This window comes from Mobula birostris, chromosome 7 (genome assembly GCF_030028105.1).
Source record: "Mobula birostris isolate sMobBir1 chromosome 7, sMobBir1.hap1, whole genome shotgun sequence".
NCBI lineage: Eukaryota > Metazoa > Chordata > Chondrichthyes > Myliobatiformes > Myliobatidae > Mobula > Mobula birostris.
The window spans coordinates 27,739,673-27,883,851 of record NC_092376.1 but is presented as its reverse complement, the minus strand read 5'-3'; the positions used below and the strand labels follow the sequence as shown (position 1 = coordinate 27,883,851).

General features: G+C 41.2%; 1 protein-coding gene across 4 annotated transcripts; it reads right to left on the bottom strand.

Annotated features, from left to right (window-relative positions):
* Positions 1-42,721: 42,721 nt before the first annotated feature.
* rab6a (RAB6A, member RAS oncogene family) lies at positions 42,722-129,734 on the bottom strand. 4 transcript variants are annotated; one of them, XM_072262807.1, is made up of 8 exons: positions 129,399-129,734; positions 96,399-96,457; positions 78,524-78,577; positions 72,408-72,513; positions 58,009-58,120; positions 53,491-53,584; positions 43,751-43,817; positions 42,722-42,998 (listed from the first exon to the last, which is right to left on the bottom strand). In XM_072262807.1, the coding sequence occupies exons 1-8, from the start codon at positions 129,466-129,468 to the stop codon at positions 42,934-42,936; spliced, it is 627 nt and encodes a 208-aa protein (XP_072118908.1). In that variant the 5' UTR covers positions 129,469-129,734; the 3' UTR covers positions 42,722-42,933. The 4 variants fall into 4 exon arrangements, with proteins under 4 accessions (XP_072118908.1, XP_072118907.1, XP_072118906.1 ...); XM_072262806.1 differs by lacking the exons at positions 53,491-53,584; positions 72,408-72,513 and adding exons at positions 53,984-54,077; positions 72,604-72,709 and having other exon boundaries at positions 129,399-129,730; XM_072262805.1 differs by lacking the exon at positions 53,491-53,584 and adding an exon at positions 53,984-54,077 and having other exon boundaries at positions 129,399-129,730.
* Between the last annotated feature and the right edge of the window lie 14,445 nt (positions 129,735-144,179).

Below are 144,179 nucleotides of genomic sequence, written 5' to 3'. Positions count from 1 at the left end.
CATACCTGAGGAGTAAAAATCTTCATGTTACGTCTCCATCTAAATGTGCAATGTGCAATCATAGTAATTTATAATAAATAGAACAGTCAATGTAACATAGAAATACACTTCAAATCAGTGTGAGTTAATCAGTCTGATGGCCTGGTGGAAGAAGCTGTCCCAGAGCCTGTTGGTTCTGGCTTTTATGCTGTGGTACCGTTTCCCGGATGGTAGCAGCTGGAATAGATTGTGGTTGGGGTGACTCGGGTCCCCAATGATCCTACGGGCCCTTTTTACACACCTGTCTTTGTAAATGTCCTGAATGATGGGAAGTTCACAACTACAGATGTGCTGGGCTGTCCACACCACTCTCTACAGAGACCTATGATTAAGGGAGGTGCAGTTCCCATACCAGGCAGTGATGCAGCCAGTCAGGATGCTCTCAATTGTGCCCCTGTAGAAAGATCTTAGGATTTAGAACATAGAATAGTACAGCACAGTACAGGCCCTTCGGCCCACAATGTTGTGCCGACTCTTAAACCCTACCTCCCATATAACCCACCCCCCACCTTAAATTCCTCCATATACCTGTCTAGTGGTCTCTTAAATTTCACTAGTGTATCTGCCTCCACCACTGACTCAGGCAGCGCATTCCACGCACCAACCACTCTGAGTAAAAAACCTTTGGGAGCCCAACTTCCTCAACCGTCTGAGGTGAAAGAGGCACTGTTGTGCCTTTTTCATCACACAGTGGGTGTGTATCGACCACCTGAGCTCCTCGGTGATGTTTATGCTGAGGAATTTAAAGCTGTTCACCCTCTCAACCTCAGATCCATTGATGTCAATAGAGGTTAGCCCGTCTCCATTCCTCCTGTAGTCCACGACCAGCTCCCTTGTACAGGAAGGACAAGAGAGACATGGTGGTCCAGCTGACAGAGCTGCTGCTGCAGACCACCAGTGGCTCAGGCTCGATTCCGGCCTGAAACATGAACGCCCAAATCGTTAACTCTTTATTCCTTCCCATAAATACTGTCTGACCTGCTGAGTTCCTTCAGCACTTTGTTTGTGTTTCTCTGGAGAATGTTAAGATCCTGTTTCACTCTTAACATGCCCAATCTAAAATTCCAGAACCGTGTCACCAGCGGGAAGGGATGGCTCTCACAGCTTGATTTCACCGTGTACCAGTGGTTCCACTAACGTCAATTCAATAACTTTCAAATGTCAAAATCTTGCCATGCGAGATCTGCGTGCTTTGCAAAAAAAAACCTCTATGCAGGGTTGATCCTTGATGTATGTTCCATTCTGTTATTTTCAATGATGAATTTGTCATTTTACCAACCCACTCAAGCAGCTCGGTGTAATCAGATCGGTGTCAAAGTACGACCATCCTGCCTCTGTGAATTTTTAACCAGTGTGGGCTGGAGGTATCGGACTTCCACCCAACCGTTCTGATTTCACGATTCAAGGCTTCTCCCTCACTGATACCAGGATGATCCGCTGCAGCCCCGTCACGCTGAGCGCCCAGCTTGCCCCCGCGGTGCTTAACAGAGTCTGACACAGGGCTGTAACGTGACGACGGTAACTCACTCCGGGAGGAACTATCCCACGCGGGTACGGACCACGAAGGTTGAGTTGGATATCTTTGTCTAGTAGAAGCAATCTGTGCCTGAATTGGAAGAAAATCATCAAATGCATTACGTCTGGGCATAAATTGTTCAGGGCGCTTCTCCTAAGCCAGGGCTGTTCTGTGAAAATAGGTGGGAAGCTGGTCACAGAGACATACGGCATAGAACAGACCCATCAACCCATCGTGTCCACGCTGACTGTATTAATGCTAGTTACTACCACTTTCTCTGCAACCTTTTACTGGTCGGCACACCGATGCATTTTTTAATATATTCACCGACCAGAGCATCAATTTTCCACCACTGCTAACTGCGTTTGAAAGGTCATCGTGGGCTGCTGTCCTTGCGGAGGACCACTGTGTTCCTGTGAAGAACCATTGCAGTCCTCGTGGATAAGATAATCCCCACGGTGCCTTTGTGGTAACCAGAATTAGGAGTTTGAGGGGTTTGGTACAATTCAGATTCAGAGGCAGATTAATTTATCACATATGCATGGAAACGTACAGCGAAATGCGTCATTTGCGTTAACAACCAACACAGCTAAGGATGCACTGGGAACAGCCCAGCAAGAGTCACCACATATTCTGGTGCCAACATTACATAGCATGCTCACAATGCGATGTCGAGAAGACTCAAACTACTTTCTACAGGTGTACTATAGGGAGCGTTCTCACTGGGTGCATCACCTTCTGCTAGGAAGGGGACAAAGAGGCTGCAAAGGGTTATTGAATCTGCAGCTCCATCACCAGCACATCTTCAAAAGGTGGTGTTATTAGCTATGTTTTTATACAAGGTGGAGTGAATTGATTAGCTGGAGATGGGCTTTTAAAATGCTGATCTGAGCAGGCCAAGGTGGTCAGTACTTGGAACACAGAACATTGAACAGAGTTGCACAGGAACGGGCCATTCGGCCCACAGTGTTGTGCTGAACCAGCGAAAAGGCAAATCAAAAACACCCAAATACTAATTCCTCCTACCTACACCATGTCCATAACCCTCCATCCTTCTTACATCCATTTGTCTCTTAAAAGCCTCTAATGTATATGCCACTACCACTATAGCAGGCAGTGCATTCCAGGCATCCAAAATTCTTTGAGTAATAAACTTACCCCTCACATCCCCTTTGAACCTACTCCCTTTCATATTCAATGTACACTCTCTGGTTTTAGATATTTCTACCCTGGGAAACTCTGTCCACTCTATCTGTGCCTGTCATAATCTTGTAAACCTCTATCAAATCTCCCCTCAGCCTCAGGCGCTCCAGAGAAAACGACCCAAGTTTATCCAGCCTCTCATGATAGCACATGCTCCCTAAACCAGGCAGCATCCTGGTAAACCTCTTCTGCACCTTCTTCAAAGCCTCAACATCCTTCTTATAGGGGTGACCAGAAATGTATGCAATACAGTTTTATAATGTTGCAACATAACCTCCTGACTTTTGAACTCAAAGCCTCAACTAATACAAGCAAGCATCACCACTAGAAATAAGGCCGGTCAATGTCGTGTCATCTGCAGCACAGTCATGGGTGTAAATGGAGTAGAGGAGGGGACTCAGGACACAACCCTGGGGGGCACCTGTGTTGAGGATCAGAGAGGCAGAGGTGAGGGAGCCCAGCTTTACCCCCTGTCGGCAATCCGATAGGAAGTCTAGGATCCTGCTGCACGATGCAGGGTGCAGGCCGAGGTCTCTGAGCTTCCTGTCAAGTCTGGAGGGAATTTTGGTGTGGAACGCTGAACTATAGTCCAGGAACAGCACTCTAACATATGCATCCCTTTTCTCCAGATGAGCGAGGACGGTGTGTAGTGCTGTAGCTACGGCTGCATAAGTAGGTGAATTGTGGAGGGTCCAGTATGGGTGGTAGCATGCTGCAGATGTAGTCTTTAAACAGCTTCTCAAAGCATTTGCTTATCATTGGGATGAATGTGACAAGACGCCAATCGTTCAGGTATGCTACCTTGGTTTTCTTAGGCACAGGGACAATGATGGATGTTTTGAAACAGAAGAGCACTACACACTGGGAGAGGGAGAGATTAAATTTGTCCGTATACACTCCAGCCAGCTGTTCTGCACACACTCTGAGGACCTGCCCTGGGATGCCATCTGACCCTGCTGCCCTCTCTTTGGCTTTTATGTTGCCATTAACTTCTCTTGTTAGCCATGGTTGTGTCATCTTGCCTTTAGAATACGTCCTCCTCTCATATATATCCTGTACCTTGCTTTCAACCATTCCAGCCATTGCTGCTCTGCTGTCATCCCTGCCAGCGTTCTTTTCCAAATCAGTACTGGCCAACTCCTCTCTCATGCCTCTGTAAATCACTTTACTCCACTGTAATACTGACACATCGGACTTTAGCTTCTCCTTTTCTAAATTCAGGGTGAATTCGATCATATTATGATCACTTGTCCCTAAGAGCTCTTTTACCTTAAGCTCTCTAATCAATTCTGGTTCATTGCACACACCCAATGCAGAATACAGTAGCTGATTTCCTCGTGTTTACAGTAGTTGATCCCCTGGTGAGCTAAGAAGCCATCTCGTAGGCATTACAGTAATTTCTCTCTCTTCAAATTCAGCACCAACCTAATTTTCCCAATCTACCTGCATATTGAAATCTCCCATGACTACTGTAACATTGTCCTTTTGGCATGCACTTTCTACCTCCCGTTGTAATTTGTAGACCACATCCTTACTAATGTTTGGGGGTCTGTATACAACTCCCATCAGGGTCTTCTTACCCTTGCAGTTCCTCAGCTCTATCGACAATGATTCAACACCCACCAACCCTGTGTCACCTCTTTCTAACGATTTGATTTCATTTTTTACCAACAGAGGAACGCCACCCCTCTGCCTTCCTGCTTGTCCTTTCAATACAATGTGTATCCTGGGACAATAAGCTCCCAGCCACAATCTACTTTCAGCCACGATTCCCTGACGCCTACAACATCGAACATGCCAAACTATAACTGTGCTACAAGTTCATCAACCTTATTCCGCGTACTGCGTGCATTCAAATAAAACACCTTCGGTCCTCTATTGATCACCCTTTTCAGATTTGTCCACTTTTTACATTGCAACTCATGCTGTTGACTGCAATTTGCCCTGTTATCAGTCTCTGCTTGCTGGGAGTCTTACTACACATTGCCTTAGTTTGTAAACCAACTGCCTCATCTTCAGCACTATCACGCAGGTCCCCATCCCCCTGCCGAATTGGTTTAAACCCACCCGAACATCTCTAGCCAGCCTGCCCACAAGGACACTGGACCCCCTCGGGTTCAGGTGTAACCCCCTCCCCCGCCTTTAGTACAGATCATACCTTCCCCAGAAGAGATCCCATTGATCCTTTTCTTTAGCCTTCACATGCCGATCCCTGCAATTGCTGAGGACAGATGTATTCTTGGAGAACTAGAATCAGTTTATTAACACTGACATTTGTCATGAAATCTGTTGTTTTGTGGCAGAAGTATAGTGCACAACATAGAAAAGTACTCTAAGCTATAATAAATAAATAATGCAGAAGATGATTAGTGAGGTAGTGTCCGTGGGTTCATGGAGTATACATAAATCTGATAGCGGAGGGGAAGAAGCTGTTCCTGAAATGATGAGTGTGTATCATCAGGCTCCTGTACCTCTTCCCTGATGGCATTAAAGAGAAGTGGGCATGTCTCCCATGGGGATGGTCCTTAATGATGGATGCCACCTTCCTAACACATCATCTTTTGAAGAAGTGCTGGATTGTTGTGCCTGTGATAGAGCTGTCAGAGTCAACAGTCCTTTGCAGCCTCATTCAATCCTCTGCATTGGAGACTCCAGTAATGCAACCAGTCAGAATACTCTTACCGTGCATCTGCAGAAATTTGCTTCAACATACCAAATCTCCTCAAACTCCTAACGAAGTAAAGCCACTGGTGTTCCTTCTTTGTGATTGTATCAATATGTTTAGGCCCAAGACAAATCCTCTGAGATGCTAACACCCAAGAATTTGAAACTGCTCATCCTTTCCATTGCTGGCCCTCCACAAAGCCTGATGTGCCTCATTCTGCCTTCCCTTTCCAAAGCGCCACAGTCACTTCCTTAGTCTTACTGACTTTGAGTGCAAGGTTTTGCTGCAACACCTTTCAGTCTATGTCTTCTACACCTCCTTCTCAACATCTGAGATCCTGCCAACAGTGGTTCTGTCATCAGCAAATTAATAGATGGCACTTGAAGTGGGCTTAGCCACATGGCCATGAGTGTGGAGAGAGTAGAGCAGAGGTCTAAGCATGCATCCTGTGTGAGTTGTCAGCGAGGAGGAGGTGTTATTACTGGCCAACACTGACTGTGGTCTCCCAATGATGAGGAGGTACAGAGGCCCAGGTTTTGAAACTTGTTGAGGGGATGTTGGTGTTGGATACTGAGCTGTAATTAATTGGTTGTTGACACAAATGACACATTTCACTGTATGTTTTGATGTTTCAAGAGACATGTGATAAATAATGCCAACCTTCATCTTTGAACGGCAGCCTGATGTAAATATTGCTGTTGTCCATGTGCTCCAAAGCTGAGTGGAGAGACAGCGAGTTTGCATCTGCTGTAGACTTGTTGTGGTGATAGATTATGGCTGTTTCCTTTACTACTGCGATTCTAAACGGGATGAGGTGGGAGTGCAGAGTTTTGATCTGATCATTGGTGGTAAAGTTGCTTACTCTTCAGCACACAGGTAGCTGTGTGCACTGCAGTTTCAGCAGTCCGACTGCCCGATATTTTAAGCTATGCCTGGGTCTGCTTCTGCCATGCCCTTTTGTATACATCACAGAATCATGTTTGGGTCTCGGTTTGAGAGTAAGGGGCAGATCTGGGCACAGCCAAATTACAGTGCGGGCTGTTCTCGAGTTTCAGCACCATCTGTACGAAGTTTGTACCTTCTCCCCACGAGCAGTGCAGATTTCCTTCCACAGTCCAAAGATGTATGAGTTAGTAGGTTAATCAGTCATTGTAAATTGTTCTGTGATTAAGCTAGTAGTAAATAGGTGGGTTGCCGGGCAACGTGGGTCATTGGGCTGGAATGGAGAGAGGGAGGGAGAGAGGGATGGAGGGAGAAAGGGATGGAGGGAGGGAGAGATAAATTAGGTAGATATATTAGATAGGTATCAGACTGTGAGCTTGTATTTCATGATGTCCAGTTTTGCTCCGGATGCTGGTTGAGATGGAATGAGAAGAGAAACTGCAGAGACAGCCAATCAATTGGAAGAGGGGACAGGAAGTCGCCTGGAGGGTCCTTAGCAGGAGTTCTACCCTAAGAAAGGTTCCATGGACCCATTGCCATTTGTGCACCTTAGTGAGGAGCAGCATCTCAGTGAACTCACCTACAGGGGCCAGTGTGACCCTGCCTGGTAGGACACTTCCTAACCCAGCGGCGGTAGCACCTACATGTTGTGAACCTGGGGTTGCCACATAGAGCAGCTACAACTACCGTCACAGGATAAGGCCAGATCCACCTCAGCAATGGCAGTCAAGGTCATAATACTCCGAAAATCCTCTATCACAGGCTTCACTTCCCACTTTGAAGCATGCCACTGAATGGAGGCTCTCTGATCTAGAAAGCTAACTCAGCTCATTTACTCATGCATATAGATCCCTTTGAAACCAATGGAGTATTGAAAGGTATGGATAATGTGGATGTGGAGAAGATGCTCCCAGTAGTGGGGGGAGTCCAGGACCAGAGAGCACAGCCTCAAAATGAAAGGTCACCCCTTTAGAACAGAGATGGGGAGGAATTTCCTTAGGCAGAGGGTGGTGAATCTGCGAAATTCATTGCCTCAGATGGGCTGTGGATGCCAAGTCAATGGGTACATTTAAAGCACAGTGGGAGAAGGGTTCTTGATTAGTGAGGGAGTCAAAGGTTAAAGACAGAATTAAAGTTGAGAGGGAATAATAAATCAGCCATGATTGAATGCAAAGCAGACTCGATGAGGTGAATGTCCTAATTCTTTGACTTATGGTCTTATTGGATAGTAAAAAAGAGGATTAGTGTTATGTTTTGCAACACTAAAATATAAAACTACTTGGAAGGAAACATGGAGCCAGGAGTGCATGTCGTAGATTTGTTTTTACTTTAAGCGAGCTGCTGAAGTTTGCTATTCACATACTTTTACATTTAACCCATAATGAATTATTTAAACAAACAAGAAGGCTTAATCAAATAACATATTTACAATATTACTCAAATATTACTGATATATTAAATACACAGCACTTATCATAATTGGGGTGTTAGGTATACGAGTCGGGACACCATGTTACAAATGTACCAGACACTGACTCAGTGACTGTTGCGAAGTAGTATGCAGTTCTGAAAGAAAGTGGCAGCTCCAGGAAGATTGAAGAAGAGCTTCACCAGGCTAATGCCTGAAACGTAGGGATCGTTGGTTAGGATGTTGTTCTCACTGGCTTTCAGGAGACTGAGTAGTGACCTTTGAGTTTTATAAAAATCATGAGGGGCAGAGATAGTCATAGCCTGATGAAGGACCCTGATGAATGATCTTGGCCCAAAACATTGACTGTTTACTCCCCTCCTCCTCTCCATAAATGCAGCCTAACTTTCATAGTTCCTCCAACATTTTGTGTGTTAGTCACAACCCCATTCCCATGATGTAGAAAGTCTAAAACTAGAGGACGTAGGTTTAAGCTGAGAGGGGATAAATTTAAAGGTGATTTTAGAGGTAAGTTTTTCACGGAAGGGGTTGATAGATATTTTGAACATGTAGAGGCAGGTACAATCACAGCAATTAAAAAGCATTTGGGTAGCTACATGGATAGAAAAGGAATATAGGGATATGGGCTAAATTTACTTTTATTTATTGAGCTGCAGCAAAGAACAGGCCTTTCTTGCCCTTCGAGCCACACTGCCCAGCAAACCCCCGATTCACTGTGACCAACCAGTACGTCTTTGGACTGTGGGAGGATACCAGAGCATCTGGAGGAAACCCATGCAGTCGCAGGGAGAACGTACAAACTTGCAATGAGAATGGGATTAGTTCACAGGATCGTTATTAAGAGAGTCACCTTGGTCAGCGTGGGTAAGTCAGATCAAAGGGCCTGTTTCCATGATGTACAACTCGATCTCTCTTAATAATAGATCTTGTGATTATTCTCTCTTCTTTGATCATGTAAAATCTGACATTTCAATGGGGAATTACATTGAATACTATTTAACTCAACAATGACTGCACTTTAAAAATACTTTAATTATTTTAAATCCCTTCAGGGCTTCCTGAATGTATTATAAAATGGCATTTTTTAAAAAAGTCTTACAAGAAATAAATATTGCAAACAGGCTTATCAGAAAGCTATCCAAAAATGAAGCAATCAGTTGACCAAGAGCAATTAACGTAAAATATTTATCCCTTCATGTGTTTTAAATTGTTGCTTGGTGAAATGCTCTCTTTAATTTTTGAAATATTCACAGTTGAGCGTGCACGCAATTTGCTCAGCGAACCATCAAAGTGAAATCCTATATAAATGCATCATACCCTCTTTGCTCACTTCTGAGTAATCCATCTCAATTACAATCTGTTATATCTAGCATAATATCCTACTGGAAAGTTAGGCTTAACACAAACGGTAATCACTAGCACCACAGCTAAGCTCAAATATCATTGCATTTTGTTGTTTCAAGGTAATGGCTTTTCATAAATTTTTGAATCTCCCTCCAAGAGGACTCCAAGATGGCACCTAGCTGTGACCACTCAGATTTAGTTGCTTTTTTAATTTTTTTTAGGTTCGTAAGGATGATTTTGGGGATAGAGTGGGGAGTTAAGGGTCAGAGTTGGGTTTAGGGATAGGGATTTGGGGGAATTAGAGGTCAGGCCAGAATCTAAGTGTACACACGGTGTTTGTAGGATATCGGAGTTCAGATGGTGGACGTCAGGAATTGGACAAGGACCCCCCAGATCAGCGAGTTGCCAGCGGGTTCTAGAGTCGGTGTTCTGTGTGGGCAGGAGGACAGAGTTCCAATGACCCCCTGGGTTCACAAATCGGTGAGACCGGAACCTGAGGCCTGGAGTTCAGGGTCCCATCATCAATCAGTCTGCAGTTCAAGTCTCAGTGTTTGATGATCAGCGTGGCCTGGGAACAACGCTGAGGACTGAGGCCCAAGGGTCAAATCAGAATTCCAGAAGTTGGAGCTTATTGTCTGCGAATTTCTGCACATCTGCTGGTGAAGTCGAAGCCCAATGTCTGCAGGCCCGGGTCCACTCAGGCAGGAGGCTGTCCTGGGGTTAAAGGACTGTGTTTGCCTGTTTGAGGAAGGGAGAAAGGAACAGGCTTGTTTCGCTGTTGTCGTTTTGTTGCTTGTTGCATTCCATGTTGTTCTGCTGAGCATTACGAGCATGTTATATTGGCACCAGAAGTTGTGGGGACACTTGATGGTTGTTCGCAGTACACCCTCAGGTATGTTGTTGTTAATGCTAACAATGCATTTCACATGATAAATAAACTTGAATCTTGAATCTTAAAGCCATATAACATTCTGATTTGGAAATATATCCCTGGTCCTTCATTGTTGCATGGTTTTCCAAGTATGTCCTGGATCAGTCTGCTCAAGAGCATCATGGGATCACCACCAGAAGGGCAGCAGCAGGTCAAGGGACAGAAATGCTGGTGGTGCTCGTGTCATTCAGATTCCGAGAAAAGGGATAACTTCACTCACTTCACTTGTCCCATCACTGAAATGTTCCCACAACTAATGGACTCACTTTCAAGGACTCTTCATCTCATATTTATTGTTTATTTATTTATCTTTTTTTTTGTACTTAACGCAGATTGCTGTCTTCTGCAGTCTGGCGAACACCCTATTTGGGCAGCTTGCATTGCTTTTGTTGTGCTTATTATTCTACAGATTTAGTGGGTATGCCCACAGGAAGATGAATCTCAGGGTTATATATGATGACATATATGCACTTATATTTGCTTTGAACTTTGGAAATGAACTGGAATTGGAATTGGAATATGAGCACAGCCTCAGAATAGAAGGACATCCCTTTATAAAAGAGATGAGGAGGAATTTCTTTAGTCTGAGGGTGGTGAATCTGTGTAATTCATTGCCACAGAAGGCTGTGGAGGCTATGTCATTGGGTATATTTAAAGCAGAAGTTGATAGGTTCTTGTTTTGTAAGGGTGTCAAAGGTTATCGAGAGCATGCAGGAGAATGGGGTTGAAAGGGAAAATAAATGTCTCACCACCATATCCACAAAGTCACAGAGACCAAACTGGGTGAGATTGAGATTGACAGATTGTTTTTTAGAAAGGACGTTATTCAATCCAGTGGGGTTTTACATCAAAACTGGTCACCATGACCAATACTGGATTTTCCATCCTAATGTTTAATAACACCAGACTTCAAATTCTCATTCATATTGTGAGATTTTTACCTCAAGCCTCCATATTCTCAGATTAACAGTCTAAATACATAACTATTATGTTTCTGATCCTTTTAAAGATAGGGACAGCATGATTAACGCTCATCAGATACCACTCAGCTAATACAACACTCAATCATCTGGTTCACTGTTTAATGCTCTCCCCACCTCCATTAATTGTGCAGATCTTATGCACAGAAAAATTAACTGAAACTGAGATCTATTGATTTTTTTTTGCTGTGAGTCCACTTCGTGCACAGTTTACGAATGGGTGATTAAATAATGCTGTATTTTAGTCATTCAGAAATTGACTTGAAAGCTATAGTGTTAGACCTTTTTGCTCAGTTGCAGTTAATTATTCTTCCCAATCAGAAACCATGGATGAACAGGGAAGTTCGCCTCCAGCTCAAAGCCGGAGATTCAGCCTTCAGGTCTGGAGACCGGGAGGCTTACAGCTCAGCCAGGGCCAACCTGAGGAGGGGAATCTCTCAGGCTAAACACATATACAAACAGAGAATCGAGGAGCATTTCAGCTCCTCGGACCCCCAGCGCATGTGGTATGGCATACAGGTCATTACAGACTTCAAACCTCCTAGTACTGTGCCCCCTTCCAGCTCTGCTTCCCTCCCTGAGGAGCTCAATTACTTCTACGCTTGCTTTGACCGAGAGAACAAGGAGGTCACCCTCAAAGTGGATCTCCCACCTGGTGAACTGCCTCTCTCACTTTCCACCTCCGATGTTTACACCACCCTGAGCAGGGTGAATGTACGGAAGACAGCTGGTCCGGATGGAATACCTGGCCGTGTGCTCAGAGTCTGTGCAGGGCAGTTGGCCGGGGTCTTCACGGACATTTTTAATCTGTCCCTGGCCCAGGCAGTTGTCCCCACAAGCTTCAAGATCGCCACCAGTGCCAGTGCCAAAGCATTCCACTGCCACGGGCCTGAATGACTTCCGTCCAGTTGCACTCACCCCCATCATTGCAAAGTTCTTTAAGAGACTGGTTCTATCACATCTGAAATCCTGTCTGCCCACTACCCTGGACCCCCATCAAATTTCCTATCGCACCAACAGGTCAACAGAAGACACCATCTCCACAGTACTTCACTCTGCCCTGACCTACCTGGACAGCCCCAACTCTTATGTCAGAATGCTGTTCATTGACTTTAGTTCGGCATTCAATACTGTGATCTCCTCCAAGCTGATCGCCAAACTTCGCCAGCTTGGTATCAGCTCATCCCTCTGCAATTGGACCTTGGACTTTCTGACTAACAGACCCCAATCAGTTAAGTTAGACAACCCCTCCTCCTCCACTCTCACCCTGAACACCAGCGTGCCTCAAGGCTGTGTGCTGAGCCCTCTTCTGTACTTGAAGCACCTTCAATTACTCCAAAAGACTGAGGTTTGGTAAAATACTGAAAGGCTTTATTCGCTGTACAATACGGCCTCCACAGTGAGTGTCTGCCCCCGGACTGAGGGGGAGGGGCAAGGCGAACACCTTTATACAGGACTCTGTGGAAGGAGCCACAGGGGCAGTCAGCAGAGGGGTGTGTCCAGACAGGTAACCGAGTTACAACATATATACATGGTTTACCACAGTACTCCATTTTTCACCTATGACTGCGTTCCTGTACAGGTTTCCCCCGCCACCCGAAGGTAGAGCGTTCCTATGAAACAGTTCATAAGCTGGAATGTCATAAAGTGAAGAAGCAATTACCATTTATTTATATGGGAAAATTTTGTGAGCGTTCGCAGACCCAAAAAATAACCTACCAGATCATGCCAAATAACACATAAAGCCTAAAATAACAGTAACATATAGTAAAAGCAGGAATGATATGATAAATACACAGCCTATATAAAGTAGAAATACTTTTCTACAATCATTGCCGAACTGTCCACCGTAGCGAAAATCTCACGCAAGCGCTCTCGGCGGAAACACTCTCTCCATTAACCTTTAAGCTATGAAGCTGCCCATTCATACCAAATAAAACATAAAAATACACAGCCTACATAAAATAGAAATAATGTATGTACAGTGCAGTATCACTTACCGGAATCAGGAAGACAGCGCCGAGCACACTGATGATGGTGTGTTAGGCTGAGTCGTCGGAGGTTGAATCACCTCTGATCCGAGCTGACATTTACATGCCAGACAGCCCCTAATTAATTAGCTTGTTTATTTCGGCTTTTTTCTTAAAGATGTGCTGGGTGCATACCGGCTACCGCTGCATTCTTCGCAGCAATGTATCAGTCCGTGGCCCGGATGTTGGGGTGGTGGGACACTGGGATGTCATTTCATCGTCGTCTGTTTCCATCAGGGCAGGCAGGTCGTCTTCTTCTATGTCTGCCTGCCTCGATGTCGAAGGTCAAAGTTCGTCGTCTGCTGTGGCTGATGTGGAAGGCTTGAAAAACGACAGTATGCTTGACTGCTAGCCTCGCACATTTTTCTATCATACAGTTCTTTGTAAGCACTCAAACCATCCTGCAAATATGCCCTAAACCTACTTACCCTTTCAAAATTAAAGTCGTACTTTTCTGCAATCATTGTTGTCAATTGCAGCGAAAATCTCACGCAGTTGCTTCACATTCAATTCCTGGACAACTTTACTTTCGGTCCGTTTGCTACTGCATTCGGTTTCGATTGATATCCTTTCCTCTTCCAATTGCATCAGCTCTTCATCTATCAGTTCTTGGTCATGGGATGCCAAAACCTCTTCAACATCATCTTTGTCAACTTCCACAAGCCAAACTCACTTTGTCCTTACTTCATTCACCACAATCGAAACGCCTAATTATGCCTAGTTTTATGCTAAGTGTAACACCCTTACGAGCTCTTTTAGGCTTTTCCGATACCTAATGAGTGCTCAGAGTAAATCAAGATAAAGCACAGATGCTCACAGGCACGTGTTTAAGCAATGCTGGCTAGAATGCAGTTTCAGGGGAGGAGCTTGGCTGCTTGGGGTGCACGCTGCCTTTTATCGTAACAGTGAAAACACCTTCTGTTAGCGAAAACAGGTAACTAATGTAGGTCTTTCATAACAGCGAGGTTTTGTAAAGCGAACGTTCGAAAAGCGAGGAACACCTGTACATGGTTTTAACTCCATAATCAAGTTCGCAGATGACACCACGGTGGCTGGCCTGATCAGAGGGGATGATGAGACAGCCTACAGGGACAAGGTCCAGCACCTGGTCATGTGGTGTGCCAACAACAACCTGGCCCTTAACACCCAGAAGACCAAGGAGATCATTGTGGTCTTCAGGATGCCAGGAGTCACACTCACATCCCAATCTACATCAACAGAGCTGTAGTGGGACATGTATCAAGCTTCAAATTCCTTGGTGTCCACATTTCTGAGGATCTCACCTGGTCCCTGAACTCCTCCAGCCTGATCAAAAAGGCACGACAGCGCCTTTATTTCCTGCGGAGCATTAAGAAAGCTCACCTCTGTCCCAGGATACTGATGGACTTTTACCGCTGTACCATTGAGAACATACTCACCAACTGCATCTCAGTGTGGTATGGCAATTGTCCCTATTCGGACTGCAAAGCACGCCAGCATGTGGTGAAAACTGCCCAGCGGATTATCGGCACCCAATTGCCCACCATTGAGAACATCTACCATAAACGCTGCCTGGGCAGGGCGAAAAGCATTATCAGGGATGCATCTCACCCTAACCATGGACTTTTTACTCTCCTCCCATCCGGTAGGTGCTACAGGAGCCTCCGCTCCCGCACCAGCAGGCACAGGAAGAGCTTCTTCCCTGAGGCTGTGACCCTGCTGAACCTCTCATCACAGCGCTAAGCAGCATTGCACCCATATTGTACTGTCTCAGTACTTTTATATTTGTGTGCTGTAGCACTTAGTTTTTATTCGCAGTTATTTTATAAATAACACCATTCTTTGCATTTCTGGTTAGATGCTAACTGCATTTCATTGGCTTTGTGTCTGTACCTGGCACAATGACAATAAAGTTGAATCTAATCTAAAAGATCTGCACAATTAAGGGATACCCGTGGTCCACATGGACTTTAGCAAGGCACTTGACAAGGTCCCCACAAGGGAGGCTGGTCAAGAAGGTTCAGTCGCCCAACATTCAGAATGAGGTAGTAAATTGGATTAGACATTGGCTTTGTGGGGAAAGCCAGAGAGTGGTAGTAGAGGGTTGTCTTTCTGACTGGAGGCCTGTGGATGGTGGTGTGCTGTAGAGCTCAGTGCTGGGTCTGTTGTTGTTTGGCATCTATATCAGTGATCTGGATGACAATGTGGTAACTGAATCAGCAAATTTGAGGGTGTCAGCAAGATTGAGAGTGTGGTGAAGAAAAGTATCGTGGCTTGCAGCAAGATCTGAACCAGCTGGAAAAATGGGCTGAAAAATGGCAGATGGAATCTAATGCAGACAAGTGCAAGGTGTTGCACTTTGGTAGGACCATCCAGGGGTAGGTCTTACACAGTGAACGGTAGGGCACTGAGGAGTGTGGGAGAATAAGGGGATCTGGGAATACAGGTCCATAATTCATTGAAAGTGGCGTCATGGGTTGATAGGGTCATAAAGAAAGCTTTTGGCACATTGGCCTTCATACATCGAAGTACTGAGTACAGGAGATGGGATGTTTTGTTGAAGTTGTTTAAGACTTTGATGAGGCCTAATTTGGAGTATTGCGTGCAGTTTTTGTCATCTACCTACAGGAAAGGTTAAGTAAGGTTGTAAGAGTACAGAGAAAATTCATAAGCATGTTGCCAGGTCCGGAGGACCTGAGTTAAATGGAAATATTGAATAGGTTGGAAATTTAGTTCTTGAAACATAGAAGACTGAGAAGAGATTTGATAGAAGTATACAAAATTATGAGGGGTATGGATAGGGTAAGTGCAAGCAAGCTTTTTCTACTGAGGTTGGGTGGGACTACAACCAGATGTCATGGGTTAAGGGTGAAAGGTGAGAAGCTTAAGGGGAACATGAGGGGAAACTTCTTCACTCAGAGGATCATGAGAGTGTGGAACAAGAGGTGCATGCAAACTCAATTTCAACATATAAGAGAAGTTTGGATAGGTACATGGCTGGTAGGGGTATAGGGAGCTATGGTTCCAGTGCAGGTTGATGGGAGAAGGCGGTTTAAATGGCTCAGCATGAATTAGATGGACTGAAGGGCCTGTTTTCGTACTGTACTTTTTCATGATTCCATGACACTAAATGGTGGAGGCAGGTATGATAGTGGCATATAAGATAGACACTGTTAGATAGACACATATATATCAAATTTCAAAGTTCGAAGTAAATCTATCATTTAAGTATGTATGTGTCATGAGATTTGTTTCCTTGTGGACATTTACAGAAAAATAAAGAAATACAACAGAATTTATGAAAAACTACAAACAACAAAGACAACAACCAATATGCAAAAGAAGACAAATCATGCAAATAATTTAAAAAACAAATAAATAATACTGAGTTATGGAGTCCTTAGAAGTGAGTCGACAGGTTGTGGAGGTACAGGTTGTGTTCAGCATTGAGGTGAGTGAAATTCTCCACACTGGTTCAGCAGGGTACAGTAGGGTAATAACCATTCCCGAGCCTGGTGATGTGGGACCCAAGGCTCCTCTACCTCTTTCCCAATGGCCGTAACAAGAAGGGAGAACGGCCTGGGTGGTGGGATCCTTGATGACGGACGCTGCTTCACTGGAGCAGTGCTCCTTGTATATGTGCTCAATGATGGTTAAGGCTTTGCCTGTGATTGGCTATAGATGTAAGGAATAGAGAGAAATGGATCATGTACAGGCATAACAAGTGAATTAGCTTAATTTAGCATCATGTTCAGGGCTTGTTCCTGTTCTATGCTCTATCTACAGTAAGTACAATCTTCAGCAAATGGGTTCCAAACTTAATGCTACGTTTATCAATTTAGAACGGTGTTGGCAGTGACAAATTAGCCTATCTAATCTCATTCTACAGGGCTTTTCTTGAAGTACAAGGTAAGGGTATGAGGACTTACTTTGACTGGGATACATGGAGCCCTCACCTGCCATAACAGCCCTTCAACTAGTTATCCAGTCTGTGTTGAAGTTCTAGCTGTCCACATACTGCATCATGAGCAGTAACAGACTGCTGAAGAACTGCCCACACACTCCTGCCACTCATCTATCCTTTGAATGCCCCCTTACCCCTTTGTGGTACTTCCAGTAAGATGCCACTTACTGGGTTGCAGTGGCCTCTCCAGGTCCGACATAAGGTGCAAATGTTTGTCGTAAACACCTTTCTTGTGATCACAGGACTCTGTTGGACGTTGGTAATACAAAGCACAACAAGTCCAGTTCACTGGTTCATGAGCAAGACTGACGGTGGGAAAGCTATGTGGCCTCAGTTGATGCACAGGACAGGCCCTCATGCCTCAGGGTCACCTGTTACCCAGGGGAGGAGGTGCGGCAGGCACACTGGAATCCGTGTTGGCCCCTGCAGGCCAGTTCTCACACCAGTGCTGCTGTACAGCGTTTGCTCACTGGGAGACAAGCTGGACTGGTTTCATCTGTGGCTGACCCAGTATGAGATGAGGAAGTGCTCCATATTTGTTTTTGTAGAAACATGGCTCCAGGACAACATCCTATGCACCATCAATCTTCAGGCTGTGCCACTTACGGATTAATGCTAATCTTATTTTATGACTGTACGGGCTGATGTAACTACATGTGCTCTGTGTGACTGCATGTACTGTGTTTTACACCTTGGGCCTGGAAGAATTCTGTTTTGTTTAGCCATATACATGTGTATGGTTGAATGACAATTAAACTTGAACTTGTGCAGTGAGCTCTGCAATTTTCCATAGCTATGATCATAGGAGTGACTTTGATGAGGTTCTTCCGGTGCAGATTTCAAAGGTGCAGGAGGAGCAGTTGGTAACAAAAGATAACTATTTTTTATATAACAGAAGACAAGTGACTCAGTTTTCTCTTTGGTTTTTAGAAAGTGCGTAGGCTTCCTCAGGAAGATGCTGTCTAATACATAATTTAAGCAAGTATTCAAACCTAGACTGGATCTATCATTATGGACCAGCCACATTTGGAATTAGGCAAGACTGTGGTTGCAGAAACTAGTTTGGTGGTTAGTGATAGCCTTATTCTGAGGTTACATGTGGTTACAGATACCATAACCATACTTATTTCATGCTATTTTTGTGAAAGAAGGATCACTTTTCTCCATGTATTTGCATTACTGTACAGGTTTTTAGGATGTCCTCATAGACCATAAGGCATAGGAGCAGAAATAGGCCACTTAGCCCATCAAGTCTGCTCCATCATTTGATCATGGCTGATTTATTATCCCTCTCAGCCCTCTTGTCCTGCCTTCTCCCCGTAACCTGTGATGTCCTTACGAATCAAGAACCTATCAACCTCCACTTCAAATGAACGCAGTGACCTGGCTTCTACAGCTGTCTGTGGCATTAAATTCCACAGATTCATCACTCTTTGGCTAAAGAAATTCCTCCTCATCTCTGTCTTAAGGGACAGCTAAGTGTGCTAAGTATGATTTGTAACGTAACCTTATTACATAATGGCTTTCTGTGTAGGACAATAAAAATGAATCATTGTGGGGAATGTGAACAGCCCAATAGTTGTATTACTAGGGACCATTTTAACATAATGTGTGAGCTGTTTCCACCAGCCACACATTGAATAGTGACAGCTTACTTAATTAGCTTAGGACAGCAAAATGCATTTTCTTAAAATTACAATAATTTTTTAATATTAATTGCAGAATATTACAGTATGGTTAGCTTTCCTTTTCACAAAAGTAATACGCACACACTTTGGTTGTAAAATACCACAGGTAAGAAATTTAAATCTTGTATGTAGTTAGACCTCACCAACAACTTTGCAAGAATTTTTTTTCTAAATCACAATGATATGTTTTTCTAGCTTGTTGGAGCCTGACTGGTTGCTTCCACTGTCACACAAACTAATTTCACAACTGAATTAAACATCTTTACTGTATCCATTGTTAATTCATTGTTAAGATGCTAACAGAGCACCCTCTGCTGGTCTCCCAACCATGTTCATGTTTTAGATGGCAATAACCATTTTCTACAAACATTGTAAGTTCAAATTTCCATTAGCATTAAATCAACTTAAGGTTACAGCAAGTAATATGGAGGGGAAGATGGAAATACAAACTCTAAATAAGGCAAAAAGAATTCCTGATACCTGAACTGCAGTGCTATGGTAATTTTATAGAGTAATATTGGATTGTTGGTTATGGCTGGAAAACAATGGGAATGGGTCAGTTTCAGGTTGGGACTAGTGGAGGGCATGTGCATGTTGTTCAATGGATTAAAATGTCCATCAATGACAAAGAAAGGACTAATTATGATGTACTACCTTTTTGATGATACAAAGCCAAAGGAGAATGGTAACTGGTAATTGGTTTATTATGACAGATGTTTTGAAGTACCCCATACAGTGAAATACTTCTGCATGCTTTCCCTACATTTCACAGCATGTAATACAAGGTGCTTTGTAAATAGCTGTAATCAGCAAAGACATGTGGGCAAGATTAGGGCAGCTAGAATATAATATAGAGAACTTCTTATTTCACCTTTAATTAAGTTTATTACAAGTCTTATTCACAAACCATGAAGACAAAAACCAAAGTGTTTACAGCAGCAAATGGTCCACATGGACTAACTTTTTTTACTATAGTAACTCTTATGAGTGTGTACTGTACCTCCACTATTTCCCCATGACCTCTCGTTTCCTCTTTGACCTGCCAGGGGTCTTAGTGAAAACTCAAATGTGTGGACAAAGCCTCTACTTGCAACTTGGGTCATAATTTATTATAAGCTACCTGCTTCCAGACTGGGCTGAACAAGAATCAACTTTCATTGGTGTGTGTGAGAGGCCGGTGTTCTGTGCTCAGTGTCAGATGTGGGAGGTCCTGGAGACTCCCAGCCTCCCAGACGGCCACATCTGCGCCAGGTGCGTCGAGCTGCAGCTCCTTAGGGACCACGTTAGGGAACTGGAGATGCAGCTCGATGACCTTCGTCTGGTCAGGGAGAGCAAAGAGGTGATAGATAGGAGCTAAAGGCAAGTAGTCACACCGGGGCCTGGGGAGACAGATAAGTAGGTAACAGTCAGGAGAGGGAAGGGCAAGGGTCAGACACTAGACTGAGTACCCCTGTGGCTGTCCCCCTTAGCAATAAGTACTCCTGTTTGAGTACTGTTGGGGGGGGACGGCCTACCTTGGGGAAGCAACAGTGGCCGTGCCTCTGGCACAGAGTCTGGCCCTGTGGCTCAGAAGGGTAGGGAAAGGAAGAGGACGGCAGCAGTGATGGGGGACTCTATAGTTAGGGGGTCAGACAGGCAATTCTGTGGGCACAGGAAAGAAATACGGATGGTATTTTGCCTCCCAGGTGCCAGAGTCCAGGATGTTTCTGATCGCGTCCACGATATCCTGCAGTGGAGGGTGAACAGCCAGAGGTCGTGGTACATATTGGTACAGATGACATAGGTAGGAAAAGGGAGGAGGTCCTGAAAACAGACTACAGGGAGTTAGGAAGGAAGTTGAGAAGCAGGACCTCAAAGGTAGTAATCTTGGGATTACTGCTTGTGCCACGTGACAGTGAGTATAGGAATAGAGTGAGGAGGAGGATAAATGCGTGTCTGAGGGATTGGAGCAGGGGGCAGGGATTCAGATTTCTGGATCATTGGGACATCTTTTGGGGCAGGCGTGACCTGTACAAAAAGGACGGACTGCACTTGAATCCCAGGAGGACCGATATCCTGGTGGGGAGGTTTGCTAACACTATTGGGGAGAGTTTAAACTAGAAAACTAGAATTGCTGGGGGGGTGGGAACCGAACTGAAGAGACGGAGGAAGAGGTGCTTGGCTCACAAATAGAGAAAGCTTGGACACGGTAAGAGAGGGAGGGTAGGCAGGTGATGGGGAAGGGACGCGCTCAGTCCGATGGTTTGAGATGTGTCTATTTTAATGCAAGGAGTATTATGAATAAAGCGGATGATCTTAGAGCATGGATCAGCACTTGGAGCTATGATGTTGTGGCCATTACAGAGACTTGGATAGCTCAGGGGCAGGAATGATTACTTCGAGTGCCAGGCTTTAGATGTTTCAGAAAGGACAGGGAGGGAGGCAAAAGAGAAGGGGGCGTGGCACTGTTGATCAGAGATAGTGGCATGGCCTCAGAAAAGGTGGACGTCATGGAGGGATTGTCTAAGGAGTCTCTGTGGGGGGAAGTTAGGAACAGGAAGGGGTCAATAACTCTACTAGGTGTTTTTTATAGATCACCCAATAGTAACAGGGACATCGAGGAGCAGATAGGGAGACAGATTCTGGAAAGGGGTAATAACAACAAGATTGTCGTAGTGGGAGATTTTAATTTTCCAAATATCGATTGGCATCTCCCTAGAGTGAGGGGTTTAGATGGGGTGGAGTTTGTTAGGTGTGTTCATGAAGGTTTCTTGACACAATATGTAGATAAGCCTACAAGAGGAGAGGCTGTACTTGATCTGGTATGGGGAAATGAACCTGGTCAGGTGTCAGATCTCTCAGTGGGAGAGCATTTTGGAGATAGTGATCACAATTCTGTTTCCTTTACCACAGCATTGGAGAGGGTTAAGAACAGATAAGTTAGGAAAGCATTTAGTTGGAGTAAGGAGAAGTGTAAGTCTATCAGGCAGGAACTTGGAGGTTTAAATTGGGAACAGATGTTCTCAGGGAAATGTACGGAAGAAATGTGGCAAATGTTCAGGGGATATTTGCATGGAGTTCTGCAAAGGTATGTTCCAATGAGATAGGGAAAGGATGGTAGAGTACAGGAACCGCGGTGTAAGGCTGTTGTAAATCTAGTCAAGAAGAAAAGAAAAGCTTACGAAAGGTTCAAAAAAACTAGGTAATGATAGAGATCTAGAAGATTATAAGGCTAGCAGGAAGGGGCTTAAGAAAGAAATTAGGAGAGCCAGAAGGGGCTATGAGAAGGCCTAGGCGGACAGGATTAAGGAAAACCCCAAGACATTCTACAAGTATGTGAAGAGCAAGAGGATAAGACGTGAGAGAATAGAACCACTCAAGTGTTACAGTGGGAAAATGTGTATGGAACCGGACGAGAGAGCAGAGGTACTTAATGAATACTTTGCTTCAGTATTCACTATGGAAAAGGACCTTGGCTATTGTGGGAGTGACTTACAGTGGACTGAAAAGCTTGAGCATGTAGATATTAAGGAAGAGGATGTGCTGGAGTTTTTGGAAAGCATTAAGTTGGATAAGTCACCGGGACCAGATGAGATGTACCCCAGGCTACTGTGGGAGGCGAGGGAGGAGATTGCTGAGCCTCTGGTGATGATCTTTGCATCATCAATGAGGATGGAAGGGGTTCCGGACGGTTGGAGGGTTGCAGATGTTATTCCTTTATTCAAGGAAGGGAGTAGAGAGAGCCCAGGAAATCATAGACCAGTGAATCTTACTTCAGTTGTTGGCAAGTTGATGGAGAAGATCCTGAGAGGCAGGATTTATGAACATTTGGAGAGGCATAATATAATTAGAAATAGTCAGCATGGCTTTGTCAAAGGCAGGTTGTGCCTTACGAGCCTGATTGAAATTTTTTGAGGATATGACTAAACACATTGATGGTAGAGCAGTAGATGTAGTGTATATGGATTTCAGCAAGGCATTTGACAAGGTACTCCATGCAAGGCTTATTGAGAAAGTAAGGAGGCATGGGATCCAAGGGGACATTGCTTTGTGGATTCAGAGCTGGCTTGCCCACAGAAGGCAAAGAGTGGTTGTAGACAGGTCATATTCTGCATGGAGGTTGGTCGGCAGTGGTGTGCCTCAGGGATCTGTTCTGGGACCCCTACTCGTCGTGATTTTTATAAATGATTTGGATGAGGAAGTGGAGGGATGGGTTAGTAAATTTGCTGATGATACAAAGGTTGGAGGTATTGTGGATAGTGTGGAGGGCTGTCAGAGGTTACAGGAGGACATTGATAGGATGCAAAACTGGGCTGAGAAGTGGCAGGTGGAGTTCAACCCAGGTAAGTGTGAGGTGGTTCATTTTGGTAGGTCAAATATGATGGTAGGATATAGCATTAATGGTAAGACTCTTGGCAGTGTGGAGGATCAGAGGGATCTTGGGGTCAGAGTCCACAGGACACTCAAAGCTGCTACACAGGTTGACTCTGTGGTTAAGAAGACATATGGTGCATTGGCCTTCATCAATCGTAGGATTGAGTTTAAGAGCCGAGAGGTAATGTTGCAGCTATGTAGGACCCTGGTCAGACCCCACTTGGAGTACTGTGCTCAGTTCTGGTCAACTCACTACAGGAAGGATGTGGAAACCATAGAAAGAGTGCAGCGGAGATTTACAAGGATGTTGCCAGGACTGGGGAGCATGCCTTATAAGAATAGGTTGTGTGAACTTGGCCCTTTCTCTTTGGAGTGACAGAGGATGAGAGGTGGGCTGATAGAGGTGTACAAGATGATGAGAGGCATTGATCATGTGGATAGTCAGAGGCTTTTTCCCAGGGCTGAAACAGCTAGCACAAGAGGGCACAGTTTTAAGGTGTTTGGAAGTAGGTACAGAGGAAATGTCAGGGGTAAGTCTTTTTACGCAGAGGGTGTGTGGAATGGGCTGCCAGCGACTGTGGTGGAGGCGGATATGAAAATGTCTTTTAAGACACTCCTGGATAGATACATAGAGCTTAGAAAAATAGAGGGCTATGGGTAACCCCAGGTAATTTCTAAAGTAAGTACATGTTCGGCACAGCATTGTGGGCCGAAGGGCCTGTATTGTGTTGTAGGTTTTCTATGTATTCTTTTCTGAAGAGTGGTATTATTCTTCAGTTTTGAAGAAATGCTGCAATTCAATGTGTCATTGTGATGTTTAATTAACCTTCTGTTTCTTCCAGTGCTCCTTTGCCACTCCAGCTGAGCTTCCTGCTTCCCCACTTGAAGCTGGTAGAGAGAATTAAAATGTTGCCTTTACTCCATTGCTCTTCATTAACTGCTCAAACCAAAATGATCTAAACACATAGATTTCTTCACAAAGACGATTTAGGACAAAAGTAGATGTTAATCATACATTCTGTGGCGATACATGACCCCGTATGTTCCAATTCTAACCACGATGACTGGCTAACAATTAATACTAAAAAGTTGTCCACGTCTTTTTCAGAATGTATTGGCCCACTGGTCTGGTCTTGCAGATCACATCCATAACTGGAGTGATGCTTTAGCGGTGTGTGGAAGTTCTGTCGTCCTGATGAAGCATCTCTACTGGCTAAGACTTTCCTAGCTTTGCCTTGCTAGCCACCGTTATCATTTTCACTATACCAGGGTTTCATGCATCAATAATTTTCTTAATCTTCCTTTACAACTTTGTTGCCATCAATATATTGTCTTCCAATATTAGGTATCATTATACACAGAAAGTTCATGGCATCCACGGTGCAGAAGTTAAATGTCTTCATTCATCCCTGCCTTTAAATTAGACTATCCACTTAATGTGTTTATACACTCACCTCAAAAAAAAAAATTCTGGCAGAACTCCAACTATTTCCAATCCTGTAATGGGAACTGCCTCCCACTCCCATCAGCGTGGAAACTTCTCTTCCTGGTTTCATACGGCATCTCCACGGAGCAGCCTCATCAAGATATTTTGCTTGGGTGCTCTACTTTGGAATGTCAAAGCCACATTGCAATAGCTGTCGGATGCTGATGCTTGTACAGATCCAAAGTATCTTTGGAAGTCAAGAATGAGGCATAAAACTTGTTGCCAATAGCTATTTTATTAAATGTTACAGGCGCAAAGAAGCAGCCTCGGGAGAACAAAGAAAAAAGAACAGACTAAAAAGTAATTGTGGTCTTCTCATACTCAGACTAGAGATAACAAAATTCCATTGATAACAATTTTAAAAATTAGCCAGATTCAAGTAGTCTGATACCTGCTACTGAAGGCAATGTTTCTCAAAAATACTGAAGCCACTGTACCATTATTACTTGAAAATATATAGGTGTTTGTATATATGTAACTATTGTATATGTAGTTTAACTACAAGAAAATGGAGGTGGAATCTCTTGCGGATAGGGTGGTGAAGAAAGCTTTTGGTTTGCTGGCCTTTATTAATCAGAGCATTGAGTATAGGAGTTGGGATGTAATGTTGAAATTGTACAAGGCATTGGTAAGGCCAAATTTGGAGTATTGTGTACAGTTCTGGTCACCAAATTATAGGAAAGATGCCAATAAAATTGAGAGAGTACAGAGGAGGTTTACTAAAATGTTGCCTGGGTTTCATCACCTAAGTTACAGAGAAAGGTTGAACAAGTTGGGTCTTTATTCTTTGGAGCGTAGAAGGTTGAGGGGGGACTTGATAGAGGTGTTTAAAATTATGAGGGGGACTGATAGAGTTGACATGGATAGGCTTTTTCCATTGAGAGTGGGGAAGATTAAAACAAGAGGACATGAGTTGAGAGTTAAAGGGCAAAAGTTTAGGGGAAACATGAGGGGGAACTTCTTTACTCAGAGATTGGTAGCTGTGTGGAACAAGCTTCCAGCAGAAGTGGTTGAGGCAGGTTCGATGTTGTCATTTAAAGTTAAATTGGATAGATATATGGACAGGAAAGGAATGGAGGGCTATGGGCTGATTGCAGGTCGGTGGGACTAGGAGAGAGTAAGAGTTTGGCACGGACTAGAAGGGCCAAGATGGCCTGTTTCCGTGCTGTAATTGTTATATGGTTATATGGAAAAATAACAATTCTACACCCCAATCTAACATAGGAAAATGTCCACCTCTGCATCTGTGATACCTTGATCATGATTGTGAAATACGGTGTTGCTGATGCTCATGGCATTGATACTGTGTGTAAATATGAACTTGGGAATAACACTATGCTTATGTTCATGTTCAGAATGGCTAGTGAAGGCCCGTGGTCAGTAGCTAGTGTAAACTGAGAAGATTTGGGAAAACCTAATTCTGCAAAATGAATGTTAATACCATTATCACCATCTGGGCATAACTTCATTCACTTGTGACCAATTACCATTCATTTCAAGTGATTGGCACACTGTCCATGGTAAAGCTAATCACTAGCACATGGTTAGAAGCATTGCAAGTATTTGTGTACAATTTCATTTTCAAAAATTGCTGTCGTCTCTCAGTACAGAATTTTTATTGTAAGAACTTGACTGGAAGTATGGCCAGTTCTTGGGGGAGCAATGCTTCAGGACTACAGTTAAGATGTTATCAAGGCTCACAGCTCCATCTACAACTTTATTTTATGTATGTACAGCAAGTAGAACTGAATCTTCTGTAAGGCTGAAAGCCACACAGGTATGAACAGAGCCTGACCACTCAAGTGTGAGAATAAAACAAAATTTACAATAGATGGTACTATTGTAACACCAGACTACCAAGGCTGACTTTGTTTATCCATAAAATACCAGCAGCTGTGTGTGGAATTCACTGCATTTCCTTCATAACTTCCAGGCAGCTTAGGACGCCTGTTGAAGCATGTCTGAATATGGAATTCCTGAAATTGCCGGCAATTTTCTATAGATTCCTGTCACTGAGCCGTAGAGGGTCAATTCACTGCAGTTATATGATGGTTCTAATGATACTGTATGTCTGATGATGTCTTTTCTTGGGAGATGGGGAAATTACTGGCAGTGGTATTCCTAAGTACCTGCTACCTTCATCCTAAGTGACAGAGGTTGGGAAGATACCAATAAACTGCTGGCAGCACACGGTAGCAAATGTAATTTTAATTCAGTTGCAGGAATCCCTGCCCTACTTAAACCCCTTCCTTATAACTACTGCATCACCCATCGGTCACAGATAGATACACATTCCTATCTTGCTATAGCCTCATCCTCAACCATTGTTTGCACCTTATCACATCCAAAATTGGATGATTATCAGCCCACAAAGATAGACAACTTCTACCAGGTAATATTGCCTCACTAAATCTGGACACCCTTTAATCCCTTACCTATATTATCACTTCATTCCAATTAGACTGCCCATCAGACCTTGTTAACTTCAGTTGTCAGTAAACTAGCCTGTGTCCATCCTGGTCACTGATAAGTTAAGCCAACTACTATGAGGTTTTGAATAATTCTTTGTCTAAATCTCTTCATATCTTCAGCTCCATCACTATCACCGCCACGTACAGCCCTACTGCCAAATCTCTTCCTTTACGATTTACAAAACCCTCAAAAGTCACTGGGAATGCATAACTCTACAAAACTTGTAATATTTCATAGAGGTATCAGTAAGCAAAGAAGGGATGTAGCCTTTTTGATATGGGAAGATGTAAGTTGTATTTAGAGATGATATTGTTGGACGATTGTCCAAAAAGGCTGTATGGGTAGAACATAGAAACAAGGGGTCACTCTATTGGAGCTGTATTATTGACCCGCAATTGTCAGCAGGGACTTGAGAAACAGGTGGGTAGAGATATTGCTCATAGTTGTAAAAATAATAGGGTTGAATTTTTTATTTCTCTAGTATTGACTGGGCCACCCAGAATGTTAAGGGGTGGATTTTGTGAAATGTGTCCAGGCATGTTTCCCCGAGTCAATATATAGAGGGCCTTACTTGGGAGGTGTAATACTGGGGACCAAGGTAGGGCAAGTAACTGTCAAGGCTCACCTTGGCTCCATGACAACAATTCTATTAGTTTTAAGATAGTAGTGGAAAAGGAAAGATTACATCCACAAGTTAGGGTCCTAAACTGGAGCAGGATTAATTTGGAGGGAATTGGGATCATGAGAACATAAGACACAAGAGAAGAATTTGCTATTCATGAGCTTGCTCCGCTATTCGATCATGGCTGATCAGAGAAGGTTCACAAGATTGATTCCAGGAACGTGAGGGTTATTATATTAGGAGCGTTTGATGGCTCTGGGCCTGTACTTGCTGGAATTTAGAAGAATGGGGGGAGGGGGGAGAACCTCAATGAAACCTATCAAGTGTTGAAAGGCCTTGTTAGAGTGGATGTGGAGAAGATGTTTCCTGTAGTGGAGGAGTCTAAGGCCAGAGGGCACAACCTCAGAAAAGAGGAGTGTCCATTTAGAACAGAGATGAAGAGGAATTTCTCTCACCAGAAGGTGGTGAATCTGGGGAATTCATTGCCACGGACTGTTGGGGAAGCTAAGTCAGTGTTCATGTGAAGTGGAGTTCTTGATTTGTAAGGGTTTCAGAGGTTACGGGGAGAAGATAGAAGAATGGGGCTTTGAATGATAATATAATCAGCCAAAAAAGGAATTGCAGAGCTCACTCAATGGGCTGAATAGCCCAGTTTGGCTCCTATACCATATGGTGTTAAATGGGGCCCAAAACGTCCCTCAATACTCCAAACATGGTCTGACTAATGCCTTATAAAGCCTCAGCATAGGCTTACAGGATATGGCAGAGGTGGACTAGGTGAGCCTGCTTGAAGGTAAGAAACAAACAAGACAGGCTTTTAAAAAAATGTGATCGCAAGCATCCAGGTGCAGTATGTTTTTGTTAAGGTGAAAGGTAAGCCTAGCAAATTTAGGGGACTTGGGCTGACAATTGAGGCTCAGGTAAAGAAAAAGAAGGAAGCATAAATTGGGTTGAAGAGTGAATCCATCAATGATTATAAGAGGGAAATCAGGAGGGGAAATAGAGGGCATGAGATGGATCTGATAGGCAAGGTTAAGGCAAATCCCAAGAGGTTCTATAGATATATTAAAAGGGTAGCTGGGGACTGAGAAAGTCCCCTTAAGAGTACAGCAGGGTTGCTAATGTCTTGAGCCGCATGAGGTGGGTGGGATTTTTAATGGACCTTTCTCCTCAGTGTTTACTCAGAACATCGTGATTGCTCAAGAGGCAAGGGAAATAAGTGGAGATATTTTGGAGAACATTCATATTACCAGACAGAGGTATTTGCAGGCTCACAGTTCAGTGAGGTGGATAAATCCCGAGGCCTCGGCCAAGTGCTTTATTGGAATTTGTGGGAGGGGAGAGATGAAATTGCAGAGATGTTTGCTTCATTGTTAGCCACTGGTGAAGTTCCTGAAGACTGAACTATGGCTAACGTTGTTTAAGAAGGGGAGCTAGGTCAAGCCAGAGAATGGCAAGCCCATCAGTAGTGGGGAAGCTACTGGAAAGAATTGTAAGGGACGGCATTTGAATAGACAGTCTGAATAGGAGTCAGAGTGGCTTTATGCATGAATAGGCATGCTTAATGACCCTTTGAGTTTTGAAGTAACCAACAAGGTGGATGAGTGAAGGGCAATGGTAGTTGTCTATTTGGAACTTAGCAAGACCCTTAACAAGATCCCACATTGTAGACTGGTGTTCCCATGGAATACTGGGAGAGCAATTTTGATGGATTCAAAATTAGCTTGGAGGTAGGAAACAGTGTGCTGGGTGAAGGTTGTTTCTCAGACAGAGGCTGATGACTAGTGGTGTGCTGTATACCCTTTTTATTTGTACAAATGATTTGGATGTGAATGCACAAGGGTTGAGCAGTAAATTTGTGGATGATACAAAATTAGGCTTGTTAATAGGAAAGATTATCCTAGATTACAGGGGGATCTTGTTCAATTTGGTGGTAAGTGGCAAATGGATTTCAACATACATGTGGAAAGTGATGTATTTTGAAAAGTCAAAACAGTAGGACGTACTAGAAATGATAGGTCACTAAGGAGAGTAACGGAACAGAGGGACTTAGGAATACAAGTGCATAGTTCACTGACAGTGTCACCACAGGTAGATAGGGTGGTGAAAAAGATATTTAGCATGTTGATCTTCATCAGTCAGGGCATTGAGTGTAGGGGTTGGGACATAGTGCTACAATTGGACAAGATGTTGGTGAGGCTGCACTTGGAGTACGGTATACAGTTTTGGTCACCCTGCCTATAGGATATAGGAAAACATGGTTAAATCAGGAGTTCCAGAAAGATTTACTTTGATGTTGCCAGGACTAGAAAGCCAGATTTATAGGGAGAAATTGGCCTGTTTAGGTCTATTTATTCCTTGGAACACGGGAAATGAGGGGTACCTCACTGGAGTGTTTAAAATTATAAGATCATTGTCTTTTTCCCCAGGGTAGGGAAGTCCAAAATTAAGGGTTTTGTGAGATTCTCACTGAAGGGGCAACTTTTTCCACGCAGGCGGTGATTAGTATGGATCATGCTGCCAGAAGTGGTTAAGGCAGATACAATAGTATCATTTAAGAAACACTTAGGTAGATACATGGAAGGGTGGAGCTTAGAGGAATGTGAGCCAAATGCAGAAAATCAAGACCAACTGGGAGGGCCAAATAGCCTGTATCCATGCTGTATGCTGCCTGACTTTAGATATGTCATGTAGATTTTTTTCAAAATTAAAATCTTTGGCAGAACAAAAAGATTTGCATCCAGAGAACGTGCATTTGAGAGAAATTTTGGGCAGAGTTGTTTGATGGGAGTAACTGAGAAAAAGACCTTTCTACCTTTTAAGGGAAAGGTAGAAATAGATTATTTAGGATAGTAGTTAGGGATTGTTTTAGTAAAAAGAATATATTCATGTTTTACTTTTCAATCTATAAAAGTGTTGTTTAACGGCTGGATCCATCCATATTTTGATAAATATGCCTCTTTTACATTAAATCATCATTGATATAAAGATCAAGTTATCACAGTATTCATTATTTAATTTGCTGCCAACCAAGTATAAACATAAATTCAAGCAACACACATCAAAGTTGCTGGAAATTAATTGTTGAATTTCAGTTTTATTGCTCTTTCTCCCCTTACCTTTAGAGGGCGATGATGCACCTAAAAACGTTACTGCATTTGTTAAATTGTGATGAATGCCACTTCAAATGATGTGATTTGCTACATTCAGGCTAGTAGTAAATACAATTGTCTCACTAAGAATGAAAGTCATGGGCTTGAGCTTTAGCAAGTACTTGCTAGAGAGACAAAGCTAAAACTTCATCTGCAATAACAACTGGCAATGGAATCAAAATCTAAAGTAATTATATTGAACATCACCTTTTAAGCTCAAGATGCTCTTTCAAAGAAAAAGAATCATATTTAGCTTTGAAGCCAATTAGTCTATTTCGTAACCAAATTTGAGGGGAAAGGGTTAGTCTATTCGACCATCCACTGTAAAATTCAACATTGGCTGACTGCAAGGTCTGTTCTACAGCCTGGGTCTTTTTGTTTTAAAATCTAGGATAGGATATTTGATATGGAATCCAGCCATACATCCCAAATGAACAACTTATGTCTCCTTTCAGCAGTCCTTCCTCATTCAAATCTATCAGCGTAACCATCTATTCCCTTTATCCTTGTGTAGTCTTCTCTTTAATGTAGCTTCACCATTTCATCAACCACTTCTACACTGGGGAATTACACATCCCACTCCCAGTGAAAAGGTTTCTTTTGAATTCCTTGTGGACTTTCTAAATACCAGCCAATCAAAATCTACTTAAAAGGCCTTCACGAGATTACCCTAGAATCTATTCGCAGCGGAAAGGGGCCCCAAACATTTAGATGGGTAGTACAGTGCACGTCGCATAGAGACACTGCCTCAATTCTCCTGTGACCTGGGGTCAATCCTCACGTCTGTGGGTTCCAAGTGATTTTCTCCTACATCTCAAAGACTTGTTGGCATGTTAATTGACCACAATAAATTGCGCCACCGTAGCCCTGCCGACTCTCCCATCAAAAGTATTGATGGGAATATGGTGAGAGTCGGCAGGGCTACGAGGGCGCTCAGCAGCAACTCCTTTGAGCTTATCTGCAGAATCCATTTAACTTCTACCCCTAATGTCTCTTTTTTCCCTTTTTCAGGGTGGATAGGGTTCTGTTAGAAAACCTGACCTGAAGTTACACTCAGACGGGTTCTTTGCGGTGGTAAGGCCCAGTCCTAGGGGCTCACGACTGGCTGCTTTACGCAGTCCCGTGGACGAGCTGATTCTCTGCGGGTGCTGCCGACTGAAACATCACAGAAGAGAACGATACAGTACATTGGGAATAGCAAATCAACTTTCAGAGACTCTGTACTCAATGAATTGTTCTCTCTCTCTCGCGTTGGTGGGGAAAGAGGTTGTTGCTAATTCTTGAATCGGAGAACTCAGATAAGAAGCAATGCGACAGACTTTACCAACGCAAATCAGCGAGTTGTTTTGTTACGTCTCCTCTCACTGTGAAAGACGGACATCTCTCTTTCCCTTTATTAGGAAGGGGGGGGAGGGAGCCTGTGGTATGTGGAATTGTCGGGTGAATAATTAGTTTTTGTTGTACTCCATATCATTGTCATTTTTGGGAGTTCTGCTATTGCTTGCTTGGTAGGTGGAGGGGGCTGATGCCTTTTTTTTTGCTGAGGGGGCAGTGCTTTCAAACGTTTTTACTATCACTCATTTTTTTTGGGCGCTCTTCTGTTTTTGTGGATCTCTGAAGAATAAGAATTGCAGGAACAAGAATCCCTCCATGGTTTTATCAAGTTCTTTAATATCACCTTCTCTAAACTGTTCGGCCAATTATCATATATCACAGAAACACGCTCTTTAGCTCACAATGTCCATTCTTCCCTTTTTGGTCTTAGATGGAGCTAGATAGAGCTCTTAAAGATAGTGGAGTGAAGGGATATGGGGAGAAGGTAGGAAAAGGGTACTGATTGTGGATGATCAGCCATGATCACAGTGAATGGTGGTGCTGGCTCAAGGGGCTGAATGGCTATTGCTCATCTAAACCAATCTCAACTGCTACATTAATACTGTATTCTTCTCTACCTTGTAGCTTTTATCCCCAGTTATCAAAGCTATACTTCAAAATTCAGTACAAATAAAGTAGATTTTAATTATGGAATTTAAAATGAGCTTGTGATACTATTTGTTTCAAGTCAAAAAGAATAACATTACAAAAGGTACTTGATTCAATATATCAATTTTTCAATTTAATTTTGAAAAAAAGAGACCTTTGTAGTATTATTAGGAGGGAAAACTTGAGAGGACAATAACCAGATGAGATTTTATTATAAACACAAAAGATTCTACAGATGTTGGAAATCTTGAACAATACCACACACATAGTGCTGGAGAAACTCGGCAAGCCAAGCAGCATCTATGGAGGGGAATAAATAGTTGACAATTGGGACTGAGATGAAGGGTCTCAGTCTCAATCATCCACTGTTTATTCCCCTCCATAGATGCTACCTGACTTGCTGAGTTTCTCCAGCATTTTGTGTTGCTTGAGATTTTATTAGGCATTCATAAATTCAGTTTGTAAGACCATAAGACACAAGAGCAGAATTAGGCCATTCAGCCCATCGAGTCTGCTCTGCCATTCCATCATGGCTTATCCCAGATCCCATTCAACCCCATACACCTGCCTTCTCGCCATATCCTTTGGTGCCCCGACCAATCAGGAAATGATCAACTTCCACCTTAAATATATGCACAGACTTGGCCTCCACCGCAGTCTGTGGCACAGCATTCCACAGATTCACTACTCTCTGGCTAAAAAATTCCTGCTTACTTCTGTTCTAAAGGGTCACCTCCCAATTTCGACACTGTGCCCTTTAGTTTGGGATACACCCATCACAGTAAAAATCCTTTTCATATCCACCCAGATCTAGCCCTTTCAACATTCGGAAGGTTTCAATGAGATTCCACGCTCCCCCCCCCCACCCGCATTCTTCTAAATTCCAGTGAGTACAGGCCCAAAGCTGCCAAATGCTCCTCATATGTTAACTCCTTCATTCCTGGAATTATCCTCATGAACCTCCTCTGGACTCTCTCCAATGACAACACATCCTTTCTTAAGATATGGGGCACAAAACTGGTGACAATACTCCAAGTGCAGCCTGACTAGTGTCTCATAAAGCCACAGCATCATCTCCTTGCTGTTCTATTCCCCTTGAAATACATGCCTACATTGCATTTGCCTTCTTTACCACAGACTCAATCTGTAAATTAACCTTCTGCGAGTCTTACACAAAGACTGCTAAGTCCTTTTGCACCTCTGATGTTTGAATTTTCTCCCCATTTAGATAATAGTCCACCCTATTGTTCCTTTTACCAAAATGCATCATACATTCCCAACACTGTTGCCCATTCTGCCACTTTTTTTACCCATCCTTCCAATTTGTCTAAGTCTTGCTGTAATCACATTGCTTCAACCCTACCTCCCCCCTCCACCTATCTTCATATCATCCACAAACTTTGCCACAAAGCCATCAATTTCATTATCTAAATCATTGACAAACAATTTGAAATGTAGCAGTACTAGTACTGACCCCTGAGGAACACCACTAGTCACAGGCAGCCAACCAGAAAAGGCCCCTATTATTCCCAATCACTGCCTCCTGTCTGTCAGCCATTCTGCTATCCATGCCAGTATCTTTCCTGTAACACCACAGGATTTTATCACATTAAGGGGCCTCACGTGTGGCACCTTACCAAACATCTTCTGAAAATCCAAGTAAATAACATCCACTGCCTCTCCTTTGTCCACCCCACTTGTTATTTCCTTGAAGAACTAACAGATTTGTCAGGCAAGATTTCCCTTTTTCAGAAACCATACTGACTTTGATTTATTTTATCATTAGTCTCCAAGTACCTCGAAACCTCATCCTTAATAATAGACTCCCAACACTTCCCTACCCACTGAGGTTAGACTAACTGGCCTACATAATTTCCTTTCTTTTGCCTCCCCCCACTTCTTAAAGAGTGGAATGACATTTGCAATCTTCCAGATCTCAGGGACCATGCCAGAATCAAGTGATTCTTGAAAGATCATGACCAATGCATCCATTATTTCTTCAGCAACCTCTTTCAGGACTCTGGGATGTAGTCCATTTGGCCCAGGTGACTTATTCACCTTAAGACCTTTGAGTTTGCGCAGCACTTTTTCCCCTTTGTAATAGCAAAGTGCTCCCTGACACTCACAGACCTCTGGCACACTGCTAGTGTCTTCTTCACTGCTAGTGTCTTCTTCAGTGAAGACAAATGCAAAGTACCCCTTCTTTTTCTCCCATTACCTCACCAGAATCATTTTCCAGTGGCCAAATATCAACTCTTACCTCCTTTTTATTCTTTATACAACTGAAAAAATTAGCATCCTACTTTATATTATTAGCTAGTCTACTTCATATTTCATTTTTTCCTCATATAGCTTTTTTAGTTGCCTTTTGGTGGATTTCAAAAACTTCCCATTTACTTTTGCTACCTTATATGCCCTTTCCTTGGCTTTTATGCAGTACTCATCTTTCTTTGTCAACCACAGTTGCCTACCCCTGCCATTTGAGAACAACTTCTTTTGTGGGACATATCTATCTTGTGCCTTGTGAACTATTCCCAGAAACTTCAGCCATCTCTGCTCTGCTGTCATCCCCACCAGCATCCTCCTCCAATCCACCTGTGCAAACTCCTCTCATGCCTCTATAATTCCCTTTATTCCATTGCAATACTGATACATCTAACTTGTGCTTCTCCCTCTCCCAACTGCAGTATGTATTCAATCATATTATGATTACTGCCTCCTAAGGGTTCCTTTATGTTAAGCTCCCTGTTAAGACCTGAGTTATTATGCAACACCCAATCTAAGATGGCCTTTCCCTGAGTAGGCTCAAGCACAAGCTGCTCTAAAAAGCCATCTCGTAGGCATTCAACAAATACCCTCTCTTGCGATCTGACACTAACCTGATTTTCCCAATCCCCATACATATTGAAGTCCCCATTACAATTGTATCATTGAGGACACGCAGTCCTCTTTTATTGACATTTAGTAATGCATGCATTAAGAAATGATACAATGTTTTTCCAGAATGATATCACAGAAACACATGACAAACCAAGACTGAAAACCTGACAAAACCACATAATTACAACATATAGTTACAACAGTACAAAGCAATACAGTAATTTGATAACAGACCATGGGCACAGTAAAATCTCAAAGTCTCTCAAAAATCCCATCATCTCATGCAGACGGTAAACCTCCAGCGCCGAAAAACTTGCCGATGCAGCATCCCGGAAGCATCCGACCACAGTCTGACTCAGAGTCTGTCCGAAAACTCCGAGCCTCCGACTAGCTTTCTGCCACCGAGCACTTCGACCCCGGCCACAGGCAAGGCCGAGGATTTAGAGCCTTCCCCTCCAGAGATTTTTGATCACACAACAGTTGCAGCAGCAGCCAAGCAGGCATTTCAGAAGTTTCTCCAGATGTTCCTCCGTGCTTCTTCACGTCTGTCTATCAAATCAGGATTGTGCACGGCATCCTACTTCACAGATACGATATCATTCAGAACGGCCACGCACTGCGTCGCGCCGCTATCTTCTCCTCTCTCCTCCTTACACTTATTACACGCCTTTTCCAGCTCCCTTTGCCATCTCAACCCCATGTCTTGGCTACTATTTGGAGGTCTATATACGTGTTTTTCTTACCCTTTCAGTTTCTTAACTCCACCTACAAAGATTCAACATTCTCTGACCTGATATCGCCTCTTTCTAAAGATGTAATTCTATCTCTTACCAACAGAGCCACACCACTACCTGTGCCTTCCTGCCTGTCCTTTCAATACAAAGTTCCTCTGATATTAAGCTCAACTACGGCCTTCTTTCAGCCACAACTCAGTGATGCCCACAACAGACCAACAAATCTCCAATTGTGCCATAAGTTCATCCACCCTATTCCAAATGCTACGTGCATTTAAATACAGCACATACAGTCCTGCATTCTTTGTCCTTTTGAATTTTTGCCTCTGTGGTACAACTTAACTATTTGCTCTGCCTGTACTTGTACCCAGTCATTGGCTTGTCCTTCCTTACATTCATGTTACACCCATCATCTACTTGTAAACCTGCTGGCTCATCCTCAGCTCTATCATACTGGTGCCGTATTAGTTTAAACCACTCCCAAAAGCTCTCATAAATCTGCCCACAAAAATATTGATCCCCCTCTGATTCAAGTCCAACCACTCCCTTTTGTACAGGTCCCATCTGCCCCAGAAGAGGTCCCAATTATCCAGAAATCTGAACCCCTCATCTGAAATTAAGTCTGTATATTTATCCATCCTGATTGCAACCAGTGCCATTGCCCCTTATCTATTAATATCCTTTTGTAATTACCTGTCTGGTAGAGCAACAGTGACAACTTTAAGCCATCCCCATTATTTATTTACTTTCCATCAAGTACTTTTCATGATTAATACACTGATGATTTTCATGATTAATAAATCTGAACAAGTTGAGTGTGGCTTAGAGCACACCCAGTTTAGAAATGTGGATATGAATGCAAGTCCAAACTTCAAGATCAATGACTGAAAAATGAGAAATAAAACGAACAATTTAAGTCATCACAAAATCCTTTCCAGCTTTACTGAGTCTTACAGCACTTCAAGCATTTTCTGCAATATTCAGTAAAGCTTTCAAACTGTATGAATTAGAGTTGAATTCATGGAACTGTTGGTGAGCTGGGCTAGTACATTATTCTCACTTGTGGATTGAGCACATTTGTGGCAAGTTTTCAAACAGTAATAATTAAAAATATTTGAAACCTGAATATTGATTCTTCTGGAGGTGGACAAAGCCAGTCAAACAACAGTATTGTCAGGCTTTCTTTGAGCAGCAGTATTCCCAACACTTTAAATGTAAATGCCTGCAGAGAGTTGGTATAAATGGGTGTTTCTCCATTTGGCAGTCTGTGGTGAGCGGGGTGCCGCAGGGGTCGGTGCTGGGCCCGCAGCTGTTTATAATTTACATTGATGATTTGGAAGAGGTAACTGAGTGTAGTGTAGCAAAATTGGCTGATGACACTAAACTGAGTGGAAAAACAGATTGTACAGAGGATGTGGAGAGTCTGCAGAGGGATATAGATAGGTTAAGTGAGTGGGCCAAGGTCTGGCAGATGGCATACAGCATTGGTAAATGCCAGATATCATCCACTTTGGAAGGAATAATAGGACAGCAGATTATTATTTAAATGGTGAAAGATTGCAGCATGCTGTTGTGCAGAGGGACTTGGAAGTGTTTGTGCATGAAACGCAAAAAGTTGGCTTACAGGTACAACAGGTTATTAAGAAGGCAAACGGAATGTTGGCCTTCATTGCTAGAAGGATTGAATTCAAGAGCAGGGAGGTCATGCTGCAACTATACAAGGTACTGGTGAGGCCGCACCTAGAGTACTGTGTGCAGTTCTGGTCTCCGTACTTGAGGAAAGATATATTGGCTTTGGAAGCAGTGCAGAGGAGGTTCACCAGGTTGATTCCAGAGATGAAGGGGTTAACCTATGAGGAGAGATTGAGTTGCCTGGGACTATACCCTCTGGAATTCAGAAGAATGAGAGGGGATCTTATAGAATATAAAATTTTGAAAGGAATATACAAGATAGAAATAGGAAAGTTGTTTCCATTGGTAGGTGAGACTAGAACTAGGGGACATTGCCTCAAGATTCAGGGGAGAAGATTTAGGATGGAGGTGAGGAGAAACTGTTTTTCCCAGAGAGTGGTGAAAAAGTGGAATTCTCTGCCCAGGGAAGCAGTTGAGGCTTCTTCACTAAATTATATTTAAGAAACAGTTAGATAGGTTTTTACACAGTAAGAGAATTAAGGGTTATGGGGAAAAGGCAGGTAGATGGAACTGAGTTTACGATCAGATCAGCCATGATCTTACTGAATGGCGGGGCAGGCTCGACGGGCCAGATGGCCTACTCCTGCTCCTATTTCTTATATTATTAATGCCATACAGATCCACAAAAATGAAAAATAAGGCACCTACAAGGTTTAATCAGTACAAACACGTCTGGCCTACTGTCGACCTCCAGAATAAAATATAGTGGAAAACTGACATTGGATCAAATATTCCCGGAAGAGTCGGAACATTTTGTTTTCATACAATTGATTCTGAATGATTGCTGATTGAGAATTTGTCACTATTGCATTGTGCTGGCATTAAAGCTGACTTAATGATGTGTATCAATGGATTTGCCAACTAGAAGTACCAAATGGGAATAAGCATTTAACTATTAAAAAATTCATATTTACTTCAGTGGCTTTGGAAGCAGTGCAGAGCTGGTTCACCGGGTTGATTCCAGAGATGAGGGGTTTAGACTACGAAGAGAGATTGAGTACAGTCCCAGGCGACTCATCGGAATTCAGAAGAATGAGAGATCTTATAGAAACATAAAATTATGAAAGGGGTAGGCAAGATAGAGGCAGGAAAGTTGTTTCCACTGGAATGTGAGACTAGAACAAGAGGACAAAGCCTCAAGATTTGGGGGAGTAGATTTAGGACAGATGAGGAGGAACTACTTTTCCCAGAGAGTGGTGAATCTGTGGAATTCTCTGCCCCCTGAAGCAGAGGAGGCTACCTCTAATATTTAAGACAAGGTTAGATAGATTTTTGCATAGAAGGGGAATTAAGGGTCATGGGGAAAAGGCAGGTAGGTGGAGATGAGTCCATGGCCAGATCAGCCATGACCTTACTGAATGCTGAAGCAGGCTCAATGGGCCAGATGGCCTCCTCCTGCTCCTAGTTCTTAAATGGAAAATTAAACTGCCAATGACTCAATGTCAGTGTGCAGAATTTCTACAAACCTCCTTTCCACAAATCACTCATTTTGAATGCATTAATTCAGGGATAGTGGTATATTAAAAACATTTATATGTAACAGTTTCACCTAGATAATATAAACAATGCTTCTTAACACGAGAGATCTATGCCAAATCTTACCTTTGGCTTCACCTGAAGAGTGCAGGTATGTGGACATTAGTCAATAAGATTGCAATGGTGATTTCATGCCAGCAGTGGTCAAACTATTCAACTCAAGTAAATTTGAATACATAATATTATTTCCTATAAAAGGAATGAATAGGACACCTGTGCTGAACGCACTCCATTATCAAATACACATACAAAAAAAATGCCTTTAACAAGCCACAACAGGTCATGAAACCTTATATGTTAAGCCTGAGCATAATAAATAGCTAGGGTATAGAACACAGAAATCTGTAGCACATTACAGGCCCTTTGGCCCACAAGGTAGTGCCGACCATGAAACTGGTCTAGAAACTGCCTAAAATTACCTTACCTTACTGCCAAGTCTTCCATTTTTCTAAGCTTCATGTACCTATCTAAGAGTTTCTTAATAGACCCTATTGCATCCACCTCCACCACTGTAGCCAGGAGTGTATTCCACGCACACACCACTGTGAAAAACTTATCCCTAACATCCCCTCTGTACCTTCTTCCAAGCACCTTAAAACTATGCCTCTATAGGTATAAAACTATGGGTATAATCAAGAATTACTTTGCATTTTACTAGAGAAATTCAAGATAGGAAAATCTATGAATATAAGAACACATGCTTGGAACTAAAATAAAGCTAATGTAAAGTTGATCCAAGAAAGCATAGATTTGAACAATGAATTGGACTTTAGGATGATAAATTGGCAATAAAATGAAAAGGTCTCCATGAACAAGAAGGGGCAAAAATTTTGGATAAAAGATGAAAAACCAAACAAAGCTCAAATGCTTTGACACAGCTAACCCAAGTTATATGCCACAATACAAAAATATTAGAAAAATGGGAAAAATATAGACTGACAATTTTCAAACAGGGTTTGATTTAGTTCTCATATTTGTGGAAGATTTTGCATTGAAATTATGTAACAATGAACACGAAGACACCTCACTTTGGTTCTAAACTATATGCTCAATTTTCATTTATGGTTATCCCTTGCCCTTCTTCCAAAACCCACCCTCAGATGTATATGGCTACTATCAAGTAAAAAGAACAAATGACATTTGAATCATAAATGAGACACTTGTAACATCCACAGTTTAAACCATAAGAAATAAAAAGCAAAACGCAGCAGTCAACTACTTTGAATAGGCAGGTGTTTATTTTGTTCAGGCTTTGGGTTTTTATTTTACATTATCAAACAGAGCTGAGGTACTAGTGATATTCCAGGACAAAATTTTCCTTTTCTTAAACTTCGGGTTATCATAGTAACAAGACATACGCAAAAGTAGTAATGAATATACAGTTGCATGGGTACAACAGTCAAGCCAAGTAAGCCATATTCTGTTCAAAAACCAGTACTATTGAAACTGCACACTACTGCACCACAGAAGCCTTGAGAACTCAGCTTGTGAAATAATTTTTAATCCATACATAAAAGAAAAATGCTGCTCTCCAAAAAATTGTTCACAAGCTTGTTAGTTTTGTCAGTGTATAAAGAAGTTCTGATAAAAATCAGCATGCTCTTGTTTGGCCAGACAACTTCCCCAGTTGAGCTTTAATGATTGTTTAAATACCGTGGAGAAAAGAAAATGCATGGGCAATCCATTTAGTGTTATTTTCTTGTACTCCAAGAAAAATGAGGATTACAAATGGCAAACGTATATAAAGAACCCAAGCCACACCGTCTTACAGTATTTTCAATAGGAAAATTAAGAACTAATTAGTTATCTAAATGGATAAGCAAAAAATCTGCAATACATTACAGCTCTGGCATGCAGGGGGGAAAGCAGCCACTTCCAGGCAACATTTCAAAGTGTGATAGACCGGTCAGGTTTTGTAAAGACCAAGAAAATCTTAGTGCCTGTAAATGCCACACCAAAAGTAAGGCAGAATTATGATTCTTAGCAACAGTGAAACCAACTATACCTGCAGCCCTACTTTAACAACGCATGAGGTGTAGGCACTTAAAGGATGCAAAAAATCTTAACTGGATAGTTTCATGTGGTTTTACTTTCTCCAGTAAAAATACAGTAAAAGTGGTGTACAGCATGAACTAGAAACAGTTTCTCCATCCCCTCCAACCAGTTAGTCTAAACATGCTTTGATGCTTAGATTAGAAAGAAAGCCATAAGATAAAGCTATAGTGTTCTATGTTGAAAATCCTTACATGACAAAAATAATAATAAAATCAGTGACACTCATCTAAAAGACTTCAAAAAAAAAACTGGAGCACAGAAATAAATTAGAGGGGAAATAAACAATCCTCTTAAATAAGAATCCTAAATCATATTATTCCAGGTAGGTAAATCAACTATGCAGAATTACAAAACCCTAAACAATATGGAAGCCCTATAACAAAAATTAATAGAAGATGCATAATTTTACAAATTCTGCATGTGAATGCTTTCCTTCCTTCAAATGCACAATTGAAGAGATCTCTGTATGCTAGAGGACATTCTACTTTTAAAATGTGTGCGAGTAAAGAGAACTTTCCAGCCTATGCAACACAAAGGTTTGTCTTCAGTTACTTTTTGCCCTTTCAAATGCAATTCTTTTATCTCGAAATTATGCTTGATTATTTGAAAATGCATATCTGAGGGGCCATCACCATCTTAATTGATGGCTAAATTTAGGGGAAAAAAGACAAGTTGGGCTCAGATGAAGCGATAAAGGAATGGGGAAACATGAATTCATTGACATGATTTGGGTGGGGTTTAAATACTAACAGGTTTCAGCAAAACTACAAGTGATGTATGCTTTTAAGTTCTCTTTGCACACATGAAATTTAGTTAACAGATTTGGTTGAGAAACTTATCATTTTGAAGCATTAAAAGATCCAATTCACTGGTGTCTCATTGTTCAGATATTGTAGTCACTGTCATAAAGCCACTTAGCATTCAGATGTTATCTGCATAAACTGTCCTTTACACTAAACAGCTACAGAGTTCCATCATTAAAAGTGCAATATTATACAATGCAAAGAACTAAATGTGTCTTCCAATTAAAAGTAAACTGATGCAGATTGAGTTTTGGCAATTACATTTTTTTTGAATTTATTTCCAATGAAGACACTGACATTTTCTCCACATTTGTGCTTGTGAAGCTAATAGATCAATTACAAGACAGCCAGCAATGATGAATTGCAATACTTTACCAACAGGGTAAGATTACTAGCCAATATTCACACTGTGGTGGATGGCAATGACAAATAAGCAGTGGGCTCTAGAACCAGTATTAGCAGGAGCATCCTCCCTCACTGACTGGTTGTTCTTGGGTCTTTTCCAGTTTTATATCAATCACTGAAAGTCACCTGTGTTAAGGGAAAGTTTATCATACATTTTAAAGCCTTTCTTCTTTAAAGAAGGGCTGATCATTAACAATTACCAAGGAACTCAACTGAATATCAGAGCTTCATAAAGCATCAAGACTTCATCATATTGCAACATATTCAGGGTATTTTATAAAATGTATTGAATAAATAGATTCACACCTTCCTATATTACAACGAATGGGCTGAAGTTCTGAGAGCAAACTTGTGATTTCAGCTTTAAACTACATGTGTATTGAAACAATGGTTCCCAACATGTTTGAATGAAAACCCCACTTGCATAAACCTGGAAAAATATGCATACCTCATTCCCAGCATAAATACCTGTAACATCGTAGCTCAGAGTTGGAGCTTTTTCAGCGGTTCTGTGACAGCGAATAGTCCCCAAAGCTGTTAACTAGTGTGCTGAGAAATCTTTATTTTGCAAACTTTAATATTGAATTAATTTAATTTAAAAGTCTTTGCATCACTCACATCCAACAAGAGATTACTTCTGAACAACCTCATAGTTTCCTAGAACTTTCCAATTTCCCTTCTTAAAAATTCCAGCACAACTGCACAATATTAGAAAATCATAAATACAACTCCTGAATTTATAAATTCAGAACAAAAAGGAAAATTATCTAGTTGCCTTCTCCCTCCACCCAAGTTGAACATGTGCAGTTCTGCTAATTAAAGACCAAATTCAATTTTATTTTACTTGTGCAAGCCAAAAAAGGATACTGTCTTCCCTGCTCTTGTCCTGTGTGCTTTCCATTCCAGGCAAGGCAGCAGCTACACGCCGGAAAAGCTAAGGTAAGAGATGCACAAAAATAAAAGCTTTGATTTCATGAATTTTAAAAATGGATTGGTGTGATAGGAGGCTTAAATAGGTGCAAAAATATTGGGAAAATATCTCAATCAGTCCCTTTAATTTGGTCCATTCCTGCATCTTTGACTAACCAAATCCCCAAAGAGTTCAGCAAGTCACAAATTAAAAAACTAAGATTTTAGTACAACTTTAATGTAACATCTTCTATTCGAGTTAAAACAAGAGGTGCACATGCCGGATGCATTATAGTGGCCTCCCAGAAAAATCTGGCACTTTCTGGAAAATATTGCTGCATCCTTTTGAGACAAAAAAAATCAGAAAAACACACAATCTGAATGCAATTTTGAATTAACAAGTCAAATTTACAATCAACTGGTTTCGAAGACACTAAAGCAGTAAACAAATTTATCAAAATACTGGGGATCCAAGAATTCATAAATATTCAACAGTACACTGAATTAATCCATTTAGAAAACACAAATTGACAGCAAACAGCACAAAAAAGCCCAACTTTACCACGAAGAGCATCCCATGAATGACAATTCTTTTTAATTGTAAAAATGTGTAGGTTATTACTGGAGATATACCCAAAGCAAATAGTAAAATATAACTTAGAAAAAGAGCTAGTCCTTTTCAGATAGCACAGAACTGCTGATAGAACTTTGCTTTGTTCCAGAAAGCCAAAGAGAACCGAACTGCAGTGAGCACATAGTTTTCCCAAAGCCAATCCAGTTATCAAAATCAATAAATATACAAGTTTAGTGAGACAGGCAGACTGCCTGACCAAGTGACATCGAGCACCAAGCGGGGTTTAAATTTTCTCAGAAAATTTAGAGAATATTATTGTCTGGTACTACAGACAAAATATTTCAGAATTACGGAAGAGTTAACATATTGGCATGCAAGATTGACTGATTTAATAGAAAGTGGAAGGTTATTGTAGACAGGATCCAGTAATTTGGTTCTTTCCTATATCTTTCCTCTATCCACGTAGCATCATCTTTTACTCCAGTGCCCACAGAGGTCAACAGATGATATTAACAGCTGCTTAGAATTGCTGTCATCACCTTTGCTTCCCATTCTTTAGTTGCTGACTACTTGAACATTTAACCCTAATCACGTGACACTGAACAGTCAAGTTTATAGGGGAAAAAAAACAAACTGATTTAAAGGAAACTCGAATATTTCTGATTAAGAAACAAATGATGTGTATTCCAATACAGGTAAAAACAATGCTAATGTATTGCTGATTGCAAGCTGTTGTACTCAGACGTATTCACCAGTGTACTTGCTATGCAAGTTGAAGGAAGGATCTATCTTTAGCACACTACTTCATTATACAGTAGGACGAACCAATATTGAGGTAGAGCATTAACTAAGGAATAGCCCTTTGGTCTGCTCAGAAGTTATTGACCTGCCAGCAGATTGAGATATCCGTGGAGGAATCAACTGGCACATTCCCAGCCGCAGGATATATGTTGAGGAATGCATGAAGCTTGGGTGCAGCACCACAAGGGCTCAGTGGGGAAGAACCAGTGTAGGGTTCTTCTGTTACTGGAGCGGGAAGGGCCAGGTTCGGTGATGAAACCCCTCAATTATGGTAGGAGTATACCGCTCTAAAGGGACCACAAGTGGCAGTAGTGGTATTGACGTGTAGGAATGTAATAGAAAGGTGCTGAAAGTATTGACTATGGATGGAAAGCACGAGAGGGCATAGTTTTAAGATGCTTGGAAGCAGGTACAGAGGAGATAACAAGGTAAGTTGTGTCTGTTTGTTGTTGTTTGTTTTTTTTTAAAACAGAGTGGTGAGTGTGTGGGACGGGCTGCCGGTGGCGGCAGAGGAGGTGGAAACGATAGGGTCTTTTAAGAGACTCCTGGATGGTTACATGGAGCTTAGAAAAATAGACAGCTATGTGTTAGCCTAAGTAATTCTAAGGTAAGGACACGTTCGGCACAGCTTTTTGGGCTGAAGGGCCTGCATTGTGCTGTAGGTTTTCTATATTTCTGTTTTTTTTTCAAGAATGAAATGCATTGCACGGTTTATTCTCGTTTTATTATGAATAAAGCTTATTTTGAGTTTTAAAAAATAAGGAATAGATCTCTGCGTTATCACTATCACTAAAATATTTGTTATCTTTAGCATTCAGCATTTGCTGCTCTCTCTGTTCTGAGGAAAGTAGAGGTGCAGTCTATAATGACCTAAATATTGAGAATAACAAGTACTCGTAAAATACCAATCTATAATTTTACTGTAATCGCATGTTACTCCAATCAGTTGGTCACTAGGAAATTCTATCCCCATTGGAGTTTTCTGTTGGCCCCCGATTAATGAGAGATCTATTATGTATTAAAAACTCAATTTACTATTGAATACTGCATAATTTTTTAATTTCTACTTCCTACAAAAGATGAAAGCAGCACATAATGTGCAAAATGTTTATTTCCTTAAAATGAAGAGAAATGCTGTTAACATTATGACTTCCAACAGATAGGGAAAAAACTTTAAAAAGTCTAGTATACCTAGCCCAAAAGTTTAATGGGAAAGCCTTAATATGTTTAATATAAAAATTGAGATTTGATCACTTTCACAAAACTTTCTAAAATATGGACGCTACTTGACTCTGAATTTCCTGCTGAGACAGGTTACAAAATTGTGTTCAAGTAGCTAATACACAGAAGAGTGAAAAACAAAATTAAGAAATTGTGGTGCATCCCATAAAACAAGTCAAACATACACACTATTGCGTCCAAGAATCCACCGTTTATCAAAAGATAGCTAAGATTCATATATGTGCAAACTACATTAAGATTACATACAAGGCTATGTAAATTCCTAGTTATCTGTATGGAAGTTGCAAGAAAAGCAGAATGTTAAAGCTTTTTTAAAAAATCTGAAAGAAATAGCTACGGATCAACCTTCAACCTTCAATGTTTGATAGAGATATTGGGAAAATCTTACCTACAAAAAATAAACACTTCTGAAACCTACAACTCACCATACTAATTTTCAGTTCAGAGCATTTTGGACATCTATCTGAAGATATTGATTTCCTGTTGAATGTTTATTTTTAAGAGCTGGACTTTGTTTCGCACAGTGATGCTAAGCTGTAAACTTCAGGTATGGTGCCAAAATACACTCAGTGGCCACTTTATTAGTGACACCTGCTCATTAAGGCAGATATCTAATCAATTATCTGGCAGCAACTCAATGCATAAAAGCATGCAGACATGGTCAAAAGGTCAGTTGCTGTTCAGAACAAACATCAGAATAGGGATGAAATATAATCCAAGTGACTGACTGGAATTACTGATGGTGCCAGATGGTGATCTGAGTTCTGCAGGAACTGCTGATCTCCTGCAGTTTTCATGCAAAGTCCCTAGAGTTTACAGAGTGTGGTGCGAGAAACAAAAGACATCCTGTGAGTGGTAGATCTGTGGGTGAAAATTCCTTGTTAATGACAGGGGCCGGAGGGGAATGGCTAGACTGGTGTATGCTGATAGGAAGGCAATAGCAACTCATTACCATATGTTACAGCAGTAGTGTGCAATGGAGCATCTCTGAATGCACAACCTGCTGGACCTTGAAATGGATTGGCTAGAGCAGCAAAAACAAAAATATATCACACTGGGTTCCATTCCTGCACCTAATAAAGCAGCCACTAAATGTACAATACCTACAAACTACACTGCAGAAGTTCTCCATGGCTTCTTCCTTAAAACCATGACTGACAGGAGAACTGGTTCCCTCTAAAACACTCACCATCCTCACTATGTATTAAATAATCAAACTCACAAAAATCCGTAACTAATGTTACATGGGACTACCCTAAGGAGGCAAATTAACTCCACCTTTAAAGAGCAATTGGGGATGGGTTGTAAACACTGACCTTCCCAGCAAAGTTCAAGTTCCAGAAGCAAACAAACTGTGCTTTTCATGCTGGTGATTTGTGCATTGGGAAGTGTTTCAGTAATGTTCACTCTCCAAACCTCTGCCCTTTATAAAGCTGCATTCTGCTCTCCATGAGAAGGGAGTGCCCTGGGAACAGCATAAACTTGGCCTAACTGCTATTGAATGCAGCAACAAACTATTTGCTGGCAGAGCTCAAAAGGTTGAACAGCATCTGGTGGGCAGGGGTGTAAACGGACCTGAAATGTCAAAATTCATTTTAATTCCCTCCCACCACCACAAATGAAGCGCGACCTGCTAAATTCTGATGGCAGATTGTTTATTACTTCAGATTCCTGCACCTGTGTGGTCATTTGTGTCTCCACTCAGCTATTTTATGTACTCCTGAAATTATTTAGTGGTCAGTTGAGTGGCAAGGGTCACAAATGCTTAGTGCAAACAATTTGTGTGCATGGCAAATTCTAAATTCTGCAACACTTTAGGTGACAAAATGCATCATCTACAGTCAGGTAGTGATAGAAAAACTGGATACTATGACTGAAAATATGGAAGTGTAAACTACCTTATAAACTTAAAAGTCAAGTGATGGCTCAGAAGTTGCTGAACCTCATGCTGAAAGGTGCACAAAACTTCTGTGGATTAAGGAATAATCAAATGCTTATTGAAGACAGGCCAACAAAAACTCATATCATCAAAACTTCATGCAATTTTCAAATTCCAAATGAAAGAGCATCTCTCTTATTGTCATCATGATCAACAAAGAATTCTGCATTCTCGTGTCTCCAATGCCGTCATGAATCTTTCCATCATGAAGATTATTCCATACAGGGTTGATGTGAGTATTCAGCCATGAGTAAATACTTATATTTAAGAATTGAATAGAAATTTTCTTCATTTTAGTACCATATTTATACTTCAAGATAAAGAAATTAATTCTCTTAGAAACTACGGCATTCATAAATGTGTCTGTCAAAATTGCAGGCCTTTACACAAGTTTTCCCAATTCAGACCAAATGGAAGTTATATTTCCCAAAGACTCAAAGTTGAAAAAAAATCACATGTAATAGTGGATCTGCAGTTTCTTGCTTTTCATGCACTGAGGGGCCACAAATGTCAGAAAACAATGGAATTATACCAAAATATTAATCTAACTCTCCTTTTTCTGATCAATTTCCTGATACACATTCTACTTTGATTGAGATGTGTCATTTTCATTCAATTTAAATCCCTACTATCAGAGAATGCCAGATTTATCTTGCATGGATAAGTTAATTGGAATATACCCAAATCATTTCTGAATTATTACACTTTGAACAACAGGAAGTTACGCATATTATTCACTATCAACACAGCTGTAATATCACTACAACGAAAACTACTTTTTTTATAATGTCAATCTAAGTAATTTAGCATAAAATTTGATATTAACATACTCAAAAGTTTCCTTAAAAAAGATACTGCATGACATATTTAAGAATTAGCTGCACTGTTAAAAAAATACATGGACATGATGTAGCCACATGCTGCTAATTTGTTCTTTTAGACTGAATGTTTAATTCTTAAAATATTAAACTAAAATTACTGTCACTCTCTTCTGGAGGAAAGAAAACAACAGTTGTACATTTCTCATTCAGTCATGTGAAGCATTTTGTCAAATGTTTACCTCAACATTTTATCAAACTATTCCTTTGGCTACAATAGAGAAACTATCAAAATAAATACACATATAATTTCAGAGCATTTGCAGAATTGAAATCTCCATAAAAGTCAAGGTATGACAGTCTGTCTGCACTGTATGTTGAGGGGGGAATAAACAGGATACCATTAGCTTGCAAAACGATTGAATGGTGTTGCAGCACCAAGCTTGCATTCAATGGCAGTGAGACCATGGAACTGATTGTGGACTTCAGGAAAAGGAATTCGAATGAATACACACGAGTCCTCATCAAAGTGTCAGTCAGAAGTGGAAAGGGTGAGCAGCTTCAAGTTCCTGGGTGTCAACATCTCCAAGGATCTATCCTGGGCCAAACACATCAATGCAATCACAAAGATGACACGCCAGCAGCTCTACTTTATTAGGAGTTTAAGAGTTAGTATGTCACCAAAGACTCTAGCAAATTTGTACAATGGAGAGCATTCTGATTGGTTGCATCACAGTCTGACAAGGACACTCCAATGCCCAGGATACAAAACAGGTGCAGAGGGTTGTAATCTCAGCCAGTTCCTCCCCACTACAGTTGACACCTTCAAAAGGTGGTCCCTTTGAAAGGTGACATCCATTATTAAGAACTCTCATCATACAGAACATGCCCTCTTCTCATTACTGCCATCTTGGAGGATGTACAGGGACCTGAAAATGCACGTTCAATGGTTTTAGGAACAACCTCTTCAGCTCTGCCATCAGATTTCTCAATGGCCAATGAACGCATGAACACTATCTCACTACTTTGTTTTGTATTTTTCATTGTAACTTATGGCAATCTTTTATGTCTTGCACTGTACTGCAGCTGCAAAACAAGAAATTTCACAACACTTGTTAGGGATAATAAATCTGATTCTGATTTGCACTGAAATAATAAATCCTTCCAAATGCCTTCTCCCATGTCACCTTAGGTATGATTTACTATTGCAATAGGCAAAAGGTGAAATGGGCAAGACAAAATAAAATCACTGCTGGTGACAGTATTTAAGCATTCTGCTGAATTAGCAAATGCTTTCCCCTCCCTGCTGCATTTGAACTTTGAAAGACCCAGATGTTCAGATCTGGTAAGCATCAGCTGAGAATCTTCCTCATCAGTGAAAGCTTTTATTCCAAGGCATTCTACAAGTATGTGAAGAGCAAGAGGATAAGACGTGAACGAATAGGACCTTATCAAGTGCGACAGCGGGAAAGTGTGTATGGAAGTGTATACTTAATAAATACTTTACTTCAGTATTCGCTATGGAAAAGGATCTTAGTGATTGTAGTGATGACTTGCAGCAGACTGAAAAGCTTGAGCATGAAGAAAAGAGGATGTGCTGGAGCTTTTGGAAAGCATCAAGTTGGATAAGTCGCTGGGACCGGATGAGATGTACCCCAGGCTACAGTGGGAGGCGAGGGAGGAGATTGCATCGCCAATCGGTTCGGGAGAGGTTCCGTTGGATTGGAGGGTTGCAGGTGTTGTTCCTTTATTCAAGAAAGGGAGTAGAGATAGCCCAGGAAATTATAGACCAGTGAGTCTTACCTCAGTGGTTGGTAAGTTGACGGAGAGATCCTGAGAGGCAGGATTTATGTACATTTGGAGAGGGATAATATGATTAGGAATAGTCAGCATGGCTTTGTCAAGGGCAGGTCATGCCTTACAAGCCTGATTGAAATTTTTTGAGGATGTGACTAAACACATTAATGAAGGAAGAGCAGTAGATGTAGTGTATATGGATTTCAGCAAGGCATTTGATAAGGTACCCCATGCAAGGCTTATTCAGAAAGTAAGGAGGCATGGAATCCAAGGGGACATTGCTTTGTGGATCCAGAACTGGCTTGCCCACAGAAGGCAAAGAGTGGTTGTAGACGGGTCATATTCTGCATGGAGGTCAGTCACCAGTGGAGTGCCTCAGGGATCTGTTCTGGGACCCTTACTCTTCGTGATTTTTATAAATGATTTGGATGAGGAAGTGGAGGGATGGGTTAGTAAGTTTGCTGATGACACAAAGGTTGGAGGTGTTGTGGATAGTGTGGAGGGCTGTCAGAGGTTACAGCAGGACATTGATAGGATGCAAAACTGGGCTGAGAAGTGGCAGATAGAGTTCAACCCAGATAAGTGTGAAGTGATTCATTTTGGTAGGTCAAATATGATGGTAGAATATAGTATTAATGGTAAGACTCTTGGCAGTGTGAAGGATCAGAGGGATCTTGGGGTCCGAGTCCATAGGATGCTCAAAGCAGCTGCACAGGTTGACTCTATGGTGTACTGGCCTTCATCAATCGTGGAATTGAATTTAGGAGCCAAGAGGTAACGTTGCAGCTATGTACGACCCTAGTCAGACCCCACTTGGAGTACTGTGCTCAGTTCTGGTCGCCTCACACGGGAAGGATGTGGAAGCCATAGAAAGGGTGCAGAGGAAGTTTACAAGGATGTTGCCTGGATTGGGGAGCATGCCTTATGAGAATAGGTTGAGTGAACTTGGCCTTTTCTCCTTGGAGCGAAGCAGGAATACAGGTGACCTGATAGAGGTGTATAAGATGATGAGAGGCATTGATCGTGTGGATAGTCAGAGGCTTTTTCCCCAGGGCTGAAATGGTTGCCACAGGAGGTCACAGGTTTAAGGTGCTGGAGAGTAGGTACAGAGGAGATGTCGGGGTAAGTTTTTTTTTAACTCAGAGAGTGGTGAGTGCGTGGAATGGGCTGCCGGCAACAGTGGTGGAGGCAGATATGATAGGGTCTTTTAAGAGGCTTTTAGATGGGTACATGGAGCTTAGTAAAATCGAGGGCTATAAAATAGAGGGTAAGCCTAGTAATTTCTAAGGTCGGGACATGTTCAGCACAACTTTGTGGGCCGAAGGGCCTGTATTGTGCTGTAGGTTTTCTATGTTTTCATTTCCAATGGATGTAGAAGCTATCGTCCTAAGATAATTAAGCATATCTCAAACAGAGGTCCAGTAGATGCGAGAAATCCAGAGAAACACGTGCACAATTCTGGAGGAATTCAGTCGGTCAGGCAATATCTATGGAAAGGAATAAATCAATGTTATGGGCCAAAAGCCTCCTTCAGGACTGGTGAAGAGACTCAGAATAAAACGTTGACTGTTTATTCTTTTCCATAGATGCTGTCTGACCTACTGAATTCCTCCATAATTTTGTATGTGTTACCCTAAGCTCAACACACATTACCAAAAGCATGAAAAGCTATAGCAATAGAGAGCACCATCTAATGTTGCAATAAGGATAACAAGATTTGACAAATCACTATCAGATAAAGATCTCTGAAATGCTCAAGATTGTTGCATTTTTCTTAGATATCACAAATGTAAAACAAGGGTACAAGTTTTAAACAGGAGAAGCCACTGCTGAGAATTCTGCATTAAAAATACATTTTAAAGGCAACCTCTGGTGAGCTGGAATAAGAGAACAAACATCCTACGAATTAGGATCGAACAAAACTACAGGCGCTACGATGCAAGATAAAGTGCAACTTAAAATGCTTACAATTAAACCTTTGTGAACATGACGTTATACAGCAAGCCCCACTAGAAGGTAAAAGTGGAATTACCAATAACTACAGAGTTGATTGGGACAAATCTGTGCGGGCAAAGTTTAAAAAGGCAATCATTGCAATAGAAGAGAAGCAGAAGCCCTGAAATTTAGTTCCACCAGTGTCTTAAAGAGATTGTAATTTACTGAAAATATGCAATGAAACAAATGACCAATAAAAGTTTAGTGGTTATGAAATATAATTTTTTTTTAAATTGCTACAAAGCAGTCAATTTGAAACAGAAATAGTGTTTGAGGCCAAAATGCACAGAAATAATTTTAAGACAACCATTTTAACAGCAATCTCAGTAAATTATTAAGTTTTGAATTACAAGTATTTTTCCAAAAATTGCACAACTGTCTTAACAGTTAATGCTATTTTTGGATTTAAACACTAACTGAATAGGTACAATATTTTTATTACTTTGTACTCGTACCATGCAATTAATCATCCAGAAGGCAGGATAACCAAACACCACTACAAATGGCACACCATGGATATAGCAAGTTCTACCTGCTTGACATTGTAGCCTATCTTTGCACTGGTTTCAATAAACAGAACATTCAGGTCTTTGGCTCTCCTTTCACCTTCTTCAGTTGTTATTTGCCTGGACAGATGGCAAGACAGAACAGGAACTTTAAAACGATGCACACACATATTTGAACACTGCAGTTTTTGCTCATTTCTGGGCTACATTTAAAAGGAAAATATCAAAATTTTAAATCAAAAAAGTTTCATGAGATTCCCTCTCAAGATTGCATGAAAAGGTTTCAGAGCAGCATCCCAAATGCTGAAATTATGAAGTTCATAAAAAAATTCACTCATCAAATATATTAACAGCCTGAATCCCAAAGATGAGACTCATATTTCAAAATGCTCACTGATGGCTGAGTTCTCATTGCAAGACCCCAACACCCATAAATACCAATATTAAATATAAGCTTTGGTTTTCCTCTGTAGCCGCATAAACAAGCAAACCCTGCAGTGTGCCCTATTTCTCACTTACCTGTTTTACATTGTAGCCTGCTTTAGCACTAGTTTCAATAAACATTACATTCAGTTCTTTGGCTTTCCTTTCTCCTTCCTCGATTGCAACTTGCCTGCAGCAGATAAAATAGTGGTTGACAATGAATTTTACAGCATTGGGGAACACCAGTGAAGATGAACTTTGGTGAGTAGGAATGTATTGCTGACTGCTGTTACCCAATATCAATTGGCAAAAGACATTGTTCCAATTGTTGATCATTTTGGATAATAGTTCAGTGTCAAATTAAGTGAACAGTTACAGAAAGCTGCAGTTAATAGATACCTGATTTCAGACGAGGGGGAATTAGAAATTAATTCTGGCTGACAGTACACATGGTAAAGAACGTCATGTTTGGCAAGTCAAAAATTCTCTACAAAAATAAATTCCCTATTTTGGTAAATGAAAAATCAATAATACTAGATACAAGAAATCGAAATTAAAATAGAAAATGTTAGTAACACTCAACAGGTCAAGCAGCATCTGTAAAGAGAAACTGAGTTAGCAGTTCCGATTTAAATATCCTTCATCAGAACTGGGAAAGAGGGAAAAGGAAATTAGTTGTAATTTATAGATAAGGTGAAGGAAGAATGGACAAAGGGAACAGTCCTGATAGGAAGAAACTAAGACTGGCATAACCCTGTTATTCTGTTTCACTTTCCACAAAAGCTGCCCAACCCACTGATTGCTTCCTTCATTTTTTAAAATCACAGTATTGGAATTAAAAAGGTCCTTAATGAAAGGAATGGATCGCATGATTTAAGAACTCTCAATGTGAAGGCAAATGTTTTACACATTAACAAAAAATTAGATGACTATTTTATCCAAATGTTACAGGACCAATGGATGAGCAAATTCTCCACAAATACTAAAAGACAAAGAAGGCCTAATCATGGAAATACAAAATAAAAACAAAATACTGGAAATATTCAGGAGGTCAGGTAGCATTTGCGGATAGAGAAGCACACAAGCAGAGCCAATGCTTCAAGTGAATAGCAGGTCATTGAACTGAATTTTCTTTTTATTTAGAGATTAATAACAGCTCTTTTTGGCCCAACGAGCCCACATAACCCAATTACACCCATGTGCACTATTAACCCATGTGTCTTTGGAATGAGGGAGGAAACCCAAGTGGTCACAGATGGACTTAAGGACAACAACAGACATTGACAATTTCTCTTTTCACATAGGGTGCCTGATCTGCTGAGCCTTCCAGTTGTCTATTCTCATCTCCTAGCATTATTTTAGGCAAAATAAATATCTTTGAAGGAATGAAAAAAGAAAGTGCAGTATTTTAAAAAAGACTGTTAGAAATAATTAATATTGATTACAATAAGTAATAACATGCATTTTCTCAGCAGTCCCTTTCATTGATCACGCAAAACCACATGGCTTTGAGAGCTACAATCCTAATTTAAAAGACTGCAAGATCTAGAAAAATCCAAAATATTTTTAAATACAATTCAAAATATCAATGTTTCTTGGGAGTGATTGGGAAGAAGGGGAGATCACTTAGGATGGACAAATAGAGAAAAACAACCATGTTTAGGATGTAGTTGAAAGGCTATAGTTGCAAAAGATTAAAGAGGACAGGAAGATTGTGCTTTGGTAGTGGTGGGAGTTGAAGGACACTTTCAGAATTATTTTCTATTTGAACCATTGTCTGAGGTTGTTTCTATTTTGCAATCAATTCTTTGGAGGTTAATTAGTCTGAATCCAAAAATGTATGTAACCATGAGGAATTTCAAGACCTTATTAGAAACTAATTAAAATGGAATCAAACAATGCAGATATTAATTTGAATTCATAGGTATAAAGATATGAAAGGTATGTGGAAAATGCATTTAAAACTGTTGGGATAACACCGATAAAGATCACTCAGGAGAATCAGCCTATTTGAGTTGCTGCACAACGTTTGCTGCTACTTGAAATGGTACAACTTGTCAAAACTGTGTAACAGAGACATATACAATGGCATGCAAAAGTTTGGGCACTCCTGGTCAAAATTTCTGTTACTGTGAATAGCTAAGCGAGTAAAAGATGAGCTGATTTCCATAAGCCATAAAGTTAAAGATGACACATTTCTTTAACATTTTAAGAAAACTTTTTTTATTTCCATCTTTTATAGTTTCAAAATAACAACAAAGGAAAAGGGCCCAAAGCAAAAGTTTGGGCACCCTGCATGGCAGTACTTAGCAATACCCCCTTTGGCAAGTATCACAGCTTGTAAACACTTTTTGTAGCCAGCTAAGAGTCTTTCATTTCTTGTTTGGGGGATTTTCGCCCATTCTTCCTTGCAAAAGGCTTCTAGTTCTGAGAGATTCTTGGGCCGTCTTGCATGCACTGCTCTTTTGAGGTCTATCCACAGATTCTCGATGACGTTTAGGTCACGGGACTGTGAGGGCCACGGCAAAATCTTCAGCTTGCGCCTCTTGAGGTAGTCCATTGTGGATTTTGAGGTGTTTGGGATCATTATCCTGTTGTAGAAGCCATCCTCTTTTCATCTTCAGCTTTTTTACAGACGGTGTGATGTTTGCTTCCAGAATTTGCTGGTACTTAATTGAATTCATTCTTCCCTCTACCAGTGAAATGTTGCCCGTGCCACTGGCTGCAACACAAGCCCAAAGCATGATCGATCCACCCCCGTGCTTAACAGTTGGAGAGGTGTTCTTTTCATGAAATCCTGCACCCTTTTTTCTCCAAACATACCTTTGCTCATTGCGGCTAAAAAGTTCTATTTTAACTTCATCAGTCCACAGAACTTGTTTCCAAAATGCATCAGGGTTGTTTAGATGTTCCTTTGAACTTTCTGAATAGAACTTTTTGGCTGCAATGAGCAAAGGTATGTTTGGAGAAAAAAGGATGCAGAATTTCATGAAAAGAACCCCTCTCCAACTGTTAAGCACAGGGGTGGATCGATCATGCTTTGGGCTTGTGTTGCAGCCAGTGGCACGGGCAACATTTACTGGTAGAGGGAAGAATGAATTCAATTAAATACCAGCAAATTCTGGAAGCAAACATCACACAGTCTGTAAAAAAAAAAACACGAAGGTGAGAAGAGGATGGCTTCTACAACAGGATAATGAGCCTAAACACACCTCAAAATCCACAATGGACTACCTCAAGAGGCGCAAGCTGAAGGTTTTGCCATGGCCCTCACAGTCCCCTGACCTAAACATCATCAAGGATCTGTGGATAGACTTTAAAAGAGCAGTGCATGCAAGACGGCCCAAGAATCTCACAGAACTAGAAGCCTTTTGCAAGGAAGAATGGGCGAAAATCCCCCAAACAAGAATTGAAAGACTCTTAGCTGGCTACAAAAAGCACTTACAAGCTGTGATACTTGCCAAAGGGGGTGTTACCAAGTACTGCCAAGCAGGATGCCCAAACGTTTGCTTTGGGTCCTTTTCCTTTTTTGTTATTTTGAAACTGTAAAAGATGGAAATAAAAAAGTAATCTTGCTTGAAATATTAAAGAAATGTACCACCTTTAACTTCATGGCTTTTGGAAATCAGTTCATCTTTAACTCACTTAGCTATTCACAGTAAGAGAAATGTTGACCAGGGGTCCCCAAATTTTTGCATGCCACTGTATACGTTGACTAAAGATTGCACATTAAAGTTAAAAAAAATTATGTTTTTGGTTTAATGACAATCTGCATAAGTGACCTTTCACTTATTATTTTGAAATATTTACTTCAAAACTATTAATATTTACATGTTAAAAATAACATTTGTAAGTCTTTTTCCCCTAAGATTTCAATGTCTGTCTACAAGTCCAATGAATTTACAAACCGAGCCATACAACTAGACACAAATCAAGGAAGAAAATTAAGATTCCCTAGCTATAAACTTACAGTACATGAAGATTGCTGGGCAAATAATTACCCACAAGTAAATAAAGTTGTTGAAAAGCTGCGAGAAGATAAGGAAGATGACAAAATAATTAGTTACTAGCAGTGCATTTTTTAAATTATATACAGTTAGCATTATTGAAAAGCATCTTACCTTTTGTCTGCAAGATCTGTTTTATTTCCCACTAACATAATGATGACGTCACTTCCTCTCTCTGTTCGGACATCATCAATCCACTTTGTGGTTTGTTGGAAGGAGTTTACATCTTTTGTTTTGAAAACAAAATAATGAATATTAGTTGTAAATTAACACCAATTACAGTTGCTTTAACTTGCAAATGAAAAAAGGCCATGTCCAATGAGACAAACGGAGACACAATTGTAAGCTCTAGCTTCAATATCTTTTAATTTTTCCATTTAAAATTTTTTCTCCGCTTAAAGATTGCAAACTGTTACACCTGTCCAATGTAATTCATTGAACAAGCAACCTTGGGAAATTTCTTTCAGCAGCAGTATGCCAATCTGTTTGAAGAATTTTTGGTGCAGTTGTACAAATGAAAACTGCTGTACTTTCCCAATCTCAATAAATGCATGTGCTAAACATCAGTTTATTATGGTAGCTGAAGTTCTACAAGTACAGAGCGCACACAACATTTCACCACCTTCAAAACACAAGGATCAAGTTTTACTTTGTAGGATAAACTTACCAAACAAGTTAATAAGTATCTATCTCCCTTCAAGAAAGGTAGAAACTTAGAATTTCTAAAATTACAGCAGATATTTTAATTAACTACTTCTCAACAGCCATAAGTCCATTTGAATTGATCTGAAGACTTACAAAAGCTTTTAAGTAGCTGTTGGGTATATTTAAAAAGCTGTACTGTATCTTAAAAATCGCACTTCTAGAAAGTGAAAATTTTCAAATAACCTGACACCTCCAAATCCTTTTCAAAAAACTGAAGACCATGTCCAGCTCTGACCTTAAAATAATCAGGAATTAGTCAAAGGAGTTGACTAATTCCAGTTGCCTCCTCGGAGGAATACTTTCTCCAATGAGAAAAACACATTGAAAAACACTGAGTAGTGTTTACCACTCACCTTCAAACTCATTTGATTGTATTTCAATCTCCTCACATTGAAAAAAAACATTGCTCATTACAATGACAAGGAAAATATAGGGGAATATTGGGCAAGTTATCCAGAATAGGCAAATCGTAAAATTTAAGGACAAGGAGCTCGGATAAATATTGAAAATCATAGCTTCTGGTACTTGGGTTACTTGTATTTCTAGTAACAAGTTAGTTTGGTAACAGGGATCCTAACAAAAGATAGATAGGGGGAGGCCGAGGGAAGAGACGGTGGGGGTGGCGGGGGGAGGAGAGGCAGAGGGGGAGGCCGAGGGGAGGAGAGACGGGGGGGGGGGGGGGAGGCCGAGAGAGGAGAGACGGGGGGGGGGGGGCCGAGAGAGGAGAGACGGGGGGGGGGGGGCCGAGAGAGGAGAGACGGGGGGGGGGGGGCCGAGAGAGGAGAGACGGGGGGGGGGGGGCCGAGAGAGGAGAGACGGGGGGGGGGGGGGCCGAGAGAGGAGAGACGGGGGGGGGGGGGGGCCGAGAGAGGAGAGACGGGGGGGGGGGGGCCGAGAGAGGAGAGACGGGGGGGGGGGGCCGAGAGAGGAGAGACGGGGGGGGGGGCCGAGAGAGGAGAGACGGGGGGGGGGGCCGAGAGAGAGGAGAGACGGGGGGGGGGGGGCCGAGAGAGGAGAGACGGGGGGGGAGGCAGAGAGAGGAGAGACGGGGGGGGAGGCAGAGAGAGGAGAGACGGGGGGGGAGGCAGAGAGAGGAGAGACGGGGGGGAGGCAGAGAGAGGAGAGACGGGGGGGAGGCAGAGAGAGAGGAGAGACGGGGAGGAGGCAGAGAGAGGACAGACAGGGTGAAAGAGAAAGTGAGGATGAGTATGATGGGATGAAGGCGAGAGAGGCAGATGAAAAGCAGAGGGTATAAAATATTAGTTGCAATATTTGGGTTTTTTGACTCTCCAATATGGAATCTCTGTGACAAACTGTATTACTTTTAAATTTGTTTTACTTATTGAAAATAAACTGTTCTTCAGCAACTCTCTACCAAACCTATCTTAACCTTTGCTTACTTGCTTTCCACAAGTACATCTACATTTCAATTTTCCAACAATTCATTTAGGATTTATATTTCACCAGTCTCATTTTATAGTAAATTTATCTTTCTATTATCCAAGTATTTGTATCATTCTCAAATGAAGCAAATTATTACCAACAAACTGTGTGTCAATTACAAATGAGGTGATATAAATTCTATCAACTTGAGAAATGTTGCCAGGTACATTAACACAAGTTTCATCACTACTATATACTTCTTCAGCATCACCAATATGCTCAGAAATTGTTTGTGACCTTTAGATCCAGCATTGGCTTTAAAAGTAAATCAAGCACACTATTTTTGGAACTACAGAGTACATATAGAAGCATTGGTTCCAACGACAGTGGTTTGAGGTTGGGTTGCTGAAGCTTTGCCTACTAAAATAAACAGCAAAGTTGATCAATCGTGTAACTCAAAACTGGGTGCTATTCAAATACTGGAAACAAACTCATGATTGTCATCTGGTAGAACAAGCTTGGGTACTTTCATCCGGGCAACTTTTTAGTTTAAAATAATGCTGTGTATTTATGAAAGTTGTGTGACATTAAAAGGGTAATGAATATGTGGTAGCCATTGATCACCACACTTGATTCAGATCTTCTGATTAGAACCATCTGACACCCACCTACCCAAATTTCAGCGAACATCATAGCAAACATAACCTGGGAGAATTTTGAAGACTAAAACTTTACTGAAAAGGCAAATGTCAGATTTTCATTGATGATCTATATTTTCAGGTTACACCTTCCAAACAGCTTTGAACTTTCAGATAATTTGACTTAATTGTCACATTTAACATCTTATTTAACAGAGTCTTTAGTATCCTGTTTTTCGAACATTAACTGCACCATAAGACTGCCTCATAATAACAATGAGAAGAACTTGCAGGGGAAAGCTCTTTGAAATGAATGAAAATATATTCAGAACAGTTACCCTGCAACCTTGGCCACAAGTCTAAGTTTGTGCGCAAAAATAAGAAATTCTTTCATCTGTCTCCAGCAGCCAGTTTTTTTTTTTGTTTCATGTAGCTGGAAGATCAAGCAAATTTCAGCAAACTTACAGTTTCTATTTGAAGCTATAAGGAGGCAGCTCATTATCATCAATTCAGCTACGAATGTGGCAGGTCTTAAGCAAGCCGATAAATGCCACTTCAGTCTACTGCACCGCAATGGATTTTGCACAAGGGCCTCAATAACTAGTCAACTTCAACTGCATTGCTAAAATTCTAGAAAAATGAACAAAATTTCAGTAGGGTGTGCTATTGGCAATGATAAATAACCCCAAGCTGTTTTATTATGAGAAAAGGAATCTTTTTATTAGAACTGGATGGGCAGTGCATTTGTTTTCCCTCATTTCAAATTCCTGGAACAAGTTCATTGTTGAACCTTTTCCAGGAGCACTACTTTGAAGACAGTAACAGTATTTCCAATGAAGTGTGACATATTATGGGACCATTTTCTTCTCGTCTCAGTGCAGCACATTTACTCAAATCAATTTCAATTCCGAAACCAATATTTACATGCACACATGCCGAGTACAACTGTAACACATCTATGATTGAGGGAACATGCAGAATCCATACTTTGCACGGCTCCAGGTCTTAAATTAAAATGGTTGTGTTTCATGCTGACAATGTAAGCATTTTCAGACCACTTGGGCTTTAACAGCCATAAAGGGGATTATTTCTTCAGTGCAACTTTGTTCGCAGACTGTTAAGGACTCTGCTATGCAAGATCTCGCACAAAATGAATGTGTAGCCTTAATTTGTTGGTGCAGATCAGCTCAAAATTGGCAGTTTTATCACACATAACCAATGACAATACAAGAAAAAGTACATAATGTCGTTACTCCAGGATTAGTTGAAATACTAGTTCTTGGGAGACAAGCTTTTACTGAACTTGGGACTATCTGATGTCAAAATGGAAGACAGTTCTTATAATTGCCATGTTTCATTTTAACACTGAAAACCTGCAGATTTCTAATGAAATTTGCAATGGCTCCTCGTTGTTTCTTCTCCAAAATTCATGAAATGGGGGTAAACTGCCCTTTTCAGAAACTGGGCACAAACCACCCTAAGTAAAATACATTTCATAGCGAAGTGAGCCAGCTTCACAACTGAGAATCTAATTTTTTAATTTATCACATATGAAATCATGACTTAGTACTCCAATTAGCTTCAGCATTCATATGGAAAATAGCTCGTGGGAGGTAGAAGCAAGGACACCTACATCTATCCTGTGATACTGCAGGGAAAAAATCCACCAGTGCAGACCACGAGTAATAAAAAAAACAAGCTTGACTGGCAGTATTGTCAACCACTTTCATACAGATGTCCAATCACTTAGCTGAGAAACTGAAGGGCTTCTCTAGTGACATTACAACTTAATTACAGCAAATCAAGAAGCTGAAAATGTGGCTTCATAAAAGGTCGACTACCAAATAGAAGGCAAGAAGAAATAGCAATTTTAATAGCCTTGAGAAATCCAACTGACTCTGTATTCTCAGTGAGAAATATTCAAGTCATGTTTGCAATCCAGCCAGGTCCCTTTGCTGATGTCACCAAGGAGCAACAGCGTGGATCTAAAGGGATTCCAAAGCAAAAAGTCTTCATTTCAAAATCAGGTGTCTTAGAACTAAGAAACCAAACTAAACGATATTCTTATTTGGGTACTGCAACTTCTTCAGGCAAGAACAATTCTCAGGTCAAACTCGGCACAGATATATTGTTTCCTGTGGATTTCCCTCCTTAGCAAGATCAACAGATTAGTTTCTCAAGACCTATTTTCTTCAACATTTTTATAAAAGACCATTTATATTTGAAAACATATCAAATTATCTTGATGTTAATAGAAGATGGAAAAAATAAATGAATTATTCTTTCCAGCTCTTAAGTATTCTTCAATTTTTCTTTCTTTCTCAAGAAACATGCCACAACTGTACAAACTGATAATGACTGTCGGAGCTTACACTTTCAGGTCATCCTGCAACCTACAACATCTGAGTGATAGCAGAAATCTGATCAATAATTCAAGATTTCTGGATGATCATAACTTAATGGATGAGGTCTCCTAAAATTATTATTTCAAAGTAGTTACAGATACCTTGTCTGGAGAGTTGCCTGCATTTGCTACCCTCACATTTGACACCATTATTTAACAAAGGCGGGGGGGGGGGGGGGTGGAGGAAGAGAGAGAGGAGAAAATGCAATTAGAAAGAAAATGGAATTAGGGCTCCCTGAAGACTTCTCAATATATCAGATGGACTGGACTGCTGATTCAGAGAAGGCAAAAAAGGTTGGGGGTCTGTGTTTCATGATAAACTATTGTGGTGCTTGGATGCAGTGGTCTCTGCAAACATTTGTTCCTACAACCTGGACGATCTGATGGTTAACTGTCAACCGTTCTACTTACCAAGAGAGTTCTCCTCCATGATCCTAAATGTAGGTTACATACCACTAAAAACAGATGTTAAACAAGCAGTCAATGTAGTGAATGCCGCGATTCAAACAGGCTTGTTTGAAGAAAACTCTGCCCAATTGTCATTAACATATCACCTACAGCACCAGGGGTCCCAACGCACTTGATCACTACTACACTACAATCAGAAATGCCTACACTGCATTTCAGGAAATTTAATCACCTAGCTATCCTTCTCCTACCTGCATACAGGCAAAAGGCTCCAGTGATAAGGCCAACAAAGATGTAACTGCAGAGAGCTACAAAGAAACTATGGATTGCTTTGAGTCGGTAGACCGGGCCATGTTCAGGGTCTCAGAGGATCTGAACGAATGCACCACAGTTGTCACAGACTTTATAACAGTCATTTTGTTGTGTGCCCCAACAAAAATTACTCAGTCTTTCCTCACCAGAAGCCCTGAATGAACCAGAAGATCTGCAATCTGCTGAGAACCAGATCAGGAGTATTCAGGTCTGGTGACTAAGTTAAATACAAAAAGGTCCAGGTACAATCTTCGGAAAGCCATCTCATGTGCGAAGGGGCAATTCCAGACCATACTTAAGTCACTGAAGGATGGTTAACAGCAGTGGCAGGGCTTGAATGCTCTCACCTCCTACAAAATGGATCCAAGCGACATAGGTGACAACCAGGTTTCAATCACAGATGAGCTCAACACTTTTGACCATCCAAACATGGAGGCAGCTTCACAGACTCCCACAACAACCCTGTGACTTCAGTCACTGAGACTGACATGAGAACATCCTTCAGAAAGGTAACTCTACAGAGAACATCTGGCCAAGACAGGGTACCTGACCATATACAAAAGACCTGTGCTGATCAACTGGCTGGAGCATTCACCAATATTTTTAACCTCTCACTTCAGCAATGTGAGATACCCACCTGCTTCAAGCAGACTTCAATTGTACCGGTACCTAAGAACATGGAAACCTGCTTCAATGACCATCACACAGTGGCACTTACATCCAGTGTGATAAAGTGCTTTGAGGAGTTGGTGATAAAAATGATCAACTCCTGGAAGCACTCTAATTTGCCTGCCCTCACAACAGGCCAACAGCAAATGCCATTTCGCTGGCTCTTCCCTCAAACCACATTCATATGTGCCTTTGCAGTTCAGATATTAGGATGTCCTTCATTGACTACAACTCGACATTCAATACAAGTTACTAGCAAAGTGGATGAAGGCAAGGCAGTGGATATTGTCTACATGGACTTCACCAAGACATTTAACAAGGTCCAGCATGGGAGGCTGGTCAAGAAGGTCCTGGTCAAGAAGGTCCAGTCACTCGCCATTCAGGATGAGATAGTAAATTGGATTAGACGTTGGCTTTGTGGAAGAAGCCAGAGAATGGTGGTAGCAGGTTGCCTCTCTGACTGGAGGCCTGTAACTAGTGGTATGTCGCAGAGACTGGTGCTGGGTCCTTTGTTGCTTGTCATCCGTATCAATGACCGGAATGATAACGTGATTAACTGGATCAGCAAATTTGTGATGACACCATGATTGGGGAGGTAGTGGACAGTGACGAAGACTATCATGGCTTACAGAGGGATCTGCATCAGCTGGGAAAAAATGGGCTGAGAAGTAGCAAAAGGAATTTTTTGCAGCCAATTGAGGGGTTTTGCACTTTGGTAGGACCAACTAAAGTAGGTCTTACACAGTGAACAGTAGGGCATTGACAAGGCTGGAAGAACAAAGGTATCTGGGAATACAGGTACATAATTAATTGAAAGTGGCATCACAGGAAGATAGGGTCATAAAGAAAGCTTTTGGATCATTGGCCTTCATAAGTCAAAGTACTGAGTACAGAAGATGAGATGTTATCACAGACAAAAAAATCTGCAGAAGCTGGAAATCAAAATAATACACACAAAATACTGGAGGAACTCAGCAGGCCAGGCAGCATCTATGGAAAGGAGGAAACAGTCAACATTTCAATCCAAGATCCTTCATCAGGACTGGGAAAAAAAAGTGATAAGAAGTCTAAGTATGAAGACCGGGTGGGGGGGGGGGGGGGAAGAAACAAGTACAAAGTAGTAGGTGATAGGTGAAATCCGGAGAGGGCGAGGGGTGAAGTAGATGGGTGAAAGAAATATGGACTGGAGAAGGGGCAATCTATAGGAGAGGACAGAAGGTCAGGGAAGAAAGGGAAGGGGAAGGAGCACCAGAGGGAGGTGATGGACATGTAAGGATATAAGATGAGAGAGGGAAATGGGAATGGTGAAGGAAAAGGGGGTGGGAGGGCATATACCAGAAGTTCAAGAAATCAATGTTCATAGCAGGTTGGAGGCTACCCCGGCAGAACGCAAGGTGTTGCTCCTCTAATCTGAGTGCAGCCTCACCACGGCAGTAGAAGCAATAGAGGATATCATGTTGAGGTTGCATAACACATTGGTGAGGCTTAATTTGGAGTACTGTGTGCAGTTTTGGTCACCTATTGACAGGAAAATGTGAAGAAGGTTGAAAGAGTGCAGAGAACATTTACAAGGATGGTGCTGGGTCTGGAGGACCCAAGTTATATGAAAAGATCGAATAAGTTAGAACTGTATTCTTTAGAAAGCAGAAGATAAAGGAGATTTAATAGAGGTATACAAAGTTATGAGGGGTATAGACAGGGAAAATACAAGCAGGCTTTTTCCTCCACAGAGGTCGGGTGGGACGACAACCAGAGGTCATGGCTTAAGGGTGAAGTCTAGGTGGAAACTTTTTCACTCAGAGGATTGTGAGAGTGTGGAATGAGCTACCAGCACAAGTGGCCCATGCAAGCTCAATTTCAATGTTTGAGAAGTCTGGATAGGTACAAGGATAGAAGGAATATGAAGGCTATGGTCCTGGTGCAAGTCGATGGGAGTAGACAGTTTACATGGTTTCAGTATGGACTAGATGGGCCGAAGGGAGTGTTTCTGCACTGTACTTCTCTGACTCCAGTCCCCCCCAAACTAATCAATAAGCTTCAGGTCCTAGGCCTCAATACATCCTTGTGCAGCTGGATCCTTGATTTCCTCACTTGAAGACCCAAGTCAGTTCTGATTGGCAACAGTATCTCCTCCACAATCTCCCTCAGTCCAGATGCACCACAAGGATGTCTGCTTAGCCCCCTGCTCTACTTGCTTCATACTTATGATTCAGAGTAAGCACAGCTACAATACCATCTTGAAGTTTCCCAACTACACCACTGTCATTAGCCAAATCAAGGGAGGTGATGAATCAGCATATAGGAGGGAGATTGAAAATCTGACTGAGTGATGCAAAAACATCTCACTCAATATCAGCAAAGCCAAAGAGATGATTATTGATTTTAGGTGGAGAAACCAGAGGTCCATGAGCCACAACCTATCAGGGTAATCAGAGGTGGAGAAGGTCAGTGTTATCATTTTGAAGGATCTATCCTGGGTCCTGCACACAAGTGCCATTACAAAGCAGTGCCTCTAAAATTTCAAGCTTCTTTCAATGTGTGATGGAAAGTATATTGACTGGTTGCATCATGATCTGATATGGAAACATCAATACCCTTGTACAGAAAATCCTACAAAAAGTAGGATATAGCTCAGTCCATCACAGATAAAGCCCTCCCATGAATAGAAGGGGGGAGGAGGGGGGGGATGATTTTTTTTTAAACTGAAAGGAGAAATCAATATTCATGCCATCAGATTGCAGGCTATCCAGACAGAATACAAAGTGTTGCTCCTCCACCCTGAGGGTGGTCTCACGTTGGCACAAGAGGTGGTCAAGGACCAGCATGTTGGAACAGGAATGGAAATTGGAATTAAAATTAAAATGTTTGGCCACCGCTAAGTTCCACTTTTGATGGATGAAGTGCAGGTGATCAATAAGCCTCACCAATGTAGAGGAAGCTGCATCAGGAACACTGAGTGGAGTTGAGGGAGGAGGTGAATGGGCAGGTGTAGCACTTAAGCCACCTGCAGGGATAACTGACAGAAGGAAGATTAGTGGGAGGGGTGAATGGACAAAGGAATCATGGAGGGAGCGATCCCTGCAGAAAGCAGAGTGGGGTAATGTTCAGCGGTGGGATCCCTTTGGAGATGGTGTAAGTTACAGAAGATGATGTGTTGGATGGCGAAGCACATGGTGTGGTAGGTAGGACAAGAAGAACTCTATCACTGTTAAGGCAGTGAAAAGATGGTGAGTGTGGATGTTTGGGAATGGAGGAGATGCAGGTGAGGAGAAGGGAAAGTTTCATTAACTTTTTTAAAAATTGCCTCAAGATTGTTTTGCTAGTCCATTAATAAAAGATTGAAGTTAGTCTTCAACTTTGGAACCTTGTTATTGGATTGGAGAGAGTGTCATACAGGATCAAACCCCACCCCCCCCACACCCCACTTAGCCCCTAAGCAGTGTTGGTTTGTTTGAGTAGCCACTACAACATACAAGCAATTAGAAAGGCAAGTGGTACGTTGGTCTTAAATTCGCGAAGATACGAGTAAAGATTTCTTGTTACAATTGCATGAGGACTGGATGATATCTGGAGTATTGTGTACAGAACTGAACTCCTCTCTGGAAAAAAAAGTTACACTTGCCATAGAGTGCAGCAAAGATTCACTGAACAAGTTGCTGGAATAGTGAGTTTGCTGTTTGGAGACAGAATAGGACCATTTTCTCTGGAGCTAAAATGGATTTCCACTGAAGGTTACAATACTGAGGCACAACTGAAATAGGGTGAATCCAAGAAAATATACATCTCCTCTCTATGGGGTCGAGAATCAGGATGGTGCGTAAATATAAATGGCAATGTTAGAAATTTCCTCACTCAGAGGGTCATAGACAATGAAAATTTAGGAAGTCAGACAGGAAAAGAAAGCACACAATTTGAAACAACTCCGCAGTGAAATTTTGATGTAATGATGTTACTAGCTCCTCATTACTATTACTTGAAAGAGTGACCTTGGAAGTCTTCAGAGTATAATTTACAGATGGGCCAGCCAATGCCAATAACTAAAGCTGTAAATCTAAATCACTCTCCAACAGAGGGCTACAGATGCCAGAATAACTGAAATTTTTTAATAGTGAAATCAGAAAATTTACTAAGGAAATTTAGATCAAATACAATCAAGAGACAACAGCAAGATGACAGTGATCTTGGGAAGCTTTAGTGATATCTTCTACTGTGTTACAATATGGTCAGGAGATTGGATATTAAGAAATGTAGAGTTAGTATGGGAAAGCTGCATCTAAGCAGATAAACCATGATTTTACTGAATGGTAGAGCACATATGATGAGTCAAATAGCCTATTCCAGATTCTTCCAAAACATTTATTACCTGTTTAATATGAAAGACAATTTCAATACTGAGTTCACCTTAAAACATACAGTTTCTGCTAAAGCATGTCACAATGACACAGGAATATGCTTTAACAGCTTGTCTTTATCTACAAAGGAGAGAGGAAAGAGCCACCTCTATTTCAATTGGAAGTCACCAGAGCAAACCAAGTATGTCTTCTGATCAGAAATGAAGAATGACAGCCAAGTAGCAAGCAGTGGATGATCAGCCATGATCACAGTGAATGGCGGTGCTGGCTCAAAGGGCCGAATGGCCCACTCCACACCTATTGGCTATGACTTGATAATAAATAATAAAATGAAAATCCGGAGGGCAAGTGAACAAGGGTGCATTCAAACGGGTGCAACAGGAAGACTCCAGGGGAAAAATTCACTAGTGATAGTGTCACACCTAGCAGAAAGCACCATTGTTCTGGTGGTGGAACAATTGCTGAGGGTAATTACAATGCCTGGGAACGGTGCATTTATTCTCAGAGAAGCAAACGTTTGTTATCTTCCTTCCTTGATAAAGATGGGAAGTGGGGCTATTGTCTGTAGTTTGCACAGTTTCTTGCATAATGAAGCAATCCGAGGCTACTAAACAAGACAAAGGACAAAAGCCCATGGCATTACAGGAAACGTACTAGCATGGACAAAAGACTGGCTGACTGACAGAGCAAAGAATGGGAATAAAAGAGGCTTTTTCTGGTTGGCTGCTACTGTTCTGCTAGGGTTACTGCTGGATCCACTACCTTTCACGATAAATAATGATTTGGGTGATGGAACTGATGGCTTTGTGGCTACATACAAAGACAAGTGGAGGGGCAGATAGTGTTGAGGAAGCAGAGGGTCGGCAAAAGGACTTTGACAAATTAGGAGAATGGGCAATGAAATGGTAGGTGAAAAATAGTGTAGGGAAGGGCATAGTAATGCACTTTGGTAGAAGGAATTAGGTATAGACCACTTTCTAAAGGAGTAAATTCAGAAGTTGGAGATGCAAATGGATTTGGAAGTCCAGGTACAGGATCCCTCAAGGTTAACTTGTAGGTTGGGTTGTTAAGTAAGGAAGGCAAATGCAATGTTAGCATTCACTGTGAGAGAAATAGAATATAAAATCAAGAATGTAATACTGAGACTTTCAGGCATTGGTCAGTATCAAGAGCAGTTTTAGGCCCCATATCTAAAAGATATTCGGCATTGGAGAGGTCCAGTGAAGTTTAATGAGAATGATTCTGGGAATGAAAAGGTTAATGAATGAGAAGCATTTAGTGGCTCTGGGCCTGTGCTCACTGGAGTTTTGAAGAATGTTGGGGGGGGGGGGAAGAGAGAAGAAGTCTCAGAAACCTAGCAAATATCAAAAAATCTAGATAGAGTGGATGTGGAGAGGATGCTTCCAATAGTTGGAACAAAGATGAGAAGGAATTTCTTTAACCAGAGGGTGGTGAATCTGTGCATTCACTGACTCAGACAGCTGTGGTGGTCAAGTTATTGAGTATATTCAAAGCAGAGGTTGACAGATTCTTGATTAGTTAAGTTGTCAAAGGTTAGAGGGAGAAGGCAGGAGAATGGGCTTGAGAGGGAAAATAAATCATCTATGATTGAATGGTGGAGAAGATAAATGGATTAATTCAGCTCCTATGTGATGTGGTCTTAAAATCAAGAAGCAGAAATGCCTGGGTAACCACAATTTGTGTTAATCAACAAAGCTGACTTTTGAACCATACAAGTATCAGGTAATGACCATCTCAAAGGGTGCTTTATTTCACCTCTTGACACTTAATTCCAATACCACTTCTAAACTCCCTATCATCAGCATGTCAAACCAGTACTGACTAGGGACACACAGACAAGTTAAAAAATATATACCCATGCAATCTAATAGAAATTGGCAAATTGGATCCAAAATTGAGTCAGAGAAAGGAAATGCAATGGTTGACAGTTTCAATATTGAAGGCCATTATCAGTAGAATTCCACAGGGCTGAGTACTTGGTCCCTTGGATTTTGTAATGTTTTAGATACAGTTATAGACAAGTTAAAAATTTAGCCATATGGCGACCAATAAGAAAAAAATGTTACTGCAGGAAGATATAGATGGTCTGGTCATCTAAGCAGAAAGTTGACAAATGGAATCTAATCCAAAGGCATGACTGATGCTGTGTTTTGAGAAACGTAAATAAGGCAGGAGAACAGAAACTTATTGTTATGATATGAGTGATGTTGAGACATATGGGAATACAAGCCTACCTCCACATCTATTAAAGGTAGCAAGACAAATCAATAAGGTAGTTAAATGGGCATACCAAGTGTTTTCCTTGGTTAGCCGAGGCCTAGATGTTAAGGGTTGGGAGGTTATTTTATACATGTATGCAACAGTAGTTAAAACACTTCTTAACCAGGTTATAGTTCTGGTTACTGTACTGCCGGAAAGTGATTGCACCAGTAAATTGCAGAGGATATTTGAGATTTACCTGTTCTGAAAAACTGCTGCTAGAATGAAAGATTGGATTAGCTAAAATTGTCCCCTTTAGAACAGAGGCAGCTGAAGAGAAACTAACGACATGTATGAAATTATGAGGAGCACAGATAAAGTAAAAGGGAAGGGTTATTTCCCTTGGTAGAATCAAACAACAGGGGTGACATATATTTAAGTGATTGATAAAATAACTGGATGGAAGATGAGAAAATATCCTTTCACCCAGATAATACAGGGTTTGAAACTTACTGCCTTGGTGGTAAAGGCAAAAATTACTTGAAAAGCAACAAAATTTGGGATCACAGACACAGTGCTAAAATATGGGATATGGGGAGGTAATTCCTCTTCAGCTTCACAGAAACAGTGGACCGAATAGTCTCCTGTATCCTAACTTTTCTATGAATCGAGATGCATCAACTACATAAACAGTGTGGTTCCTAGAGCAAACCTTATTCACTGAATGTTGCAACAAATAGGTCACTTCTAGGCTCCAACAAAAACGTGCCACAAACTAGAGTGTGCTGGATCCAAGGGGCATGCCTGCATGGAAGAGCTGTAACAATGCACAAGCAGCTCAACATTACCCAGTACATAACAATCCATTTGATTGGTAGCCATCCAATATCTTGAACATCTAATTCGATACCCCAAGCATTATGGCTGCAACACAGTACAGGATGTGCAGCGACCATCTTTCATTAGGGCTTAATGAAGCAATTGGCCTATCTTTTTTTTTAAAATAACACCTCCCAAACTTACCATTTTCTTCATTTAAAGCAGTTCAGCAGTAAAAATCCTGGAATTACCTAGAATCAGCACACAAACTGCAGTAATGTTCATAAATAGAGGTCTTTCTTTCCCTAAAGCATAATAGGACAGACTAACTTTTTTTCACTTCTATGAAGACATAGCTTAGAAAATTGAACGGGATATTTTGTAATGAGAAATTCCTGCATACAGTTTGAGTTGTTGTTATGCACCAACTGGAGAATTTTGAAAAACATCCTCAATATAATTTAACCCAGGGTAACCATAGTCACAGAAACACAACCAGATTTTCTTCACAGACCTGTTGAGGTTAGGCTATAACGTAAGCAACGAAGGGGATGCACATGCCCATTTGAAGCCAATGTTAGAATAGCAAAAGGCCCCACTCACTTGTAATATCATAGACAACAACTGCAACAGTAGAGTCACGAATGTAGCTAGGAATCAAGCTCCTGAAGCGCTCCTGACCTGCTGTGTCCCATAACTGCAACCGCACCTAGTCACCAGGCAAACAACAGCAAGAAAAGGGAGGAATAAGAATATCAAGGGCTGTTCCCTTTTGAACATGAAAACTTCAAATACCTACTTGTAATATCGTAAACTACTACAGCTGCAGCTGAATCACGGATGTAACTGGGAATAAGGCTACGGAAACGCTCTTGGCCTGCAGTATCCCAGAGCTGAAGCCGTATCTGTGGGATGGGAGAAAAGGTCAAAGAGAACAAAAGCAGTAGCAAGCATTCCAATACAAAAAGGATAAAGTAAAAAAAAGCGCTAATATGAGGGACAACAGAAGTGTAATAGTCAGAGGCTGAAAGATAATTGTGTGGAATTAGCATTAAACGTATCCAACTGGTTCTTGCAGTGTTACACATTAAGGGCTGGAACATTTCTGTCATCCGCACATCTGTACCAAATTAAGCTGCTTTTATTTAGCTGTCAGTGCAGAACTGCAAAGTGGCGGCTCCTGGAGTCTAAAACAACTGGCAATTATCAAGATTAAAAGTTAAGTTGGCCATCATACTAATCCAAGATTTCATGAATTCAGGTATTGACTCCAGTATTAAAATAATTACAGATACAGTCAACAAGACTGTTTTCCCCAATTAAGTGGCTGGATTCCTCACTCGGAAAGTCTGTGGGTTGGAAGCAGCAATTGTATTAACATAGATTTATCCACTTGATCAATGAGACAATGCATGAGTGTTTTCACACCTCCCAAGTATAGCAATGATTCATACAGGAAAAAGGTAGAATAAAAAGGATCTGTTTGGTTTCACTTTTTAAGTTCTTTTTTTAGCCAGTCAATTGCTGCAATTTGTAGATAATGGACAATTTAGCCTCCAAGGAATTTTGATAATGCTTTCATTAAATTTACTATTCCAGATGTCAAACAAATAGTTCTGTTCAGTTTCTGAAATTTCTAATTGTCAAACTGAAACAAGTTTCATTATCTGTTCTGAGCCAGGAAAACACATTAAATTGGACTGGTGTTATTATGCAACAAATGAATTTAGTACTTGGAGCTGTGCCAAAAAAAACTGCTTTAGGTAGCTGCCTCCACTTCAGTCCAGTCATTCCAGAAGGCACACAGATACATTAGTGAAAAAAGAATCTGACTCAGTTGTGGTAGCTCATTTATGTCTGCATTTCTAAACAGCAAGCATCAACAATAAAAGCCCACATAAAATTGGTCGCAAACAACAGGAATCTGCAGATGCTGGAAATTCAAGCAACACACATCAAAGTTGCTGGTGAACGCAGCAGGCCAGGCAGCATCTGTAGGAAGAGGTACAGTCGACGTTTCAGGCCGAGACCGGCACAACAAACCTCAGTTTCTCTCACTCAAAAAATGAGATTAAAACAAATGGATCAAAAACTACGTTGATGCATTCTTCTTGTATCTAACAGAAGAACCCACCTATTCCAAATCAGGTACCTACAAGATCAGTTTCATTAGCCATTGCAGCCAAAGAGCAGATCTTCCAGAACTGAATGGGGTGCCAGTATTCACCACTGGCACAATGCATTTCTTGCACCAGAGAAGTGCTAAAGCAGATTATACCTATCAAAAAATCATTTAATAAAAGATTTTGAAAGCCAATACCCAAGCCTCAGATGTCTCTTCAGCATAGTGAAGTGGCTTGTTGTCAAAACCAGCTCCCATCTGTTTCAGTATCAAACTCGAGAGATTTACACCAGGTAAGAATCTGCAAGTATGCTGCAGGTAAAAGCATGGTCTTCGTATCAATTGAAGAAAGGGCTGAGATGTTGCCACTATCAACAATAATGCAGGTGTGCAAGCCCAAACAGCAGAAGACTTTAGATGTGTTCACAAGCTCCCTCAAAGTGTTTTTTTTTCAGTAAATCTAAAAGGAGAAAAACTGAAGGAGGTTACAGAAAAATTCCAGTAACAGCTGAAAACATCATCATAGAATGAGAGTAGGAAAAAATGGTATCTAAAGGGTTTAAGGGATACACAAAATAATCTGCAGGTGCTGGGGTCAAAGCAGCACTCGCTGGAGGAACTCAGCAGGTCCTTCCCACCCTCCCCCCACCTTCTTTATAGGGCCTCTGCCCCTACCCTCTACAGTCCTGACAGAGAGTTCCGGCCCGAAACGTTGACTGATCGTTTCCACGGATGCTGCCCGACCTGCTGAGTTCCTCCAGCATGTTGTGAGGGTTTAAGGGATAGATTGAGGACTGGCGGACAAGGAGAAACATAATCATGAGCATCACCATTTCAAGTTGGAGGGTACAGGCAAACCTTACAGTCTGGTACAGAAGTGATAAAGATGCAAAAGAGTTAACCATGTTGAGGTGACATTAGGCCAGAAGAGAGCAAAGCTACAAGGGCAAGTATATGCAAATAAAGACTGGAATAAACCTGGAAGCTGAAGGAAATTTGGAATTACTAGTGCAGTAATGCTAAAGCAGAGTTTGCCTCAACCCGAGATGGTGGACAGGAAAGGAATTTGGAAGCAATATCAATAGTGTAAAGTTCGTGGCTAGGGCTACAGTATGCTACTGGTGTGGAATTCCGTGGATAAGCCATTTTCATTAAATGCAAGGTAGTGATCTTCGTGATGTTCACCTAAAAGAAACTGTGCTTCAATGAAGAGGGTGGGAACTATTGAAACAAACACACATGGAGCAGATTTGGAGCCAAATGTACAGACATTCTTGTGAAACTTACACTATGATACATGGATCATGCTACCAAAGCATAACACGAGAAATGGACTTAGTGTGCACAAGAATGATGTTACTGGAGATCAAATGGCTATAGAGTGGGACCAGGCAAAGAAAGCTGAACAATGGAGGATGGAGTTCTGAGGATTTAAATAATCATACTGAAGGATATGGTCAAAGTGAGAAAACGTTGCACATTCACAAAATACATCAATTGTGTTGAGATAGGGTCAGAATGCACCCTTTGATTTAAATGGAACTTTAAAAAAAAGCACTGAATTGTAATAAAAATTGAACTTGGATATGAGGGGAAGAGGAGGTTAGACATGTTTTTGATGGGGACGTGGATTGATGATAGGAGTTTCAAAAGTGTACAGCACTTTCCCAAAATAGCAGATAATTTGAAAGATAAACAAGAAAAATGTATAGTTTGAAGACCAGCGGTATACTAGAATATGCATAAAGAGAGTACAGTTGGATGTCATGAAAACAATGAGCTTGAAGAGATTATATGGAATGATGGCAGAAACCAAATTGAAATGCAAATTCAGGGATTGAATAATGAGAAGACTGGGGAAAGAAAGCATTTGGGGAAAGGTGCAAATTAGTCAACCTATATATGATTGCGACATTTAAAATTGGTTAGTGACTATATGGGCCAAAGATAAACGTTTTCTGCAGACCACAAATGAGGGTATGAAATTATGTACAGTAAAGCTATTATTTGAAAATTGCACTCTGGAAAGATGATGGGCTCCATGTACCAAGCTTTACATTGTGTTCAACACTGAAATAAATACTTTCAATACTTTATTCATGGTTAATTGCCTTTGGGGTGGATGTTCAAGAATAGAAAGTATCACAATATTTGCCAATCTCCGAATAAACTGGAAGGCAAAGGTCAAGATTAAATCTAACTGATATCAACATCATGAAGAAAACATAATGAAACAAGATCAGGAATTGATAAATGACTGTAAACACAAAACTGTACATTATAAAAAATACATGGGAACAATACACTATACTTTTGATAATAAAAAACTTCTGCAAATGAGAAGATATAACAGAAAAAGACAGCCTATACAAAATTGCCAATTTTGTCTATTTAAGGTTCAGTGCACTCTATTACATGCTATTTGGATTCCATAATCATCCATGAATGGATAATAGCAAAACCAAAGGGCATCTCAGAGGCAGGAGATGAACTCCATCTTTAAGAAAACTGCTTCCCTCTTTTAAAGGGAAGTACATCTACTTAGCGCAAGTATAGGCTCTGTCTCACAGGACTCCTGACTTAAATCCTGACAAAGGCACTGTTAAGATCCAGTGGACAATAAGAGTAACTGCAAGACATGAACAACAATCTCACATCTGCATGCTGAACACAACTGAACAGCTTGGTATGAAGAGCTCCAACTTCTCCCTTTCAGAGGAAACTACAGTAAAGTTAGTTATTGCAAAGGCAAATCAAAAAATGCAGATGCTGGAAATCTAAAACTAAAACAGAAATTGCTGGAAATAGTGATCAGGGATGGACTCTTCAATCTGAAATATTAACAATTTCTCTTTCTGCAGATACTGTGTGATCTGCTGAGTGTTTCCAGCATTTGCTAGTTGATTTGATACATCAGAAGCAAAGGACTAAAAGAAGCTCCACATGGAATAAAAGAGGAAAGTGGTCTGCAAAGCAGTTATATTAAAGCTGAAATTAACTGTTGGGTTTTAACAGGATTCAACAGAGACCCGACAACAACTTTAATGAAGCACTTCATCTGACTAAAAGGAAAACCAAAAAATTTTATATAACCATTTGCCCCCAGCTCTGCTCCACAACATCCCATCTCTTACTTCAGTAGTTGGTAAGTAGATAGAGAAGATCCTGAGAGGAAGGACTTATGAACATTTGGAAAGGCATAATATTATTAGGAATAGTCAGCATGGCTTTGTCAAGGGCAGGTCGAGCCTTATAAGCCTGACTGAATTTTTTGAGGATGTGACTAAACACATTGATGAAGGTAGAGCAGTAGATGTAGTGTATATGGATTTCAGCAAGGTAGTTGATAAGGTACCCCATGCAAGGCTTATTGAGAAAGTAAGGAGGCATGGGATCCAAGGGGACATTGCTTTGTGGATCCAGAACTGGCTTGCCCACAGAGGGGAAAGAGTGGTTGCAGACGGGTCATATTCTGCATGGAGGCCAGTGACTAGTGTTGTGCCTCAGGGATCTGTTCTGGGACCCCTACTCTTTGTGATTTTTATAAATGACCTGGATGAGGAAGTGGAGGGATGGGTTAGTAAGTTTGCTGATGACACAGAAGTTGGGGGTGTTGTGGATAGTGTGGAGGGCTGTCAGAGGTTATAGCAGGACACTGATAGGATGCAAAACTGGGCTGAGAAGTGGCAGATGCAGTTCAACCCAGATAAGTGTGAGGTGGTTCATTTTGGTAGGTCATATATGATGGCAGAATATATTACTAATGACAAGACTCTTGGAAGTGTGGAGGATCAGAAGGATCTTGGGGTTCAAGTCCATAGGACATTCAAAGCTGCTGCACAGGTCGACTCTGTGGTTAAGAAGGCATGTGTGAATTAGCCTTCATCAACCATGGGATTGAGTTTAAGAGCCAAGAGGTAATGTTACAGCTATTTAGGACATTGGTCAGACCCCACTTGGAGTACTGTGCTCAGTTCTGGTCACCTCACTATAGAAAGGATGTGGAAACTATAGAAAGGGTTCAGAGGAGATTTGCAAGCATGTTGCCTGAATTGGAGAGCATGCTTTATGAGAATAGGTTGAGTGAACTTTGCCTTTTCTCCTTGGAGCGACAGAGGATGAGAGGTGACCTGATAGAGGTGTATAAGATGATGAGAGGCATTGATCATGTGGATAGTCAGAGGCTCTCCTCCCCCACACCCCCCCCCCAAGGCAGAAATGGCTAACACAAGAGGGCACAGTTTTAAGGTGCTTGGAAGTAGGGGTAAGTTTTTTTTTAAAAATATAGACAGAGTTTTGAGTGTGTGGAATGAGCTGCCAGCTATGGTGGTGGAGGTGGATACAATAGGCTCGTTTAAGAGACTCTTGGATAGGTACATGGAGCTTAGAAAAATAGAGGGCTATGGGTAAGCCTAGGTAATTTCTAAAGCAAGTACATGTTCGGCACAGCATTGTGGACCGAAGGACCTGTATTGTGCTGTAGGTTTTCTATGTTTCCATGTTCTTATATGGCAAATTTATTGTGATCAGTTTTCACTTTACAGAGCAGTGAAAAAACTTAACTTTAAGTTTAAAAAAATGCTTTTAAGTTACTTACTGTTCGATCTTCCAAATACATAGTTTTTGACAAAAAGTCTATTCCGATGGTTGCCTGTAGGGGGAGAATGAAATATTAAAATAAATGTATTTATGACAAAATAGGATCAGCTATGAATTACACAACCAAAACTTGTGACATGGTTTGATCCATGTTTATCAATAATTAATCCCAAAATATTTGAATAACTTTTCCCTTAAGCATAATCTTAACCAAGGGTCTGAAATTAGTTACAATGACAAAATTCACCTACTTTTTTCCATTATGCATTCTAACAGATATAATGAAAACACATTTTTAATAGAAGGGAATTTTTAAAAACATGTGCCTGCAAGATGCAGTTGATTTAACAATTAAGCTACTGAAAAAAGAATGAAATATTCAACCACATGCAATTACTACTTGTCACAAATTAATACTTCCTATTCATAAATTCAACTCAATAGGCTGAAGGTTACATTCAAAGGACAGACAGGTCCATTTTCTTAGATTCAACTTCATTTTATCTACCAATCAACATATTGCATCTGAATTTTCTTTGTTTTAAAATTGTAAACACTCTTAAGCATCCGGGAAAATCCTGAGAATCAACCCATTATTCTTTATGATCAAGCAACACACATAAAAGTTGCTGGTGAACACAACAGGCCAGGCAGCATCTATAGGAAGAGGTACAGTCGACATTTCGGGCCGAGACCCTTTGTCAGGACCTCGGCCTGAAACATCGACTGTACCTCTTCCTAGAGATGCTGCCTGGCCTGCTGTGTTCACCAGCAACTTTTTTGTGTGTTGCTTGAAATTCCAGCATCTGCAGATTTCCTCGTGTTGCATTCTTTATGATCATTCTACTTTGGTGACTTGGCACCTTTATTCACAATTCAGCTAGATCTCAATGGTTACAAAGTTGGACATCAAACAATGAGCTGCAATCCCTAAACAGCACGGTTCAGTGAAGACCTCTGGTAGTTCACATCAGTCACTCACAATCAGCATCGCCCATAGTTCAATCATTTTCCATTTTTGGCTTGCAACTTCCAGCTAATTATTTAAAGTACAAGAAACCCAAACAAACAAATTAATTTTTATTGGATATTTGTGGAATGAATTATGAAGACAAAAAGAACCAGAGATTCTGTAATCTGCTACCAAGTGGGGGAAAAAAAAAAAGCACAAATCTCAGGAATAACTCAGTGAATCAAGCAACATTTGTGGAGGGGAAGAAAAGTACTTTTCACTGTTTTGGACTAAGAGCCTGCATCGAGACTGAGGAAAGATTGCCAATATACAGCAGTACGAGAGAGGAGTGGAGCAGAGCCTGGTGAGTGATAGGTAGAACCAGATGAGGAAGATGATGACCAGCCAGATAAAATAAAATCATGTTGCTTTCACAGAGTTGTGTTTAGGTGGCTTACAGGAAATTGTTACAGAATTAAATCAACATTTTAAACAAATAGTTTAAAACAGGCACCATAAAACAGCTGCAATGCAGATTTAGTACATGGGAGCTGGGATCTATTGCCAACACATTTGCACTGCGTGCCTCCAACTCAAGGATCTTTGACTCAGTTGATGAGCTGGAATCTATGATTCAGACACTGTTCATTTTGTGGGGTGCTACATGGATATGTTTTTCCAGAAGACCATAACAGCCCTGAGCACTGTAGAAATGGTTGGTCAAGATGGCGAAGAAGATCTGAGTTGGCCGGAGGAATGTACAAGTGATAGTAGGAGCTTCAGCCTTTGCACAAATCTAAGATTCTTGCAGAATTTGTGGATGGGAGCAAAATCATCACAACATTGCAGTATTTGAGTTAGGGGAACAAAAGAGAGCACAATAGTAAAGGCAACAGCAATATAGCATAGTTAGTGTTGACATTCGGAGAAGCCTGGATGTTATATATTAATCATGAAAGCTCAGTAAGTAATTAGTAAGGCAAGTGTTATATTGATTTGTACTGCAAGAAGACTTGAGTACAAAAATAGGGATGGCTTTCTCCAATTGGATAGAACACAGTGAAAACAACCTAGAACATTATTTACATGTGGGTAGCAGGTTTAAAGCACAAAATGAGATTAAGCAAATTAGGCCTAAATTTTCATGCAGAGAATGAAAAAGATCTCACCAAAACTTCAAAATAGGTCTGACCAGGTAAATGCTGAGTTTATCGCCCAACGATTTAAACAACTACAACACCTCCGCTCTGTTCTTGAAGCAGTATGACCTGCTTCCACTCTTTCTCCATTTTGAATTATCAGAGCCGAGGAATCCGTGGGATGTTACAATTCAATAAGGTTTTGAGCATATCATCTAATTTTTTTTTTTCCTCTCTGCCTGGAAATTTTCCATTAAAGAACTTGGAACAGAGAGTCAGCAAATGAGGTGGTCTGTCCAACAAAGGCAGCTGATTACAACAAATGCTTCTAAGCTATGGACATTGGCCTAAAGAGGACACCTACCTTCGTATATAGGATTTTGTGCAGGCACAGTTACTACTACTTTTCCACCACCTTGAGATGCCAACTATATTTTAATTTAGAGATACAGCATGGTAACATGCCCTTCCAGCCCAACGAGCCTGCGTTGTTCAATTAATTGACCAAAATACTAAACCCATACATCTTTGGAATGAGGGAGGAAACCCACATGGTCACATGGGAAAAAATAAAAGCTCCTTACAGTCAGCAGTGGAATGGAACCCAGGTCACTGGAGCTGGAATAACATTACACTAACTACTACACCATTATTCTGCCCTTTATATATAGGCATCTCTAAGTCTCATGAGACCATGGATTTGCCTTAGAAGGTTTCCAGGGTGCAGGCCTGGGCATGGTTGTATGGAAGACCAGCAGTTGCCCATGCTGCAAGTCTCCCCTCTCCACACCACCGATGTTGTCTAAGGGAAGGGCATTAGGACCCATACAGCTTGGCACCGGTGTCGTCGCAGAGCAATGTGTGGTTAAGTGCCTTGCTCAAGGACACACACACTGCCTTAGCCAAGGCTCGATCTAGCGACCTTCAGATCATTAGACCGACATCTTAACCACTTGGCCATGTGCCGCCCTACATGCAGCTTTTAAAAACACATCAGAAGGCAAGGATCACTGCTGCCCAATGGATTACAAATACAGTGCAGGTCCAAGGTCTCAAATTCGAATACACTTTAACTCAATTACAGGCTCTGCAGAATTTCATCAATATCTGCCTTCATTAAAAAATAGCTCCCAAAACATGAGAAAGGGTGTGTTTTCCAGAATCTCACTGTGACCCTTTATTGCTAGAAGGCAATATGGTGCTGGAGTAATAGAGCACTACACTACAAGAGCAGCAGGTGTTCTTGCAGATGTTGAGAGGAAGGCATGATCTCTGATACATTTCTGCAAACATCAGCAATATACTGGAGTTTGGCTGTTAAGCATGAGGAAATAAAAGTGCCATCTGCATACTGCAGCTAAACCACTGAAATTGGATGACTCGATTCTAAAGAGGCTGAACAGTTCCCATTAGTTTTCAAGATTAGGTCTTCTGCCACAAAAAGTCTACTGGAGCTGAGGGCAACATCATGCCAAAAAAGCAAGTTGAAAACGCAATTCAAAGGTAAGCAACTGTTTATTTTGGTACAAAGAAATGGCAGATGGATTTTAACCCAGCCAAATGTGAAGATCAAATATAAAGAGACTGTACGCTGTTAATAGCAAGACCCTTAAAAGTATTAATGTGCAGAAGGGTATTGGGTCCATGTCCATAGTGCACGGGAAGTTGATTGGGAGATAAAAGTGACACAAGGCATGCTTGCCTTTATTAGTCAGGTATCATGTTCAACAGTCAGGAAGTTGTGTTGCAGCTTTATAAAACACTAGTTAGGATGCCTTGAAATATTGCATTCAGCTTTGGTTTCCCCACTATAGGAAGAATGTCAAGGGTTTGGAGAGGACGCAGAAGTAGTTTACCAGGATGCTGCCTGGATTAGAGGGCACCAGCTCCAAGCAGAGACTGGACAAATTTGTAATGTTTACTCTGGGGCAGCAGAGCCTCAAAGAAGATCTGATAAAGGCTTACAAGATTATGAGAGGCAAAGGCAGAGCAAACATTATGGATAATGCTAATCTTAATTCAGCACAACAGTGGGCACAAAAGCTCGCTCCTGTTCTTGCACTCTATTTCAGTTTTTAAATTATGCTCCTACATCTTATGGTCTTGGTGAAGAGGTGGAAACAGCATTAAGCTAAGGCAAGGCAAGAATTTTCCATTAAAGGGGCAGTAATGGCAGTCAAAGTGATACGCCTCTCCTACAAAACATGGGAAAATCACTGAGTGGATTCATTGGGGCACATAATAGAAGCTTTTAAAATTACATAATTACGTATGTGTGTTTAAAACACAGAGTGATAGATACCTGGAACGTGGTTAAGTGGTATTTCAATAGGCAACTAACTAGGCAGGAGATGGAGGGATACAGACCAAGAGCACTGGGAGGTGGGTTAGTTTAAAATGGCATCAGGTTCAGATTAGTATATTCGCCTGTCATGAAGCAAACACAAGATGGAGATGAATTTCTCCGGACAACCACCTTGAGTCAAAGGTTTAAGTGAAGCTGCAGGAGGGAGCTCACAGAATTGTTCAAGTTTAACTATCATTTAACCATATGTGAACACAGCCAAAAGAAACAGTATTCCTCTGGGACTATGATACAAAACAGTACCAACAGTCATACACTGCACAAGGCACATATAAAACATACAATAGCAGTAAACGTAGTCACACATGTAACACGCTGTAAGGTTTCACTGCTAATGTAATGGCCTAAGGTTTCAATACTAAGGTAATGGTTTCTCTGTAGCAGCAATGCTTGGGTTATGACTAGAGATAACGGGGCTTTGGAATATGTGCTATCCAATGAGAGGAATGTTGTTCTTTCTTGTGGATCTGGGAGCAGAGATTTTGTGGTCTTTTGTCGGGGAGAGGTGAGGAGAGAAGACGCAAATGGAGAGAGTTGGTAGACGGCCAGACGGAGTGGACTGGAAGCAAGGGTCCGAGGGTTGGCTACACTCGGAGGAGGTCAACAGGGAACCAGTGAACTGAACCATGAGCTCCAATGTCGCGCATTAGACTGTTTCACGAGAATGGGTCTTTTTTTTTGTTTCTTTACTAATCCTATAGTCAAATTAAGAATTATAAAGCTCAATCATTTAATCACATATTGTGTACTGCTTGTTATTTCATGGTACTGATTTGTAACAGGGTTCACATCACGCAGCATACACCCAAACAAGATTTAAATTTGGTCAGGCCGGAGGCTGTCTTCCCCTAGATTAAGTCGCTAGTCAAACCGAGAATTACACACAAAAAAGAACAGCCCCAGTTCCTGAGTGACATGTCCTGTAAGTTGATGGTGTTGTCGGCAAGAACAGGCTCTCAGCACTACACAGATGGACACAAGCACCCAATCCAGCTCGTCTTCCACCTAGTGAACACTGGAGAGCAGCACCGACAGCAAGGGCCAGCCCCCAATCCAGTATTTCCCCTCCTGGACAGCTGCAACAGGCAAGCCGTAGTCCTCACTACTACCCAGGTCACGCAGCTCCCCCACCATCAGTCACACCAATAAACCAGTGAACCAGACTTGCAGTGTTTTAGATTACCAATGTGTAACAGGGCTTGCATTTACAAGAAAACGGTCCAAAACAATCACTCACTGCCTTTGCGCACCATCTCTGACACCTTTCTGTAGCAGGCGGCAACATGGTCCACACTAAGTCTAGCTCCTCGATTAACAAGCTACTCACTGATGGAATAGACCTGCAGTACTTGAAATTCTTAATGTCCAGCATTGCCTTGCAATCGTAAAGAAGTACATAAAAAATAACAAAGACCTTTCTTTGGTTGTTCCTGAAGAGGTTGCTGCGTCCAAGCGTGCCATTATCTTACCGGAGAAGATGGTGGGATGCTCACCTTCTCTTTAGGCAAGATGGCCATAGAAACAGGGTTCTTTGGCCCAACTCATTCATGCCAACTTATGTATATTCACCTTATCCCAATGATTCAGAAGCACTCCTGGGTCACTGGGAAGAGGCAGCTAAGAAGGATCTGCTGATGATTTTCCTTGTAGCAGGCAGATCCTTTTATAGTTATCAATCAGATCACCTTCCTTAAAGAAAAGAAAATGCTGGAATTCTCAGTATGTCAGGTACTATCAGTGAAAAGTGCAAGAGTTAATATTTCAGGTACAAAATCCTTCATCAGAACTGAAAAAGGAGAATCGGAATTAGGTTTAATATCATCAGCATATGTCATGAAATTTGTTGTCTTTGTGGCAGCGGTACAATACGATACATAATAGAGAGAAAAACTGAATTACAATAAATATTATGTATTTAATAGTTAAGTACTGCAAAAATAATTAAAAAGAAAAAAAAGTAGTGGGGTAGTTTTCACAGCTTCACTGTCCATTCAGATACCAGATGGCAGAGAGGAAGGAGCTGTTCCTGAACCACTGAGTGTGCGCACTCAGGCTCCTCTTCCTCCTTCCTGATGTTAGCAATGAGAATAGGTCATGTCCTGGGTGACCAGGGTCCTTAATGATGGATGCTGCCTTTTCGCTCTTCGAAGATGTCCTGGATACTACTGAGGCTAGTGCCCACGAAGGAAGTGACAGTTTACAACTCTCTGCAGCTTATTTCGATCCCGTGCCGTAGGCCAACCCACCCTCCACCCCTCCTATAACAGGGAATGAATCAGCCGCCAGTCAGAATGCCCTCCATGGTACATCTGTAGAAACTTGCAAGTGTCTTTGATGACATACCAAATCTTTTCAAACTCCTAATGAAATAAAGCCTTTTTTATAGCTGCATGAAATGTTGAGCCCAGAATAGATCTTCACAGATATTGACACCCTGGAATTTGAAATTGCTCACTTTCCTTTTCTGATTCCTCTATGAGGAGTGTGTGTTCCCTCGTCTTACCCCTTCTGAAGTCCACAGTCAGTTCTTTGGTTTTACTGACACAAGTCAAAGGTTGCTGCTGCAACACCATTCAGCTAGCTGATATCTCTCACTCCTTACATCCTCTCATCACCATCTGAAATTCTGCTAACAATAGTTGCATTGTCAGCAAATTTATAGGTAACATTTGAGCTGAGCCTAGCTACTGATGTAGAGAGAGTAGAGCAGTGGGCTCAGCACACATCCCTGAAGTTAATCTAGGTGATAGAGAAGGCAGGAAAGGGTGATGAGTAAAACATAAAAAATTCTATTATATAATAATGTGGCGGCTTAGATCAAATTCAGTTATTTGTCTTAAAGACGTTCATGGTTATGGCACACATGGTTCCTGGTATATTCTCCTCTTCCCAGATGTAGGAAGGTTGGTGACAAAGTTCCTCACTGCAGACTTTCAGCATTTCAGTGGGGATACTGATTGTTCCTGAAAAACTGCCTTATTGTTGAAGATTGGCCTGAAACGGTGTTGTAGCATGGTGCTTATATTAAGATCAGAGACAATGCTGGGGAGGTTTTCAAAGTATTGCCTCTGGTGGTCATTGACTGCTTCTGTCTTAGAAGAGTTCACAACGGGTTCTTGGTTTGTAGATGGTTTTATAGCACAGTAGAACCAACTTACATCAACCCACTTCATCCATCATCTATTCTTTGGTCAGATTTTCAGCTGGACCACTGCCTTCAGATACCTGTACAACTTTCCCTTTTCCCATGAAAAAAGTGCAGGTTCAATGCAGGAATGTGTTACATTTGTGGTGGAGAAGCCCTGTAATCTCTGACATTCTCATCAATATAGTCCCGTTTCTTCTTGGTGGAGAACCCAAGAGTCTCTTTACACATGCCAACTATTCAAGATGCTAGTGCAAAAGCTCTGGAAACTATGTGGCTCCTGTAGATTGACAGGCTGTCTGAGAAGATCTACCACTTTGGGGTCCTTCAGAGCTTCAACAATAATCATCTTGCAGTTCCCTTGATACAAATATTTTAGGGTCAGGTTGACGGAGATAGGTACTGATGACCAGTGGACAGACCACCACTACTTTTGCTCCATCATGGCACAGCCGATGTTATACATCAGTCCCTCTCTTGGAAAGTGATATAACCCAAGATGCCAGTGCCTGGAAGAGGAGTGTTGCAATAAAATTTTGCACTCGTCTATCCGATGAGATAGTATGATGAGACTGCTCCAAGCATTGTCAAGAGGAGGACTTTGACAAGGTGTGATTGAAGTATATAACTTCAGAGGGCTGCATTTCTTCCTAACACATTGGCATTGTAGTAAACAGGGCAAGTTTCCCCTTTGGGATACAGACCAGGATATTTTCCACGTTCAGAGTATTTTCACCTCATCCAAGTATTGCAGGGTTGGGCGTATGCACCAGTTAAACGTAGCATATTAGTTCCATGTTAGAATTAGCTAAAATGTTAATAAGTATTCACTAATTCCACAAAGGTAGCTGCCAACACATCAGATCAGCTCATTCTTTATTGCAAAGATCCCTCTATGATTATAAAACAGATTTTCCCCACACAAAAAGAAAATCTGTGAGCAGGAGATGGCCAATGTCAAAGCATCCATGTTCCCTTGTCTTGACAGAAATGTGGCATTCAGCTCATTAACTGTTGGAATTGTCTATGACAATTTTGATATTTCAGGTGCTGAACATTTGGTGGAGAGAACTTCAAATAGTGTACACAGTTTCTTTTAATATGGGGTAGAACACTGCATATTAGCTACCCCACAGGCTTCACAGAGCAGACGCTTGAGCCAATGGCAAAGGAGTCCAAGACAACTAAAGGCAAGGCTCTGTCACTCAGGTATTAATGCTCTCAACAAGAGTTTGAAATTAGTACATAGTTTACAGCTTGTATATATCCCTTAAAGATTAAAAATTCACCAGAAAAAAGTAGTGCAGTTGTGGCAATAGAGTTAAGTACTATATCACATTTTGCAGAGAAGGGGAAGGGAGAGGGACCACCTGTGGTACATCAAATTGTGGGGTGAACAATTTGTTTTTGTTGTACTGCAGATCATGGTCTTTCTTGGGGGCTTTGACATTGCATGCTTTCTGGGTGAATGGTGCTGATTTGTTTTGTGAAAGTGGATGGGGTGGGGGAGGATCGTTGCTTTGCTGCTGCTTATGTGTGGGAAGAGGGAGTAGGGGGCTTTGGGGTTCAAACATTTTAACTGTCACTCATTCTTTGGGGCACTCTTCAGTTTCCATGGACGTCTGTGAAGAACAAGAATTACAGGATGTATATTGTATACATTTCTCTGATATTAAATAGAACTACTCTACATTTAAGACTCAAATTTTGTCAAAGAAGATTGAAAAGAAAATCCAACAGGGGATCAAGACATTGAAAAAGGAACCAGAAAGGGAAAGCAAATTAAGTACTAAAGTGTGCTCTTGAGAAGCACCTTAAAGAAGCAATTACTTTTTAAATGATTTATTAAAAATTACTAAAAAGTTTTAATGCACCTCATTATTTAAGAAGAGACAAAAAGGAAGAGCTACAGACTACAGTTGGGTAGATAGAGAACCATCTACCATCATTGGTAAGGAAATGCTGGAATCTAGAATTAACAGCAGGGTTCTTAGAAAATGACAATAGGACTAGAGAGAGCTGGTGTTTGTTGTTTATGAAATGAAAAATGTGTTTGGCAAATCTGATGGAATTCAAAGTTGCAACACTCAGATTAAGAACAAACTCATGAACGTATTTTGTTATAGGATTTTCAGATGCTTTCATTTTAAAAAAAAGGTGCTGTGGAAGAACTTTCTCAAAATTCTAATGCAGTTTTGGAGATAGCATTTTGACAAGGACTGAGGATTGGTTAACTGATAGGAGATAGGACATTTTTTCTTAGGGTGCTGTGACTGCTGGGGTAAAGCAGACAACTATTGGGGTCCAGCTGTTCACAACCTGTATAAATTTGAATGCGGGGATAAGGTATAATTTCCACATTTGTTCTGGGTAGCAGTGAGGTATCAGAAAGGTGCAGGAAGGCTTCAGGAGATGCAAATAATCAAGTAGATAGCTGAACAAAGCAGACTGAGTAAAATGGAAGAGATAAAAACCAAGTTTCTTGATTCAAAAAAATTACAAATTTGAAGACTACCAACAATTAGAGAAACCTGGGTGCCCTACATGAATCATTGTAAACAAAAATATGGTTATAAAAAGCAATAAATGGGACAAATGGCAAGATCACCTTTTGTGCAAGAGGATTAGAATGCAGTGCTGGCGAGCCTACTTCCGGAATACAGCGTAAATGACTGGTCTCTCTACTTAAGAGGTAGAGGGAGTTGCAAAGGTTCCACACGTTGTTTCCATGACAGAAGCTTTATCGTGTGCAGGGGTTTAAACAGAATCAGGTTTATTATTACTGGCAATGGAGCAGACTCGATGGGCCGAACAGCCTTCTGCTCCTTTGTCTTGACTTGTGATTACTCTTGACATGAAATTTGTTAACTTAGCAGCAGCAGTTCAATGCAATACACAATATAGACAAAAGTAATAAGTAAATCAATTACAGTATACATATATCGAATAGATTAAAAATCATGCAAAAAACAAATGCTATACATTAAAAAAGCGAGGTAGCATCCAAGGGTTCAATGCCCATTTAGGAATCGGATGGCAGAGGGGAAGAAGCTATTGCTGAATCGCTGAGTGTGTGCCTTCAGGTATCTGTACCTCCCACCTGACTGTAACAGTGAAAAAGGGTATGTCCTGGGTGCTGGAGGTCCTTAATAATGGACGCTGCCTTTGTGAGGCACCACTCCTTGCAGATGTCCTGGGTACTTTGTAGGCTAGTCCCCAAGACAGAGCTGACCAGATTTACAATACGCTGCAGTTTCTTTCGGTCCAGTGCAGCAGCCCCCAGCCCCCACCACACCAGACAGAGATGCAGCCTGTCAGAATGTTCTCCACGGTACATCTATAGAAGTTTTTGAGTGTATTTGCTGACATACCAAATCGCTTCAAACTCCTAATGAAGTATAGCCGCTGTCTTGCCTTCTTTATAACTGCATGGATATACTGGGACCAGATTTGATCCACAGAGATCTTGATACCCAGGAACTTGAAACTGCTCACTCTCTCCACTTCTGATCCCTCTATGAGACTAGGATTATAAATTTGAGTTTATAAAAAAAAAGTGAAAGATGACCACATTGAAACATACAAAATTCTTTGGTGGTTTGGCAGACAGATACACAGATAATCATTTCCCTTGGTTAGGGTATACATTATCATTTAGTCTCAAAATATGGATTCAGCCATTCTAGAGAAGGCAGGAGAAGTTTCTTCCATACGCTATTCCTTATTACGTTTAACAGTTCTCTACAATGTTATACATCCATAATGAAAATTGTTACTAATTCACTGATTTATTCTCTTAACCAACAGCAAGGGTCACAAAGAATTATTGACATAGTACTGTAAACTATGTTAATCCAACCCTATATAATGTGATAGACCACATCATATTTTTCAACTGTACACAACCTAAAACAAAAGTCTCAAGACCTTGCTAAGGGCCTTTGGGATGACAATACCAAATAAAACATTTAAGTTTTGCATAATTTAATCACAGTCACTAAACTACTTTAAAGACCTGCACCATGATTTTGTAAGCTATTACATATAAATATCTAGACATTCCTTACATTGGATATCTAGGTTAGTATAAATAGCAACTTAGCACAAAGTGTTCCATTTTATGTATTTAAGCTACTTCTCAAACTGGAATTGAAGTGCACTTTAGCAAAAATTGAAGCTGAATACTAGTGAAAGGTCACATTTTCATTTAGACTTTAGAAAATCAGCTTCATTGTTGATCAAATGTACTTTAAATTTCATCTTGAACCTTATGTGATGTGGGATTATTTAAATCTTTGTTATCCAATGCTAATCTGCACAAAGCATTTTCATACACAACTAGCATACTTCCACCTCTGCTTTCTAAACTGCAAACTATAAGTGTTACATAAATTACTTAAGTAAATCAATGGCTTTAATACACAAAAGAAAATTGACAATTAAGCATATTTTTAAAACAGTAATTGAAAATGTTTTAAAGTGAGACAATGGAAACCCTGAAAAAAAACGTGAGCAAAAACATCCAGCTGGTCAGGCAATTCCTCAACAATTCACTCAACATATTAAAAGATTTCTTTATCCAGATGCTGACTGACTTGCTAGTCTTATTTTGACACATATAATTACTGCAATCCAGATAATGATTTTTTTGTTGGTGTAAAACCTATTTGTCAGTTTTCAAGTTCCTTCATGTCATCCGTGCTATACAAGAACCAACTCAAGCTATAATCATGAATAAAAACAAGGTAACTAGCCCCAGCCAATTGATCTGAAAACAGTCCAGTTCCCATACACTTCAGTTTCTATCTGTCCTGCATCGTTCTCCTCACTTTTTTTAAAAAAAACATTTCATAGACAACTACTTCTCCCATCTCATTTAATACAAGTAGCTGTGATGGCTGACGATAATCCACCGACTATATCTGGACTGGTCCAGACACAAACTACAGTGAAATCTTGGTCAACTAAAGAATGAAAGTCAGCTGGAGCTTGCTAGCCATTAAAGTCCAACCTAATGCCATGAACATCGATTTCTTCACCTGGTAATTTCTTTTGCCTCCCCCTCCAATATTCACACTGCAGGAATAAAGGGTGCATTTTAAGTGGGATACAGTGTACTTCCAAGAGAATCCTTTTTACTTGTATTTCCATAATTATGGTCATATTCGTAAAATATGAGTCTAAGCAGCAGGTCTCCGACTAATGGATTAGGCACAAAAATGAGAAATTTAAACCAATAATACAAACATTACTTGTCACTAACATTCAATAGAAAGGATCACCAGCTTTCATACAAGTAGCATGAATCCATTAAGATTTTTGATCTCATTTATATATTCATAAACCATTCTTAGCCAAATTCAGCAGCCAGATGATATAATGACATGTTATTCAGGGGATTTAGACAGTACAGTGGCACTATTGCCTTGAATCTGGGCATTAGTGTTCAATTCTGACCCTGGAAATAGTCTGTGTGGAATATGGAATGTTCTCCATGTGACCTCTGAAATATCACTGAAAAACTCTCAAGGAGGATCTCTGTGGTTAGTTGAAAGCAACACCAAGAACTAAAGTAATTTTGATGATTCATCCCAGGTTTGAGATTTTATATTAGGGCAGTCTTCATTTGCATATTACACATTTAATTAACCCCATGATAAAATATGAAAATCCATAATAGTTCCTGACTAAATAAAAGCTGTTACTAAATAAAAGGTGGATTTTTAAAAACCATCTACATAGTGATTTTACCCCAAAATATTGTTACTTCCATCCACTACTTTGAGAAATAAAGGATGAAGGCTCATTTGAGTGCAGCCTGAGACAAAGTGCAATCAGCTGAAAAAAGGCAATGTTAATCAAGTTGGAAAAAGCAAAATACAATGATAACTTTGAAAAAAGCAGACGCTCACATGCAATTTTTTTAAAATCAGATCTTTTTACCCAATTGGGTTAATGCTTGCACCATCATTACGAATTGACGCAGTAACAAACAGCACTCTCAGTGTCGATTAAGACACTGCTTGGTACAGCTTCAATTCACAATAGCCTGTAAAATGTGCTTCCAATCCTAGATCAAAGGTAGTCAACTGCACATTGGAAAATTCAGAGCATTCCATTGGCCTAAGCTACAAAAACAATTAAATGATATGATCATTAAGATTTAATTGGTCTTGGTTAGTTTCAGAAAGTTAAAAAGTTAGTCAAATGGTTGCTGGCCTACACCAATCTTCTGCAGGTGTATGGAGGAATAAACAAACCATGGAAACTATCTACATTGAAAACACTACAATTCTTTCTAATGTACATACATCAGTAACTTCTTTGTAACACATACACTATGCATATGTAAATTATCAAATTTCAAAAACCATGAGAAGAATCAGTTAACCATTAAGCTAAAACACTCACAACCATGTACTTTAAATGCAAAGCCAGCAGGTCAATCAGGATGGTAGGTAATAAACAGAGATAGATTGATATTTGCCTAAAAGCATCAATGCTCCCTGCTGCCCATTTAAGTACTGCTTCAAAGCCAATTAGAGACATCAATCAGAATTGGTACAACATGGAAACTTAAACCCTCTCAACAAGTGTAATCCAGTCAGTCCCATTCTGATTTTACCACTGCAGTTTTTCACCCCCCTCTGCTATCTCTCAGCTTTCTTTTAGAAAACTACATTCCCTTTCCAAGGAGGATGTTACATTTTGACTGTCCAGCACCTGGAAAAATCAGCATTTCAAAGCTACCCTCTCGGAATTTTGATCATTTCCATTGAAAGATTTCTCTTTACTCACTTCATTTTCCAGTCTCCATTTCTATTCCCTAAACCTCTTCAGCAATTTAAAGACATACAGTGGTGCTCGAGTTTGTGAACCCTTTAGAATTTTCTCTATTTTTGCGTAAATATGACCTAAAATGTGATCAGATCATACAAGTCCTAAAACTAGATAAAGAGAACCCATATAAATACAAAAAACATTCTACTTGTTCATTTATTGAGAAAAATGATGCAGTATTACATATATTCGTTGGAAAAAGTATGTGAACCTCCAGCATTCAGTTCCTTTAAAGGGGAAATTAGAGACAGGTGTTTCAATCAATGGGATGACAATCAGTATGAGTGTGGGAGGTCCTGCCCTATTTAAAGGCCATAAACCTGTGTCTTCACTATCAAAGTCTGATCTTCACCATACAGGTTTTTGGAAGCGTGCCAAGCTCGATCAAAGGAGATTTCTGAGGACCTCAGAAAAAAGTTGTTGATGCTCACCAGGCTGCAAGAGGATACAAAACCATTTCTAAAGAGTTTGGGCTCTGCCAAACTAGAGTCAGGCAGATGGTGTCCAAATCGAGGAAACAACACTATTATTGCTCTCCCCAGGAGTGGTCGACCAACAAAAATCACTTCAAGAACAAGTCATGTCATATTCTAGGAGGTCACAAAGAACCCCAGGGTAACATCTAATGAGCTGTAGGCCTTTCTTGCATAGGCTGTCAGTGTTCATGGATCTACCATCAGGCAAACACTGAACAACAGTGATGTGCATGGCAGAATTGCAAGGAGAAAGCCACTACTCTCCAAGTATATTGCTGCCAGTCTAAAGTTTGCTAAGGACCACATGGCTAAGCCAGAAGGCTATTGGAAGAATGTTCTGTGGACAGATGAGTCCAAAATAGAACTTTTTGGCTTAAATGAGAAGCATTATGTGTGGCAAAAAGCAAACACTGCATTCCAACACAAGAACCTCATCCCATCTGTGAAACATGGTGGTAGTAATGTCAGGTTTGGGCCTGCTTTGCTGCCTTGGGACCAGGATGGCTTGCCATCATTGATGGAACTATGAATTCTGATTTGTACCAGCAAATTCCACAGGAAAACATCAGGGTATCTGCCCATGAACTGAAGCTCAAGAGAAAATGGGTCAGGCAGCAAGGCAATGACCCTGAATACACAAGTCAGTCTACCAGAGAATGGTTAAAGCAGAAGAAATTTCATGTTTTGGAATGGCCAAGTCGAAGTCCTGACCTTCATCCAATAGAAATATTGTGGAAGGACCTGAAGCAAGCAGTTCTTGCAAGGAAGCCCACCAACATCCTCGAGCTGAAGCAGTTTTGTAAGGAGGAATGGCCAAGGAGAAATTTTGTGACTGATCAACAGTTACTGGAAACGTTTGGTTGAAGTTGTTGCTGTACAAGGGGGTCACACCAGTTATGGAAAGCAAAGGTTCACATACTTTTTTCCAACAAATACATGTAGTATTGGATAATTTTTCCTCAATACATAAATGAACAAGTATAATTTTCTGTGTTATTTATTTAATTGGTATCACTAACTAGTTTTAGGACTTGCGTGAAGATCTGATCACCTTTTAGGTCATATTTATGCAGAAATAGAGAACATTCTAAAGTGTTTACAAACTTTCTAGCACCACTGTATACCTACTGAGTAACTCAGAAAAGCAAGCTGTTCCAATCCATGACACAAATTTCTGTTCCTTCAGATCCCCATCTGGATCTCTACTCTATTTCCTTTCCTCATCCTTGCTACCAAAATGCATCCCATTCACTTCTCTGCAGTAAACTCCATGTCTGGCCATTACATCCATTTATCTCTATCATCTTTAAGTTTATCACTATTTTTTTTACCCCTTGCACTAAAGTCAAGTCATTAATACAAGAACAGCAGTGATCCTGATAATCAGTCCTACAAGAACAGCATTACCCCAGTCTGATAAATTGTTTCAAATTAATATAAATGTAAAATCTATATATAGCATATACAATTCATTATACCTGTGACAATATTCCATGGTGAAAGAGAATTGGATTATAGTCAGAATTCTACCAATTCACCCCTTCTTCTGTCAGATGACCTGGTAATAAGACCATAAGACACAGGAGCAGAATCAGGCCATTCAGCCCATCAAGTCTGCTCTATTTCATCATGGCTGATTTATTATCCTTCTCAACCTCATTTTCCCGCCTTCTCCCTGTAACCTTTGACGCCCTTGCTAATCAAAAACCTATCAAGCTCTGCTGTAAATATACCCACTGATTTGGCCTCCACAGCCGTCTGTGTCAATGATTCCACAGATTCAGCATCTATTGCCTAAAACTTTTCCAGAATCTCCTCCATCAATTTTTGATATACCCAGTTCCTTAACTAGCTATTATAAATCTAACAACAGCATCATACTCAAAGGTATTTCTTCCTCACAAAGCTATTTAGTATTTCTAGAGTGCACTTTACCTACACAGGTCTCTTTTGCTGTCTTAATTCACCTGACTTCATCAAGTATATTAGATAAATGCCCAAAGAAAGCCCTTTTATTCCTTTTCTGTTAATTACCATTCTATTTGTATTCTTTCTGCCCTCCATTTACTTCCTACTTGATATTTCTAATGTTCAGACCACATTACACTTATATTGTTAATCTAACCAACTGAAGCTTTATTCAAATTCATTATTGGTTTGGCTACTCCACCTTCAGTGCTGCAACAGAAAGCTTATTTTCTATTTGAGTGGTGGGGTGGGGATGTGCCTCTACCAACGACGGTGCAAGGAACTCCTTCCCTTTGCTAGCCTGCAAGTCACCTTTAGGCAAGTGCAGCACCTGCTTAGCGCCTCCTCCCCCCCCCCCCCCCCTATCAGTGTCATATGAAGACAAAGATAATCTCTGAAGAATATTGACCATGGCTGGGGTCTTGTAAAGACACTGCCAGAAGGCAATGGCAAACCACTTCTATAGAAAAATTTGCCAAAAACGTGAATAATCTTGATCACCTACATCATACAACACAGCACATAATGATGATGACAGTCTATTGAGTCTCTGCTGGCTCTCCAAAGAAACCCATCAATTCTATTCCCCATGTTTTTCTCAATAATTGATTTGCTCTTAGCTGGTCAACAACAGCACTCCAATTATCCTTCCACCCAGTTTTAGTATGGTGAATTTGCAGCAAACAATTACACTACCTATCAGCAAGACTTTGGAATTGAGAAGAAACTCAAATAGTCATATAGAAAGTATGTGAGGTCTAAACAGACAAGATGAACCAGTAGTCCACTGGAGTTCAGAGGCAACAGCACTTTTCTCCCATTATGTCACCTTCACAAGCAAGATCAAGCCTAGGTCATTCTCTGACTTATAGCAGAAATAACTTCTCTCCATCCCCCCCCCCCCACCCACCAAAGGGAACAGAAATCATTGTTATAACATCAACACATTCTAACATTTAAGAAATGCTTTCACCAATTAAGCCTTTACCTGATAAGTGTTGTCAAAGCTGTCATACATGAACCTAGTTATCAATGATGTCTTCCCAACTGAAAGAGAAAACAAAAAGTACAACTTAAAAATTATTGCAAACATGCTAAATTATACAAGGCATAAATCAGCTGCATTGGTATATTCTTTAAAATGGATGCTCCATAAATACTCAATGAAGCAACAGCAAGACTTAGAATATTAAGAGATGCCATTAGCTTAAAAGGATTAAAGACCCAAGAGAAACAAAATCAAATTACACTTTAGCTTTATTTCCTGGACATCACAAAAATCCATGTTCATTGAAATCTATGTCCATGCCTTCAAAAATACTTTCTAATAAATTAAAAAATTATAAACCTGAAAGTATATACAGTTTTGTTTAGTTTTGTTCAAACACTTCAGACTTAGAACAGATACAAATAAAGTGCAATTATTTTTTCTGATTTTAAATATACTTCTGGAATAGAACCCAATTACGGACAACTTATCTGGCACTTAAAAGGTTTTAGGAAAGGTTAATAGTCAGAGTTGAAATAACACTCATTTTCTTCAGAACAGGAATTAACTTGACCTAGCAATAAAGTTGGCGATGGAGCAAGATGACAGTCACTGATGCTATACCCAGTATCACACTGCTTATCGTTAAGTATATGGTAGACAATAATGAAGTAAATGCAGAAGTTGTACACCTGTTACTAAGTAATAACCACCTCATATTAAGGCACATTACTGAAATATTTTTACTATGAAATTCGGGTAATTAAGTGACACAATAGGCCAGCTAGACTTACTTTTACAATTTGAAATGAAATCAAATGGGATATTTAAGAATGAAATCTAGCTGCAGATTATTAAAATGTTTCAGTTGTGTTCTAGTAATCGAATTTACTCTACCAGAAATGTCCTTCCAAGCCAAAACAAAAGGTGTGAACTTTGGTCTTCTGCTTGCCCACGGCTTGATGCAGAAAAGCTGATTATGAGTACCAGTGTTGGGCAAGCTGTAGCCACTCAGCACACAGATGTGGGGCTTAGAGCTGCACCCTGTCCAGTATGGAGTATACAGACAATTGCTGTATTTACTTAAATAAGACTAGTCAGCTCCTTCAACCTGACTTGCCATCAATTGAATGTAATAGAATTTGCTGCCTTAGTCTCTGATTACACAGTTCTACCCAGCCCCAAGATTTCTATGGTAACAACCTCACTGGTAGCTATTGACTTTTGGGGGAAAGCATCCACTTCCAGGGATGATGAGAGACACAACCATTCCTTTCAGAGGATTTGTCCTGGGCCCAACATGCAATTGCAATTATGAAGAAAGCACAGCAGGGCCTCTCCTTCCTCAGAAGTTTGAAAAGATTCAGCATGACATTTAAAACTTTGACAAACTTCTATAGAAGTGTGGTGGAGAGTATATTGACTGGCTGCATTACAGCCTGGTATGTAACCATCAAAGCACTTGAACGGAAAATCCTACAAAGCATAATAGATATAGCCAGTCCTTCACGGGTAAAGCCCTACACACATTTGAACACATCTAAATGAAGCACTGTCTCAGGAAAGCAGCATTCATCGTGAGGGACCCACATCACCCTCTTCTCACTGCTGCCATCAGAAAGGTGGTACAGAAGCCTGAGGGCCCGCACCACCAGGTTCAGGAATAGTTATTACCCCTCAACCATCAGGCTGTTGAACCAGATGGGATAACTTCACTGTTCCTATCAGTGAACTGTTCCTAAAACCTATGGACTCACTTTAAAGGACTTCACATCTCCCATTTGATACTTCAAGCTTCTTTATTTTTCTGTTGCTCTCTTTTGTATTTGCACAATCTGTAGTCCTTTGCACATTGGACTGCAACCTGGCCCTTAACACCTAGAAGACCAAGGAGATCATTCTGGACTGCAGGCATGCGAGGAGCCACACTTATGTCCCCATCTACATCAATGGAGCTGTAGTGGAGCGTGTATCAAGCTTCAAATTCCTTGGTGTCCACATTTCCGATGATCTCACCTGGTCCCTGAACTCTTCCATCCTGATCAAAAAGGCACAACAGTGCCTTTATTTCCTGTGCAGCATGAAGAAAGCTCACCTCTGACCCAGGATATTGATGGACATTTACCGTTGTACCATTGAGAACACACTCACCAACTGCATCTCAGTGTGGTATGGCAATTGTCCCGTATCGGACCGCAGAGCACTGCAGCGTGTGGTGAAAACTGCCCAGCGGATTATCGGTACCCAACTGCCCACCATTGAGAACATCTACCATAAATGCTGCCTGGGCAGGGCGAAAAGCATTATCAGGGATGCATCTCACCCTAACCATGGACTTTTTAGTGTCTCCTCCCATCCGGTAGGCGCTACAGGAGCCTCCGCTCCCACACTAGCAGGCTCAGGAAGAGCTTCTTCCCCGAGGCTGTGACTTTGCTGAAACTCACACCATAGCACTAAGCAGTATTGCACCCATATTGTACTGTCTCAGTACTTTTACATTTGTATGCTGTAGCACTTACTTTTTATCCACAGTTATTTTGTAAATACTATTCTTTTGCACTTCTGGTCAGATGCTAATTGCATTTCATTGGCTTTGTATCTGTACTCGGCACAATGACAATAAAGTTGAATCTAATCTAATCTAACATTGGTTGTTTGCCCTATTGGATGAAGTCTTTCCTTGATTCTATTGTGTTTCTTGGATTAACTATGAATGCCTGCAAGTAAACAAATCTCACCATTGTTTATGGTGACGTACATGCTTTGATGATAAATTTACTATGAACTTTGAACAGGATCTGGACAATCTGACATCAAGGAGCAGTGCAGCCCTGAGCCACATAATTGACACTGAGCAGGTGCATGGCTAATCCAACACCAGCCCTCTTAGACAGCATTTCCACATCACGCCACAAAGTATTTGAGGCACGTTTTATAACATCTTTTGGCAGCAATTTTAATAGCCCTCTCATTCCAAGAAATGCAGCTCAAGCACTATATGAATATACATTACTGTACAAAAGACAGGTTTTATGAGAGGTGAGAGGTGATAAAACTGAAAATTGCAGCAGTCTGAATGGGATTGACAGTGGATGTCCTCTAATTGGAAATTTTAAAAATCCTCCTGGTATCTGGCTAATGGTTATTTAGGACTGAGGAGAAATTTCCTTATATAGAGGTTGTAAATCTTTGGAATTTACTACCCCAGAGAGTGTGTATATATAGATATACAAACATATACACACATACATTTAATCCCCAAGATTTTTGCACAGTCCTGTAGTAACGTTATATATTGCACTATACTGCTGCCCCATGAAACCTCTTTTTATTGGGTGTCTTTTTATTGAGCCCCTTGCTAACAGCCACTGGAGCCTGCGACGAGAAACCCACCTTTCTCAGGCTTCGGATGTCTAGGGTGTATGCGACCAAATCCAAGGATGGGATGTCTCGCGTACCCTAACCCTGGTTTGTGTGAATGCTGTGATTTACTGTCTCTGCCAACCACCCGTGAGCAAGAAATAACAGATTGTACACTGCATGCAATTATAAAGAAGTGTATTTAAGAATGTTAACTTAAGTAAACAGTTATTAAAGGAAAAAAAAACAAAAAGTCAAAGGTGCACTCAAGTTGGAGCTCATCATCAACTCGTCTGTCACTAACCCTCAGTCTGCATGAAAGCACACATCACCTTCCAAATGTCACTCAAAATTCATCTCAAGCAAACAGATCTTCCATGGGAGCACTGGTCCTTCCGCTTTGAAACCATTCATCTGTACAAAGCACCTTGTGCAACAGGGACAGCATCCGCAGTCATCTTCCCTCCCATCTTCTCCCAGCTCCTGTAAAAAAAAACCTCCCTACACCAGTGTTCTCCTGAACCTTCTCCCCATTCCACCGCCCTGACTGGCAGACACCACATTCCCAAGTTGAACAACAAAGCCTCTTATCTCAGCTCAAACCCAAACAGGCAGAAAGCAGAACAGACTGCTCTTACAGAAGTGCTGAAATGAAATACTTACAGCATAGCAGTAAAAATCTTAATCAGGGCGTTAAATGCAAAAAAAAAAGGACAAATTTCATGACCTATGTGAGTGATGATAAACCCGATTCTCATATGTGTCTCTGTTGTGGACTGAGAGTGTGAAAGGAGTAGGGAGAGGGGAATCATGGTTGGGAAAAGGGGAAGAGAGTGTAGAGTGGGAAGCACCAGAGAAAAATTCTATAATGATCAATAAACTAATTGTTTGCAATCAAATGACCTTGCCTAACGTCTCAAGCTGGCTGTGTCTGCATCTGTACCACCCACTACCCCGGCACCCCTTCTCTGCCACCTGTCCTACACCCCTCCCATAGCACTCAACCTTCACCATTCCCAACATACTATGCTCCTGCCAGATTTACAAAGTTGCTCTCTGCTCATTGACAAATACAGTACTGTACAAGAGTCTTGGGCACCCTAGATATCTGTGCAGTATATGTGCAACTTGTACAATACTGTAAATGATTGATAATCATGCAAACTTCTCATGATAGATCATATGTTAATCTTAAACAAAGGATGACATGCCAACATCGAGGAAATTAACAACATTGTCACAAATTTGCCAGGATATCACTGAATGGCTGAAAAACCCTGGGGAAACAGTTTCTTAACCAATTGAGACACTTTGAACACAAGCACAGGAATCTGTGGAAAACTCACTCTCCTTGGACCAGCTTTTAAGCAATCCAGATTGCAAAAATCCCTACACATCTAATCAGGAATGAAGACCCTTTCTGCAGGTGACCTCATGGTATAATTTCCTTATCTATATAAATATCCCATTCTGCAGTGACAAATATTCAAACCAGTTTTTTTCTGCAGTTTAATGCATTTTACTTAAATTATATTCAAGCTATACATCAGAACATTGAAATATTCAAAATGGCAGATAATGCTGCAGAAATTATTGAAGTATTAAATAACGCTGAGGTATTTGCTGCACAGAAGATTCAGCATGCAGGTCTAACGTTTCTGTCGGTAAGTTCATACAATTCTTAATAATCAGGTAATCCTGACCCACCTTACAGCACTTTGAAAATATAAAGGAGAATGGGAAAATAAATACATTCAGAATGAAGCAACTGCATTGCAGTAATGTCTAGCACAGTATCATTTAATGGTTGTTTTCTCAAATGTTAAAAAAACATTTTTAGCAGTCATTTTCCAACAAAAGGTAGGGAGGAGAACTTATTCTCGTCTCCTATATAGGACAAGAATACACTATTGACAAAGTAAAAGTATCATAAGTAAATATAACACAAAAAATGAGATAGGGGTAAGCGGGGGTGAGGGGTGTTGCTTAAGTGCTATGGACGAAAGGTCGGAGAATGGGATTTTTTTAAAAAGTTATGATTGAACGGTGGAACAGACTCAAAGGGCCAAATTACCTACTTCTGCTCCTGAATCTTATGGTCATATGTGGAGATGTTGCTGAGATATAAAGTACATGCCATCATTAATTGTTCCCTTGAACAGGACATTTCAAAGGCTGGTTAAGAGTCAACCACTTTGCTTTAGTTCTGAAAGAATAAACCAGATCAGGTAAATATGGGAGACTTCTTTCCGTGAGGGCCATTAGTTAACCAAATGGGGTTTAGTGGCAAGTTGGTCATCATTAAATGTATTTACATTTTTACTTCAGATTACTTAAGGTTAAATTTAAATACAAACCCCATTTCCAGAAAAGTTGCGATATTTTCCAAAATGCAATAAAAACAAAAATCTGTGATGTGTTAATTCACGTGAACCTTTATTTAACTGACAAAAGTACAATGAGAAGATTTTCAATAGTTTTACTGACCAACTTAATTGTATTTTGTAAACATACACAAATTTAGAATTTGATGGCTGCAACACACTCAACAAAAGTTGGGACAGAGGCATGTTCACCATTGTGTTATATCACCTTTCCTTTTAATAACATTTTTTAATCGTTTTGGAACTGAGGATACTAATTGTAGCAGATTTGCAATTGGAAATTTTGTCCATCCTTGCTTGATATAAGACTTCAGCTGCTCAACAGTCCATAGTCTCCGTTGTCTGATTCTCCTCTTCATGATGCGCCATACATTTTCAATAAGCAGCCCAGTCAAGCACACGCACTCTGTCTACAAAGCCACGCTGTTGTAGCCCGTGCAGAATGTGGTCTGGCATTGTCTTGCTGAAATAAGCATGGACGTCCGGGAAGAGACGTCGCCTTGATGGCAACATATGTCTCTCTAAAATCCTAATATATGCCTCAGAGTCAATGGTACCTTCACATACATGCAACTCACCCATGCCGTGGGCACTGATGCACCCCCATACCATCACAGATGCTGGCTTTTGCACCTTTCGCTGATAACAATCTGGATGGTCGTTTTCATCTTTGGCACGGAGAACTCAACGCCCGTTTTTTCCCCAAAACTAGCTGAAATATGGACTCATCTAACCACAGCACATGGTTCCACATTCTTTCAGTCCATCTGAGATGAGCTCGGGCCCAGAGAACTCGCTGGCGTTTCTGCATAGAGTTGATGTATGGCTTCCTCCTTGCGTAATACAGTTTCAAGTTGCATTTCTGGATGCAGCGACGGACTGTGTTGAGTGACAATGGTTTTCCAAAGTACTCCCGAACCCAGGTGGCTATAATTGTCACAGTAGCATGACTTTTGTGTGCACTTTTCAATCTTATTTTAATTCTGTCCCAACTTTCATTGAGCGTGTTGCAGCCAAATTCTAAATTTGTGTACATTTATAAAATACAATTAAGTTGGTCAGTAAAACTATTGAAAATCTTTTCTTTGCACTTTTGTCAGTTAAATAAAGGTTCACGTGAATTAACATATCACAGATTTTTGTTTTTATTGCATTTTGGAAAATATCCCAACTTTTCTGGAAATGGGGTTTGTACTTCTGTCACAATGAATTTGAATTCAAGTCTCCAGATAACCCACCTTCATATGATGGAAAACAAAACCAAAAGATGAAAATTATTTTTCTTCTTTTCTGTTACTGACTTTCAAAAAAAAAGCCTTAAATCAGTGGTTCCCAACCTTTTTATGCTATGGAGCCTTACCATAAACCAAGGGGTAATGGACCCCAGGTAGGGAAGCTCTGCCTTAAATGTTTCAGGATAGACTTCAAGTTCTAATCTAAAACATGATTTTTCTTTTATCACCTTTTTGCCCTTCAATTTCAGCATTATTTTCAAGCTGGCAACTTTAATTAAAAAGTCAGCTGATTTATGATTGGATACAATTCAATTAAATTTTTCCAGTACATGAAGAATTGGGCCAAGTATTTTACAAATAAACAAGTAATTTTTAAAGGACAGAATGAAATTATTAATCTCCTGTATATTGCCATTTAACTAATGGAATTGAATGATAAATCTCCAGAACCTGAAAACACGGAACTTTAAAAGGTGAAAACAGAGCCAATAGTCATCATCCTCCACAATTTAATGTATTCTAATTTATTTGAGAGGATGCAACCCTTATCCCGTTAAAGAATGGAGAGAGGAAAATAAAAAAGAAACTACAGACTAGTTAGCCTGACATCTGTGTCAAGAACCAAATCTGCTTCATTTTCCATGATGACTCCAGCTGATCTTCCATCTCCACCAAAACAATTCAATTTGTTTTGAAACAATTTAATGATCAACTTTCAGAGCCCTCCACGATAAGGGACTCTAAATGGTCAAGACACAATGCATGTAGAAATTGTTTTGAGTCTTGTGATCTTTACCTCTTTCTCTACGAAGCTGATCCAAATTCCTAAATTTCTCAGTCAGTGGAAACATCCATCTTATATTCAACTTGCAAGAGGGTTCGGGTTCATCCTGTACTTATATTTTCTCTCATTCTTCAACATCCAGAGAACACAGGACTAATCTACTGAATCGCACTCACGTAACAAACCAACCATCCCTGAAACCAGTTTAGATTCCAGTATTCTCTCTGCTAACTATTATTAAAGAATTCACAGCACACTTAGAAAAATAACAGAAGGACTAGGCAGAGTCAACATGGATGCACTAAAGAAATTACATTCGACACATCAAAATTTGAGATTGCAGCAAGAGATATAGACAAACTAGTAAATGTAGTACATTTGAACTTTCAAAAACCTTCAATAAAGTTACCAGACAAGATATCAGACAGAATCAATGCAAGGATTGAGATTTGGTTAACAAAGTAGGAGTAAGCAAGTGATCTTCAGGTTGCGAGACTAAGACCAATAGGGCACTAAAGCTCTTCACCGATTTGTTTCAAGGTTAACTTAATGTACCAAGACTGGCAAATGAAACAAAACTAACTGGCAATTTGAGTTGACGGGAAGCAGAGAGACTTCATGTGTAATCAGACAGGCTAAGTGAATTGGCAAGGACATGGCAAATGAAATATAAAACATGGAATCATCCGTTTTGGTGGAGAAGTGGCGGCATGACAAGAAACTGAAAGGTGGTGATGTTCAGGAACACCTGGTCATCTTGGTGTTAAAAATCACAAAGTTAACATGCAGTTACAGTAAGCAATTAGAAAGGCAATCACCATGATGGTCTTTATAAAAGAAGTTGGTTGACAAGAGAGGTGAAACATTTAGTCAAGAGAAAGAAGAAACATACTTTAAAGTTCAGGAAGCAAAAGACTCAGGCGGGGCCCATGAGAATGATAAGGCAACCAGGAAGGAGTTTAAGAATTGACTTCACAGTATTGAAGGGGACATGAGAAGGCTTTGGGAATAGGATTAAAGAAAACCCCAAGGCATTTTATACATGAGAAACAAAAGGATGATGAGAGTTAGGGTAGGAGTTAGGGCAAGTCACCATTTTGCAGATGACCTAAAGGTTGGAGGTGTTATGAATAGTCTAGGTGGCTGTTGTAGGTTACAACAGGATATAAAAATGTTGCAGAGTTGGGCAGAGAAGTGGCTGATGGAGTTCAATTCAGAATAAAGTGTGAAACGATACACAATGGAAAGTCAAACTTTAATGACAATGCAGTATTCTTAGTGTGCAGGAAGAGAGGGATATTGGGGTCGAAGTCCACAGATCCCTCAATGTCGCCAGCTCCAACACCTCAGGGCATATTGAAAACCCAGACTCCAGCAACGACCATGGACACCTTCAAAGCAATTGCGCAACCACCAACCACGACTCCAGCCTTGAACTCCACGCCAGGTCTTCATGTGCTGCTATTGTGACTTCCGTCTCCCCTGCCCCCACCACCACTCCACAACCCCGTCTCCCTCAGATCCCACCGTCAGCTCCTGGGCCCTCAAAGGCTCCATCTTCCTCTCACCCCAACCCTCCCCTCTCCACTGACACCCCCAGCCTCCCCCTCCCCCCTCTGATCCCACTTCTCATCCATGCCGGATCTTTACCATCCCTTCTGACCTTCAACTGTCTGAGGCAGAATGCTCTATCCTCAGTAAGGGCTTCACCTTTGTCCCCCTTCGTCCACACCTCAGCGAGTTCCATGTTCGCCGGGACGCGGAACTCTTCTTCCGCCAGCTCAGCCTCCTCTGGGTTTTCCTCCCTCCCCCTTTTCTTTCTCCCTAGGCCTGCTGTCCCATGATCCTCTCATATCCCTTTTGCCAATCACCTGTCCAGCTCTTGGCTCCATCCCTCCCCCTCCTGTCTTCTCCTATCATTTCGGATCTCCCCCTCCCCCTTTCAAATCTCTTACTAGCTCTTCTTTCAGTTAGTCCTGACGAAGGGTCTCGGCCTGAAATGTCGACTGCACCTCTTCCCAGCGATGCCGCCTGGCCTGCTGCGTTCACCAGCAGCTTTGTTGTGTGTTGCTTGAATTTCCAGCAACTGCAGATTTCCTCGTGCAGTGCAGAAATACAATTACTCAAAAATTTCATCTATCAGGTCTGACCGGTTTGTGTTTGTTTGTATTTTTTTTTTTAAGTTTTTATTTCCTTTGTAGAAAGAAAGAGCAAAGCATTTTCATTGTTTTTTTTTAAATAAATGCAAAGGATTTATTCAATTTCTTTGTCCACAAATCTGTCACTGATCTAATATTTTCGGTATAATGGCCTCAACTTAGAAACATAGAAAATAGGTGCAGGAGTAGGCCATTCGGCCCTTCGAGCCTGCACCACCACTTATTATGATCATGGCTGATCATCCAACTCAGAATCCCGCCCCAGCCTTCCCTCCATACCCCCTGACCCCCGTAGCCACAAGGGCCATATCTAACTCCCTCTTAAATATAGCCAATGAACTGGCCTCAATTATTCAATTATGTAATGTAGCAAGGGCAATTTATTAAAACTTTTTTTTAAAAAAGACAAACATCAGCAGAAATCCAAGCATGGGGACAGAGAAAGAGTGAGGTGCGCATAATTTAGGTGCATCTCAGAAATAGACAAAATTATATAGATTTATGAAAGAAATTCTAGAACCTGTCTATCATATGGCATTCCTTCCTCTATTCAAACCTAGGACTCAAAAAGCAATGAAAAGAGTGACTAGCCTATTATTTAATCTGTGAACTGAATGACAGGGTATTATTCTGAAACAATGCCTTGCATTCTAAAACAATTCAATGGTTTAACTGACTCAAACTCTTCACAATTTCTTCAACCACAGACTGACTCTAAATTTGGCAATTCTAATGCAAACCTGTGTAACTAGCAAATCAAGGCCTTGCCAATTTAGACTCATGACAAAATGGCATAGAAGATAATGGCTGAGAACTGGGTTGAAACAACTTCTGCTACACTATAACTATTCTTCCTGTTACAAAAAGAAATATCTTTTTAAAATTTTGTTTAGATCAGGTAAAATAGTGCCTGAGAAAGTAAATCCTTGATCGCAAAAGGCTTTTTAAAAAAAAGTGCAGTGCAGGGGTAGGGGGCACAATGCCCTCTTCAGAACAGTGGTCCCCAACCAGGCCACAAAGCACGTGCTACCGGGCTGCAAGGAAACGATATGATTTGGCGATATGAAACGATATGAGTCGGCTGCACCTTTCCTCATTCCCTGTCACGCCCACTGTTGAACTTGAACGCATGTGAGGTCATTACACACACATCATCCACGTCAGCATGGGAAGAACAACTCCTCGAGCTTGCAAATGACAGTGGGCTGAAAAGTATGGTTGACATAACATCTCTACCGAAATTCTGGATCAAAGTCAAGGCTGGATATCCTGAGATAGCCATGAAAGCACCGAAAATGTTGCTTCCATTTCCAACATCATATCTCTGCGAAGCGGGGTTTTCTGCAATGAACGCAACAAAAACTAAATTGCAGAATAGACTGGACATAAGGAACCCCCTTCGAGTATCACTGTCTCCCATCACCCCTCGATGGCATTGTCTTGTTGCAGGGAAACAAGCCCCGGGCTCCCACTGATTCAGCGATATTGGTGTGTTGCAATGATTTTATATGTTCATACGAGGAAAATATGTGCTGTGTGTTTAATATCCAAACGTTACTTAAAATGTTATGATACTGACTTATAATTGACTTATCACTATATTCATGCAAGGAAAATATGCGCTGTGTTAAATATTAAATCGTTAGATAAACCCTTTTAGAAACGAAATTGAGTGTATTAGCCACTTATAAGTGACTTATAATTGATTTATCACCTATCACCTTTATTCCAGTCATGATTAACCCCCCCCCCCCCCCCCCATTGGCCAGTCCACAAGAATATTGTCAATATTAAACCGGTCTGCGGTGCAAGGCTGAGGACCCCTGCTTCAGACGACATGTTAATTCAACCATATCCTGAAGGGACTGGGAGACATGGTGCACCTCTTAAGTAACTCTTAAAACCCTTTGTCCGTCCCACTCCAACCTGTCGGTGCCTTCCTGTACTGTTGCAACAAGGTCCAAAAGCATTGTCCCCAGATGGAAGACAAGATGATTTTCTTCAACCCTGCATTGTGCCTTGTTCTAACAGTCCAGGAGGCCACAAGAAAATATGTTGCAGGGGAAGTGGGATAGGGAATTAAGGTGGCAAGAAACCAGATTGGGATCACCTTACAGACTCTACACAAATGCTTTACAAAACAAAATTACCCAATTTCTCAAAGGTACAACAGAACAGCAAAATCTTGCGGAAAAGAGTTAATCTGTCTGGGCTTATTGCAGTCTAGTCAACCCCATACTAAATTCACCAACTTTAGATAACTCATTCTTCAACCTGCATGAAATGATATCCGCATTGTCATCATTTTTTCACCAGTTTTCAAACCGTCTGTCTGGCCTGTTAAGCATATTCCACGGCTATGCTATTAGCAATATATTACACAAAACAGCATAATCATTTCTAACTGATTTGGTCTCACTCATTAAGAATATTCCTTCTACTGTTCTACCCATTTCACCCCCTCCTTCACTGCTGCTGAAAACTATTGCTTTTCTCTTCCTCAGATATGACAGTGTTTCAGACCCAAAACTTGAACAACTGCTTGCACAGATGCTGCCAAGTGTTTCTGACATGTCCTGTTTTTATTTCATACTTCTACCATCCACAATTTAATAGTTATATAGAAATATGCCCTTCAACCTACCACATTTACATCAACCATCATGCTTGCCCATACCAATCCCACTTGCCTGCATTAATTCCATATCCCTCTAACCCCTAGTTACATATACCTATTCAGATAATTATTCTTTGTGAAAAGTTTACTCCTCAGACCCCTTTAAACTTTCTCCCTCTCACCTTAAACCTATGACATTGTGTTTTAGACATCCTCACCATGAGAAACAAACTCTAGCTATCTGCCCTATGTTTCTCAATTTATAAATAGCTCTCACATATCACCTCTCAGCCTCCTTTACTCCCAGGAAAACAAACTCAGAATATCCAATCTCTTTTTGTACATCAAGTCCTCCAATCCAAGCAGCATCCTTGAGTACTTTCTGCTTAATTACGTCTTTCTTATTATTTGCTGACCAGAACTGCACATTGGGGTTGAGAAGGATAATAAATCAGCCCTAATGAAATGGCAGAGCAGTCCTGATGGGTCGAATGGCCTAATTCTGCTCCTACGTCCTGTGGCCTTGTGTCCTCTATGCCACTTAAGAATAGCATATTTAGCTTGTTCCCGGTTCTGACAAAAGAGATTTGACATCAAATGTTAACTCTTTCTCCTTCCATGATTGCTGCCTGTCCTCAATGTTCCAAGTACATTTATTTTCAAATAAAGTACCCATATCATATACTACCTTGATTAATTTTCCTGCAGGCAGTTACAGGTAAAGAAATGCAAATTAATTTTATAAAAAAATACTATACTCCCTAGTGTCACGAGCATTTTTTTTTTTAAAAAACATTCAGCCTGAGTTTTGAAAGTTTAACTAGGAAAGTGTTCAAACCTATTAACCAGAGATAGCAACCCACCCATGGATTACCATAAATTCCTGGTAATCCTCACTACTTGATTAATCCAAACTTGATCATTAACAGTAGTAGATACATCAAAGAACAGGCATGACAACTAGTATGAAGAAATAGTTTTCAGGCACATGGTTTTGCAAATCCGAGCCTTGGGATCAAAAGGCTTTTTACCATATTAAGCTTTTATAGAAGTTGTGTGTATTTTAACTATTCTCTGGCTTTATTTTATTGAAAAATATGTTTAATAACACTCAAATATCATGTCTAAAATAAAATAACAGTATATGTCAACTAAATCTACATGAAAACTAAAAATACTGTTCTTTGCAACCAATTTGAAGACTAACTGGGAAATCTCATGACATGCTTCCTCACCCATTTGAAAATTCATACACTAGAAGTCTCCCATTTTAGAGTAAGATTTTACAGCAAAGAATCCATTAATCTAGACAAGTGCACATATAATGGCTCCAAAGTGTCAATAATGCTGGAGTCGCACACCATCTTAACTCCAGCATCCCTAGAGCAATTAGAATTCTGAGGAACTCTTGGTAACGGCTCTAGAAGGCTATCCACCACCACCACCTCCAGGCAACAAATATGCCTTCAAATACTAATCAATCAATTCTTCTATACACCTTGTCAACCTTGTCAGAAAATCCTATAAATAAATGAAATGAAGTTCTATCAGTCAATGACCTTTGTCACCCAGACTTTTGAAAATACAAATTTGATACATTACAAATACATTCTTATAAATGACTCACACCTGATCTTGTAGTTCTATCCCCTTTCAGAGTCATCTGCACAGACAAATTAAATGATCACATCATTTACTTTATTGCAACAAAGAGATACAATGATTGCCACCACACATGGAAAATTTGTATCTTTGTGACAATGGGGCAACCTAGAAGAGGTAAAGAATACATTTTTGGTCTGACCAACTTAGTAAAAATGGGAAACAACAGCCTTGACACACAATTTGAATGTTACAATGCATCAAATTAGCTTTTTATTTAGGGGAAAAAATTCCAGGTTTTTTTGGGCAGTCTACCATAGAATTTGTCACACTAAAGCCCACAGCTCTAATTTCATCTCCACTACTTTTTAAGCAATATCATGAACAGTCTTAAAAGACTTGCTGTTTCATTAGATGCTTTCATCATTCTTGCATACAAAGCCTTAGTGGCAAACACATCTGAAAGAGAATTGAGCAGCAAGATTTATTGAAGATATGTCAAGTTAAGTAGTAGTGAACAAAGAAATAAATCAAATACTTCTCCTTCATTCTTTGATGGGGAGTACATAAATCAGAGTTAGAAGGTGGCACGGAGTGGGTGGTAAAAAACAAACATCAATCTCTTTTTAAATCTAATCCAGGTTAAGACTGAAGTACCCAAAGTGTTCACCATGATGCAGAACTTTTCTTCCGCCGTCTCCAAGCCTACTTCTTCAGCAAGGACTCTTCCACCCCCACCGATGACCCCTTCTCCTGTCTTCAACCCTCCTCTTCTTCATGGACACCCCGCTCTGGTCTTCTGCCTGCTCTGGATCTCTTTATCGCTAATTGCCGACGGGACATCAACCGTCTCGACTTCACCGCACCTTGTCCCCATTCCAACCTCACTCCTTCCGAACGCTCTGCTCTCCACTCCCTCCGCACTAATCCTAACCTTATTATTAAACCCGCCGATAAAGGGGGTGCTGTTGTAGTCTGGCATACTGACCTCTACCTTGCCGAGGCACAGCGACAACTCGTGGATACCTCCTCTTATTTACCCCTCGATCGTGACCCCACTAAGGAGCACCAGGCCACAGTCTCCCACACCATCACCGACTTTATCCACTCAGGGGATCTCCCATCCACTGCTACCAACCTTATAGTTCCCACACCCCGCACTTCCCGTTTCTACCTCCTACCCAAAATCCACAAACCTGCCTGTCCTGGCCGACCTATTGTCTCAGCTTGCTCCTGCCCCACCGAACTCATCTCTGCATACCTCGACACTGTTTTATCACCCCTTGTTCAATCCCTTCCGACCTATGTTCGTGACACTTCTCATGCTCTTAAACTTTTCGATGATTTTAAGTTCCCTGGCCCTCACCGCTTTATTTTCACCATGGATGTCCAGTCCCTATATACTTCCATCCCCCATCAGGAAGGTCTTAAAGCTCTACGCTTCTTTTTGGATTCCAGACCTAATCAGTTCCCCTCTACCACCACTCTGCTCCGTCTAGCGGAATTAGTCCTTACTCTTAATAATTTCTCCTTTGGCTCCTCCCACTTCCTCCAAACTAAAGGTGTAGCTATGGGCACCCGTATGGGTCCTAGCTATGCCTGCCTTTTTGTTGGGTTTGTGGAACAATCTATGTTCTGTGCCTATTCTGGTATCTGTCCCCCACTTTTCCTTCGCTACATCGATGACTGCATTGGCGCTGCTTTCTGCACGCATGCAGAACTCGTTGACTTTATTAACTTTGCCTCCAACTTTCACCCTGCCCTCAAGTTTACCTGATCCATTTCCGACACTTCCCTCCCCTTTCTAGATCTTTCTGTCTCTGTCTCTGGAGACAGCTCATCCACTGATGTCTACTATAAGCCTACTGACTCTCACAGCTATCTGGACTATTCCTCTTCTCACCCTGTCTCTTGCAAAAACGCCATCCCCTTCTCGCAATTCCTCCGTCTCCGCCGCATCTGCTCTCAGGATGAGGCTTTTCATTCTAGGACGAGGGAGATGTCTTCCTTTTTTAAAGAAAGGGGCTTCCCTTCCTCCACTATCAACTCTGCTCTTAAACGCATCTCCCCCATTTCACGTACATCTGCTCTCACTTCATCCTCCCGCCACCCCACTAGGAATAGGGTTCCCCTGGTCCTCACCTACCACACCACCAGCCTCCGGGTCCAACATATTATTCTCCGTAACTTCTGCCACCTCCAACGGGATCCCACCACTAAGCACATCTTTCCCTCCCCCCCCCTCTCTCTGCATTCCGCAGGGATCGCTCCCTACACAACTCCCTTGTCCATTCGTCCCCCCCATCCCTCCCCACTGATCTCCCTCCTGGCACTTATCCGTGTAAGCGGAACAAGTGCTACACATGCCCTTACACTTCCTCCCTTACCACCATTCAGGGCCCCAAACAGTCCTTCCAGGTGAGGCAACACTTCACCTGTGAGTCAACACTTCACCTGTGAGTCGACTGCGGTGATATACTGCGTCCGGTGCTCCCGATGTGGCCTTTTATATATTGGTGAGACCCGACGCAGACTGGGAGACCGCTTTGCTGAACATCTACGCTCTGTCCGCCAGAGAAAGCAGGATCTCCCAGTGGCCACACATTTTAATTCCACATCCCACTCCCATTCTGACATGTCCATCCACAGCCTCCTCTACTGTAAAGATGAAGCCACACTCAGGTTGGAGGAACAACACCTTATATTCCGTCTGGGTAGCCTCCAACCTGATGGCATGAACATCGACTTCTCTAACTTCCGCTAAGGCCCCACCTCCCCCTCGTATCCCATCTGTTACTCATTTTTATGCACACATTCTTTCTCTCACTCTCCTTTTTCTCCCTCTGAATATACCTCTTGCCCATCCTCTGGGTCCCCCCCCCCCCCCGTCTTTCTTCCCGGACCTCCTGTCCCATGATCCTCTCGTATCCCCTTTTGCCAATCACCTGTCCAGCTCTTCGCTCCATCCCTCCCCCTCCTGTCTACTATCATTTTGGATCTCCCCCTCCCCCTTTCAAATCCCTTACTCACTCTTCCTTCAGTTAGTCCTGACGAAGAGTCTTGGCCTGAAACGTCGACTGCACCTCTTCCTACAGATGCTGCCTGGCCTGCTGCGTTCACCAGCAACTTTGATGTGTGTTACCCAAAGTACCACCTTTTTCTGAAGCTAGCATCCCATTCACCTTCGGTGGACATTTAATAAGATCCCCACTTAATGAAATCATGGCTAATCTGTGACCCAAGTCCATGTATCTGCTTTAGCTCCTTGTAAAACAGAAATGTATATAAGGGACCTCTGCAGCCAGTCTTTACACCTCAACAGGAACAGCACTAATATCCTCATGAAGAGAGGAGATTACTTTGGACGTGCTGTTGGGGAGGGTTCAAACTTCACCGTGGGGTGCCATGGTAGCATAGCAGTTAGCACAATGCTATTAGAGCACGGGACATCAGAGTTCGATTCTGGTGCCCTCTGTAACAAAGTTAATTGGTCATTCTAAATTTTCCTGAGATTAGGATAGGGCTAAATAGGTGGATTTCTGGGCAGTGCAGCTCATTGGACTGGAGGGCCTGCTCCACACTAACTGTAAATTTAAAAAATTAAATAAATGGCCTGCTTCTTTGTTGGTTTCTCAATATATTGCTTTTTTTAAAAAAAAAGGCATCAAGGCTGTACTATAAACACATCAAAGCTACTTCTGCTAAATCTGATTTGTCCAATCAATAATTAAAATCACCCATGGCAATCACAGAATCCATTTTACATGCTTCCATTATTTCTCAGTTTTTATATCATTACACATGGGGAGGGGAGGGTGGCTATTATTATTCCCACAGCCAGTTCTTATGCATATCATTTTCTATCCCCATCCAAACTGATTCAGTACCTTAAGCTTCTTACAATTATTATTCCCCACATCTGTAGTGCTTTCATTCTTTATTAACAGAGCTTCCTTACTCACTTAAGCCCATCATGTCTACAGGGTACAGGTCACCGACAGCAGTACGCCAGAGTTCTCAGTCCTGGGCTAGTCTATCCCAGCTGTAGCCCAACTTCGGGCTTTTGGAGCTTCTGCTGGTGTTTCTGTAGCTCTGGGTTTTTTTATGGAATGGGATTGTTAGCTCCATACTCAATTCTCCTCCTTTCACAGACAGGATTGGGACGGCTCATGACAGAGTTTATTAATAGAGCTACCCTATTTCATGCTGACACTTCTGAAATGTCAAAATATTTCTGAATGTTCAGTTTCAAAGCTTCATACACTAAAGCTACGATGAAATCATAACCTCATTCCTTCCAATTATCTATCTTGTTGCAATGCTGCATTCAGTTTTACCTTTGATCCAGTGTGTGTGCACTGTCACTTCTCCTTACACTGTATCACTTCTCCTACTGCTCGGCACCTGTCTTTTCCTTTCTTTGCCTTCCTAAATCCCCAAACCCCCATTTTACCTTCTCTCTCTTAGCTTGTGGGGAATCTGAAGATTTCAAAGTAGTTTTTTTTAAATTTAGTACGAACAGGCCCTTCAAACCCTTTGAGCCACACTGCCCAGCAGCCCACCAATTTAACCCTAGACTAATCACGGAACAATTTACCATGATCAATTAACTAACTGGTACATCCTTGGACAGTGGGAGGAAACCGAAGGAATGAACAAACTTGCTTACAGAGGATGCCGGAATTGAACTCTGATACCCGGAGTTGTAATAGCTAACAGCTACACTACAGTGTTGCCCAATTGGGAAGTTTGAACCCTTCCTAATAGCATGTGCAAAGTATTCGTGCCATTCCTGTTGAGGTGTAAACTACCTGGCTGCAGAGTTCCAACTCCCTCAAAAATATCTCTAATTCCTCAAGAATCTAGAATTCTCCCTCCCACATCATTTTTCCAGCAGCATGCTCACCTACTCCATTTCTTTGCACAGTAGACCTTATTTAATCTACATTTTCACTCCCTTAACTCAGCGTGCATGACCTTCTCCCTACTTCTGCTCATATTGTTGATACCAAAAAGGACCCAGTGCTTACCCACCTCCATCCAGATACTTGCATCTATTTAACAATATCCTTGATTCAAGCTCCAGGGTACAATATGGCTTCCTGGAGTCACAGAAAACACCTGTCTATCTCCCCAGCAGTTGAATGCCGTTTTGTTATTGCTCAGGCACCTCTTCTTCCTTCCCCATGAGCCACATGTGATGCCATCACCTGACTGTTTCCAAGGAACAGGGCAATAGAAAATACTATTCATAAGGGACATGAACTCATGGATCACCAGAACTACCTGCTTGCTCCTTATTGTCTCCTTGCCATCTGCAGAGGGTTGAGCAAATTTCAGAGGAGTTTGAAGTACACATCAGCTGAGTGGCTGAGACTGATGCACATTTTGTTTGCACCATGTTGACTTACGACAACAGATTGAAGAATTAAAATATCAAGTATAACATGTATGTGTCCCAAACAAACAGCATTCAAAGATCAATTATTCAAAACTCTGTACTTTAAATACATTGATGCTATTGTAAGGCTCTTGGGAAAGACCAGGAGACAATGACTAAGTTTCAAATAACTAAAATTAGAACGATTAAGATCTAGTATTAAGAACTTCTGTGAAGTAAGAGAATAGCCAAAGGTTTGTTCAAAACTTTAAATCCACATTTTCCAAATACAATAGCATCAAATTAAGCAGTTTTAGGCAAGGTTTACAAGTAGTAACATTGCACCTTATCTCAATAAAAAGCAGTAGCACTATCCAAATCAAAAACCTGTGCAATCAGCATTATTCACCTGGAAGTAATCAAAATTTGCAATGCTAATAATCACATAATGAGCTACAATCCAGTTCAAGTTGTCTTTTTTAATAATAATTCCAAGTTGAAAGCAGCAGCATCTCTAGGAAGAGGTGCAGTCGACGTTTCAGGCCGAGACCCTTCGTCAGGACTAACTGAAGGAAGAGCTGAAGGGTGGATTCAAAATTGGTTCAAAGGAAGGAAGCAGAGAGCAGTGGTTAAAGGTTGTTTCTTGGAAAGGAGGCTGGTGGGTCGGTGTTGGGACTCATTATTCAGACCGTGTGGAGGATGTCACTCCAGGTTGCATTGTTTGCTGCCGCTATCTTCGTCATTTATGTAAATGATTTGGAATTGAATACACAAGTCTTTCAGTAAACTTGCAGATTTCATGAAATAGGTGTCGTCAATTAGTGAAAAATCGTATTGTAAATTACGAGGGGGGGGATTTTAATCAGTTAAGAGTAGGCCAAGGAGTGGTAAAAGGATTTCGATGCAGACAAGTGCGAGGCAAAGGCATTTTGGAAAGAAAAACTAACACAGGACTTGCACTCTGAATGGTAAGGCACTAGGGAATGTAATGGAATCCAGGAGTACAAGAGATTCATTAAAAGCAGCATCACAGCAAGTCAGAGTGGTGAGAGGGGTGTTTGGCATGCTGGCCTTCATTAGTCAGGGCATGATGTTCCTACTCTTTTACTCCATGTGGCAGTTGTACAAGTCATTGGTGAGGCCACATTTGTATAGTTTTAGTCACCTTGTTATAGAAAAAAAACTGGTTAAACTAGAACAGGTGCAGAAAAGATTTATGAGGATGTTGCCAGGACTAGAGGGCTTGAGTTATAGACAGAGGTTAATCAACTTAGCCTCCCTTGGAGCACAGGAGAATGAGAGGTGACCTGGAGATTTATAAAGTCATGAAGGGATGATAGCAGTCTTTTCCCCATATTTGGAGAGTCTAAAACTAGGGGATATAGATATAGGGTCAGAAGGGAAATATTTAAGAGAGACTTGAGGAGCAACTCTTTCACAGAGGGTGGTGAGTATATGGAACGAGCTGCCGGAGGAAGTGGTTGAGGCAGGTTTAATAGCATCATTAAGTACTTGGATAGGAGTATGCAGGGGCAGGGCTTATAAGAATATGGGATGAATGCAGGAAATTAGGACTAATGTTGGTATGTTCTTGTTGGGCTACAGGGCATGTTCCTCTGCTAGTCTAAAACATCAAGCACTGTATTTATTACTTCCAATCAAATTATTTGAAAATCATAACACTAACCAGAAATCCAATAGGCCTACATAAACCTGACAAAACTACAAAAAACCACAGAGGGTGCAATTTATTCTACAGCTATATAAAGCTCTGACTGGACCACAACTGGAATAGTAAAAGGGTTCTACGTTAGAAGGATATGCTAGCCTTAAAAGGAATGTAACTATGATTAATCTAAATGATTAATACACAAAGTTGGAAGAAAAGATACAATGGCTGTATTCCTTGGATCTGAGAGTTAGTGGGTGATTTGATCAACTATTTAAAATATGAAGAGGAACTAAGCTTCATTCTATCTACTATTTTCACTAGCTGACAGAACATGATGAGAGGGCAAAACTCAAGCCATGATCTTCTTGCAATTCATCATGAAAGCCTGCATTGCTCTGTTACAATTAGCAATTAATGCTATATGCTAAATTTAAAAGGATTGAAAAATTTGTCCCTTTTATACTTTTCTGTTTTACAAGCAGCAAAAACAGATACATGGATTTGGGTCACAAATTAGCCACTATTTCATTAAATAGAGAAAACATGTTCAAGGAGCACTATGGTCCATTGCTGATTCCAAGCAAAATCTCCAAGCGCTTTTCTTATTAATACTTAAGCAATACAGCACCATGGAAAACTTGAGTATGTCCATTTTTAAGTTACTTTTTTTTGATGATTATTATCCAAAATAGAAAATTTAGAAAAGCCTCCCACCTTTAAATTTTTGAAACTTTGCCAAGTAAAATGATGCTTGAGGGAGAGATATTCTGCTGAATGAGATATCAAGGTCACATCTGCTTGCTCAAATGGAGGTTAAAGACACCATAATATTACTCTAAAGATGTAGGATTCTTCCAGCCAACACAACTTCCTCCACCATAAATTTCAACTGATCACTTTTACTGCTGTTGGCAGAATGTTACAAACCTACATTGCCTACTGGTACTGAACAATCATCAGATTCCAAAAGTAATTTATTGTCTGGAGAGATCAAAGACATTTTCAATTATACAGTAGGACTTGAATCATATTTGTACCTAGCAGTTAAAGAGACAATGGAGTGACTGAAATGGGTGGGAGGAGAAAAGCAAACCAAAAGTGCTGGTGCTGAAAATCTGAGGAAAAAAAATAGAAGATATTGGAAATAATCAGCTGGTCAGCCAACATCGGCGAAGTGGCAAATGGTCTTTCCACGTCAATGAACTTTTAAAACTAGATAATTTTCTTATTGCTGTTGTACGACCTGCATCCTTTGCTGCCTGAAGGTGCCAAGAATGAACAACGTTCACTTTACCAATACTTAAAGCCAAATACTGTTAAACCCAAAATATGGAAGGTCCTCTGCTTAATGAAGCCTCAGCAATTATATTGTAAAACATATAAAAGCTTCAGTAGGAAAAAAATCTTTTGCACATATTTTTAAAAAGCACTTGGTGAAATTGTAAATAAACTGGTGACTGCACATATTCCAGACTATAAATCTATTGAGCATCTCGAATAGAGAAAATTGAACATTCACCAAATATTCAACATGAAAAATATTGGCTGTTCCTACCAATTCCTTTAAACATGAATGAATGACAAATTGCACTCCTAAGTAAACCAGTTCTTTAGAATCTACTTTCATTATCAGTACCTATAAAAAAGTGCCAAGTAAGCAAAACTATGCAATCCTGCAACCAACTGATAAAAAACTCAGCTACTTCAACATATGAATGGAAGTGAGTCACTGAACAAGCAATGAGACCAATTTAAAAACAACTCATCTGATCAGGCAAGATTAAAAGTGAAAGCATAAGAATTTACAACCACATTAAGCCACTGAAATGAACCATTCCAGCTCTTCCCAAACGGTCCCACTTCCACAGAAGTCAGTCTTCAGCCAATATGATTTATTCCACACGGAAACAAGAAACACTAGAGTAAACTGGACTCAGTAAAGGATCAGAGGACATCAGTACAATCTGGAATTGGTTGTGCAGGCATTTCCAATCCAAAGATAAATTTGATAAATGCAGTGGCCAGCAGGCAGTGGTTAAATGGAATGCATGATGTTCAGTTTAGGCTCTTTGACTCCAGATAACCAGAAAAGCAATTTTCCAGAGGCAAGGGAAAGGATGTTTCACTACACAAGGCACAAAAGAACTTTTAATAAAATTGAAGAACAAGGACAGGAACAAGCCCTTCAGCTCATATTGTGCCAAACTAATGATGCCTAATTACACTAACCCCTTCTGCCTACACATGGTCCATATCCCTCTGCATATTCATGTGCCAAATCAAGACAGTCCTAAATTCCTCTATCATATCTGCCTCCACCACTCCGTCAGAAAATTCCAGGCACCCCCACTCTCAATTTTTAAAAAACTTGCCCCGCGTCATCTTTGAACTTTCTCCCTCTCACCTTAAATGCATGGCCTCTAGTACAAGGCAAAAACCAGAGGTTCCAATATGGATATTGTGGAACACCACTAGTCATGGATGACGAGAGAGTCATAGAACATTACAGCACAGAAGCAAGCCCTTCAGCCCATCTAGTCCATGCCAAACTATTGTGCTGCCTAGTTTCATCAATCTACACCCAGACTGTAGCCCTCAATACCCCTCCCATCCATGTACCAATCCAAATTTCTCTTAAATGGTGAAATCGAACTTGCATCCACTACTTCTGCTGGCAGCTCATTCCACTCTCACCACTGAGTGGAGAAGGTCCCCCTTATATTCTCCTAAAGCATTTCACCTTTCACCCTTAACCCATGAAGGTTTTAGTCTCACACAACCTCAGCGAAAAAAGCCTCCTTGCAGTTACCCTAGTTATACCCCTCATAATTTTGTACACCTCTACTAAATCTCCCCTCATTCTCTTACACCCCAGGAACTAAATTCCTAACCTATTCTTCCTTTCCTTATAATTCAGGTCCTCAAGTCCAAGCAACTTGTAAATGTTCTGGATGAGCCTACCATGAGAATCTTCTCAAATGTCTTACCAAAATCCATATAACTAACATCCACTACTCCATCATCACTCAACATCTACTTCTCTATCATCATCAAAACCAGCACAAAAGAGAACAGTTCTGAGCATCATACAAGCTCCAGGGCACCATTAAAGGAGCTCCTCCTGGGAATACTGTAGTCCCAACTGTCTTCAACTACTTCCTCTATAATCCTGCTGCCAATGGTCAGAACTAGAAATCCTTAGTTCAATTCCATTTGCAAATCAGTAACATACAGAACAAAACAACCTGACATCATCCACATCCTTAAACAATGCCCTATCAACAAAGTACAATGCAGAAGTTCAGCAATGCTTACATGATCCTATCTACTAAACCCGTAATGACCAACACTTTTAAGAATGGTTACAGGCGTGGGTACGGACTACTCTAACATACAAGGTCACACCAACATTGTCAGGTCAACCTCCTGGAATTCCCTAAAACCACTCATGAACACCTTCACCACAACATATGCAGCAATTCAAGTTAATGACTTGACCCTACTGCCACCTACTCAAACGGAATTTGAAATAGGCATTCGATAGCGTCATTAGTTCTCACATATCAGAACAAAAGATAATGAAGCAGTGTTATGCTCCATCAACCTTCAAACCCCACTTAAATTTTTAAAGTCCTATATTTTATCATCTTCATGTTAAATATCCTCACATATCCCTTTACTGTAGTGGATCTGACCCAGTCCATCAAGGGTAAAGCTCTCTCCACCACTGAGGACATCGACACGGAACATCATCGCAGGATAGCAGCATCCATCATCAGGAATCTCCGCCAGCTCGGTCATGCTCTCTTCTTGCTAGCACCAATGGGAAGAAGGAATGGGAGCCTCAGGACTCACACCACCAGGTTCAAGAACAGTTATTACCCCTCAGACATCACACAAAGAGAATAACTTCACTTTCCCCATCGTTGAAATGCTCCCACAACCTATGGGCTCACTTTCAAGGACTCTTCATCTCATGTTCTCAAATATTTATTGCTCATTTATTATTATTTCTTTAATTTTGTATTTGTTCAATTTGTTGTCTTTTGCACTAAGTTGGTGCAGTCTTTCATTTATTCTGTTATGGATGTATTGAGTATGCCTGCAAGAAAATGAATCTCAGGGTTATATATGGCAACATACATGCACTTTTGATAATAAATTTACATTGAACTTTTAGATTTATATCTACTTAATTATTTTGGGTTTCTAGGAATTTTCATTTCAGTGACAGTAACTGATGATTATCCCTATCAAATGTGAATAATGTAGTATTCATAACTTCCCAGTTTCAAATCTCAAGTTACATCTGTGTTAAAAATCAAAGAATGCAGCATCCAAAGGATCCAATTTTTATTGCTAGGCATGCAATTACTAATGGGAATGAATATAAATTGGCATGAAAAGGACTCAAAAATATGCACTAAACAAAAATGGTTGAAAACAAAATCACGAGTTTAAACCCTGATTTAGCAAGTAATTAACTGGAAAACTCATCATTAAATCCAGCATTTAAGGTTCATAAGGTGACAAGGATTGTTGGTTGAAACTAAAAGATAATTCATGTGTTAGATTTTAAATCTCAGCGACTCAGGAAGATATCCACTAATAAAATGAAAATCAGACCCTGCACTTGAAAGCAATTCTTAAAATAGCTTTCCATTTGTCAAGGGAAAAAGCAGCATCCAATTTAAAATATGGAAACTAAAACAAAAATAGAAAACACTGGGAGATGCACAATAAGTAGGTTAGCATCTGCAGAAGAGAAAACAGGTTGAGGTTTGTTTTCTTCCTCAATGCTTGTCACCCTTCAATGCTTTCTCAGTTTGTTGTCTTTTGCACTGTTGAAGCAATCTTTTGTTGATTCTATTATAAGTATTATTCAATAATGGATGTATTGAGTATGCCTGCAAGAAAATGAATCTCGGGGTTGTATATGGTGATATATATGCACTTTAGTAAATTTACTTTAAACAAGAGAGAATCTTGATGTGCTGGAGCTTTTGGAAAGCATCAAGTTGGAAAGTCGCTGGGACCAGATGAGATGTACCCCAGGCTACTGTGGGAGGTGAGGGAGGAGATTGCTGAGCCTCTGGAGATGATCTTTGCATCAATGGGGATGGGAGAGGTTCCAAAGGATTGGAGAGTTGCGGATGTTGTTCCTTTATTCAAGAAAGGGAGTAGAGATAGCCCAGGAAATTATAGACCAGTGAGTCTTACCTCAGTGGTTGGTAAGTTGATGAAGATCCTGAGAGGCAGGATTTATGTACATTTGGAGAGGAATTTTTGGATTAGGAATAGTCAGCGTGGCTTTGTCAAGGGCAAGTCGTGCCTTACGAGCCTGATTGAATTTTTTTGAGGATGTGACTAAACACATTGATGAAGGAAGAGCAGTAGATGTAGCGTATATGGATTTCAGCAAGGCATTTGATAAGGTACCCCATGCAAGGCTTATTTAGAAAGTAAGGAGGCATGGGATCCAAGGGGACATTGCTTTGTGGATCCAGAACTGGCTTGCCCACAGAAGGCAAAGAGTGGTTGTAGACGGGTCATATTCTACATGGAGGTCAGTCACCAGTGGAGTGCCTCAAGGCTTTGCTCTGGGACCCTTACTCTTCGTATTTTTATAAATGATCTGGATGAGGAAGTGGAGGGATGGGTTAGTAAGTTTGCTGATGACACAAAGGTTGGAGGTGTTGTGGATAGTATGGAGAGCTGTCAGAGGTTACAGCGGGACATTGATAGGATGCAAAACTGGGCTGAGAAGTGGCAGATGGAGTTCAACCCAGATAAGTGTGAAGTGGTTCATTTTGGTAGGTCAAATATGATGGCAGAATATAGTATTAATGGTAAGACTCTTGGCAATGTGGAGGATCAGAGGGATCTTGGGGTCCGAGTCCATAGGACGCTCAAAGCAGCTGCGCAGGTTGACTCTGTGGTTCAGAAGGCATACAGTGTATTGGCCTTCATCAATCATGGAATTCAATTTAGGAGCCAAGAGGTAATGTAGCAGCTATATAGGACCCTGGTCAGACCCCACTTGGAGTACTGTGCTCAGTTCCGGTCGCCTCACTACAAGAAGGATGTGGAAGCCATAGTAAGGGCGCAGAGGAGATCTACAAGGATGTTGCCTAGATTGGGGAGCATGCCTTATGAGAATAGGTTGAGTGGACTCGGCCTTTTCTCCGTGGAGCGACAGAGGATGAGAGGTGACCTGATAGAGGTGTATAAGATGAGAGGCATTGATCGTGTGGATAGTCAGAGGCTTTTTCCCAGGGCTGAAATGGTTGCCACAAGAGGACACAGGTTTAAGGTGCTGGGGATTAGATACAGAGGAGATGTTAGGGGTAAGTTTTTTTACGCAGAGACTAGTGAGTGCGTGGAACGCACTGCCGGCAACAGTGGTGGAGGCGGATATGATAGGGTCTTTTAAGAGACTTTTGGATAGGTACGTGGAGCTTAGAAAATTAGAGGGCTATAGGTAAGCCTAGTAATTTCTACGGTAGGGACATGTTCGGCACAGCCTTGTGGGCCGAAGGGCCTGTATTGTGCTGTAGGTTTTCTCTGTTTCTAATCAGCAGATGCTGGAAATCCAAGCAACACACAAAATGCTGGAGGAACTCAGCAGGCCAGGCAGCATCTATGGAAAAGAGTACAGTTGACATTTTGGGCCGAAACCCATCATCAGAGCTGGAGAAAAAAAGATGAGGAGTCAGAGTAAGAGGGGGGGGGGGGGAGGAGGGTGTGGAGGAAGAAACAAGGTGATAGGTGAAAAGAGGAAAGGGGTGAAGTCAGGAGCTGGTAAGTTGATTGGTGAAAGATGTACATGGCTAGAGAAAGGGGAATCTGATGGGAGAGGACAAAAGGCCATAGAAGAAAATAAAGGGGGAGAAGCACCAGAGGAAGGTGATGGACAAGTAAAGAGATAAGGTGAGAGTGCGAAATGGGAATGGGGGGGGGGGGCATTATCAAAAATTCAAGAAATCAATGTTCACGCCATCAAGTTGGAGGCTACTCAGACAGAAGATGTTGCTCCTCCAACCTGACTATGGTTTCAGTGCGACAATAGAGGGGGCCATGGACTGACATGTCAGAATTCTGCGCCCTTTGCTACTTCAAAAACAAGCTTCAGACATGCTTACATCTAGCCTTTTTTCAATACTTTTTAATTAGATCTGAAGCCTTTTCAACTTCAATTTTCTTATAGATAACTTTTAGTAAGATTAAACAGCTGCCACAGAAAAAGCTCATTTGGCATACTAACTTCAAATTGCACAAATTATAGAGATATAGAGCAGTCCTTAGTACTGCTAACATTATGATTAAAATGCAAAACATTGTAAGTTCCAATATTGCTTACTAGGTTTTATTCCTCAAACACACAAGATTAAATGATAGCTCCAAAAGCATCAGAAAGGAAATTTAAAATATGATCAATGCTGAACAAACATCTCAAGGAAAATGATTTATACTCAGCCAGGTGAATAGAGACAAAAGCTGCACAAAAAGGCTTCAGAAATAGCTCTTCCAACAAAGCAACATTATAGTGATTGAACAGTGTTTCATTCATTTTGGAATGTAAGGCAACTAAGTTCAAAGTACATTTATTATCAAAGAGTGGATAGAGAATACAACAGATTCGTCCTCCCACAGGCAGCCATGAAACAAAAACACCATGGAACCCATTCAAGAAAACATCAAACACCCAATACGTGAAAAAAAGAACAAATTGCACAAATAGCAAAAAGCGAGTGAACAACACAGAATATCAAACATCAAACCAGTAAAATTCAGTTTAGTTCAGATCAGCACCACGTCACTAGCCAATGCAGGCCACAGGACCATTCTTCACTGAAATGCCCCAGTCCACATTGATTGTCCTAATCAAACCACTCAAAAACAGCAAGAAAGTGCAACAAGATTCCAGGAGCACATGCAACATGAACCTCAAAGTCCCTCAAAAGGAGTCCATAGCCTCGCCGATCCAATTCGGGCAACGTGGATCCCAAGACTTTACTTTCCTGCATTTGCCACCAACAACAGCTAGCAAGAGGGAGAGGAAGACTGGTCAAATGCAGGCAGACGCTGCCGAACACCCACACATCCTATGCTCTAATTCTCATCAACTTCAACCTTGGTCAATGTCTCAGTAAGAGAGAAGCAAAGGAGCTGAGCACGAGCTCACGCCCCATCTCCCAGCTTCCAGGCCGCACTGGTAAAACTAGCAATATTGTCCATCTTTGAAGACCTGCAGTCCTTCTGTGATGATTCTGGATGGGAATTTCAGCACATAAACCCAAAAATGAAGGAATTTACAATGCAATCACAAGAACTTCTAATACATATTCCAAAAAAAAAATCCCATGGATTTGGACAGGAATCTACTCATGGTGGCATCACTATGGACTGCTGACCTTTGCCACTTTTGTTGGTGATAATAGGTGCTGTTCAAGATTACCTTAATCTGAATGGTCATACACCATGCTCAAAGTTTAAATTTATTATCAAAGTATATATATGTCACCATATACAACTGAGATTTGTTTTCTTGCGGGCATCCACAGTAAATCCAAGAAACAAAAAGTCAGTGGAGGACTGCACTCAACAGATAGGCAACCAATGTTCAAATACAAAGAAAATAATAAAGAAAGAAGCAATAAATTTCAAGAAAGTGAGCTGAAGAGATCTTGGAAGTGAGTCCGTAGGTTGTGAGAACACTTTAATGATGGGAGAGTGAAGTTATCCCGCTTCCAAGGGCTTGATGGTTGGAGGAGTAACAACTGTTCCTGAACCAGATAGTATGGGTACCTCCTTCCTGATGACAGCAGCAAAAAGAGAGCATGTCCTGGGTAGTGGGGGTCCTTGATGATGGATGCTGCTTTCCGACCAGATCACTCTGTGTGGATGCACTCAGTGGTGGGGAGGGCTTTACCTGTGATATTCTGGACCATATCCACTACTTTTTGTAGGATTTTCCATTCAAAGGCATTAGTGTTTCCAGACTGGATTTGTCCTGCTTTGAGAACAGGACATACCCAGCCAATTTTCCACATTGTCCAGTAAATTTCAATGCTGTAATGGCAAAAAGAGCTTGGCCAGGAACAAAGCTAATTTTGCGTACAGTACAAATGATGCTGTTCACAAACAAATCAGTTGCCTGGGATATGTGAACATTCGAATAAATTTAAAATGTACCTCTTGGCAGATTTGTGAGGGCCAAAGAGATAAAGGCTGCATATGACATGGTGCAGAACAGTGAAGTTATGTCTTCCCCTCCATGAAACTACAAATATTGGTGTGGAATCCTCCCTCAAACAGGTTGGAATGAGTACCAATGGACTGCCTTCTGCTGAAGATATAATCCAGAAAGCAAATGTTGCCCAAACCCAATTCTGAACAAGCAATATAATGCAATTCCTCATTTACTCATCTGCTTTGAAAGGCATCTTTAATAGAACTTAAATCAAAATGTGATTTTTTTCACCAATTTCTGAACTTTGGTCAAAAAGATGCCTACGAGAAACAAAAACTTCCACATATTGGACAACAACAGTGCAAGTATATTAACCTTCCATATAAATGATTGCCTGCGACTATTCTGTGTCACCTGACTCCTCGAGAGCAGTGTTCATATTAATGTTTTATACCTAATAAAAATAGATGTTTTAATCAGCACAAGTCAAATTGAGGCTCCATCAAACAGGCACTCAGATGAACTCAATTTGACTGATTGAGGGAAAGCGAATGCTTATACACCTTAAGGAAAAAATATCTGCAGATGCTGGAAATTTGAAAATACTAGGCAGATCAGGTTACACCACTGGAGAAATAAGCATAATTCTAACAAAACTAATCTCGGGCATTATCTATTTCTCTCTTTACAGGTGCTGACGGACATATTATGTATTAACACTGGCCTTTTTTTTATGTCTGGTTATTCACCAAATTTTATTCTCCACCACAACCCCACTATTGCCTTCAGAATGCATTTTATGATTTAAATTGAGAATAAAAATATTCAGATTACAGTATTTCATTAAATATCATTTATTCAAAATGGCAGGATAGTTCAGTGTAGAACTCTAGTGATTAATTTACTGGACTGTTATTTTCTCAAATTGTTAAGGCAAATTGCATATTCAATTGACACAATAAACATTAAAAACTTAAAATAGAGGTTTTATTAGCGGCCTCAGTATGTGAAATCAGTGAAATTGTATTAAAAAAAATCGAGGACACATTGATGTACGACACGTCGTAGTTAGTTTTTTCGTGCCTAGAAGCAGTCAATACCGACCTGCGCTACTGTATTCTGTACTGTGAATGATGCAGACTGCCTCACCACGCCCAGATTCCATTCATCTGCTTTCTTTTAATAAAGGTAACGAGACAATGCTTTCCTTCATTGCCTTCTCCTACAATACTTCACCGCTGCAATTTTCATTACCTAACAAACAACATTTTATATCGGGGTGGTCACCTCTCAGGGACGTAATACGACAAAATCTAAAAACAAAAGCGCACTTCATCAGGGATATCATAGGCATTCGGAACAACCACCATACAATTGTCAGAAAGGTGATTATGATCAAGGCTATATCTTAATTGTACAGAACTGACTCACTCAACATTACCGTAAGGTTAGGTCTGTATCGTTACTGCACAAACTGTTTAATCAGCTTTTTTTAAAAAAAAACGAAATCTCTACTTGCGAATCAATAACCCATCTCCATCAATCCCAGCTTTACGGAAACTAAATCTTAATTGCTACCCTAAATATGTTATGCTTCAGAAACAGATACATCTGAGACTATGTATCAATAGGGATTTTTTACTTCCCAGTTAATTGGACTATTAAATGTAGGTTTACGGTGCTACATATCGACGTTCGCAGTAGATATTCAAATCAGTGGGATTCTTGCCCAGTTCATGCGCTGACAAAAATGCAAATTATTCGTGCTGAATTTTAATGAAATAGGTTTGCATAACTCGATCGTTCTGATTTAATTTACAGTAAATTATGGGTTCAACTGTTCTAAGATTAGACAAAAAAAATTCAAGGCGCGGCTGTGTGGATCTTTACAACATAACATTACACTGCTTAGTAGGCCAGATTTCAATCAACTAACGGCTGTCTTGATTCCGGAAGATAAAATAAAAATCACTTCCAGCACTCTTTTTAAATGCACCACTGCTGAACAAATTGCCAAGGTGCAAATTCTTGATTCGAGACTAGCTGTGATCAAGACAATTAACCAGATTAAAAGAAAACGCCCTTGTTTTGTAAACAGGGTTAGTCAATAGTAATTTAGTGCTCAGCAAGACAGTGCAGGAAAATGCGGATGAATGCGAGTGGATATTACCACTGAAGGATCTGGGGGAAAAAACACGAGCTGATTAACTATTACAAGCGTGATACCACCCACACCCACCCACCCCCACTCCAGCGCGTCCAACAGTAAATGAAAGATTCAAAAAAGATAAAACTCAGCAGAGAATGTAGAATGAATGCAGTCAACACACATCTGCCTGCGAAAATCCTTTCATCTCTCAAAACGATGTTGGCGAGTGGTTTAACCTGCAATTGGCTGTTCAAAGAATAGAGATTTTTTTCTATCTCTTCCCCCCTTCTGTTTAAAGCATCTTTATTTTTATTCTCTTTGCATCCCCATTCCCCAGGCCTCAGGTCGAAGGTGTGTCCACAGGGAGGGGTGGGGAGTGGAAATCAAGTCAATGCAGCCTAGCGCCTGCCAGTCATCCCGATGAGAGAGGCACCCTCTACACCAGCTCCCCCGCCGGTAACTCACCGCTCTGCTCGCCCAGGAAAACCAGCTTGAATTTCCGCAGCGGGTTCCCGAAGTCGCCTCCCGAAGTCATCGCGCAGAAGAGAAAGAGAGCTTGAAAGGAACTAAACGTCTCCTTTTTCCTTCACACTTGCAGCCGAAATGTAGTTGTTGCTAAATCTAACTGCAATCAATTACGTCTACCGGCGATATTATATTTTAAAATTATCCACAGTCAACTGAAAGAGGCGCACACACAAAAAAAAAATCACCTCACTCTTCACGGTTACTATACCAGCCGCTGCATAACAACCTAACCTGCTTGCTGGAAATGGCTTCCTGTTCCCGTGGAGAAAAGGGAGCGACATGACTAGCAGTCCCGCTAGCCAATCACCAAAAGGGAAGCTGTTCGAAGTGTGTGACGTCTCCTCATCAGACATCCAATCGGTGGCGAGCGAGAAGCGGTTTGGTTGATCCGCAAGTGACCTGCGCATACGCACAACGCCACGTTACCATCCCACCCACGGGGTGACGTCACCTGTCACACAGGGATCTTTGCCCTGTTGTTTGGACTGATGAGTGGTTGAGAGTTACAAAATCTGCTATGATAAGACATGTTTTTTTTTAATTTTTCTTCTGATACATCATCTATTTGATTGCAATTAGTGCAACTTATATCATAAGATCTAAGGGTAAAATTAGGCCATTTGGTCCATTGAGTCTGGTCCACTATGACTAATGTCTGGTCCATTATGACTAATTTATTTTGCCTCTCAACCCCATTCACCTGCCTTCACCCTGTAACCTTTGACATCCTCACTCACCAAGAACCTATCAGCCTCCACTTTAAATATACCCAGTGACTTGGCCTCCATAGACTTCTGTATCAATCAATTCCACAGATTTGCCAAAGTCTGGCTAAAGATGTTCCTCATCATCTCTATTCTAAAGAGGTATTCTTGTATTCTGAAGCTGTGCCCTCTACTCACAAACACTCCCACGATGGGAAACATCCTCTCCATGTCCACTCTATTTGGGCCTTCAATATTCAGAAGGTTTCAATGAAATTCTCCCTCATTCTGCTAAATTCCAGCAAGTGCAGACCCAGAGGGATGAAATGCTCTTCATATGTTAACCCTTTCATTCCTGGGACCATTCTCATAAATACACAAAATGCTGGAGGATTTTGCACCAGGGCCTGATGATGGGTCTTGGCCCAAAAAGTCAACAATTTATTTCCCTCCATAGATGCTGCCTGACTTGTTAAGTTCTTATAGAACATAGAACATAGAATAGTACAGCACATTAGAATAGTATAGCCCTTCAGCCCACAATGTTGTGCCGACCTTCAAACCCTGCCTCCCATATAACTCCCCACCTTTAATTCCTCCATATGCCTGTCTAGTAGTCTCTTAAACTTCACTAGTGTATCTGCCTCCACCACTGACTCAGGCAGTGCATTCCACGCACCAACCACTCTGAGTATAAAACCTTCCTCTAATATCCCCTTTGAACTTCCCACCCCTTACCTTAAAGCCATGTCCTCTTGTATTGAGCAGTGGTGCCCTGGGGAAGAGGCGCTGGCTATCCACTCTATCTATTCCTCTTATTATCTTGTACACCTCTATCTTGTCTCCTCTCATCCTCCTTCTCTCCAAAGAGTAAAGCCCTAGCTCCCTTAATCTCTGATCATAATGCATACTTTCTAAACCAGGCGGCATCCTGGTAAATCTCCTCTGTACCCTTTCCAATGCTTCCACATCCTTCCTAAGGTGAGGTGACCAGAACTGGGCACAGTACTCCCAGCGTGGCCTAACCAGAGTTTTATAGAGCTGCATCATTACATCGCGACGCTTAAACTCTATCCCTCGACTTATGAAAGCTAACACCCCATAAGCTTTCTTAACTATCCTATCCACCTGTGAGGCAACTTTCAGGGATCTGTGGACATGTACCCCCAGATCCCTCTGCTCCTCCACACTACCAGGTATCCTGCCATTTACTTTGTACTCTGCCTTGGAGTTTGTCCTTCCAAAGTGTACCACCTCACACTTCTCCAGGTTGAACTCCATCTGCCACTTCTCAGCCCACTTCTGCAACCTATCAATGTCCCTCTGCAATCTTTGACAATCCTCTACACTATCTACAACACCACAAACCTTTGTGTCGTCTGCAAACTTGCCAACCCAAACTTCTACCCCCACATCCAGGTCGTTAATAAAAATCACAAAAAGTAGAGATCCCAGAACCGATCCTTGTGGGACACCACTAGTCACAATCCTCTAATCTGAATGTACTCCCTCCACCACCACCGTCTGCCTTCTGCAGGCAAGCCAATTCTGAATCCACCTGGCCAAACTTCCCTGGATCCCATGCCTTCTAACTTTCTGAATAAGCTTACTGTGTGGAACTTTGTCAAATGCCTTACTATATAGATCACATCCACTGCACTACCCTCATCTATATGCCTGGTCACCTCCTCAAAGAACTCTATCAGGCTTGTTAGACACGATCTGCCCTCCACAAAGCCATGCTGACTGTCCCTGATCAGACCATGATTCCCTAAATGCCCATAGATCCTATCTCTAAGAATCTTTTCCAACAGCTTTCCCACCACAGACGTAAGGCTCACTGGTCTATAATTACCTGGACTATCCCTACTACCTTTTTTGAACAAGGGGACAACATTCGCCTCCCTCCAATCCTCCGGTACCATTCCTGTGGACAATGAGGACATAAAGATCCTAGCCAGAGGCTCAGCAATCTCTTCTCTCGCCTCGTGGAGCAGCCTGGGGAATATTCTGTCAGGCCTCGGGGACTTATCTGTCCTAATGTATTTTAACAACTCCAACACCTTCTCTCCCTTAATATCAACATGCTCCAGAACATCAACGTCACTCATATTGTCCTCACTATCATCAAGTTCCCTCTCATTGGTGAATACCGAAGAGAAGTATTCATTGAGGACCTCGCTCACTTCCACAGCCTCCAGGCACATCTTCCCACTTTTATCTCTAATCGGTCCTACCTTCACTCCCGTCATCCTTTTGTTCTTCACATAATTGAAGAATGCCTTGGGGTTTTCCTTTACCCTACTCGCCAAGGCCTTCTCATGCCCCCTTCTTGCTCTTCTCAGCTCCTTCTTAAGCTCCTTTCTTGCTTCCCTATATTCCTCAATAGACCCATCTGATCCTTGCTTCCTAAACCTCATGTATGCTGCCTTCTTCCACCTGACTAGATTTTCCACCTCACTTGTCACCCATGGTTACTTCTCCCTACCATTCTTTATCTTCCTCACCGGGACAAATTTATCCCTAACATCCTGCAAGAGATCTCTAAACATCGACCACATGTCCATAGTACATTTCCCTGCAGAAACATCATCCTAATTCACACCCGCAAGTTCTAGCCTTATAGCCTCATAATTTGCCTTTCCCCAATTAAAAATTTTCCTGTCCTCTCTGATTCTATCCTTTTCCATGATAATGCTAAAGGCCAGGGAGCGGTGGTCACTGTCCCCCAGATGCTCACCCACTGAGAGATCTGTGACCTGACCCGGTTCATTACCTAGTACTAGATCTAGTATGGCATTCCCCCTGGTCGGCCTGTCCACATACTGTGACAGGAATCTGTCTTCCAGCATTTTTTTTTGTGTGTTGCTCCTTGTCTGTACAATCTCTTGTGTTTATTGTTCTGGTAAACCTTCTCTGGATCCTCTCCAATGACTGCACATCCTTTCTTAGATAAGGAGCCCAAAACTGCTCACAATACTCCAAGTGCAGTCTAACAAATGCTCAATAAAGCCTCAGCATGATATTCACAAACAAGAGAAAATCCCCAGGTGCTGGAAATCCAAACAACACGCACAAAATGCTGAGGAACTCAGCAGGCCAGGCAGCATCTGTGGAAAAAAGTACAGTTGGCAGTGCATGGAAAGGGTTTCAGCTCGAAACGTCAGCTGTACTTTATTCTATAGGTGCTGCCTGGCCTGCTGAGTTAGTCCAGCATTTTGTGTATGTTGTTCAGCATTACATTGTTGCTTTTATATTCTGGTACTCTCAAAATGAATGAAAATATTGCATTTGCCTTCCTTACTACCAACTCATCCTGCAATTTAGCTTTTAGCAAATCCTGCACAATGACTCTCAAGGCCCTTTGCCCTTCTGATTCTGAACTAGCTTCATGTTTAGGAAACTGTCTACCCATTTATTCCTTCTAACAAAGTGCATGACCATACACTTTGCCACACTGTACTGTATTCCATCTATCACTTCTTTGCCCATTCTCCTAATCTGCCCAAGTCCTTCTGCAGACTCCCTCCTTCCTCAACCTAGTCCTCCACCTAGTTTTGTATTGTCCACAAAACTTGACCACAAAGCTATCAGTTCCATCGTCCAGATCATTAACATTCACAAATAGCAAACCCAACACTGACCCCTTTGGAACACCAGTAGCCATTGGCAGCCAAACAGAAAAGGCCCCCTTTATCACCTCTCTTTGCCTTCTGCCGGTCAGCCAATCTTCTATCCATGCTAATATCTGCCCTGTAATAGCATGGGCTCTTATTCTGTATAGCAGCCTCGTGTGTGGCATCTTGTCAATGGCCTTCTGAAAATCTAAGTAAACAACATCCATTGGCTCTCCTTTGTCTATCCTGCCTGTTATTTCATCAAATAACTCCAATAGATTTGTCAGACAAGACTTCTCCTTAAAGAAACCATGCTGATTTCAGCCTATTTTTTCGTAATACTTGAAGTACTCCGAAACCTCATCCTTAATAATGCACTCCAACTTCCTGCCAACCACTGAAGTCAGGCCAACGGCCTATAATTTCTTGTCTTTTGCCTCCTTAAGGAATAAAGTGCCATTTCTAGTTTTCCTGTCCTCCAGAACGGTTCCAGAATCTAGTGATTCTTGAAGGATCACTACTCATGCCTCCGCAGTCTCTTCAGTTACCTATTTTAGAACACTAGGGTGTAGTTCATCTGGTCCAGGTAACCTATCTACCTTCAATTATGCTTCTGCTTTTAGATATGTGCCCATGACGGCTTTCAGAGGATAAACGCTTTCGCAGATGGTGGATTTTAAATCCATAAGTGGTACATTTTCTTTGGTGTCAGTTTGACTCAAATGAAAAGTGAAATAAAGCAGAAAGAGAGAAGAAAATGAAATCCAAGAACAGAGTATGTCTGAACAAAGAAGCAAACGTACATTCTATATGACCCAGAGCACAGATTAGAAAATGAAGTAGGTTACTCATCAGCTCAATCCTCCTATTCATTGGGACAATGGCTGATCTTAAGGAAGAGATAGATTCCTTTGAAGCAAAAGGTAGAAACTAAAGTTGCATTTAGATCATACATGATGTTATTTAATGGCAAAGCAGGCTCGGAGGGTTGGATGGCCTAACTATATATTTGTACTTATATCTTCTAATTGTGATCCCCCACATCCCATAATGATATACAGATTGAAAAACAATTTGAACTAGGAGAGTTTTAAACTCTATCGAGTGGGCACACACTGCAGTGGAGTAGTTCTGATGCAGCGTCTCAGCCTGCCACACAGTAACATAGCGGCTCACCTGAAGCTTTACAGCACTGTCTATCCAAGTTCAATTCCCAAGACTGTTTGTAGGGAGTTTGTATGCTCTCCCCATGCCCGCATGGGTTTCCCCCGGGTGCTCCAGTTTCCTCCCACATTCCAAAGATAGACAAGTTAGTCGATTATTTGATCACAAGAGTGTAATTTGGTGGCACAGGTTCATTGAGCTGGAAGGGCCTAGTTACAGTGCTGTACCTCCAAATAAAAAAAGACCAAAAACATTGGCTATCCTTTTCCCTCCACAGGCGCTAGCTGACCTATTGAGTTTCCCCAGAAGTTTGTTTTTTTGAATTTGAACTAAAATCCACTTTAATCTGCGGCAGACAATTCTACACTTCTATCATCCTTTCTTAATTCTCATTCACCCTTTATCTTGGCTTGGTTAGATTACATTTTCATTTATAACATTTCAACAGATACTGTTTACTTCCAAGCATTTTGATTTTATTTGGCAGGATTATATTGTTTGGGGAAGACACTTCTTAGGCAATTTTCTTAGGTCATTGATGATATGCTTTCTCTGCAGTTCTGTTTGTTTTGTGGCTGATGTGGCCAATATGGGACTGCAAGTACTGCCTGACAGAGATGCTGGTCCAAATGGTTCAATTTAATATCAGCAAATGTATACAGTATACAACCGGAAATTCTTACTCTTCACAGACATCGACAAAACAAAAAACCCAAAGAATGAATGACAGAAAGTTCAGAACCCCAAAGCACCCCCCCCACACAAAAGCATCAGCAGATGCATTGACCCTTCCCTCCCCCTCCCCCACTTGCACCAGCAAAAGCAACGACCCCCACACCCCACCATGCAAGCAGTAGCAAAAGCCCACAAAGAAACCTTGATCTAGAGTCCCATCAAAAATTGCAGTCCATAACCGAACACTTCAGTATCCCAGACAGGCTCTCTCGCATTAACGAGGGAGAGAAGGTCACTCCTGCAACAATGAGAGCAGGAGGCCGGCCGCTCACTGTTCGATGTTACAATCTTCTACACCACTTCTCCAAGCCCCCTGTCTCGAGGACCAACAGGTTCTCACCCTCCTTCAAAAAGAGAGCAGAGAGAGGGAGCGGATTGCTCGAGGACAGGGGCCTTCTTCCAACAGCAGTGCACACACCACCTACAATCCCAAAGTTTCGATCTCCCGCGACGCTTCACTGGGTGAATTCGGTGAAAAACCAGGTCATAGGTTGTCTGCAGGGACGCATCCCAAAGTTGTACACCTTCCAGGCTGCTCCTGAAGATATCGAAAGGCCTGGTCGCACAGCCGCTCTGAGAACCACTTGCAGAGAACTGTAGATTGAACTGTAGATCGCGGACCCCAAAAGGACCCCAGTGAGGAGAGCTATTTTGAAAGATAGTGCTCTCCTTCCACCATTTATTCTGAGCTTCTGTGTGCTCCTGATTGTTATGTTCAAAGTTCAAAGTCAAAGTAAATTTATTATCAAAGTACATTTTTGTCACAACATACAACCCTGAGATTCATTTTCTTGTGGGCATACTCAATAAATCCATTATAGAATAATAACCATAACAGAATCAATGAAAGACCGCACTAACTTTGGCATTCAACCAGTGTACAAAAGACAACAAACTGTTCAAGTCCAAAAAGAAAATAATAATGTTAAATAAGAAATAAATATTGAGAACATGGAATGAAGAATCCTTGAAAGTGGGTTCATAGCATGTGGGAATATTTCAATAATGGGGCATGAAGTTGAGTGTAGTAGTTCCCTTGAGTTCAAAAGCCTGATGGTTGAAGGGTAATAACTGTTCTTGAACCTGGCAGTGCAAGTCCTGAGGCTCCTGTACTTTCTTCTTGATGGCAGCAGCAAAATGGGAGCACATCCTGGGTGGTGGGGGTCCCTGATTATCAACTGTCCAGCTCTTGGCTCCATCCCTCCCCGCTCCTGTCTTCTCCTATCATTTTGGATCTCCTCCTCCCCCTCCCACTTTCAAATCGCTTAATAGCTCTTCCTTCAGTTAGTCCTGATGAAGGGTCTTGGTCCGAAACGTCGCCTGTACCTCTTCCTATAGATGCTGCCTGGCCTGCTGCGTTCACCAGCAACTTTTATGTGTGTTGCTTGAAATTCCAGCATCTGCAGATTTCCTCGTGTTTGCCTGATTATGGATGCTACTTTTCTGTGACAATGTTTTGTGTAGATATGTTCAAAGGTAGAGAGGGCTCTACCTGGGAATGACTGGGCTGTATCTATTACTTTTTGTAGGATTTTCCATTCAAGACCACAGCATACCAGGCTGTGATGCAGCCAGTCAATATACTCTCCACTAAACATCTATAGAAGTTCGTCAAGGTTGTAGATGTCATGCTGAATCTTTGTAAACTCCTAAGGAAATAGAGGTGGTGCTATGCTTTTTTCGTAATTGCACTTGTGTGCTGAGCCCAGGACGTGTCCTCCAGAATAATAACACCATGTTGCTGACCCTCTCCCCCTCTGGTCCTCTGACAGCACTGACTCATAGGCCTCTGGTTTCCTCCTCCTGAAGTCAATAATTAGCTGGTTGGTCAGAGCTGAGTAAGAGGTTGTTGTCAGGGAAGTTAGTAAAATATTAACTTCAGCAATCAATCTTTAGAACTGAATATCAGAATCAGAATCAGCTTTATTATCACCAGCATGTGTCATGAAATTTGTTAACTTAGCAGCAGTAGTTCAATGCAATACATGATATAGAATGAGAATAATAAATAAATAAATGACAGTATATGTATATTGAATACATTAAAAATCATGCAAAAAAACCCAGAAATAATATATGAGGGGTGATTGATAAGTTCATGGCTTGAGGTACACACGCTGGAGGAACTCAGCAGGTCGGGCAGCATCCGTGGAAAAGATCGGTCGACATTTCGGGCCGGAACCCTTCGTCAGGACCGAAGAGGGAAGAGGCAGAGGCCCTATAAGGAAGGTGGGGGAAAGTGGGAAGGAGAAGGCTGGTAGGTTCCAGGTGAAAAACCAATAAGGGGAAAGATAAAGGGGTGGCAGAGGGGGCAGAGTGACATAGGGATGGGGGAAGGGAGGGGGAGGGAATTACCAGAAGTTGGAGAATTCTATGTTCATACCAAGGGGCTGGAGACTACCTAGACGGTATATGAGGTGTTGCTCATTCAACCTGAGTTTAGCCTCATCGTGGCAGTAGAGGAGGCCATGTATGGACATTGCATCCATATCTATTGCATCCGGTGCTTCCAGTGCGGCCTCCTCTACATTGGTGAAACCCGATGTAGATTGGGGGACCGCTTCATTGAGCACCTCCGCTCCGTCCGTCAAAACAGACAGGATCTCCCAGTAGCCACCCACTTCAACTCTGCTTCCCACTCCCATTCAGATATGTCCATACATGGCCTCCTCTACTGCCGTGATGAGACTAACCTCAGGTTGGATGAGCAACACCTTATATACTGTCTAGGTAGTCTCCAGCCCCTTGGTATGAACATAGAATTCTGCAACTTCCAGTAATTCCCTCCCCCTCCCTTCCTCTATCCCGATGTCACTCTGCCCCCTCCCCCAGCTGCCTACCACCTCCCTCATGGTTCTGCCTCCTTCTACTACCCATTGTGTTTTCCCCTATTTCTTCTTCACCTTTCCTGCCTATCACCTCCCTGCTTCCCCTCCCCCACCCCTTTATCTTTCCCCTTACTGGTTTTTCACCTGGAATCTACCAGCCTTCTCCTTCCCATCCTCCCCCCACCTTCTTTATAGGGCCTCTGCCCCTTCCCTCTTCAGTCCTGACGAAGGGTTCTGGCCCGAAACGTCGACCAATCTTTTTCACAGATGCTGCGTAACCTGCTGAGTTCCTCCAGCGTGTTGTGTGTGTTCCTGTAAGTGCTTCTGTGCTTCTCTTGTCCAAATCTTCTTGGTCCTCACTACTGGTGCTGCAGTCTTCAGTCTCTGCCTGTACTCCAGGAGTAGAAGTACAGCCAGGTGATCAGACTTCCTGAAGTGAGGGCATGGAACAGCATGGCAGGCATTCTTGATGGTGGTGTAACAGTGATCTAGTGTGTTGTTTCCTCTGGTATTGCAAGTGATCTGTTGATGGTAATTGCTTAGTGATTTTTTTCAGTTGGTCTGGATAAAATCCACCAAAACGATGGTGAAGGTATTAGAGTCCGTTGTTTTGTGCATGTTGATCCCCTTGCTCAGATTGTCTGAAGCCTGATTGACATTGGTCTGAGGTGGAATGTATAGTGCTACCAAAATGATCCCAGAAATCTTCCATGATAGGTAAAATAAACGGCACTTAATTGCTAGATGTTCCAGGTCTGGTGAGCATAATTGTGACAGCACTGAAATATTTGTGCACCAAGTTGATCATGAGGCATACTTCTCCACCTCTGCTTTTGAAAGACTCTATAGATCTATCCTGAAGGTGGATTGTAGAATAAAATTAAAATGTAGTCCTGGATGATAGGTTCCTAGAGCTTTGGACAGCAGGTAATTGAAATACCAGGCAATGCTGACTAACATTCATTTTGGGTTTATGGGGCGTGGGTGCGAAGAAGTGTAAAAATTGCATGTAATTCAAAGGAAGCATTGTAAATACATTGTAACTATAGAATTGTCCTTTGAGCTTTAGCATGTCAAATGACAATTAATGTTGGGTTGAACAGGTCTCTTCCTTCAGAGAGTGCCTCAGTTTGTTGAATGAAAGACTGCTTTATATCTACCAGCTGCATCTCTCCAGTGAATTTGTTCATGTTACAACAATCTCCAATGCTGATCCAGTTTCCTAACCATTTTTCTTCCATTCTGTGCTGCTGGACAATCTAAATCACCTTTGATCTCATTCAGACTGTACATATTTCATGTAAATTTGCACACGGAAATATACATTCAGTGGCCACCTTATTAAGTACACCTGCACACATGCTCATTAATGCAAATATCTAATCAGCCAATCATATGGCAGCAACTCAATGCTTAAAAGCATGCAGACATGGTCAAGAGGTTTGGTTGTTGCTCAGACCAAACATCAGAATGGGGAAGAAATGTGATCTTAGTGACGTCATCCATGGAATTGTTGTTGGAAGGCAGACTATTTGGTCTGAGTACCTCAGAAACTGCTGATCCTCTGGGATTTCCACACACAACCGTCTCTAGAGTTTGGTGTGAGAAACAAAATAAAACATTCAGTGAGCAGCATTTCTGTGGGTGAAAATGCCTTGTTAATGAGAGAGGTCGGAGAAGAAAGGCCAGACTGGTTCGATCTGACAGGAAGATGATGGTATCTCAAGCAATCATGTGTTACAACAGTGGTGTGTGGAAGAGCATCTCCGAACACACAACACTTGTAACCTTGAAGTGGTTGGATTACAGCAGCAGAAGACCATGAACAAACACTTCGTGGCCATCTTATTAGGTACAAGTGAGGTGAGGGTCTACATTGGCCTGAGTAGACCATGGATATTGCGTCCTAGCTGTCTAGATATGCAAGCCTGGGCAGTATAATATGGAGAGAAAGCTGTTGCCCATTTGCAAGCTCCCCCTCTGATGAACCCAAAGGAATGGCAGAGACTGAAACAGTTGGTACCAGCAGCTTCGTAGGAGATGCCAGTCAGCATTGAACTCAATGTAGAACTGCCTTAGGGACTCCAGCTCCAGATTTTCCCTCGGGGTTTACTCCCGAAGCCCTCCCCATGCGTGGGTATAGCTGCAAGGCAGCAGAGGTTTGAGATCAAATGTGCCTTCTCCTAGAGGAGCTGCCAACCACAGCTGATGAGCCCAAAGCGACTGGTTTTAAGACGCCAGTAACCCGCCCATTCTCGTGTTAGAAGAAACAGTTCCGCCGGGCTTAGTAGCTAAGCCACACATGAAGGTCAGGAGCTAGACTTGGTTGTCAGAGGCTATTTGAGGTGCGCGTCATTGGGAGCATTTAATGGCTAGTGAGAGCTTGTCCCCATTACCAGCCCTGGTTATAAGAACTTTAAGGAACCCTTAGGAGGTACCACTGAGTGGCCACTGAGTGTATGCAAGTTACAGTATGCAAATAGGCCACCCCATTCTTTTGTTCAAGATAATTACTCTAATCATTTACTCACCGGAGTATATTGACTGGCTGCTTCGGAGCCTGGTCTGGAAACACCAATGCCCTTGAACAGAAAATCCTACAAAGAGTAGTTGATACGACCCAGTCCATCATGGGTAAAGCCCTTCCCACTATTGAGCACATCTATATGAAACACTGTCACAGGAAAGCAGCATCCATCATCAAGGTCTCCCACCACCCAGACCATGCTTTCTTCTCACTGCTGCCATCAGGAAGAAGGTACAGGAGCTTCAGAACACACACTACCCCATTCAGGAACAGTTAATACCCCTCAAACTATTATGCTCTTAAACCAAATGGGATAACTTCACTCAAATTCACTTGCTCCATCATTGAAATGTTCCCACATCCATAAGCCCATAAGACCATAAGATATAGGAATAGAAGTAGGCCATTCCAATGGACTCAACTTCAAGGATTCTTCATCTCATGTTCTTGATACTTATTCCTTATTTATTTATTATTATTATTTCTTCCTTTTTGTAATTGCACAGTTTGTTATCTTCTGCACTCTGGTTGAACACCCAAGTTGGGTGGTCTTTCATTGATTCTATTATGGTTATTATTCTACTAAGGATTTTTTAAGTATACACACAAGAAAGTGAATCTCAGGGCTATAGATGGTGACATTTATGTACCTTGATTATAAAGTTACTTTGACCTTTGAACCATTTCTCTCAAGCTACTCAGTCTGATCTTGAGCATTGATATACTTTATCAACCCAAGAGTGAATGAATCCGAGAAACTTGCAGTGTTGGTAGATGGACAATGATGAGCTGGCACATGAAATCAGTCCTTCACATTGGGCAGACCATCAGAACAAAACTTCTCACTCTCTTTCTAAACCAGCACTCACCCTTTTCTGTCTTACCATACAGAAAAGTTGCAGGTTGAGTTACATACTTTAGAAAGTTTGTTTATTTTCTTCAAGCCTACTGAGTGCTCATGTCTGCAAACACTGCCCTTTCAGAGATCAAGCAAAATGGCATCTGTCTAAGAAATAAACAATTACTTAAGCCCCAGAAGCACTATGACCGCAGCTGTCTTCGAGGAGAAGAATGATCAACTATACATATTCGATTATACATGTAGAAATTACTATAGAGCCCCACAGGCCAAGTAATTTCCTGAAAGTGGCCAAGAAACCAGAAATAAACACTACGTCAAGTAAAAATTCTGTGACCTAGTCAAGAGATCAAAACCAAACCAGGAGATTGTATAAAAATTTAAAGTTAAGCTTTATTTATCACATGTACACCAAAACATCAAAACATGCAGTGAAATTCATCATTCGGCGTCAATGACCGGCACAGTTCGAGGATTGTGCTGGGGGCATCCTGCAAATGTTGCCATTGATCAGGGGTTCCCTACCTGGGTCCAATACCTCTGGGTATCGGTCCATGGCATAAAAAAAGGTTGGGAACCCCTGCCATAGATCAAAGTGTTACTTTTCTTTTTTTCTGCTCTCTTCTAAACCACATTATCTTGTACCGATTGCTCTTCATTCTTGATCCTCTTACAAATGGAAGGAGTTTACCTCATTCTGTACTGCTCCATTTGTTTGATGTTTTAAAACTTAGAGTCCTACCCATTCTTCAAATAAATATAGAGTCAACTGTATTTCCTCATACCAGGCAACATTGTAGAAAAAAATGAATAATATTCTCCTTAAATACTTAATATCCTTCCTACGATGTTTAGCTCGGTGATACAGACAATGGTCTGTGATATTATTAAGGCCTTCACAAGATCACCATTACCTCTGAGGTTTTATTTTCTACACAAAAACCCATTAGCATTAACAGCCTCATTGGCCTTTGATGCTGCCTTTAATGTTCAGTGAAGTATTACTCTAAATTCCTCTATCTTCTCCCACAGCATGTTTCCTGCCTTTCAGAGTATAATTGCTGTTATTTTTTCCTTTAACCAAAATGTATTGCCTTACATATAGTTCAAGCAATTTCTACCTGTTACTTGTTTAGTCCATTCCTCTGTTCTATAAATATCCCTATGTAGCTTCCTTTAGTCTTCTAAGTAATTAATTTTGCACAATATTTTGACATCATCTGGAAATCTTTCTAATGCTTACTCTAGTTTGAAATTCAGATCATTAAAATGCACAGTGAGGAGAATCAAATCCTGCAAAACAAGACAAACCACTTTCAACTACACCAAAAGCTGGCATTTTCAAATGATCATAGACAAGCAAGGGAACTCAGGTTTAACACAGTAAGTGAAGAACAATTAAAGGATTCGCTTTATTTGTCACATACGTTGAAGCATTGAAATATTCAGTGAAATGTGTTGTTTTGCATCAATGACCAGCACAGTTTGAGGATTGTGCTGGGGAAGCCTGGAAGTGTCGCCATGCTCCCAGCAGACTCACAACTTACTAACGCTAACCCATGTCTCTTCAGAATGTGGGAGATAACCAGAGGAAAACCATGTGGTCACAAACACAAAGAAATCTGCAGATGCTAGAATTTCAAGCAACACACATAAAAGTTGCTGGTGAACGCAGCAGGCCAGGCAGCATCTCTAGGAAGCAGCTCTTCCCAAAACTATGTGGTTATGGGGAGAGCACAAACTCCTTACACAGAGGAGTGACGGGAATTGAACCCGGATCGTGATGCTGCAAAGCGTTAAGCGAACCGCTATACTACCGTGCCACATGGACCATACCACAACTTGCACTGTCCAAAATTATAATAGCTTAAATTCTTTAGAGGAAGTGAATATTTACTCAGTTATGAAGGCACAAGAGATTGCAGACGCTGGAATCTGGAGCTACACACAATCTGACGGGTTGCATCATTGTCATCTGGTATGGGGGTGCAACTGCACAAGATCGAAAGAAGCTACAGAACGTTATAAGATTGGTCGGCTCTACAAGCCTCCATAGTATCCAAGACATCTTCAAACAGTAGTGCCTCAGAAAGGCAGCGTTCTTCATTAAGGACTCTCAACACCCAGGACATGCCCTCTTCTCTTTGTTACCGTCAGGAAGGAGGTACAAAAACCTGAAGCCACACAGGTTCTTCTTCCCCTCTGCCATCTGATTTCTAAATGGACATTGAACCCATGAGTACTACCTCATTTTATTATTTCTGTTTTTGCATTATTTTTTAAT

Excerpts from the sequence above, each read along its gene's own strand:
- rab6a (XM_072262807.1), bottom strand. The coding sequence starts at position 129,468 with ATGACTTCGGGAGGCGACTTCGGGAACCCGCTGCGGAAATTCAAGCTG. Across the intron at positions 72,514-78,523 it reads TGTATTTGGAAGATCGAACA|GTGCGGTTGCAGTTATGGGA; the intron begins GTAAGTAACTTA and ends CCTGGTGACTAG. Across the intron at positions 53,585-58,008 it reads ACAGATCTTGCAGACAAAAG|GCAAATAACAACTGAAGAAG; the intron begins GTAAGATGCTTT and ends CCATCTGTCCAG.